Source organism: Capricornis sumatraensis, chromosome 6 (genome assembly GCF_032405125.1).
Source record: "Capricornis sumatraensis isolate serow.1 chromosome 6, serow.2, whole genome shotgun sequence".
NCBI lineage: Eukaryota > Metazoa > Chordata > Mammalia > Artiodactyla > Bovidae > Capricornis > Capricornis sumatraensis.
This window is the reverse complement of record NC_091074.1, coordinates 47,572,477-47,716,655: the sequence shown is the minus strand read 5'-3', so window position 1 is coordinate 47,716,655 and position 144,179 is coordinate 47,572,477. Positions and strand designations below refer to the sequence as shown.

Sequence of the window (144,179 nt, the reverse complement as noted above, 5' to 3'; positions counted from 1 at the left end):
GAGCATCTATTGCCCCTGGATTTCTGCGGTAGTAACTGCCCCCCCCCCTTTTTTTTTTCCTTTTAGGTTTCGGAGGCAGGCAAGGCAACAAGATGTGATCTGTTTCTCTTCTGCAGAAGAGGCCCTTCCAGCCCCTTTCCCCGAAGGTGGGTGAGCGATCCTGACTGCAGTCCTTTTTCTCTGCAGTGAAGACGAGGGTGTCTTGAGGTGTGAGTCCGTGCGTAGGAAGGTTGGAAGCGTGTGTCGACAGGCAGGGCTCATTGTTGCTTACTTCTTTGAAAATGGCAGTGCTGAACTTTGAATGTTGCCCTGGGAGGGTAATTTTGGGCTTTATTGTTGTTCTTTAAGAAACAGTCTTCATCTGTTTCTCTGCTGATTGTACATTGTTTTTCTTTGCAGAGAAAAACGTCATCCAATACCCTTTCTCCTCAAGCAACCAAAGATTCTTAATCTTTGAGGCAGGAACATTTTCAAGTAATAAGAGATACTTATTGAGAGGACACGTTAGCTGCTCTTGCTGGGGTTTCTGCTACCGCATAGAATGCTTCCTGGACAGTTTTATCTGCTTAAGTTTACTTTGTCGGTTGAATTTACCCATTTTGCTTTCCGGTGGTTATTAATCTGTCCGGAGGAACTCCTTTTTCTCTCAATGAAAGGATAGAGGCAGCTGAGTATGTCATAGGGGGAGGAGAAATGTGGAGGAGGAAACTGCAAGTGGGAATAAGTGATGACGATTGGTTTTGGTTTCATAATAGGTTTGTTGGGCTACTGCAGGTATTCTACTATAACACCCAATGGATATTAAGATGAATAATCAACCTTTTTCCTCCCTTTCCCTCCCCCCTTTACCACTTTGGGTATGAGAATCCCTTGCTCCTGTGTGCGCATATCTTTTAATATGTAACATATCTGCAAACTGGATGTGTCCAGCATTTGCCTTAACATGTATTTACCAGTACAGGAAAACTACAGTACTTGCTGACTAGATAAGCATACAATGCTTGTTACTTTCTCTGAGTGTCCTACGTTTGGAGTATTTAGCATGTTTTAGGAACCCATTAAAGAAGAGTTTGCTTCATTTGCTGGTTTTTCCTAGTGATTTGAGACAGGTGTCTCAGGTATAGGAAGGGAGCATGGTTTTCTTCTCTACTTCAACTGGCTGTTGCTGAAAGATAAGATGCTTTTTAGACCAAATAGGGAAGGACCTTGACTTTGGGGTCAGATTGGGTTTGAATTCTGGTGTTCCTGCTTTTTAATAGTGTTATTTAAAATCTCTTTGAGCCTCACTTTCTTATAAGATTGTTGTGGAGATTGAATAAAATTATGTATGCAAAGTAGTACATTGCTTGGCTACTGTGAAAGTCATGGCTATTCTCCTGACTGGGTAGGCAAAGAAAGGATGTTAGAGAAGGGCGGGATGACTGCATAAGGTGATCTGCCAGTGACCAGTGTTTCTTCCTTTTTAGTCTAAGGAGAAAAAGGACTTTTATATCTTGAACTGGTTAAGGGGTCTTAGAGCCCTTTTATGGGAAGGTTTGACCTGTATCATCTCTCCTCACCCCCTCTGCCCCTCTGCATTTGTGCTGCCTCTAACTACTGTTGTGCTGCCCTCTTGTGGTTAACCACGCTAATAAGAATTTTCTTTTGCTGGCTCCCATTTTTTTTTTTTTTCTTTTCTTTTTAGGCGCCTTCCCTTTGCTCCCAGTTACTCAAACTGTGTGCTGGGGTGCCCCCGGGTGCCATTGAACTCAGGCTTTAACTGATAATTTGAGGTAGTTCACAGTTTCAACATTAGACTGACACATTCCTTTCTACAATGTCATGTTTTCGCAAAGCTGTATTTTTAAAGGTTGCTCTGATAAAAAGAAACTACTGTATGAAACAGAATACTGGAATGTGATGTTGTCAAATTTGATTCCAAGTTTGAGAATTTGTACAGTGCCCAACAAACACTAAATTATAAGGACATTAATACTTATGTGGTTTGAAACCACCCCCACTTAAGTATTTCTTTTGGTTTGGGGGTGCTATGAAAAAATTACTAAGTCTAAGGATTCCCTATATGGAGAAAGTTTGGAAGCCTTTGCCTTAGTTTTTGGTTGGCTTTCTGATAAAAAAAATTTAATGGAAAAACTGCATTTTTAAATGTTGGTCACTAATTGATTCCCTTCCCCACCAAAGTTATTGGTACAATTATTGATACAAAGTTAGTACCAGCTGATGACGGCTTCCTATGGTTACTCTCTTATTTAATATCTTTATAGCTACTATCTAGTTCCTTTGTTTTACACTGACCCTATTGCTTGTCATTATGATTACTTTCTGGCTTTTCCAGTACTGGTTTTCTATTAGTATTTTTGACCATCTCCTTAAACTTAACTTTGCCCCAAATGAAAGTCATCTTTTTATACACCTTTGTAATTTCCTTCTCTCTGTTGGCCACACAGGCTTTAAATTAGACGTAACCTTTAAACTGCCTCTTTCGTTTATCTTACATACTAATCCATTCACCATGTCCTATTCTATTTCTTTTGTCATCCATACCTTTGCTTCTCCCACTTTTACTACCTAAATCCCAGGACTCATCGTCAGCCTAGAATATTGGAAGTCATATCAACCCCTTTGAATCCAGCATCTCTTCCTTCTATAAATACCACTCTGATGCCCCTTTTTGTGGCACTCTCTTGCTCCCAAATCCTCAGTGGCCTCCTACATTCCACCTATTAAGTTGAACTCCTTTTTCCTGGCTTTCAAAATATTCTGTCATCAGTCCCTGCCCTGTTTATTCAGTTTTGTCTAAGGACCTTCGGCAAGCATCCTCTGTTCTAGTATTGCAAGCTGTGTCTCATACTTCCTAATAACAGCTAAGCTTATTCTGTTTTTTAACTTTCACATGTTTTCCATCCTTCTTCCAGTAAGTCCAGTTTTACACCCTACTGCACGAGTCACTAGGTGTGGAATAACTGAGCAGAGCCTCAGTCTCCTCATCTGAAAACTGAGAATTATACTTTTTCTGTAAGCTTGTAGTGAGAATTAAGAGAGTTGATACATGAAAAGCCCTCAGGAATAGGGCCTGGCACATTAAGGACTCCCAGACATAAAGTAAACTCCTTTAACAATAAACTATTGTCATAATTATATAATGCTCTGAATATAATAAGCTATTATTATTACAACAATTTGTTACCACTACTACTAAGTTAAAAGTTCCACTTCATTCATGAAACTGTTTCTCACTAATTATTGTTTTTTTCCCTCTCTTACAGTTCTATAGTTCTTTCAGTCTTAGCATATCATCGCATAGTTTAATTACATATCATATTTTGGTTGTTTGATAATTATTTCTCTGTTAGCCACATCTTTTCAAGTTGATTGTGTATGCATTGAGAAACAGGATTTAGATTAAACCCACACACATACAAACCCACAATGCTGAGTACATGGGGAACATTCAAGAAATGCTGTGTATTAAAAAGGAATTTTAGGCCATTACCAGACAAATATTTATTCATATCTATAATGTAAAGGTACTTTGCTATATATCCAAAAGAGATGCAGAAAAATGTAAAGCAGGTTCTTTTCCTTGAGGACTTGTAATGTAATAGGGGAGATAGGCAAATAATAAAAGTTATAAATCTCTGATACCATATAAAGTTGAAGTGAGCAGACAAAGATCCAGAGAAGAGGTAGAATCAAAACTGGGCGGAATTTGATTTTACAGAAGAGGAAGGAACTTGTATAGGAAGTAAAGGCAAAGTAAGCAGGACAGGATAAGAGAACAGTACATAATAAGTTGACTGAAATGAAGGTTTCTGTGGGAGAGTACTAAGAAACCAGGTGAAAATGTTTGGGATTAGATGGTTGGATGTCTTTAAGTGCAGGGTTAGAATAATGTTCTTCGATTCACAGGTAATAGGCAAGCTTTAAAGGTTTCACAGTGAGAAAGAACTTGCTTAAAAAAAGTATTTTAAGAAAATCGCAGTGGCACCAGAGCTGGGTAGAGTATGATGAGTTGGAAAGAGAAGTCAAAGACCTAGGAAAATCACCTAGGCCTGAGGTAATGAGGATTTGAATTTAGTAAAAATAAGACTGGAGAGATGTCATGCAAGACTTCGTTCTGGACTGGATAAGAAAGGAAGATGTAGTGGGGGGAAGGAGAGGAGTAATCAGAGATGACTGAAGTTTTGATCCGCAGTGACAAGAAATTAGAGTGTTGAAACTCTTAAGATATATGAGAACATGTGCATTAGGAAACCTAGAGAGGTTTAAAAATATGGCAAAAGTATTGACAAAAAAAAGAACAAGGGTTTAATTAATGACTGTACTGACAGAAATAGGTATGAAATATTAGCTAGTTGAAGGGGTACAGACATCTGGGCTTGTAGTTTGGATTTGTTGAATTTGAGGTGGCAGTGAGATAAGCAAGTTCCCTTGTAGCTCAGTCGGTAAAGAATTTGCCTGCAGTGCAGGAGACCCGCGTTTGATCCCTGGGTTGGGAAGATCCCCTGGAGAAGGAAGTGGCAACCCACTCCAGTATTCTTGCCTGGAGAATTCCATGGATGGAAGAGTCTGGTGGACTATGGTCCACGGGGTCACAAAGAGTTGGACATGACTGAGCGACTGACACACGCACAACATATCACCAGACTGTGGGACAATGTGAATAAAACTTAGCAAAGAAATTTAAGGTTGAAATTGTGCTTAGAGAGAAAGGCAGGGGATCTGAGGTTGAGCCTTGGGAACTGCACATAATTGGAGAGTGAGTGAAAGAAGAGGAATTGGCGAAGGCAACAAGGACAGCAGTTAGTATGAGAGGCAAGTGAGGGGGAAGGCTAAGAAGGTGGGAGTGGCTATCAGGGTGATCATGGTTGATCACTGCCAAAAAGTGAGAAGAATCAGAATTGAAAAAGGTCTTATAAATGTTTACTGGTGTTTTTCCTAATATGAAACCTAGAAAAGCAGAAGAAAGAAAATTGCTTATGGTTTTCCCATGCATAATTAACCACTGCTATTATTTTGTTCTCTTTAGTATAACAACCTTTGAGTTTGATTTTGGTTGATTGACGGAGACTTTTTTTCAAAGCTTTCCATCCCTGGGACTAATGATGAGAATTTTAGACATAATAAAGACCAGAAGGTATTTTTTGAAAGAGTGTTTGACATTTATCTGTGTCCTCTCATATCGTGCTACATAGGTGCCCATATTATGGGCATTAGCCCTGCATTTGTATTATTTGAATGAGTGGACATTAAGTGGTTAGCATTAAGATAATTAGTGGTCTGTCAGGGTAGACAAATGACTGTTGATGCAGTTGTATTGGTAAGATCTGAATAAAATGATAAGGGTATTAATTGCTAAAAGGAAAGAGAAATTCTTACAGATAACTTAGAATACTGAAGGTAGCAAATTTTAGGAGTACTTAGATTAAGAGAATTGGAAAGGGTAAAAGGAAGTGTTATCTGTTTTTGAAACCTGTATGATGTAGCTACTCTGGAGGTGACTGAGGTAGAGATAGTCCGTGGGCTATTTGTTTTGCTTGAATGCATATTTTTATCTTCCCAAGAACATTCTTCTGCCTTCTTTGTTGATATCAGTCCTCGAGAATAGGGCATTCATTATTGATTACTAAATTATTTTAGTTTAATAAATTCTGATTATGAAATATAATTCCACTAGGTAATATTTTTATAATATAAAAGGTGGTATAATGTGAGAAAATATACTGTTTTGGAAATTGAGATCAAAGACTGAGTGCTGTTAATATGGTGTGTGACTTGGAGCAAATCACATAATCAGTGAGTCTTGTTTTTTCCTCACTTAGAAAATGAGGGAGTTTTTAACAAATATAAGTTTAAGAGATAAATGGCTTAAATATTGTAACAGAAAAACAGCAGCCCTTTGCCTCTACCCACTTCTCTCCCCATCTCTCATTCATGTTTGTCAGGAAACCACTTACAAATCTTACAAGAGTGTCTTCTGGTACTTACCTCTATTTTCTAAATAACACAATCTGCCATCAGTAGACCCTCCTCCAATTCTGCATCTGTGTCTATACTCTGCCCTTTCCCCCCCTTTACAATGTATGTGCTGTTCAGGGTCCCATGTAAGGCTTCTTCATCTATTTGGGTAGAAGAACCCATCCCCTTTTACCCTCAAGGACTTTACCATTGTGTTTCTTTCTCTTTTTCTTGCATTCTCCATTTTTTCATCTACTGGATCATTTCCATTAGTATGTATTTTTGTTGCTATTGCTATGACAAACCCATCTGAAAACTTAGTGAAATAAAATAGCTGCTTTATTAGACTCAGATGTTTGAGTCAGTACTTAGGATCAGGCACGTCAGGGATGGCTTGTTTCTACCCTTCAGTGTCTAGGACATCAGTTGGGAAGGGCTGCTGGCGGGGGTAATGTGAAGGCAGAGGACTAGAATTATCTGGAGGCATCTTCACTCACATGACTGCAGGTTGATACTGGCTGTTTGACTTGAGATCTCACCTCAAGCTCTTCACTGGAGCACGTATCAATACATGTGGCTTGGACTTCCTTAAAACATCGGGGACTCAGGATACTTGGCTCTCTTACACGATGAGTCAGGGTTTAAAAGTGAGTGTTTCAGTGAACATGGTGAAGGTAGGGTGAAGAATAGATTCTGTTAATCATGTTACTGAACTAGGTCCATTTGCTTGATGTGCAGCAAGACACATGCTGAGATGGTAAGTTTGCAGCAGAGAAAATGTTTACTCACAGGGCACAGCTAAGTGAGAAAACTGGAGAACAGATCTCAAATTTGTCTCCCTAAAGGTGAAGGTTTTGAAATATTTAAGGGATAAAGGAGCAGGGTGGTTTGAGGCATGGGGAAGGGTGATTGGATGCAGGAAAAAGGTATAGTGATTGAAGTTCTCCAAGGATCTGAACTACATGCTTCTTCATGGGGTGCATGTTCAGAAATTGGTGGCATTAGCATGATCTGAGGGTCAAGTTTTTGGCCTTCTGACATAAAAAGGTGATCCATTGGATACTCAGGTAGGTCTAGTTGAATAAGATTGGTGGTCTCAGCTGGTTTGAGCTGGTCAAGATCTAGCTCTGAGTTCCTGAAAAACAACTTAAGCAACCAAATTATTATAGTGATTCATATATCAAAGGTGTTATCTATGAGAAAGCTATTGGGAGTTTAGATATATTGCTTGGCTAGTGACTGTTAGCTATATGGAGTCTTAAAAAATTTTACTTAGTTATTTTTGACTGTGCTGGGTCTTTGTTGCTTTATGCAGGCTTTCTCTAGTTTCACTGAGTGGGCTACTCTCCAGTTGCAGTGTACGGACTTCTCATTGCAGTGGCTTCTTTTGTTGCAGAGCGTGGGCTCTACTGCACATAGGGTTCCGTAACTGTGGAATGTGGGCTCAGTAGTTGCAGCTTATGGGCTCTGGAGCATGCGCTCAGTAGCTGTGATGCACAGGCTTAGCTGCCCCGCCGCATGTGGAATTTTCCCGAACGAGGGATTGAACCGGTGTCCCTTACACAGAAAGGTGGATTCTTAACCACTGGAGCACCAGGGAAGTCCTTGAGTTTATTTTTGTGTATGGTATTATGATGTATTCTAATTTCATCATTTTACATGTAGCTGTCCAGTTTTCCCAGACCACTTATTGAAGAAACTATCTTTTCTCCATTGTGTATTCTTGCCTCATTTGTCATAGATTAGGTGACAGTAAGTGTGTGTCACCTGGTAGATATTTTGTCAGTGTCCATTTTCTGTTGTGCACTGCATATATTCCTGGAGAAGGAAATGGCACCCCACTCCAGTATTCTTGCCTGGAAAATCCCCTGGACAGAGGGGCCTGGCAGGCTACAGTCCATGGGGTCACAAAGAGTTGGACATGACTGAGCGACTAAACCACTGCGTATGTTATTAAGGATAAGTCAGTGGACATCATCTTTAATATCATGGTATTCTCTTGGTTAAGTATACTAAGGATCCAGATGTAAAGACAAGTATAACGTGGCAGTGAAATAAAGGCATATACTCATTGCAGAGACTGTTTCTTAGGAACAGTTACAATAACTTTAAAGTAATTTTTAGATTTTGTTATGCCTTTTAAGAGTTACCTTTAAAAAATTTTTTTTTCAAGCATGCTTCATTGTGGTCAGTTTTTATAAATGTTCCATACGTGCTCAAAAAATATATTTTAAGTGGAAAGTTTTAATATATTTGTCATTTTCTAGTGGATTGTTGGTCTTTTATCAGTTTATGGAGCTCTTTGTGTATTAGAGATAGTCTTTGATAAACGAATTGCAAATATTTCCCTCAGTCTGTCTTTTGATTTTGTTTATGGTCCCCTTTCTCTAGAGAAATTGAGAATTTAATATAATGAATCTTTTTCTTTATTGTGGAGGTAGAAAACTTAAATGACTAAAGTGTCATTAATGAATATAAAGGGGCTTGTTATGGAATATAGTAGGGAGAAGTGTCCTGCCTGAGGCATTGAAATTGAAGTGAGAATAAGAAAACTACTTTATTAGTCAAGGAAAATAGGGACTCAGACACTCAATTTGTGTGACTTTTGTTAAATGGATTTTGAGTTTTCCATTTTGTGTAAGAAAGTTTTTCCATTCCAGGTAAAAGTTCTCTCAAAGATTCTTCCAGTATTTTTATTGTTTTGTTTTTTACATTAAAAATTAAATTCATGTATAATTTATTATTTATTTTTGGTTGCACTGGATTTCCATTGCTATGCGTGGACTTTCTCTAGTTCCAGTGAACAGGGAAATCCCATGGACAGAGAAGCCTGGCAGGTTATTGTCACAGGGTCACAAAGAGTTGGACACAACTTAGTGACTAGACAGCAACAATATATTTGTAGCATATTTTCTCCAGTTGTACTGTCAGTTATGCCAGTGCTTTTTATAAAAACTAAATATCCTTTTCTATTGCATAGCAATGTCATCAGATTACACTATATACTTAGATTTATTTCTGGATGCTCTTTTGGTTCACTGATCTGTCTAGCATATACCAGTACTATTTTGGCTAGAGTTGTTTTATATATTCTTTTCCGTTATGGTGTATCACACTGTATTCAGTATAATTCCCTGTGCTATACATTAGGACCTTGTTTTTTATCCATTCTAAATGTAATATTTTACATCTACCATCCCCAAACTCTTAGTCCATCACTCTCTCTTCACTCCTCCCTCTTGGCAACCACACATCTGTTCTCTATATCTGTTAGTCTGTTTGGTAGTTGGTTCACTTGAGCCATATTTTAGATTCAACATGTGATACCGTACGCTATTGATATTTGTCTTACTCTTTCTGGCTTACTTCACTTAGCACGATAATCTCTAGTTTTATCCGTGTTAGTGCAAATGGCATTATTTAGTTCTTTTTTATGGCTGAGTAGTATTCCATTGAATATATGTACTATGGATAAAGAATTTCTTTATCCATTCATCTTTTGTTGGACATTTAGGTTGTTTCCATGTTTTGGCTGTTGTGAACAGTGCTGCTGTGAATATACGGGTGCATGTACTTTTAAAAAATAAATATGGAACATTTAATCATTTTTTAATTGTTCAGTTATTTTTGACTGTTCAGGGTCTTTGTTGCGGTGTGCAGGCTTTCTCTAGTTGCAGTGAGCAGTGGCTACTCTCTAGTTGTGGTGCACAAGCTTCTTGTTGCAGTGGCTTCTCTCGTTGTGGAACATGGACTGTGAAGTGCTCAAGCTTCAGGAGTTGTGGCTTGTGGGCCCTAGAGAGAGGGCTTGGTAATTGTGGCACGTAGGCTTAGTTGCTCCATAGCATTTGGGATCCTCCTAGACTAGAAATTGAAGCAGGGTCCCCTGCTTTGCTAGGCAGACTTGTGACCACTGGACCACCACAGAGGCCTCTGCATTTATTTTTTTGAATTATAGTTTTGTCCGGGTATAATGCCAGGAGTGGGATTGCTGGGTTATATGATCATACTGTTTTTAGTTTTCTAAGGAACTCTCATATTGGTTTTCATCGTGGCTGTGCCAGCTTACTTTCCCACCAACAGTGTAGGAGGATTCCCTTTTCTCCAGCTCCTCTCCAGCATTTGTTATTTGTAGACTTTTTAATGATGGCCATTCTGACTGGTGTGAGGTGGTACCCCATTGTAGTTTTGATTTGCATTTCTGTAATAATTAGTGATGTTGAGCATCTTTTCATGTGCCTACTGGCCATCTGTGGGACATACACATCTTTATATGATGGGATTCTTGGTACTGTTAAGATACTGTTACTGTTAAGATACTGTTCCTCTTCATTACTCCAGAGAAAGGGTTATTTTATACTATTACAGCATTTATGTGTATTTCAAATAAAGAGTCTATAAATGCACAAGTAGAGAAATATCAGTAAATAGCCAGTGACTTTTTGTGTACCATCTTGGTTTCATGTATCAACTTCACAGGCTTCCCTGGTGACTCAGTGGTAGAGAACCCACCTGCCAATGCAGGAGACATGGGTTTGATCCCTGGTCCTGGAAGCTCTCCTGGAGAAGAGAATGGCATTCCACTTGAGTTTTCTTGCCTGGGAAATCCCATGGACAGAGAAGCCTGGCAGGCTACCATCAATGAGTTCCCAAAAGAATCAGGCATTACTTAGAGACTGAATGACAGCATCAGTTTCACAGAGGATCTTTTTCTCTAGCAAACACTTGCAAATTTTGGATAATGTAAGTATAGAGCAGTTCCCCTCCCTCAACCAAATTACTTTGGTTTTAAAGCATTAAAACCCCTTCTGTTTACAAAATTTAGCCTGAGGCTTTAGACTAAATGTCCCACTACGTGTGGAGATCCTTACTCTTGATCAGTGATGCTTTTAAGGGAAAATTTTGATTAAAAGGGGAAAATGTGAAATAAAAAAACTTCAGCTAAAATTGGGACAGGGGTGTGTGGGAAACTCTCAGGCCCTACCATGCATATACCCAGGTAAACTGAAAATTGTATGCTTCCGTTATTGACACAAAGGGAGTTTCGCAGGTGGTGCAGTTGGTAAAGAATCCACCTTCTAAGTGAAGGAGATGCAAGAGACACGGGCTCGATTCCTGGGTTGGGAAGATCCTCTGGAGAAGGAAATGACAGCTCACTCCAGTATTCTTGCCTGGAAAATTCCACGGACAGAGAAGCTTGGCAAGCTATAGCCCATGAGGTCACAAAGAGCTGGACATGACTAAGCACGCACACATGCTATTATTTATACCATTATAAGTCCAAAGACGTAACCTATTTTAATGTAACCAATGACCTTAAGCTAGCTTTCATTTACCAAAATTTAATCCTGTTGAATAGATCATGTGAACTTCAAAAGCATTTTGGGTTATGTTCTATGATATTTCTTTAATTAATGTAAGTGGTTATTTGTTTTTAAGCAAATTAAATAGAACTCTTATACAAACAAATTTTAACAATACCATCTGAAGGTAGAAAAGAACAAAACTCACCTGTCTACAACACCTATATATACACATGAACTGTTTGATTTAAAATTTTAGCCATATGCTGATACAAACCCAGAAGAATAATAGATTCAAAATGTATTTGTGTCCTGTAAGGGTCTTTTTAGAGCTGTTTTTGGAGTCAGTTTATTTTTTAGAAGCTTCTGCACGCCAATCAAAAAATGCTTTTTATTGTCTCACAAGAGGTTTGGAATCCTCTCTTTAGGTGGACTTATTTAAAACAAATGTTTCCCCTTTGAACGGGAAGGGTCACTTACCTAACAAAAGGAAACAGAAAGCAAGTTTTCTCCTAGGTTTAGAGTGTATGTCTGTTACCAGAAATCTAGGGCAGTTGTTATTTAACACTTTTCTTCTAAATATTTATCTGCTCAAGTTAACTTTGAAACAGTAATTAGGATTAGAGCATTTGAATCTTCAGAGGGTCCAATTTTAAAGGGGTAGGTTTTTGCAGAGGAAGAAAGAGGCATGGAGGTGGGGCCTGAGCACAGAATGGCTGCTGGGATGTAGTCTGAGACAAATGGGTGATCAGGGAAGACACACGATGGCTCCTGAGACAAAGAAGTTGGGGAAGGGTGAGGCGCAGGAAGCTTCAGAAGCCATTTTGTTCTTTTCTAGTTTTTTTGTTGTTGTTGTTTCATCCAATTTATAAATGTTATCTTACAAAGTGGAAATTTTAGAGTTTTGTGTACATGTGAATTTGTTTTGTTTAATTATAGAACTGTAGTCCTCCACTTTAATCTTAAACAAAACAAGTTTGGGGAGATTGAAAATTCCCCATAGAGCCCATTGTAATTTTGATTGCTTGTAGTTTGTTCAGGTCATTTAGTTAAAAGTGCACATGCTGGGGTCCATGGTTTTTAAACATGAAACTGTCCAGAGTCCTGAAAGGTGGGCTCTGCTTAGAACATTTAGACGACCAGAAGCTGCCCCCCTCCAAAACCTCTCACTACTACACACTGTAGAAAGCAACTGAGTATTCTCCAAAGTCAGAGCCTCAAACCTGAAAGGACCAAGCCTTTCCAGTCAGAAAGCTCAAAATGCAAAAAGAGCAGAGCTTGGAACCTGAGAGGACACTTACTTACCAAACTTCGATGCGTGAAACAGGGCTCTCAAAGCCGATGCACTGGGACAACCCAGAGGGATTGGATGGGGAAGGAGGTGGAATGGGGGGTTTGGGACAGGGGGACACATGTACACCAGTGGCTGATTCATGTCAATGTATGACAAAAACCACCGCAGTATTGTAAAGTAGTTAGCCTCCAATTAAAAAAAAAAAACAAAAACCGGCAGTAGCTCATGGAAGTGATGAGCACAAGGGGCTTGGTGTTGGTACCTTGCTTGATTCCAGGATTCATTGTCTCAGGGTTCACCTGCTTTGGGTCCCACTTCTGACACCAAAGATGTCAGCTTTAATTATACAATTGCCATTTATTTTACCAGCAAAGTTGGTTTATTTGGAAAGAGCCAAAGGAATTGCAGTTTTTGAAATGCAAGCTATGGTGAACCATGGGCAAATTTAGATAACAAAGAAGGGGAGCTTACTTTTATAAGGAAAAAGGGGAACTTTTTGGAGGGACTCTGTTAACCAAAGAATCTATTGGCAGGAGCTGGGAATTCAGAGTATGGCAGATTCTCATTGGTGGGCATCTGTAGTGTGATTCGCTGAGCTGTCATGGAGCAGAGAGAAGTTTTCTTCTGCCCGCTGGTTAGTAAAGTAGAGGCACCTTCCTGTTAGAAGTGTAGGTATGTCTTTTCCTGCTTGGAGCAATGGATGACACATGGTAGCACCTGAGAGCTCCCTCTACAGGCTGTCCCTACTCCAGATTTAGCTGAGATTTCTTTAGTTAATTACACACTTAATGTAGTCTTTGCCCTTTCATGGATCACAGCCTTGTCCTGGCAAAGGGGTTTGCTTACCTCAGTGAAGCTATGAGCCATGCCACGCAGAGCCGCCCAAGGTGGGCAGGTCACAGTGGAGAGTTCTGACAAAACATGTCCCTCGTCCCACTGGAGGAGGGAACAGCAAACCACTCCAGTATTCTTGCTGTGAGAACCTTGTGAACAGTGTGAAAAGGCGAAAGAAGACACGACACAGGAAGATGAGCCTCCCAGATTGGATGGTGTCCAGTATGCTACTGGAGAAGAGTGGAGGGCAGTTACTGATAGCTACAAAAAAAAAAAAAGTGAAAGAGGAGAGTGAAAAGGTTGCCTTAAAGCTCAACATTCAGAAACCTAAGATCATGGCATCCAGTCCCATCACTTCATGGCAAATAGATGGGGAAACAGTGGAAACAGTGTCAGACTTCCTTTTGGGGGCTCCAAAATCACTGCAGATGGTGATTGTAGCCATGAAATTAAAAGACACTTACTGCTTGGAAGAAAAGTTATGATCAACCTAGATAACATATTAAAAGGCAGAGACATTACTTTGCCAACAAAGGTCCATCTAGTCAAGGCTATGGTTTTTCCAGTGGTCATGTATGGATGTGAGAGTTGGACTGTGAAGAAAGCTGAGCACTGAAGAATTGATGCTTTTGAACTGTGGTGATGGAGAAGACTCTTGAGAGTCCCTTGGACTGCAAGGAGATCTAACCAGTCCACCCTAAAGGAGATCCGTCCTGGGTGTTCATTGGAAGGACTGATGTTGAAGCTGAAACTCTAATACTTTGGCCACCTCATGCGAAGAGTTGACTCATTGGAAAAGACTCTGATGCTGGGAGGGATTGGGAACAGGAGGAAAAGGGGATGACAGAGGATGAGATGGCTGGATGGCATCACCAACTTGATGGATGTGAGTTTGAGTGAACTCTGGGAGTTGGTGATGGACAGGGAGGCCTGGCGTGCTGCGATTCATGGTGTCGCAATGAGTTGGACACGACTGAGTGACTGAACCGAACTGACAAAAAAAATGAAGTGACTGGGCCAAAGCAGAAATGATAGCCAGTTGTGGATGTGTCTGGTGGTGAGAGTAAAGTGCAATGCTATAAAAAACAGTATTACATAGGACCTGGAAACTTAGGTCTATGAATCAAGGTAAATTAGACATGATCAAGCAGGAGATGGCAAGAGTGAACATTACCCTCTTAGGAATCAGTGAACTAAAATGGACAGGAATGGGCAAATTTAATTCAGCTAGCCGTTATATCTACTACTGTGGGCCAGAGTTCCTTAGAAGAAATGGAGTATCCCTCATAGTGAACAAAGGAGTCTGAAATGCAGTATTTGGATGCAGTCTTAAAAATGACAGAATGATCTTGGTTCATTTTCAAGGCAAACCATTCAACATTACAGTGATCCTAGTCTGTGTTCTAAGCATCAATGCCAAAAAAGCTGAAGTTGAACAGTTCTGTGAAGACCTACAACACCTTCTAGAACTAACATAAAAAAAGATGTCCTTTTCATCACAGGGGACTGGAATGCAAAAGCCAAGAAATACCTGGAGTAACAGGCAAGTTTGGCCTAGGAGTACACAGTGAAGCAGGGCAAAGGCTAACAGAGTTTTGCCAGGAGAATGCACTGGTCATAGCAAACGCCCTCTTCCAACAACACAAGAGAAGACTACACATGGACTTTACCAAATGGGCAATACTGAAATCCAGTTGATTATATTCTTTCTAACTAAAGATGAAGAACCACTATACATTCAGCAAAAACAAGACCTGGAGCTGACTATGGCTCAGATCATGAGTTCCTTACTGTAAAATTCAGGCTTAAATTGAAGAAAGTAGGGAAAACCACTAGGCCATTCAGGTATGACCTAAGTCAAATCCCTTATAATTATACAGTAGAGATGATGAACAGATTCAAGGGATTAGACCTGGTAGGCAGAGTACCTTATAGACAAGGTTCGTAACATGTGTGCAGGAGGCAGTGACCAAAACCATCCCAAAGGAAAAGAAATGCAAGAAGGCAAAGTGGTTGTCTGAGGAGGCGTTACAGATAACCTGAGGAAGGAAGAGAAATGAAAGGCACAGGTGAAAGGGAAAGATACACCCAACTGAATGAAGAGTTCCAGAGAACAGCAAGGAGAGATAAGAGAGCCTTCATAAGTGAACAATGCAAAAAAGTAGAGGATAACAATAGAATGGGACAGACTAGAGATCTCTTCAAGAAAACTGGAGCTATCATAGGACTATTTCATGCAAGGTTGGTCATGATAAAGGACAGAAACGGTAAGGACCTAATGAAGCAGAAGAGATTAAGAAGACATGGCAAGAATACATAGAACAGCTGTACAAAAAGATCATTATAGCCTGGATAACCATGATGGTGTGGCCACTCACCTAGAGCCAGACATCCTGGAGTGTGAGGTCAAGTGGGCCTTAGGAAGCATCACTGCAAACAAAGCTAGTAGAGGTGACGGAATTCCAGCTGAGCTATTACAAATCCTAAAAGATGGTGCTGTTAAAGTGTCAGCAGATTTGGAAAACTCAGCAGTGGCCACAGGACTGGAAAAGGTCAGTTTCCTTCCAGTCCCAGTGAAAGGCAATGCCAAAGAATGCTCACACTACTGTACAGTTGTGCTCATTTTACATGCTAGTAAGGTTATGCTCAAAATCTTTCAAGCTAGGCTTCAGCAGTATGTGAACTGAGAACTCCCGGATGTACAAGCTGGGTTTAGAAAAGACAGACAAACAAATGATCGAATGCCAGCATTTGTTGGATCATGGAGAAAGCCAGGGAAATCCAGAAAAACAACTACTTTTGCTCCATTGACTACACTTAAGCCTTTGACTGTGGATTACAACAAACTCTGAAAAATTCTTAAAGAGATGGAAATACAAGACCCCTGTATCTGTCTCCTGAGAAATCTGTCTGTGGGTCAAAAGCAACATTTAGAACTGGACATGGAACAACTGATAGGTTCAAAATTGGAAAAGGAGTATGACAAGGCTGTATATTGTCACCTTGCTTATACTTCTATGCAGAGTATGTTATGTGAAATGTCAGGCTGGATGTGTCACAAGCTGGAATCAATATTGCTAGGAGAAATATCAACAATCCCAGATATGCAGATAATTCCACTTTAATGGCAGAAAGTAAAGAGGAACTAAAGAGCCTTTTGATGGGGGTGAAAGAGCAGAGTGAAAAAGCTGGCTTAAAACTGAACATGCAAAAAACTAAGATCATGGCATCCAGTCCCATAACTTCACAGCAAATAGAAGGGCAAAAAGTGACAGATTTTATTTTCTTAGGTTCCAGAATCACCGCAGATGGTGACTGCAGCCATGAAATTAAAAGTCACTCTTTGGAAGGGAAACTATGACAAAGTTATTAAAAAGCAGAGACATTATTTTTCTGACAAAGGCTGGTATAGTCGAAGCTATGGTTTTTCCAGTAGTCATGTATGGATGTGAGAGTTGGACCATAAAGAAGGCTGAGCGCCAAAGAATTGATGCTTTCAAATTGCTGGAGAAGAGCTCTTGAGAGTCCCTTGGACAACAAGGAGATCAGTCAATCATAAGGGAAAACAACCATGATTAATCATTGGAATGACTCATGCTGAAGCTCCAATACTTTGGCCACCTAATGCAAAAAGAGGATTTATTGAAAAGACCCTGATGCTAGGAAAGATTGAAGGCAGTTGAAGAAGGGGATGGCAGAGGATGAGATGGTTAGATAGCATCACAGACTCTATACAGAATCTAAGCAAACTCTGGGGCCTGGTGTGCTTTAATTCATGAGGTTGCAAAGAGTTGGATGTGACTTAGCAACAACAAATGTCTTTTTTGGCTAAAAGAATTTCAGTGTTTTTATTCAACTCTTTTTTTAGCTGGCTGCATACACCTTTTGTTGTTCAGTTTACCGTGATATAACAGCAGTGGCTTTTCAGACACATTGGGTCATTCCACAGTAAGAAAGACACTGTATGTTATGGCCCAACACAGCTACACATACAAAACTATGTAAGTAACTGTAGTAAAAATTTAATAAACTGAAACACATTTCCTATTTTAAGTAGAAATCTTGCATGTACTCTATTTTATAGTTTGTGAAACTAGTTTTTTCTGTTTATATATAGATAATAAATGTTTATTTACCTGTTTACAAAGTATAAAGCTGTAGATTTATATTATCCATTTATCTATGTAAACTATAGATAACCTGTGTACTTTTCAAATAAATGTTAGTCATAACTCACCAATATTCCATGACTACAGTTTGAAAAAGATACATTAAAATTATAGAAGTTACGGCAAATCCTTCCACAGTTAGGAGATAGTGCTCATGGGTGCTTCACTGCTTCTCACTTTTCAGAGAGGGCGCCTACATTCTTTCAGCGCCAATGTACATATTTGTGTAGAGTTAGTTTATACTTATTACTCTGTGTTCTGACATTTTCTCTTTGGTTCATTCTTGTCTTAGCTCTTCTTCCAGCCTTTTAAACTGTGATCTTTACTTTCCAGTGAAAACTAGGAAGCTGGCAATTGTGAACGATTATATATTAACAAACATTGTGTTAATATATGATATTACATTCTGTAGTAGTTTAGATTAGCAAAGTTATAAATTTCAAAAATTTTAGAAGTATATTCTTTCTTATAATAATTTTTTTTTTCATTGTGGCCTAAAACATATTTATTAATAGGCCCAAGTATCCTTTGCCTCTGAAAAAATTACAAAGTCAAAACTAAACAGACTATTTTTAGCAATCAGTATCTCAGTATACCATCCTGTCTAGAAATGATTTAGATATTCAATATATATCCATTATTTAGTTTACCTTGGTATAAACTATTATCTTATTTAAATTTATTTAAAACATTTGTTTGTAATAATTATGCTTGCGTTAGACATGAAATAATGATCAACTTAAGGTATTTTTCTTGAGTTTTGAAGACATGCTTGTTTTTATTAAAGCAATAAACTTAAGCAAGCTTTTATTATCAGAGATCATCCCAGATCATATAAACATGAAAAACATTTGGATTATCTTCTATGTGTATGAGACTAAACTTGGTTTGAGGCTTCCCAGGTGACAAATAGTGGTAAAGAACCCGCCTTCCAGTGCAGGTTAGACGTAATAGACACGGGTTTGATCCCTGGGTTGGGAAGATCCCCTGAAGGAGGGCACGGCAGCCCAGTCTAGTATTCTTGCCTGTCAGAGGAGCCTGAGACTGCTGTCCATGGCGTTGCACAGAGTCGGACATGACCGAAGTGGCTTAGATGCACGCATATGCTTGGTTTACATAAATGCTTACTTTTCTCTTAAGTCAACTGCATAGAGCTCTTTACCAATTATTTTTAGCAATACTGTCTGGAGGTGGAAAAATAAATCTATAATGTACATACATAGATAAAATATGCAGGCAGACAAGAGATCTTGGAGCTCTATTCCAGAACTTTGGCCATGAATCAAGTACAATACAAAACTCACTAATTTATACATAATTGTGCCTTTTGTGGAACAAGTTAAAGATACATACCTTTAAAGCTTTCTTTTAATGTTTATGAAGAATACTTTAAAGATTTGTGTTTGTCTTTGACAAGTAACCTTAAGAAGGCTGTGTTCTACAGTTTGGGCACGAGAACACTTGTAGCAGTTTATATTTTTTAAAAAGCCTCTTTCTGTCTTTAGTCTCAGGTTAGCCTGGGCATTTTTTTAATACACCTTCTGGGATGTTTACATTCAAAGATACGGTAAAGTTTACATCTTTAAGGGACAGAGAAAGAATGCAGGTTTTCTCTTGGCAGTTTTGGAGTACATTTGCCTATTACCAGAACTTTAGGGCAATTACTATTTATAGGGCATGATATGACCTCAGTCCAATTCACTGTAGGGGAGAAAGCCTCTAATTTCATTCCTGTCGTGCCTTGAATATTGGCCTGTAGCTGAGTCATTACCTGATTATTTGCAGAAGGTCCTAGGACAGGTTCTGGCCATCTCAATGAGGGGCAGTGTTTAGTGCAGGGCCCCTACATCCAGATAATCTTCTGGTAGGTTGGGGATAGAGAGATGGGGGCAAGAGGTGTGTAAGAGGGAGGAGAAAGGGGATTTATGTCAGATTTGATTTTTAATTTTGTTCTGAGTTTAATTTCTGTTCTTTTGTCTTGTTAAAGGAATACCTAAGGCTAATCATTATATTTCTTCACATCCACTTTTAACTTTGGTCTTCCCATACGTACCAATAATACAGTTGTTTAAGATGAGAAAATTAGAAGATTTTCCACTTTGAAGGATCCACTGTCTGAGCATTGAGGAGTAGGATCTTCTTAATAGTGACTTAAACCATAAATAAGCATTTTTATGACTTAACTGTGGATGCGAGAGGTGTTCTCAAAGAGAGTACAAAGAATCAGCTCTCACAGTATCCAGAAAGATATCACAAAGATAGTCTAAGAAAGGAAAGTCTTTTGTTGCATAGGTGGTAAGAATTGTATGCTGAAAACTGTGTTTCTGATTTTCCCAAGAATATAAGACACCTCTGATTACAGATCTGCTAATCTGTGACAGTAGGCAGGTGTTACTGGAATGGGGCTTTCCCAGCACTGATAAAACAGCAAAGGTTGAGATGACAGAGTCCCCTATGGACTGGGACCCCTTGTGACCAATTACCCTGAGGGCTTACACTGCTGGACAGATTGCTGCTTGTGACTTCATGTCTCAGCACCCCAGTCTATTTGACTGGTCACTGAGTATACCCTGACAAGTGTACTTTTTAGATGGTAGTGATCAGAGAGAATAGTTTCACTGGACACAAAGCCAAGCTCTCAGGATGTAGAACAAGGTGAAACGAAAATCCTCATACTCATCTGATGAGAACTGAACTCACTAGTCTGTGAAAGCTGGTTCAAACAGCATGCTTATAGGGCTCACGCCTGTGTTCTACCCTGTGGATTTTCCTCCTTAGTACAAATGATACAACAGAGCCAAAAAAAAAAAAAAAATGGTTCCCATCTCTGGGAGGAAAAGGAACAATAAAAACCAGGAGTGCTCAAATTAAATTTACAATAGTTGCTATGCCAAAGAAACTTGTTACACAAATAGTTTCTTCTGTTAGTGTAAATTTAGAAAGAGAGAAAGGTCTGTCATCACTTTTGCTTTCACTGGACCCCTATAGACAAAGATCCAGAAGGCTGACAGTAAGAATCCTTCCCTGCTGCCATCTCTTGTCAGAGGTTCTAGGATTTCTCAGCAGCAGCAGTCCTGGAACAGGCAGTTTTCCAGCAAAGGAAGATCCTGCTGATTATACCAAAACTGTTGAGGAAGGTAAATTTCCCCTCTTTGTCACTTGGTTCTTTTGGCTGGCCTAATAATCAAATTGACTCAAGACAGATTAACAGAAGAAAAACAAATTTTATTTCATACATATGGAAGTCCCATAGATATAAGACCTAAGACGTGAGCAGATCAGGCTGTTGATTTACCCTTTTAAACAAAGAAACATTTGTGAAGTTTTGATACAACAAAGGGCTTTGGGCGTGGGGTAGCAAATTAATGAAGTAACTAAGTTTATATAGCTTTCTCAACCTTCAATTCCCTGTTTCTGGTGATAAGGATTCCTTCTAGCCTCCCAGAGTCACATATTTCTTGAGGGTTTTTTTTTTCTCGCTTAAAAACACCTGTCAGTATCTATTACCATTTACCAATAATTTGTCAATTTTGGTGCTTACTGCTGTATTTAAGTACTTCCTGTCAGAATTCTCTTCTCATTAAAATGTATCTTTTAATAGTCCTTTTGTCAGAATATGTATGTAGTTTATCTTCATATAGCTTTGAAATGTCTGAGAATACCTTTTTTCACTCTTGAAAAATAGTTTTCTTGATTGTTTTCCAGGCCTCTTAACTGTCTTTTCAGTTTTTTTGTCTTTATCATGCTGCTTTCTGGTTGAATGTCTTAGTATTACCTTCCAGTTTACTACTCTTCATCTGTTTCTGAGTAATCGTTGTCTGACATGTTCTACTGAAATTATTTTCTTTTATAGCTGTTTGTTCTTTTCATGACTGTTAATCTTGCCTTTGTTTCTTTGATCATGACTAATAATTACTGTAAAGTTTCTATCAGACCATATCATTCCTTTCTTTGGTCTCAGGCACTGGTATTTATAGAATTCCCTGTTACTGTAACTTGCAGCCAGGGTGAGAACCATTGTTTTAAATTATTTCAAGATGATGTACAGTGATTGTATCATTATTTTAAAGATGAAGGGAGTCAAAGAAGAAATCAAGGTGAACAATGTGATAAGACCAGATAAGGGAGAGGAATTGGGACTAGTAATTCTTACAGTAGATTATAAATTAAATATTTGAGCATCTATATTCAATGAAAAGTTTATGAAGGTATGTTTCATAAGTTCTTACAAGGTTTTTTTTCTTTTTCAGATTAATTCAAACTGGGTTTGTATAATTAAGGTTGATCAGATATTTTAGATCTACAATGGTGGTAGTACTGAATACCTTTAAAATATCCTATTTGGGATTTTTATAATTTATTTATTTGGGGTTTTGTTAGGTCTTCATTGCTGCCTGTGGGCTTTCTCTATGGAGAGTGGGGGCTGCTCTCTAGTTGCAGATGTGGGCTTCTCATTGTGGAGCAGAGGCTCTAGGCACATGGGCTTCAGTACTTGAAGCCCTCTAGCTCAGTAGTTGTAGCCTGTGGGCTCTTGAGCAGGGGTTTGGTATTTGTGATGCTTGGTTGCCCTGTGGCATTTTTCCAGGTCAGGGATCAAACTGCATTCCCAGGTGGATTCTCAACCCCTGTACCACCAGGGAAGCCCTGCAGCTAACCTTTTTCTTTTTTGCTTTTCACCTTTAAGAGTAGCCGTGTCACTGTGGTTTTCTTATTTCCTAATTACTCTCATAACTTTTTTTCCCATAGATGTTTCATTTATATTGGTTTAAAAAGTCAGATCACACAGAAGCGTTAATAACAATCCGGTTACAGTGAAAAACTCTGTGCTTCCAACTTTAATCCTTTTCTCCAGAGGGAGACGGTTTTAACTCTGTTAACTTCTGGTAGTTCAGTCTCTTACCTGTACCACCATGTTCCTCCTCTTTTCTTCAGATTACAGGTTTCACTATTTTATTTCTTATTTTGGCTGTCATTGTAACCTACAGTAATATTGTGACTTTATTTCTTGTTCCAGCAACCATTGGCATTATTTATTGATTTCTCAGTTTCTAAGGTTAGTGCTTCTTTCCCAAGCTTTAGTTTAGCTTCCCTCCATGCTTTCGCCTCTCAGCCATTTATGTTCTGTTCAGTAACCATAGTTAACACAACAATATTTATATTATACTGAGGATTGTTTATTATGGAGCCTAGAAGTATGCTATAATTTCATCTCCTTTCTTATAACGTTTTCTCCCACTAGAATCGCCTTTTTTTCTTTTCACTGTTTTCCTTTATCATGTCCACTCTGGGTGTTTTGTTTTGTTTTGAACTAATCATAGCAAGCAGTCTAACACTTTTTTCTGAAATCTTCCTTCTAGAGCTCCTCTGTTCCTGTCTGCTCTGAGTGTGCCTCAGGCCTGCTGTTCAACTTTCATCATAACTTAACTTTATTACTTTCCAGGATTAGATCTATTTTCTGGACCTGATATCATCCTCTTTTTGGATTTACTCTTTGTGTGGTTTATTACATCTTAAGAAAATAACTTCTTCAATGCTGCTTTTGAGGTAAACTTTGAGTTTTTGAATGTTTGGGAATGCCTGTATTCTTCTGGGTAATAGTCCTAAGTTGAAAACCATGCTTGAGATTAGAGAACTCAAAATAATGAAACCAAATGAAAAGAAAAAGCCATCCTTAACCCTTCAGATTCTTTTCCTGTAGGTGGTCTTTACTTCTTAATTACTAAATTCAGCTGATTTTTTCCCTTCTGTTTCTTATTTAACTTCTTCATGATGTTTGATAATTCTTCTCATAGATAATTCTTCTCTTCTTTTTTTTTTTCTAAAGGGAACCATATTTTTATTAAAATATACACATAGAAAAATGCACTAATCAATTTTGATACAGTTAATTCTAGTTTTCTTCTATTTCTGGCCATTTATTTTCAAGATCTTTGCTACATTCTTCTTCATGCCCTCCATCTGTGACTTTTCTGGATAATGTTAAATGTTGTGACTTCAAGGATTTGATCTATCATCTTCTCTTCCTACCTCATACCTTATATCTGGACGTCATATGCATCTATGGCTATAGCTACCTTTATGTGTACTGACTGTGAAATCTGTCACAAAAGCACGCTATGTTTTCCTTAGCCTGCATAAATCTAGCTGCCTTTGGGATATCTCAGTCTGTATGTATCATAGGTAACTCAGTTCATTTTATGCTAAGTTGAATTAATCATTCCTCCCAAACTATCCTTGTGTTCCATATATTCTATTCTGTGAATTATAATAATGGATACCCAGTCTCTCAAACCCCAAATTAAGAAATCATTCTTAACTACTCATATATCAAGCCAGTTACTACAAATATTCCTTTTAATTGCCTTATAGGTGCTTCTGACTGTAAATATCTAAAATTCATTTCTTCTTTCTTACTCTTTTTATCTATTTTGGCACTTTGTATATACCTAGTCACTCAATCAGCTCAGATTGAGGATGGATTCCTCCCTTTCACTTATGTACGTTTGGTGATTGAGCTAGGTTTATGCATAGACCGGTCATTTCACTGTATATATTCTGTTAAATGTTTTGAAACAGTATATGTATTGTTTCATATCTTAGAACTTTTTAGAACAATAATTACTGAGAATTAAATCCAAATTCTTATTCACTGATCATTTCTGTTGAATACATGATGTTCCTATTACCATTTCTGACATTCCTGACAAGTTCAGGCTGCACTGTCTCTGCTCTTGTGCAGTTTATGTTATGTAATTGTCTTGGCTGTCCCCACACTTGGATTAGACATAATTGATCAAATGTGAAGTGAAAAGTGTGTTTGGATAGCCAAATATATGGTAGAAATGGACAAACTAGTAGAAATATGAAGAGATAAAGACAACAGAAGTTTACTTGTTTTGATGGTACACAGGTATCTGGGGTAATTGTTTTAATATTTCTATTTTTCCTAAAAATACATATATTTAAAAAATGTTTTATTGGTGCATAATTCAAATACCATATGATTCACTCCTAGCCATACAGTTGCATTTTAAATCAAAAAGGCAAAATGACAATCTGTATGAGCATGAATAGTGAGAAGTTGTATTTAGATATTATTCCCAGCACCTTTAATAATAATTTTTGTACTTTTCTCAAACTATTCTCAATGAACTTTTCAGGTTTAGTAGTTGAGGGTGAGGGATTATGGAGAAAATAACTGTTTGTCTTCTAGAATGGTGTTATGGACAAAGTACACAAGGGAACAGAAGGAAAGGATTTTCTGTGTTACAGATTTTCTGATCATAACTTTTTGCTTACGAGTTTCTGTGATTTTGAGCTAAGAAACTACATGAGATCCAACTGGCTTTCTATGCTTGGCCTCAGCAATTGCTTTTGCTTCTGTTAAAGAAAAAGAAATTCTTTTGCTTCTTTTGAAACTGCTAAAATCAGACCTCAGATTTGAAGCTGGTGAGAGAATGCCTTTTTGAACATATTTCTTTTAAAAAATAAGCATACTTTTTTGTGAAATCCTTTTGACTTAATCCTTTACAATCTTGAAGATAACATATCTTCTTGACTTGGTTTGAATGCAAATAGCATTTATCGTAAATGCAAGATAGGAGCGCCCTGGAAGGGCAGAAATTCAAAGAAAAGATTAACTTATTTACTAAAATGTTTTAGGTTGTACAAGAGTTGAAATCTGGAGAAGGACATCAGTTTCGATTTGACTTGGCTTCAGATAACTGGAATATACAAATAATCTCCTTTGTGATCCCATGGACTATAGCCTGCCAGGCTTCTCTGTCCATGGAATTTCCCAGGCAATAATACTAGAGTGGGTTGCCATTGCCTACTCCAGAGGATCTTCCTGACACAGGGATTGAACCTGCATTTCCTGCTTTGGCAGGAGGATTCTTTACCACTGAACCACCAGGGAAGCCTTGCAAATAATATTGGATTTATTGTTTCTCTCTGTTGGACTTAGTGACTCCCTGGTTGTCAAGAAACTAGTTACCTGCTAACTTTCTGTTCTTCCAACCTTTGCATTGATTTCTATCCTCATGGTTACCTTGTGGTTGCAAGAGAGTCATTGTATAGCTTCAGCCTCTGTGTCTTCATTCCGGGTAGCCTGAAGGAGGAAGTAGCAAGGAAAAAAGGGTGCACTTTATAGCTAAATTACCAAGGAGTGGACTTGTTGGATCATGGTATGAATATATGTATAACTTTGTAAGGAAGTGCTGAACATTTTTGCAAAGTGTTTGTTCAATTTAACATTCCCACCAGCAATGAGAGTTCTAATTTCTCTACAACTTTTTAAACATTTGGTATTAAATTTTCCTTTTTAATGGGTGTGTGAGCATATCTTATGGTTTTAATTTGTATTTCCCTAATTATTAGTGATATTCAGTAGTTATTCATAAGTGCTTTTGGACAATTTTGTATCCTTTTGTTGTTGTTCAGTCGCTAAGTCATGTCCGACTCCTTGAGACCCCATTCACTGCAGCATGCCAGGCTTCCCTGTCCTTCACTATCTCCTGGAGTTTGCTCAAACTCATGTCCATTGAGTTGGTGATGCCTCCAACCATCTCATTCTCTGTCATACCCTTTTTCTCCTGCCCTTAGACGTTCCCGGCATCAGGGTCTTTTCCAATGATTTGACTCTTCACATCACATGGCCAAAGTACTGGGGCTTCAGCATCAGTTCTTCCAAAGCATATTCAGGGTTAATTTCCTTTAGGATTGACTGGTTTGATCTCCTTGCAGTCCAAGGGACGCTCAAGAATCTTCTCCAGCAACATAGTTCGATAACATCAATTCTTCGACAGTCAGCCTTCTTTATAGTCCAACTCTCCCATGCATACATGATGACTGGATAAACCGTAGCTTTGACACTACAGACCTTTGCTGGCAAAGTGATGTTTCTGCTTTTTAATACACTGTCTAGGTTTGTCATAGCTTTTCTTCCAAGGAGCAAGTGTCTTTTAATTTCATGACTGCAGTCACTATCTGAAGTGATTTTTTTTAAGTGTGTTTAAATGTTGTTCCCCTCTTATTTTATTATCGAAAGATGTTTCTATTGTCATGAAGATGGTCTCCATTTCTCTGAAATGTTTGTTCCAGAAAAAGTTTATTCCTTATGCATATTGGTCAATTATCCATCTCAAATTAGTAGTTATGTACGGTATAAACTTGAGGTCAAAGTTCTTTTCTTTTCTTTTTTTTCTCACCTCCCGTATGAATAACCAATTGACTGAGAAACATTTTTTGAAAAAATAATCATTTCTTCTCCACTGAAATGTAGTGAGGCATTTTTTCTGATTAGGTGACCATATGCGAGGTTTTTTTTTTTTTTTTGTATTCTGTTTCATATGCCTATTTATTTGTAGTTATTCCAATACCAACCTGACTTAATTACTCTGACTTTATAATAAATCTTGGTGCCTGGTAGTATAAATTCTCCATTTTGCTCTTCAAGATTATCTTGGCTATTGTAAGTCCTTTTTGTTTTTCATATAGATTTTAGCTTGTAAATTTCCATAGAGTAAGCTGCTAAAATTTTAATTGGGATTGTGTTGGATCTATAGATCAATTTGGAGAAGAATCAATATCTGGACAACATTGACTTTCCTATCATTGTCTATCACCATGTTCTGTTCTTGGCTTTTATTTTTTGTATTTGTCATAAAATATAATTGATTAACAATATTATTTCCAGGTATACAGCATAGTGAGTCAGTACTTTTACAGATAGTACTCCATGGAAAGTTGTTGCAAGATAATGGTTATAATTCCCTGTGCTATACAGTATATCCATGTTATTTTATACAGGGTAGTGTGTATGTCTTAGGAACTAAAGAGCCTCTTGATGAGGGTGAAAGAGGAGAGTGAAAAAGCTGGCTTAAAACTCAGCATTCAAAAAATTAAGGTCGTGGCATCTAGTCCCATCACTTCATGGCAAATAGAAGAAGAAAAACTAGAAACAGTGCTGCTATAAATGTAGGGGTGCTTGTAGCTTTTCAAATTAGTGTTGTTGGTTTTTCTGAATATGTACCCAGGAGTGGAATTGCTGGATGATATGGTTATTCTATTTTTAGTTTTTTGAGGAAACTCCACACTTTTTTCCATAGAGACTGCACCAGTGTATATGCCCACCACTATTGTAGTAGAGTTCTTTTTTCCTCCATCTTCTCCAGCATGTATTATTAGTAGACTTCTTGATGATGGCGATTCTGACAGGTGTGAGGTGATGCTTCATTGTTTTGATATGTGTTTCTCTTATAATTAGTGATGTTGAGTATCTTTTCATGTTTCTGTTTGCAATCTGTATGTCTTCTTTAGAAAAATATCTATTCAAGTTTTCTGGCCTTTTGTTTTATTCTTCTAGCAATGTTTTCATTTCAGAGTTCCTACAGATATTTCAATAAATTTGTCCTTACATATTTGACTTTTTGATTCCTGTTATAAATTATATCAGGGCTTCCCTGGTGGCTCAGAGGTTAAACCGTCTGCCTGCAATGCAGGAGGCCTGGGTTCGATTTCTGGGTCGGGAAGATCCCCTGGAGAAGGAAATGGCAACCCAGTCCAGTATTCTTGTCTGGAGAATCCCATGGATGGAGGAGCCTGGTGGGCTACAGTCTACGGGGTTGCAAAGAGTCGGACATGACTGAGCGACTTCACTATCAGTTTAAAATATTCATTTTTTAATTGGTTCTGGCATATGGGAATTGCAATAGATTTTTATATATTGGCTTTGTATCTTGTGATCTTATAAGCTCACTTTAGTAAGTTTTAGATTCTTTTAAGTTTTCTATGTACACAGTCATATCATGTGTGAATAATGATAGTTTTACCTTTTCCATTATACCTTTTCTTTCTTTTTTTTTTTTTGCCACATTGCGCTGTTCAGGACTCCACTACAATATTGATTAGAAGACATGATTTTAGACATGCATATTAAGTTTTTGAATTCAGGGAAAACAAGTTTGATATTTTGCCATTAAGTTATTAATTTTAGGTCTTTTGTAATTACTCTTAATTACACACATTTGCTTTTAAACCTAGTTTGCTGAGTTTTTATCACGAACTATTATAGAAGTTTAATTCAGTTTTGGCATTTAGTGAAATGATCATATATTACTTTTCTCATTTATTCTAATAATTAGTAAATTTTATTGATTGAATTTTGATTATTCAGTTAACCTTGCATTTCTGGTATAAGTAACTCAGTCAAGATTTTTTTTTGGCTGAACCACATGGGTTGTGATCTTAGTTCCCTGACCAGGAATCAGACCTGGACCGCAGCACTGACAGCAAATGCCAAGTCCTAACCACTGGACCACCAGGGAATTCCCAAACTCAGTCAGGATTTATTATTCTTTTAAAAATTACTGGATTCAGTTTGCCAGTTTTTTTTTTTTCTTCAGTATGTATCTTATATCCTTATGAGAGTTACTATTGTGGAAAGATTACAAATTGAAGTTTCATGGTGATGGTTAACAGTAATAATGCATTTTCAGTTAAGGTATGTACAGTGGATTTTTTTAAAGATATAATGCTATTGTACACCTGATAGAGTACAGTATAGTGTAAATGTAACTTTTATATGTACTGGGAAACTAAAAAGTTGGTGTGACTTATTTTATTGCACTGATCTGGAACAAAACCTTCAGTATCTCTGAGAAATGCTTGTGCATGGTACTTACTCAATTAGTGGATTTGATAGAGTCGATGCTGTCAGTGAGGACTGCTTTATATATGAAGGATAACTTATCAGTGTCACTTTGATTTGTAACTTTGGTTTCTCTTACAGGCAAATGTTCTGAAAACGACTCTGCATGGGAATGGCTTGCCTTACAATGACAGAAATGGAAGGAACATCCACATCCCCTGTACATCAGAATGGTGATATTTCTGGAAATGCTAACTCTGTGAAGCAAATAGATCCAGTCCTACAGGTCTATCTTTATCATTCCCTTGGGAAAGCTGAGGAGGATTATCTGAAGTTTCCAACTGGAGAGTATGTTGCTGAAGAGATTTGTATTGCTGCTTCTAAAGCTTGTGGTAAGTATTAAAAAACAGTGTTTTTTTCTTATTAATATATGCTTGGTTTATTATACTCTAACACAATGTACCTGCTTAATATATTTTTTATGCTTCCATGACTGACAAGTGTTTTCATATGTATATAAAATGAGAAAATTACTAAAGTAGAATATAAGGTAAATTCCGTGTTGAGCTAGTGGTATAGAAGGAATGTGTTCCCCCAAATTTGTGTTGTGACCTACTTCTCCAGTGTGATGACTTTGGAAGTGGGGTTTCCCAGAGATGAGTCAGTCATGAGAGTGGACCCCTCATCAGTGGGACTAGTACCTTTATTAAAGAGATTTCTGAGAGTTCCTTTGCCCCTCCTGCCATGTGTGGACATAGCAAGATGATGAATAAGAAAATGAATCATCTATGAACCAGGAATAGGGTCCTCATTAGACACCACATCTGCTAGCACCTTGATTTTGTACTTCCCAACCTCCAGAAATGTGAGAAATATGTTTCTGTTTTTTATAAGCCACTGCATATATGGTAATTTTCTCATAGCATCCTGAATGAGCTAAAACAGCAATTAGTACTGAAAAGTGGAAGGGCTGTAACAAATTTCTAAAAATGTAAAAGTGGCTTTGGGAGTGGGTAATGGAAGAGTTTTGAGGTGCATGCTAGAAAAAGTACGTTGTTGGGAACAAATTTTTAAAGGAGATTCTGGTGAGGACTTGGAAAGAAAGAAGCAGAGTTGTAAGAAAACAATTTTCTTAGAGGACACTTGTGCAGTCCTGTGCAGAATATTGGTAGAATTGTGTTCCATAAAGACCATTCTGATAAGATCTCAGATGGAAATAAGGACTATGTTATTGGAAACTGAAAGAAAAGTGATCCTTGTTATAAAGTGTCAAAGAACTTGCCGGAGTTATGTTCATGTTTCAGTGCTTTATAGAATGTGGAACTTACGAGCAATAAAATTGGGTATTTACTTCAAGTCATTTCTAAGCGAAGGGTTGAAGGTGTGGCTTGAGTCCTCATGACTGCTTATAGTTGTGAAAAATTAATGCTGTTGCTGAGCTCCTTGGCTGTCCTGGATATGGTTCTGGCAGCCCCTAGTGCGGCAGTTATCCCTCAGCGGGGTGCAGGCAGCAAACTTTGGTGGAATAAGTATCTCCACTAGTGGAGAATGCAAAGGCCTTGGAGGCATGTCTAACTCCACCTATATTTCAAAAAAGGGAAGCATGGGGCAGGGCTGCCAGGAGTCTTTGGTGCCCAGCAAAACTGGAGGGGCAGGAATGTTGCCCTGGTGTGCCCTGCAGGTGGGATCTCTGCTTCAGTGGGTCTGGAAGGCAGAGTATCAAGTTAGAGGGTTATTCATCAGCCTTAAGGTCTAATGGATTGCCTTACTAGGTTTTAGATTTATTTGAGACTTGTCACTCATTTCTTCTTTTCTATTGGAAAGGAAATATTTGTCCTATGCCTGTTGGAATGGGAACATCTATCCTATGTCTTTTCCGCCATTATATTTTAGAAACACATAATTTGTTTGATTTCATAAGTTTACAGCTGGAGAATCTCTGGATGAATTGTACCTTGTTGTTCAGTTGCTAAGTATGTCTGACTCTTTGCGACCCCATGGACTGCAGCATGTCAGGCTTCCCTATTCTTCATCATCTTCTGGAGCATGCTCAAACTCATGTCCTCTGAGTCTGTGATGCCATCCAACCTCTGTTGTTCCCTTCTCCTTCTGCCTTCAGTCTTTCCCAGCATCAGGGTCTTTTCTAATGAGTTGGCTCTTCTCATCAGATGGCCAAAGTATTGGAGCTTCAGCATCAGTCCTTCCAGTGAATATTCAGGATTGATTTCCTTTGGGATTGACTGGTTTGATCTCTTTGCTGTCCAAGGGACACTCACGAGTCTTCTCCAGAACCACAATTTGAAAACATCAGTTCTTTGGCACTCAGCCTTCTTTATAGTCCAACTCTCACATCTGTATACAACTGCTGGAAGAACCATAGCTTTTACTATACAGAGCTTTGTTGGCAAAGGGACATCTCTGCTTTTTAATATGATGTCTAGGTTTGTTATAGCTTAAGATGCCTTGGTGGAGATTCTTATTCCACCAGAGTTTGTGTCTCTTTTTTCTAAAGAGCAAGCATCTTTTAATTTCATGGCTTTGCAGTGATTTTGGAGCCCAAGAAAATAAAATCTATCACTGCTTTCACTTTTTCCCTTCTATTTGCCATCAGGCGATGGAACTGGATGCCATGATCTTCGTTTTTTGAATGTTGAGTTCTAAGACCGCTTTTTTTCACTCTCCTCTTTCACTCTCATCAAGAGGCTGTTCAGCTCCTCCTCACTCTGCCGTTAGAGAAGTGTTATATGCATACTGAGGTTGTTAATATTACTTCCTGGCAGTCTTGATTCCAGCTTGTGATTCATCCAGTCTGTCATATCACATGATGTATTCAGCATAAAAGGTAAAGAAGCAGGGTAACAGTATACAGCCCTGTTGTACTCCTTTTCCGATTTTGAAGCAGTCTGTTGTTTCATGTCTCGTTATTACTGTTGCTTCTTGACCTGCATACGGATTTCTTGGGAGGCAAGTAAGGTGGTCTGGTATGCCCATCTCTTTAAGAATTGTCCACAGTTTGTTGTGATCCACAATCAAAGGTGTTAGCATAGTCAGTGAAGCAGAAGTAGATATTTTTCTGGAATTTCCTTTCTTTCTCCATGATCCAACATATACTGGCAATTTGATCTCTGGCTCTTCTGCCTTTTCTAAACCCAGCTTGTGCATCTGGATGTTCTCAGTTCACATACTGCTGAAGCCTTGCTTTAGTCTCATCCACATCTGATTTGCTGCTGCTGCTGCTAAGTTGCTTCAGTCGTGTCCAACTCTGTGCGACCCTGTAGATGGCAGCCTACCAGGCTCCCCTGTCCCTGGGATTCTCCAGGCAAGAACACTGGAGTGGGTTGCCATTTCCTTCTCCAATGCATGAAAGTGAAAAGTGAAAGTGAAGTCGCTCAGTCGTGCCCGACTCTTAGCGACCCCATGGACTGCAGCCTACCAGGCTCCTCTGTCCACGGGATTTTCCAGGCAAGAATACTGGAGTGGGGTGCCATTGCCTTCTCCACATCTGATTTAGATGATATTTAAATGAGACTTTGAACTCAGACTTTGAATTGATGTTGGAATGAGTTAAGACTCCTGGGGCTATTGTGATGGAATGAATGTATTTTGAATGTGAAAGGATATTATTTTTGGAGGGCCAGGAATAGAATGCTATAGGTTGAGGGAGAAGGACACAAACATTCAAATTCATATGTTGAAACATATTCTCCCAATGTGATTGTATCTGCCGGTGTTACCAGGTCATAAGGTTAAATATCACCTTACCCCAGTTGCTTTTCTACCCTTATATGGCTTAGTTAATAGATAACTAAGTTATCTGGGTCTCTTAGAATTATGGATATTTATGTCTGTTTCTTCAGGATGTAGTCAGTTATTTTATGGTGTGAAATATGTGTTCCTAAAAGACACTGTATTCTGCAGAATTGTGCAGTAAAAACCACAGGGCTTATAGGAAAAATAAGGTTAGGGGTATGACAGTCTAAACTTGGTGATATTAAAAAAAAAAACTTAGTAAAAACAGCACATGCTAAGTGGTAAAAATATATATATATATAAATAGTGTGATATATTTGGCACTTTACCTTAAAAAAGTCATGAAGCTTGCATGTGGAAGTGGATGTTGAAAAGGTTGCCTCCTGTGAGTTAGTGTGAAGCTATAGAAGGAAGGTTATCTGAAATCACATGAGAAGTTGTAACACCACGTGTTGATGTGTGTGATTTATAACACATATGGTAAACTGAAATAGCTGGTAGGTGTTTGTTCCATGTATGGCCCTCAGTTTGGATTCCAGGCTGAAGGAATAACCCCCCAAAAAACATGAGGGCTGCTGGAAATGAAATACCCCCTGCTGCCTCTTTTTGGAACTAACACACTATCACTCCTGCTCAGATTCCATTGGCCAGACTGAGTCATATGGCCAAGCCAGTGTTGGCTCAGATGAGGTGGTCCTCTCAGGGAGTGGGAGGAAAAGATGGAGTATTTATGAGCAATAATGTAGTCTGCTACACTTCTCCCTCTTGGCCGCAGATAATTTTCTTTTTTCAGTATTTAAAATAAATTTTTCCTTCCTCAGTGAGGGTACCCAAAGCTGTCATTGAATCAGGTTTAAAATCCAGGTTCTCCCTATATTCTCTCAATTATGTCTAGATGGTCTCCTTGATTCAGAAATCTGTGAAATGAGAGGACAGTTATTCTGATATCATATCTACAGCCTTGACAAGTTTTATGTTAAAGATATGAGATAATTAGCTCTAGTGTAGAAACAGCAAGGTTTAGACAAAAGAGGCCATAGAGTTATCTTTTGGAATCCTCTCACCTCTTTGAGCCCTTTATCAGTTAGACTTTCTTGACTACCTACTCACATATCTATTATCTTCAAATTCCTTTCCATTCCCATCCCCAAATGCCCTTTATTGAATGACCTTTTGTTAGGTGTAGCTTTGATGATAAAATAATTTATATTAAGTTATAAATAAGTTTTAATATTGAGCTATTTGTTTTTAATGAAGAATCTTGATCTGTTATAACTTCTAATTATATAAAAAAAATGCTTAAAGGAAATGTATTTTTTAAAGTGGGGCTTCCCTGGTGGCTCAGAGGTTAAAGTGCCTGCCTCCAATTTGGGAGACTGGGGTTCGATCCCTGGGTCGGGAAGTCCCCTGGAGAAGGAAATGGTAACCCACTCCAGTATTCTTTTTAAAGTGACTTTTATTCTTTTCTCAGTTGAAATGAGAATATGAAGTTAATATTACAGTGGTATCCCATTCACCTCTTACAGCTGGCTGAAATTTATTCTCATTGTTTACATAAAACACATAATTGTTTTATATGTGTTACTCAGTTCTTGCAATAGCACTAGGGTGTATGTGTGTATTGATAAGCATCTGATAGCTTTAAATTTTTTTAAATTTTTTATTGGAATATAGGTGATTAACAATGTTGTGTTAGTGTCAGGTGTATAGCAAAGTGATTCAGTTTGACATTTATATGTATCTATTCTTTTTCAAATTATTTTTCCATTTAGGTTATTAAGCAGAGTCTTGAATCTGAGTCTTAAGCAGAGTTTCCTGCAGTATACAGTAGGTCCTGGTTGGTTATCTATGTACATGTAAATCCCAAACTCTAATTCTGTCCCTCTCCCCAACCCTTTCCCTTGGTAACTCTAAGTTCTCTGAGTCTGAGTCTCTTTCTGTTTTATAAATAAGTTCATTTGCATTATTTCTTTAAATTTCACATATAAACAATATCATATGATAATTGTCCTTCTGTGACTTACTTAGTATGGCAATTTCTGGTTCTATCCATATTGTTGCAAATGGCATTGTTTCATTCTTTTTAATGGCTGAGTAATATTCTGGTGTATATATGTACAGCATCTTTTTTATCCATTCCTGTGTTGATGGCCCTTTAGATTGCTTCCATGTCTTGGCTATTGTAAACAGTGCTGCAGTGAACATTGAAGTGCATGTATCCTTTGAAATTATCCAGTTTTTCTCTGGATAGCTATATGCTCAGGAATGGTATTGCTGGATTACATGGTAGCCCTACTTTAATTTTTCAAGGACCCTGCAGATGGTTCTCCATAATGGCTGTACCAATTTATAGTCCCATCAACAGTGTAAGAGGGTTTTCTTTTCTCCACGCTCTTTTCATCATTTATTGCGTGTAGATTTTTTGATGATGGCCATTCTGACTGGTGTGAGGTGATCTCTCGCTCATATTTTTGATTTGTATTTCTCTAGTAACTGGGAAAGATTGTGGGCAGGAGGAGAAGGGGACGACAGAGGATGGGATGGTTGGATGGCATCACCGACTCAATGGACATAAGTTTGGGTGATGGACAGGGAGGCCTGGAGTGCTGCGGTTCATGGGATTGCAGAGTAGGACACGACTGAGTGACTGAACTGAACTGAATAAATTAGTGATGTTGAGTATTTTTTCATGTGCCTGCTTTGGAGAAATGTCTATTTAGGTTTCTGCCCATTTTTTTATTGTATCTTTTTTGTCGCTGTATTTGTAGATTTTTGGAGACCAATCCCTGTCCTTCAGATAGTTTGTAAATATTTTCTTCCATTCTATGGGTTGTCTTTTTATTTTGTTTATGGTTTCCTTTGCTGTGCAAAAGCTCTTGAGTTTAATTAGGTCCCATTTGCTTATTTTCATTTTTATAAGCTTAGCTGTGTTGAAAAGGCTTTTGCTGTGTTTCATGTCAGAGAGTGTTTTGCCTATGTTTTTCTCTTAGAGTTTTATAATATCTGGTCTTACATTTAGGTCTTTAGTTCATTTTATTTTTGTGTATGGTGTTAAGGAATGTTCTATTTCATTTTTTTATATACAGCTGTCCAGTTTTCCCAGCAGTATGTATTGAAGAGACTGTCTTTTCTTCATTGTATAATCTTGCCTCCATTGTCATAGATTAATTGATTATAGATGCATCGGTTTATTTCTGGGCTTTCTATTCTGTTCCATTGATTTATCTTTCTGTTTTTGTGCCAGTACCGTACTGTTTTGATGATTGTAGCTTTATTCAGTAATCTGAGGTCAGGGAGTCTGATTCCTTCAACTCCATTTTTTTTCACAGATTGCTTTGACTCTTCGGGGTCTTCAGTGTCTCCATACAGATTTTAAGATTTTTTATTCTAGTTCTAAAAAAATGCCATTGATAATTTGATAGGGAATTGCATTGAGTCTGTGTTTTGCCTTGGGTAGTATAGTCATTTTGACATTATTAATTGTTGCAATCCAAGAACATGGTATATCTTTCCAGTTGTGTCGTTTTCAGTTGTTTTCATCAGCTTGTTAATAGTTTTTGGCATATAGGTCTTTGTCTCTTTAGATAGGTTTATTCTCAGGTATATATTCTTTTTGATGTGATGATTGTTTCTTGAATTTCTCTTTCTGATCTTTCATTTCTAGTGTATACAAACAGAATAGATTTCTGTGTATTAATTTTATATCCTGGAACTTTACCTAACTCTTTAATAAGCTCTAGTAATTTTGTAGTAGTGTCTTAGGGGTTTTCTATGTATAGTATCATGGCATCTGCAAATAGTGAAGTCTTGCTTTTCCTTTTCCAGTTTGGATTCCCTTTATTTCTTTTTCTTCTCTAATTGCTGTGCTGAGGACTTACAAGACTGTGTTGAATAAAAGTAGTGACAGTGGACATCCTTGTGTTGTTCCTGATCTTAGCGGAAATGCTTTCAGCTTTTCACTGTTCAGTATGATGTTAGCTATAGGTTTGTCATATATGGCCTTTATTATGTTGTATGTTCCCTCTGTCCCACTTCTGGGAGAGTTTTTGTTATGAATGCATGTTGAATTTTGTCAAAAGATTTTTCTGCATTTATTGAGATGATCATATGGTTTTTATTATTCATTTTGTTGATGTGATGATTCACACTGATTGATCTGTGGATATTGAAAAATCCTTGCATCCCTGGGATAAATCCCACTTGGTCATGGTGTATGATCCTTTTAATGTATTGTTAGATTTGAACTGCTACTATTTTGTTGAGGATTTTTGCATCTATGTACATCAGTGATATTAGCCAGTAGTTTTCTAGTGATACTTGTTTTTTGTTGGTATTGGGATGATGGTGGCCTCATAGAATGAGTGTGGGAGTGTTTTACTCTGCAGTTTTTGAAATAGTTTCAGAAGTAAAAGTAACTCTTTTCTAGGTGTTTGATAGAATACACTTGTGACCTCATCTGGTCCTGGACATTTGTTAGCTGGGCGTTTTTAAATCACGGTTTCAATTTCATTGCTTGTGATTAGTCTATTCATATTTTCTATTTTTTCCTACCTCAGTTTCAGGAGTTGTACTTTTCTAAGAATTAGTCCATTTCTTCCAAGTAATCCATTTTATTGACAGACAGTTGCTTGTAGCAGTCTCTTATGATTCTTTGTACTTCTGTGATATGTGTAGTAACTTCTTTTTCATTTGCAATTTTATTGATTTGAGCCCTCTCCTTTTTCTTGATGAATTAGCTAGAGGTGTATCAGTTTTGTTTATCTTTTCAAAGTAGCCTACTTTTAGTTACATTAATCTTTTCTGTTTTTCATTTCTATTTCATTTATTTCTCTGATCTTTATGATGTCTTTTCTTCTAATAACTTTGGATTTTGTTCTTTAGTTGCTTTCAGTGTAAGATTAGCTCATTTATTTGAATTTTTTCTTGTTTCTTGAGGTAAGGTTATATTGCTGTAAACTTCCATCTTAGAACTCCTTTGCTGCATCCCCAGGGTTTTGAATTATCATGCTTTTTTTTTTTCATTTGTCTTTAGGCATTTAAAAATTTCCTTTTTGATTTATTCAGTGATTCATTGGCTGCTTAGTAGTATATTGTTTAGCCTCCACATGTTTGCATGTTTTTTTGTATTTTTGTTTTTTTTTTTAACAGTTTTTCTTATAGTTGATTTGTAAATTGATAATGTTGTGGTTGGAAAAGATGCTTGATATGGTTTTAATGTTCTTAAGTTTACTGAGGCTCTCTTTGTGGGCCAGTGTGTGGTCAGTCCTGGAGAATGTTCCAGGTGCACTTGAGAAGAATATGTATTCTGTTGCTTTGGGGTGGAATACTATAAATATCAATTAAGTCCATGTGCTTTAAGGTGTTAAGACATATGTTTCCATATTGATTTTCTGTCTGGGTGATCTGTCCATTGATGAAAGTGAAGTGTTAAACTTCTCCCTTTTTATCTTTTGTTATTGTTGATTTCTCCTTGTATGGCTGTGAGTATTTGTCTTATTTATTGAGGTGCTCCTATGTAGGGTACATTTATATTGACAATTGTTTTGTCTTCCTTTTGGATTTATCCCTTAATCATCATGTAGTGTTCTTCTTTGTCTCCCATGACAGTCTTTGTTTTAAAATCTGTTTTATCTGATATGAGCATTGCTACTCCAGTTTTCTTTTGATTTCCATTTACATGAATACCTTTTTTCATCCCCTCACTTTAAGTCTGTATTGTTTCTAGATCTGAAGTGGGTCTCTTGTAGACAGCATATGTATGAGCCTATTTTTTTGTGTCCATTCAGCCAGTCTGTGTCTTTTGTTTGGAGGTAATTATCGATATGTGTTTCTTATTGCCATTTCATTAATTGTTTTGGATTTTTCTTTGTAGGTGTTTTTTCTTCCCCCCTTCTTTTGTTCTCTTGAGATTTGATGGCTAACTTTAGTGTTTTGTTTGGATTCTTTTTTCTTTTATGTGTGTGTATCTATTGTAGATTTTCGGTTTGTGGTTATCATGAGGTTTTGTAATGGCAGTCTGTATATAAACAAGATTGTTTTAGGTTGCTGATCTTTTAATATCAAATGCATTTCTAATATTCTGTATTTGTGCTGTCCTCACAATTTCTGGTTTTGATATTATATTTCTGTGTGGATGATTTCCTGCCTTTACTGTATAGTTGCCTTTACCAGTGAGCTTTTCCATTTGTAATTTTGTTGCTAGTTGTGGCCTTTCTTTTCTACTTTGAGAGGTTCCCTGATGATTTTTGCTGAAATGCACCTTGTAATCATAATAAGATCAACAAGAGCTGGTCCTGTCACAGCATTAACTCTGGAAGGGGAAATGTCTGTGGAGGCTCACCTCAGTCCTGGGTGGGTCTTTAGGTACTTCTGGTTCGTAAGTCCCTGTGCTTATTAGATATCACTTCCTAACTCTCTATTCTAACCCAGTTTCTTAGACAACCACCAGTCTAGTTTCTGTCTTAGTAAATTTACCTTTTTTTCTCAGTAAATTTGAATCATACAATATTTGGTCTTTTGTTACTGACTTCTTAAGCTCATGTAATGTTTATAAGGTTCATTCATGATGTATCACTTCAGTTCTAAGCTTTTGTTTATATTAGAATGTCTTAATTTCTACTTCATCTTTAAAGAACTCTTTTGTCAGATATAAAATTCTCATTTGACTTTTTTCTCTTTGAGCTCTTTAATTATAACATCCAATTTCTTCATGACCATATTGGTTTCTGATGAGAAATTGCTATGAGTCTTACTCAGAATGCCTAATTGAGGATTCCTTGTATGTAATGAGTCATTTCTCTCTTGCTGTTTTTGATGTTCTCTTTATATTCGTCTTTTGGTGGTTTAATTTTTAATGTGTCTTGGTATGCATCAATTTGCATTTATCATGCAGTTCATTCAGCTTCTTGGATTTGTGTGGTTCATGGTTTTCATCAAATTTGGGGAGTTTGGGGCCATTATTTTTCAAATATTCTTTCCTTTTCTCTACTCTCTCTTCAGATCTCTGCAACTGTCATAATGTAATGTTGGCAGGCTTGAATGTATCCCACAGGTGTATTAGTTTTGTCCATCTTTTTTCTTTTCTTCCCCTGCTCTTCAGACTAGATAATCTAATTGACTTATCTTTAAGTTAGCTGATTATTTTATCTAAGCCTGTTTTTGAAACAGTCTAGTGGATTTTTCATTTCAGGTGTACTTCTTTGTTCCAGATTTTCACTTTTTATACTGTTCCGCTTTGTTTATGCATCTCTCTCCTGGTTCCTTTAGTGTTTTGTCCATGGCTTCCTTTAGCTCTTTGAGCACATTGAAGGCAGCAAATTAAAATTATTTAATAGTTTTGATTGATTAAATCACTTTATGACTTAATCAATCATTAAGATTGACTCTATTAACTCTAGAGCCATGGACCAGAGTTTCACGTTGGGAATACCAGCTGCCATCTCTAAGCCCTTCCTGAGCAGAGAGCAGAGTGGAAGTGCTGCTAATTTTTCCCACCATTTTAAAATTGTCTTTTTCCTGACTCAGGAATGCTTGGTTGTTGCATATCTTTGACTGTTTTCCAGAGTTCTCATGAAGTTGCTTTCGACGGTTTTTACTGTTTTTTGTTGTCGATTTTGTATGGGAATACACCATTTTCACTGATGTCACTCTGCCTTTACTTCTATAATCATGGTTTATTCTAATTCTTCAAACATATGTATAACGACTGCTTTGAAATTTTTGTTAAATCTTACATCTGGGTCTTCTTATAGGCATTTTCTGTTAGCTTCCTGTTTTCTTGCCCAAGAATTACACTTTCCTGTTTCTTTGCATATCTCATAATCCTTTTGTTAAAAACTGGACATTTTAGGTGATATAGCACATCCAGATTCTGATTCCTTTGGGGGATTTTAAAATTATCTTTCTGTTACTGATTTAAAAAAATTTTTTTCTATGTTCATAGTGCGTACTCTATATAATTTCAATCCTCTGAAACTTTTTGAGACTTTCATTGTTACTTAGGTTATCTACTCTCTTGTTTAATGTTTCACATGCATTTGAAAATAGTGTATAGTCTGACTTGCTAGGTGTAGTGTTCTCTAAATGTAAACTAAATTTGGTTAATTTTAAATTTTATATCCTTTATTTATTTTGTTTTCTCACAATTTCTGAGAAATTTTGAATGTATGTTTCTCCTTCTGGTTCTGTGTTTTGTTGCTTCATGTATTCTATTGAGCCTTGAAATTAGTGGGGCTTCCCTGGTGGCTCAGACAGTAAAGCCTTTGTTCTGCAATGCAGGAGACCGGGGTTTGATCCCTGAGTTGGAAAGATGCCCTGGAGAATGGCTACCCACTCCAACATTCTCACATAGCCAATTCCTTGGACCAAGGAGCCTTGTAGGATACAATCCATGGGTCGCAAAGAGTCAGACAAGACTTTGTGACTGTCACTTTCACTTTATTAGTGAAACACACATTTAATATTATTATGTCTTCCTGTTGAGATGGCCCTCTTATTACTGTGAAGTATTCCTTTTTATCTCAACTAATCTTTCTTTTTTAAAAAAAGTTTACTTAGTTTAATGCTAATGTTGACTCATCAGGGTTTTTTTTTTTTTTGCCATATGTTTTCATGGTGTATAATTTTCCTACTTTTTAGCATCAACCTACCTATATCCTTTTGTTTAAATTAGTGTTAGTCACTCAATCATGCTCGACTGTTTGCAACCTTATAGACTATAGCACGCCAGACTCCTCTGTCCATGGGATTCTCCAGGCAAGAATTCTGGAGTGGGTTGCCATTTCCTCCTCCAGGGGATCATCCCAACCCAGGGATCGAACCTGGGTTGTTAAAGTAGGTCCCTTGTAAATAACACAGTTTTCTTTTTAATAATCCAGACTAATACAATATGTATTTTATTGGCTTATTTACATTTATGTATAATAGAATTACTGATGTGTTTGTGTTTATAACCTTGTTTTGTATTTTATGTATCTTTAGGTTTCCTTTTTTTCTGCCTTTTTTAGGTTGATCAAGTATTTTTCTTTCTTTCTTTCTTTTTTTTACTTCATCTCTTCTGTTGAATTTTTTTTTTGAACTAGTTTTTGTATTTTTCTATTGGCAGCTACCCTAGATATTATAGTGTACATTTTTTTGCTTATTACAGTCTTAAGCTAGCATGTTATTTTTCAAACAATTCGAGAATTTTATAACAATTTAACTGTATTTACTTCTTTTCACATTTGGTGTTACTGATCTGTTTTACTTTTGTACACATCACAAACACACAGGTGTACAAATTATTATTGATTTAAATGCTTATTGTTCTTTTATTCTTTCCTGTTCATTTGTCATACATTTCCATGCTTTCATCTGTCATCATTTTCCTTCACCATAAAGAACTCCTTTTAGTATTTCTTATACTGCAGATCTGTTGGTGACAGATTCCTTCAACTGTTGTTTATCTTTACTTCACTTGAACCTCTTGATACATTTTTTACCTTTGCTCAAGAAAATCAGAGCCAGCCAAAAGTTAATGTGATAAAGATGTACTTTTTTAAGCAATAGTAAGGAAAGCTACTCCAGTGTAGAAGTGGGCTTAATTCTGAAAAAGTGGAAATTTATAGCCAAGGAACAAGTAGGATGGGGACACTGGGGAATCACAAATTACTGGAGGAGACATCAGGTCTGGGGGGGATTCTTGCTGAGCAGACCATGGTGATTCAGACACCAGCTGGGGGATTAAAGGAGTGCAGAATTTGATCAGATATGTCAAAGGTGGCAAAATCTTGCTAAATGGATTTAAGCAGGATTCCTGGATTCTTCAAGGAAATAAACTTTTAGGGTTACTTAGGGGAGGGTTCAGAGAAGCCTGACGAAAATTTGGTCTAGGAAAGAGTCTTTGTCAGCACTATACTTTTGTGTTTTCTTGTGGTCTTTACTATCATGCATTTAATTTCTTGTTTTGTAATTCTCTAATGGCTTCTCTGGGTCATCTATGATGAGATCCTTAAAGTTAGGCACTGTTTTCATTTTTGTATTTTCCATACCCATCTTGTGCATATTATAGAATAGAGACTGTTAATATTAGTGGAATGACTGTTCTTGGTCTAAAATGATATGGAATTGAATCACAGTTTTGGTAGTGGCTTAGAAAAGAAGAAACATTTTGAATTTCATTTTTTTATTAAATAAAAATAAGAATAATTTGGACTTAGTGTGTAGGGAAAGAAAAGGAGTTAAAAGTGACTTTGAGGTTTCTTTGAATCTATTCAGTATAATGTATATCTCAGACACAGTGTCACTGCCTTTTCTTTCTTCCTGCTGCTGCTAAGTCGCTTCAGTCGTGTCTGACTCTGTGCAACCCCATAGACGGCAGCCCACCAGCCTCCCGCATCCCTGGGATTCTCCAGGCAAGAACACTGGAGTGGGTTGCCATTTCCTTCTCCAATGCATGAAAGTGAAAAGTGAAAGTGAAGTCGCTCAGTCATGTCCAACTCCTAGTGACCCCATGGACTGCAGCCTACCAGGCTTCTCTCTCCATGGGATTTTTCAGGCAAGAGTACTGGAGTGGGGTGCCATCGCCTTCTTCGTTCTTTCTTCCTAGAACAGTGCCATTAACATGAGCTAGTTAGAAAAAATGTGAATTAAGTATTAATATATAATTGCCATTTTGGAGTAAGATGGTGTGACTAAACATGACGTAAGTGCTGTCTTTTGTTTTTGTTTGCCATGTGACCTAACCATTTTCCTTTAGGGGTGTATCCCCTTGTTCTGACCCTTTTGTGCCAATTTATATGGACACATTTGTTTTCCTATTTTGATACATATAATTGAGGTTTGGAGTCTTACTTCTATTAAGAAATCATTATTCAACATTTTAAAACATCCTGATGTTTCATCAGTATGAGTTCACTTTTTTAATCACACTATTGTTTGAAAATCATGACATTATCTTGTTCAGATAAATACCCCTATCATCATATGCTAAGAATATTGGTTCCATATGCAGTTTTATTTGCATGATTACATTTAAACTAAATGACACTTTTTTGCTAAAGTTCTTTTCCTAGTATTCTTTTTTTCCAAGGTAATCTCAAATCAGGTCTTTTATGTTCCCTTCCTGGGTAATTTCATCTCCTACTGTGTTTTTTTTTTGTAATTGGATTATAATTGCTTTACAGTGTATTAGTTTCTGCTGTACAACAAAGTGAATCAGCTGTGTAGGACTGAGATATATACACTTCCACTGTGTCTCATATATGTACCTGAAACACTGGCAATGTGACTTATTTTGTGGAGAGAGGTAAGGTAGTGCCGTGTACCTTCTAGATAGAAGAAATGTCAAGTTTAAAGCATTTTTTCAGTGCAGAATTAGACTAGATCCAAATAGTACTCAGATAAAATAATTACTTCTCAAATTATTTGAATAGTATTCTTTCCTATCATCTTATGATTATTTTAAAGTTTAGAGACGAACAAACCATTATTCTCTCGTTTCAAAGTGGCATACGTGGTGGACTCTTACTTTGTATTCATTAGTGGCTTTGATCTGTTTTCCTCTTTCCCTTTCTTTTTAACATGAGGCTTGCTGTTTTTATTTAATGAATTCTTTAAAAAAAAAAAGACGTTTATTCTCCATTGTACTGTTATCTTCCTTTTACTTTAGTCTCATCCTGGTAACTAAGACCATAATCTTTGGTGAACCCTCCAGATTTTCTCCATAGTCGTGTAACCCTGCGTGCTTAGTTGCTCATTCATGTCTGACTCTTTGCTACCCCATGAACTATAGCCCACCAGGCTCCTCTAACCATTACATTCTCCAGCAAGAAGACTGGAGTGGGTAGCTATTCTCCTCTCCAGAGGATCTTCCTGACCCAGGGATTGAACCTGGGTCTCTTGCATTGCAGATTCTTTACAGTCTGAGCCACCAGGGAAGCTCCCATATAATCATACAGGGATGCACAACCCCCCTCCCTGTCATACAGAGTCATTAGGATTTTGAGATCATTATTTTATAGCATGGAATCATATTATACACTGTTATGTGCTTCTTGCTTTTTTCATGAAAACATACATTGTGAAAAATCTGTTCAAACCAATTGCCTTTGTACTAACTCATTCTTTTTATTAAATTTCATGAAGGACCATGGAATGGATTATACCACCTCAGTTTTTTCATATTTTCTACTCTTGAATTTACATTTTATTTCTTTTTAATTTCTTACCACTATACTACATTTTTAGGAGTACCCAGGAGAGATTGCTGGCTTAAAAACACATTTTAAATTTTTATTGACATTGATTTCTCATAACTGTGTAGGTACTACTTTCTCAGAAGTTGTGCTAGTTTACCTTTCTAGCAATTATGTAGTGTAGTTCCCTTTTCACTTCAGTTCAATTAGCACTAGATGCTATCCCTCTTAGGTGAATGGTGATAAAGGGATAGTACTTAATTTAAATTGGCATTTTCTTCAACACTAATATTTCCATTCTTTCTTCTGCTTTTTAGTCTTGTGGATTTGCTCCACTGTGAATAACTTATTTCCATTTGTTTTCCATTTTCACTTTTAATATTTTTGTTTTGCCTTTTGAATCTTGATTTTTATTATAACATTTCAAGTAATTCTTTGTGTAGAAAGATAAAATACATATCAGTGTGCTTACTACTTGTCAAATTTATCATTTTGTCATTTAACTACCGACTTTTTTCTAATATGTTATCATGATGTTTAAAGTATCACTTAGTTGTGTTTGACTGTTTGTGACCCCATAAACTGTAACCTACCAGGCTCCTCTGTCCATGAAATTCTCCAGGCTAGAATACTGGAGTGGGTTGCTATTTCCTTTTCTAGGGGGTCTTCCTGACCCAGAGATCAAACTTGGGTCTCCTGCATTGCAGGCAGATTCTTTACTCTCTGAGCCACCATCCTGATGAGTTATGTTAATAGATTTTCTTAATTTAGCCATGTCTCCAATCTTCAAATAAATGAACTTTGTCATATTTTTTTAAAGAAACATTGCTTGATTTTGTTTGCAAATGTTTAATTTAGGATTTTTGAATTTATTTTGGTAAGTGAGATTTATCATTTTGTAATGTCTTTGGTTTTGATATCATGGTCAAATTGAATTTAAAAATGTGTCAGTTTTCCTGTTCTCTTCTTTCTTAGTATTTGTTTCTGACTTAATTGAAATGTGAATAGAAAACATGGTATGTATGACCAGTCTCTAGCATTTTTGGAGACTTGTTTTTAGCCTCCACATGATTGGTATGTACTTGTGTGGATTCTCTCTGTGTTTGGAAATAATACACATTATTTAATTTTGTGGTTTAAGTGTTCTATATGATTTTTTAAGTTCACTGGCCTTTAGCCTTTTGTTCATGTACCTTCTAAAATATTTTTGAAAAAAAAATCACATATCTTTGCATCTTAAGTTGATGTTTAAAAGTTTTCATTTTAAGTTTAAATAGTTCAGAGAATATAATAACAAGTATATTGTGTAAAACTTGATATTTAAAAATAAAACTGTTTCATTGTTCTTTTCAAAAGCACCTGGTGACTCAAATATTTTAGTTATTTGGTACCCTCATTATTATTTAAAACAATATTGTTGGGTTAATCCAGTATTATTGGGTCAACTTTACTGTACAAAATAACTAAAAAAAGTAGATAAACTGTTTTTTATAATGTATTTGAAAGAATCCTGGCAGTCAAATGTTACAATACAGGGGGAAAATATATTTAATTAAGAACTTACTTGTAAGTGGTGTTGAAGCAGAAGATTTTGACTGCTGCTACGTTTTGCACAGATCTTAAGAGTTATTACTTCAGCCCCACTGCAGATTATAGATGTTATTGTAAATGTACTTTAATGTCTGTAATAATTTGTTTCTGTTTCTTTCTTAGGAATCACACCTGTATATCATAGTATGTTTGCTTTAATGAGTGAAACAGAAAGGATCTGGTATCCACCCAACCATGTCTTCCATATAGATGAATCAACCAGGCAAAACGTACTCTACAGAATCAGGTACTTTCTCCAGTAAAGTAGTCACTTTTAACTTAATGGTAAAAGGCAAAGTGGGAGAAATTATCACCCATAACTTTTAAATTGCAAGGTCTTTAGTGTCGAAGACCAGAACCAGTTAGCATCTAATCTTCATTTGGGCTTCCCAGGTGGTGCTAGTGGAAAAGAACCACCTGCCAATGCAGGAGATGTAAGAGACATGGGTTTGATCCCTTGGTTGGGAAAATCTCCTGGAGGAGGGTGTGGCAACCCACTGCAGTATTCTAGCCTGGAGAATCTCATGGACGGAGGACCCTGGTGGGCTGCAGTCCATAGGGTGGTAGAGTCTGACACTACTAAAGTGACTTAGTATGCACACACACACTTCTTTTAAGATTCTCTTTCCCCACTAGATAAAGTGTTCATACATGCTCTTTTACTAGGATGCTCTGAGAATAAAGCTGTTTTTGGTAGGATGCTACTTTTCCACTTAAGATTATAATTAAAATTTGAAAGGATAAGAATTACCTTTACTTGAAAAATCCTAAATGTTTGGAATACTGATAATTTCTCAGAAAACTTGATGTTTTATATAATAATCTGTGATCTCACATCTGTTCTTTCTAAAAACCTTTTTCAGCTGAAGTGAAGGAAGGATAAGATTTTTCCAGTGATTATTTACAACCTCAAATTACAAATTGTTTAATAATTTTTGGTAATATGTGATACCAAGTTACAGAAATCCAGAGGTATTTTATGATTTAAAAGGATGAAACAAAGAAAGAAGTCCAGTCTGTTCTTCCTTCTGAAACAGATCAGTTCCATAGAGTCAGTGTTGCATAGTAGAACATGACCATGGACTCATTCATGATTATAAAAAGGAGAGAAAACCTTAGTAAACTAAAAGTCAGGGGAGACATTCATACCATGATTAAAGTACATCTGCAAAAACATGTGGCAGATAATATTCTTAAATGATAAAATATTAGTGTCATTCTCTTCTAAAGTCAGGAATAAGATAAAAAGCAAAGATAACATGTATACAGTTATCTACTTGTACATAGGATTTTGGTGGAGTTCCTAACCAATACAGTAAAACAGGAACAATATTTCATAATTGAGAACAAAGAAGGAAAAAGTCATTATTTGGAAATCATGTGATTATTAACAAAAAAACTATGAGCAAATCTACAGGCATCAGTAATAACCATTCAGCAGAAGGCTATATTTATTGGATCAGTATGTTAAGGTAGCCATTTCCATACACCATAAACAAACAGAAAAGAGGTCACTTAAAATAAAGACTAATAAAAGCAAAAAACATAGGTATTTAGAATTAACCTATTCAAATTTATTAAGACTTTCATGCAGGTTTTAAGACTTTTAAAATTTGTGTTATTTAAAGAAGCAGAGTAATATGCAACATATGTTTCACAGAATATCAGTATCTTATTAAGAATATTTTCTTTATCAATTTCTATAATTTCTTTCTGTAATAATGGTGTATCTTTTTATTTTAAAATGTCTGTAGAGCAGTAATCTGCAGTCTTTTTCTATAAGAAGTCAGATAGTAAATATTTTAGGCGTTGTGAGGAGTGGTTTGCTGATGTCTTCTAAAGAATTAAAAAATGTTTCCCTTATCAAATTTATGACTTCCTCCTACTTTTAAACTAAGGGGGCACATATGCACTGCTACCTATAATCACAAGTACTAAGGATAATGTAACCAGAAACTGCCCCAAAGAGATTTTATATAATTTTTAAAAATTGTGCCTGTCTGTGGTTTAGAGGCTCTTCTTCATTTCCTTTATTACGTATTTATGGGTTATTTCAGAATCAACATAAAAGAGCAACAATTATAAAACCGTGTTGGAGAACTTATAATGTATAAAGATATACATATAGATATACATATAGAACAAAGAGAATGAAAGAGAGTTTTTGTATTATATTAAAATTAAGTTGATATTAGTAAGAACTAGATTAAGTTACAATGTCTTTTGTAATTCTCTGAGAGACTCATATGCCAAAACTCAAAAATATATAGTAAAAGATAAAATAAGAGACTTAATGTATTAATAATACACTAGAAAATTAATATATTAATAATATACTAGAAAATATCTATAGCAATAATGAAACAAATGAACAAAAAGACAAAAAAATCCAAAAAATCGTAGTAGAAGCAAGATGACAGACATAATACTTTATTAATAGTAATAGCCTTAAGTGTAAATGAATTAAACTCTCAAAAAGCAGAAACTGAAGAACTAAATTTTTAAAAAATATATAGATTACATCCTGTCTATAAGAGGAACACTTTGCACTCAAAAACACAAATAACTTGAAAGTAAAGGATTGAAGAAGATATACCAGGCATTGAGTAACCAAAAGAGAGTTGAGAAGCTATATTATCAAGCAAAGTTGATTATAAGATATACGTTGTTGGTAGAGGTCAGGGAGGGACATTTTATAATGATCAACGAGTTTATCCATTAGGAAGCATAATATTTGCTTGTAATTACTATAAGTTGGATCCAACTACAAAGCTCCAAAATAAATTAAGCAACAATGAAAAAATTAAAAGGAAAACTGGACAGTTCAACAATAATAGTTGGAGCCTTCAATGCCTTGCTTTCAGTAATGGACAGAACAACCAGAGTGAAGATCAGCGCGGAAATAGAAGACTTGAATAACACTGTAAACTAGCTAGACATACAAACAGAACACTGTACCTAACGACAGGACAATACATATTCTTTTCAAGTGCATAGGGAATATTCTTCAGGTTAGATCATATGTTAGCCCATCAAATGAATCTCAGTAAATTTGCTAATATTGAAATCATACAAAGTATGTTCTCTGACCACTGTGGAAGTAAATTAGAAATCATTAACAGAAGGAAAATTGTACAGTTCACAAATATGTGGTAATTAACAATACCATTCTAAATAAATAATGGGTCAAAGAAGAAATCACAAAGGAAAATAGAAAATATTTTGATATAACTGGAAATGAAAACAGATCATATGAAAACAGGGTGAGTGAGTGAAGTCGCTCAGTCGTGTCCAACTCTTTGCGACCCCATGGACTGTAGCCTACCACACTCCTCCATCCATGGAATTTTCCAGGAGTGGGTTGCCATTTCCTTCTCCAGAGAATCTTCCCGACCCAGGGATTGAACCTGGGTCTCCCACATTGTAGGCAGACCGCTTTACCGTCTGAGGCTTAGGGTATGCAGCTAAAAATCATGCTTTAAAGTAAATTCATAGTTATTGAAACTATATAAAAAAAAGTTCTCAAATCAATAACATTCCATTTTAACAAAGTAGAAAAAGAAGAGTAAATTAAACTGAAAGCAAGTTAAAGGAAGGAAATAATAAAGATCAGAGTAGAGATAAATGAAATAGAGGATAGAAAAACAAGAGAAGATGAGGAAACCAAAAGTTGTTTGGTTCCTTGGAAAGATCAACAGTATCAGTAAAGCTTTAACTAGATAAAGAGAGAAGCTTAAATCAGGAATAAGAGAGGTAACATTACTGTGACTTTACAGAAATAAAAAGGATTATAAGAAACAGCTGTATGCCAACAAACTGCATAACCAAGATGAAATAGAGAAATGCTTAGAAAGACACAAACTATAGAACTGACAAAGAAATAGAATATGTGAATTGACCTTAACAAGTAAAGAAATAGAATTCAATTAGTAATTAAAAAACAAACAAAACAAAAAACTTTGCACAAGGAGAGCCCAGATCCAAGTGGCTTTACTGGTGAATTCTATTAAACTTTTAAGGATATGTTGATACTTTGTTGTTGTTCAGTTGGTAAATCTTGTCCAACTTTGTGACCTCATGGACTGTAGCTTGCCAGGCTTCTCTGCCCTCCTCTATTTCCCAGAGATGGCTCAGGTTCATGTCCATTGAGTCGGTGATGCTATCTAACCATCTTATCCCCTGCTGTCCATTTCTCCTTTTGCCTTCAATCTTTCCCCAAATCAGGGTCTTTTCCACTGAGTTGGCTTTTCACATCTCATGGCCAAAGTATTAAGCTTCAGCTTCAGCAGCATTCCTTCCAGTGAATATTTGGGGCTGATTTCCTTTAGGATTTACTGGTTTGATCTTCTTGCAGTCCAGGGGACTCTCAAGAGTCTTCTCCAGCACCGCAATTCAAAAGCATCAGTTCTTCTGTACCCAGCCTTCTTTATGGTCTGCCTCTCGTATCCTTACATGACTACGGGAAAAACCTTTATTGGCAAAGTGATGTCTTTGCTTTTTAATATGCTCTCTAGGTTTGCCATAGCTTTCATTTCAAGGAGCAAGCATCTTTTAATTTCATGGCAGCAGTCATCGTATGCAGTGATTTTGGAGCCCAAGAAAATAAAATTTGTCACTGTTTATACTTTTTCTTCTTGTATTTGCCATAAAGTGATGGAACCGGGTGCCATGACCTTAGTATTTTGAATGTTGAGTTTCAAGTCAGGTTTTTCACTCTCTTCTTTCACCTTCATCAAGACGCTCTTTACTTCCTCTTCACTTTCTTCCATTAGAGTGGTATTATCTGCATATCTGAGATTGTTGATATTTCTCCCAGCAATCTTGATTCCGGCTGTGATTCATCCAGCCCAGCATTTCACATAATGTACTCTGCATAGAAGTTTAAAAAGCAGGGTGACAATATACAGCCTTGTCATACTCCTTTTCTGGTTTTGAACCAGTCACTTGTTCCATGTCCAGATCTGACTGTTGCTTCTTGACGCACAGACAGAATTCTCGGGAGCCAGATAAGATGGTCTGCTAATCCTTTCTGTTTAAGCACTTTCCACAGTTGTGATCCACACAGTCAAAGGCTTTAGCATAGTTAGTGCAGCAGAAGTAGATGCTTTGCTGAAACTCCCTTGCTTTCTTGATAGTCCAGCAAATGTTGGCAGTTTGATCTTTGGTTCCTCTGCCTTTTCTAAACCCAACTTGTACAGCTGGAAACTCTCGGCTCACGTACTCCTAAAGCCTGGGTTGAAGGATTTTGAGCATAATCTTGCTAGCATGTGAAATGAATGGAATTGTATAATAGTTGGAACTTTCTTTGGCATTGCCCTTCTTTGTCATTAGAATGAAAACTGAACTTTTCCAGTCCTGTGGACACGGCCAAGTTTTCCAAATTTGTTGACATGTTTAGTATAGCACTTTAATAGCATCATCTTTTAGGATTTTAAATAGCTTAGCTGGAATTTTGTCACCTCCACTAGCTTTGTTCGTAGTAATGCTTCCTAAGGCCCACTTGACTTCCCACTCCAGGATGTCTAGCTCTAGGTGAGTGACCACACCATCATGGTTTTCTGGCTCATTAAGACCTTTGTTGTATAGTTCTTCTGTGTATTCTTGCCATTTCTTCTTAATCTCTTCTGCTTCTGTTAAGTCCTTATTGTTTCTGTTGTATATTGTGCCCATTCTCACATGAAATGTTCCCTTTATGGTTTTGGTCGCTGCCTCCTATACAGTGTTAGGAACCTCCGCCTGTAGTTCTTCACATACTCTACCAGATGTGCTCCCTTGAATCTGTTCATCTCCTCCACTGTATAATCATAACAGATGTGATTTAGGTCATACGTGAATGGCCTAGTAATTTTCCCTACTTTTTTAATTCAAGCCTAAGTTTTACAGTAAGAAGTTCATGATCTGATCCACAGTCAGTGCCAGGTCTTTTTTTTTTTTTTTTTTAACTGACTGTATAGAGCTTCTCCATCTTTAATTGTGAAGAACATAATCACTCCAGTTTCGATAGTGACACTCTGGTGATGTCCATGTGTAGAGTCATCACTTGGGTTGTTGAAAGAGGGTGTTTGCTAATGATCACTGTGTTCTCTTGATAAAACTATGGTAGCCTTTGCCCTGCTTCATTTTGTACTATAAGGCCAAACTTGCCTGTTATTTCAGGTATCTCTTGACTTCCTACTTTTGCATTCCAGTCTCCTGTGATGAAAAGGACATCTTTTTGTGTGTTAGTTCTAGAAGGTGTTGTAGGTCTTCATAGAAATGATCAGTTTCCACATCAGTGGTTAGGACATACACTTGGATTATAGTGATGTTGAATGGGTTGCTTTGGAAACAAACAAAGATCATGCTGTTGTTTTGAAGATTGCACCCAGGTACTGCATTTTGGACTCTTGTTGATTATGAGCACTACTTCATTTCTTCTAAGGAATTCTTTCCCACAATAGATATAATGGTCATCTGAGTTAAATTCACCCATGACAGTCCGTTTTAATTCACTGATTTTGACTCCTAAGATGTACTTGTTCAGTCTCGCCATCTCCTCTTTTATTATGTCTAATTCACTTTGATTCATGAACCTAACATTCCAGATTCATATGCAGTGTTGTTCTTTACAGCATCGGACTTTACTTTCACCACGAGACACATCCACAGCTGTGTGCCATTTCCTGTATGGCCCAGCTACTTCATTCTTACTGGAGCTAATAGTAATTGCCCTCTACTCTTTCCAAGTAATATACTGGGCATCTCCTGACCTGGGTAGGGGTTGGCTCATATTCCGTTGGTATATATTTTGCTTTCTCATACTGTCCATGGGGCTTTCCAGGCAAGAATACTTGAGTAGGTTGCCATTACCTCTTCCAGTGGACCATGATTTGTCAGAACTCTCCACTCTGACCCCTCCTTCTCGGGTTGCCATGCATGCCATGGCTCACAGCTTCGTTGAGTTATGCAAGTCCCCTCCCTGTGACAAGACTGTGATCCATGAAGGGAATGTTGATACTGAAAGAAGTGAAAGTGTTAGTCGTTCAGTCATGTCCACCTCTTTAACCCCCCATGGATTGTAGCCTGTCAGGCTCCTCTGTCCATGGGGTTCCCCAGGCAGGAATACTGGAGTGGGTTGCCATTTCCTTCTCCAGGGGATCTTTCCTGACCCAGGGATCAAACCCAGGTCTCCTGCATTGCAGTCACATTCTTTACCATCTGAGCCACCAGGGAAACCTCTATTAGTTATTCCCAAAGAGTGAAAGGGAGGAAACACTTCCCAACTCATTCCATAAGTTCACCATTACCCTGATACCAAATCCAGGCAAAGAAGTCCAAAAAATAAGAAAGCCACAGACCAATGTCCTTTATAAACATACGTGTAAAAATCATCAAGAAAATACTAGCAAACCAAATCCATCTATATATAAAAAGGATTAAATATTGACCAGGTAGAGATTATCCTAGGATATTCCTTTAACATCTCGAAGTCAGTATAATGTACCATATTAGAATAAAGAGCCAAAGCATATGATCATCTTAATAAACATAGAAGAAAACTTTTGACAGAATCCAATATTCTATTTTAATCAAAATACTAAACACAACAGGAATGGACTGGAACTTCCTCAGTATGATAAAGGATCTGTGAAAAACTCCAGAGCTAATCTAATACTTGATAGTGAAAAGCTTAATGCTTTCTTCTGAAGATCAAAAACAAGACAAGAATATCTTCTCTCAGCACTTCTGTTGAACACTGTAGAATAGATTCTAGACAGGGAAATATGTCAAGGGAAAGAAATACAGGGCATCTATGTTGGAAAAGAAGAGATAAAACTCTCTATTCCCAGATATTAGGATCTAGTATATGCGAAATCCTGAGAAATTAATCAACTATTAGAACTAATACATGAGCTCAGCCTAGTTGTAAGATAGAAATTCAAAGTGTTGTATTTCTGTATGCTAGGAATTAGAGAAGGCAATGGCAACCCACTCCAGTACTCTTGCCTGGAAAATCCCATGGACGGAGGAGCCTGGTAGGCTGCAGTCCATGGGGTCACTAAGAGTCGGACACGACTGAGCATCTTCACTTTCACTTTCATGCATTGGAGAAGGAAATGGCAACCCACTCCAGTGTTCTTGCCTGGAGAATCCCAGGGACGGGGGAGCCTGGTGGGCTGCCGTCTATGGGGTCGCACAGTGTCGGACACGACTGAAGCAACTTAGCAGCAGCATGCTAGGAATTATAGTACAAATGTGAAATTAATAAAATTCCATTTACAATAGCATAGAAGAATACTTTGATTTAAACCTAACAAAAGAATTGCAGAATTTGTATACTGAGAAATATAAAACATCATTGAAAGAAATTCGAGAAACACCTAAATAAATGGAAAACTGTCTCATGTTTGTGTATAGGAAGATTTCATATGGCAATATTCCCATCATTAAGCTTTATTTTCAGTGTGGTTGCCACTGAAATTCTGTCTTTATTCCAGAAATTGACAGATAATCATAAATTTGTGAAAAATCAAGAGTCTTGAGAAAGAGCAAAGTAGGAAGATTCACATTTCTTATTTCAAAACTTAGTCCACAATCATAGTTATTAAGACTGTGCTACTGACTTTAGGTTAGATATATACATTAATGGAATAAATTGAAAGTCCAAAAATAATCTCTCATATTATGGCTGTAGACTTTAGGCAAGGGTGCCGTGACAATTCATGGGGAAAGAACAGTCTTCAACAAATGATGCTTTGACAACTGAATATCCACATGTAGAGTAATAAACTTAGACCACCAACTCACACCATTGACCAAAAAGTAACTTAAAATGGATCACAGACCTTAATTTAGTGGCTAAAACTATAAAATCCTTAGGAGAAAACATAGGACTGTATCTTTGTGTACTTAAAGTTGGCAGTATTTCAATATGGCACCAAAAGCCTAAGTAACAACAACAACAACAAAATAGGTTAGTTGGGATTCATCAAAGTATGTTTGTTCATCAAAGGATACTGACAAGAATGTGAAAAGACAAGCCACAGAATGGAAGAAAATGTTTATAAATCATGTATCTGACAGATACCTTATATCTATAATATATAAAGAACTCTAACAGCTCAATATAATGACAAATAACTCAGTTAAAATAAATGGGCAAAGTTTTGAATAGCCCTTTCTCTAAAGAAAACATTCAAAGGATCAATAAGCATGTGAAAAGATACTCAACATCATTATTCATTAGAGAAATGTAAATCAGAACCACAATGGGATATCATTTACCCACTAGAATGGCAAGCATTAAAAAGATGGAAAGTGATTATCAATTTTTCAAATTAACTCTTATTAAGTGGGACGCAGGGTACCAGATGATGAGCCACATTTCAACAATAAACTGCAAAAGGAATTGAAGCAGAAAAGTTTATTCTTCACTGGTCCTTGAGGACATACCAGCATGCCTTAAGGTGTCACATGGAAAAGTTAAGGCACACTGCAGATAGAGTCAGCCCTGGGGTACATGCCTTTATTAGGGTTTGTGGGTGAGTGCTTTGGGGTTCCTGGACTAAGGCTAGATTCATTTCAAAAGAGCTGGAATTTGGTAAGCCATATGGGCGTCCACTGAAGGGGCACATAGGGATGGGCATGGAGAGGCAGGGATGACTGTGGATCACAAAGGCTGTTGGGGAAGTCGTATCAGGAACTTGTAATTGCTTGTGACTCTGCAGATTTCTGTCTGGAGCATGCATTTGTGTGGGGATTAATGTCAGTTTAAGGTCCATATGGGACTCTTGAGCAAACAAAATGAATGCTGAGTCGGCAGTACCATAGAAAAATTCAGCTTAAATTCTTCCACCCCAGTGTTGGCAAGGATGTGACCTATTGGGGCACTCATACATTTTTGTTAGAAGTATAAAATAATCCAAATGCTTTGAAAGAGAGTTTGGCTACTCCTTAAAAAGATAAACATAAAATTTCATATGATTCAGCAGTGCTACCCAGGTATATATGCAAGAGAAATGAAAATATACATCCTCAGGAAAAAAAAAACTTGTATATGATTGTTAATAGCAACATTATTCACAACAGCAAAAAGGTGGAAACAAACCAAATGTCCATAAAGTGATGAATGGTTAATCGAAATGTGATACATCCATACAATGAAAATCTAACTGGGCAATAAAAAGAAATGAAGTACTGACATATGCTATAAATATGGGTGATCCTTGAAAACATTATGCTAAGTGAAAGAAGGTAGAAAAATCCACATTATAGGATTCCATTTATATAAAATGTCCAGAATAGATAAATTTATGGAGACAGAGTAATAGTAACTTAGGGGAGTAGATATGGGTGGCTTGGGTGTGACTGCCAGTGAGAATGGAATTTCTTTTATGGAAGATAAAAATATGTTCTAAAGTTAGGTTTTAGTGATGTTTGTACAATGCTTTGAATATACTAAAAACATTTAACTTTTAATGAAGTATGTCTCAGTAGAGCTGTGAAAGCAGTATAGAAGTTTTTTTGTTTCTTTGAAGGACAAGTTTGTCACATCCATTTTTTAAAAAAATTGAAGTGTAGTTGATTTACAATGTTGTGCTAGTTTTGGTCAGCAAAGTGATTCAAGTTATACATATTTATGTATATTGTTTTTCATATTCTTTTCCATTATGGCTTATTACAGGATATTGAATATCCCTGTGCTATACAGTAGGACCTTGTTGTTTATCCATTCTATATGTAATAGTTTGTATCTGCTAACTGCAAACTCTCGAGCCAACCTTCCCCCACTCCCTACCCCTTTGGCAACCGCAAGACTGTTATCTATGTCTGTGAGTCTGTTTCTATTTCATAGATAAGTTCATTTGTGTCATGTTTTAGAGTCCACATAGAAGTGACATCATATGGTATTTGTCTTTCTCTTTCTTTATGACTTTGCTTAATAAGATAATCTCCAGGTACATCCATGTAGCTGCCAGTGGTATTATTTCATTCTTTTTAATGTAATCGCCATTTCTTAAAAGAAGAAGCAGTTTCCAGTGGTATTATTTCATTCTTTTTAATGTAATCTCCATTTTTAAAAAGAAGACAATTGTTTTCACACCAAATTTAACATTTTCACATTCTTCCACTGATATTGCTAGAATTACATTAAAATTTTTTTGTTAATGTTTTATTTCTACATTCCTCTATTTTCTGTTATTGCTTCTATGTTCTGTGCATTGAAGAAGGCAGATTATGAATTTTAAACTTATGTTTCTTATATTTTCTACCTATATTATTACTGTGGTTTTATCCGTATTTTCTTTTATCCTCATTTTATATTTAACACTCTCAGTTGTGTTTTCTGATTATGGGATAATACCTTTTGGTAGACTGGAACTGGTTATATATACACAGTATATCTGTTTTAGAACTGTTTGGAGGCTGACTGAGTATTTTAACTGTCTCGTAGATTTTACTTTCCTTACTGGTATTGTAATGGCAGCAACAGAACCTATCGACATGGAATAGCTCGAGGTGCTGAAGCTCCTCTTCTTGATGACTTTGTCATGTCTTACCTTTTTGCTCAGGTATGATTATATTATCTTCATTGTACATGTGTTAAATTATAAATATCTTGCTGTATAGTATATTTCTTAATCTGGAAATTATTTGCATATGGGAAAATTGATGCTCTGTATGCATAGCAGGTGCAGAGAGGTAACAAAATTGAGTCTTTTATCACTAATGTTTAATCCCTTAGCTTTTGGATGTACGTGCATGTGTGCCAAGTCGTATCCAACTCTTTGCTGCGACCCAGTGGACTGTAGCCTGCCAGGCTCCTCTGTCAATGGGGTTTCCGAGGCAAGAATACTGGAGGGGGCTGCCATTTCCTACTCCAGGGGATCTTCCTGACCCAGGGATCAAATTGGCATCTCTTGTGTCTCCTGCATTGGCAAGCAGATTCTTTACCACTGATGCCACCTAGGAAGCCCATGGCTTATGGATAATAGATGCTAATTTATAAAGATTCCTAGAGTTGGCCCTTTGAATTTTCTTTTTTATTTTAGTGCTTTAAATGATTTTAAGAATTCACAAAGTTTAGACTGAGTTTTACAGCATGATTCATGTAGACCTAAGTGGCCGTAATATAGGACAGTGAAATTTCTTTAGGGGGATTTTAAAGAAATTCCTAAACAGTTTCAGACTTTTATTAGTGGGTAGCGAAATGTGAAGAAAGTCAGTAACTGCATAAAAAGTGAACTACCAATATACAGTAGTATGTGTAGCCCCTCACAGGAGGGGAGCTAGTTGTTGATACTTAGCCTAAAAACTGTGTTCCAGTTACTTGTTTATTAATACTGTATGATTTTTGTGGTATTTTGGAACATTTTAAAATGCTTTCTTGTTTATAACCTTGATTTAAACAGTAATTGAAATGTTTTGTCATTAAATTACTTTTGAGTCTATGTGCTGCAAGAATGAGGAATAGTTAGTAAAGAAAGAAATTAGTGCTTTTATGTAAACATATGCTCTTGATATTCCCAAGGTATCCAGTCAAGTTCTAAATCACATTTGCTAATATCATGGGAAGTAATCTCACATATCCTCATAGCTCACATTTCTAAGATGTGTAGTAGATAGAGTTGTTTATGAGCAACAGATTAAAGAATATTTCTTTTTTGCTATATAGAGCAACTGACATTTTTATGTGTGAAGGGATATAATATACTTAATAAAGTTTATTATTTTAGCCATTTTTTAGTGATCAAAGCAGTGCTTTAATTCAGGGAATTCATATTGTGCAGCCTTTGCCTCCATCCATCTCCAGAACATTTTTCATCTTCCCAAATTGAAACTTTTTACCCATTAAAAAGTACCTCTTTGTTTCCTTCTCCTGACCTCTGGCAGCCACCTTTCTACTCTGTCTTTATTCATTTGTTTATTCCAGGTGAGCGCAGTTAAGTGGAACTATACAGCATTTGCTTTTTTGTGACAGGCTCATTTCTCTTATAATGTCTTCAAGACTCATCTGTGTTTGGAATGTGTCAGACTTTCCTTCCTTTTGAGGCTGAGTAATATTCTGTTGTATATACCACATTTTGTTTGCTCATGTCTCTGCTTGGAGAGTTGCTTTGCTTCTACTTTTTGGTACTTATGAGCAATACTGTAATGAACATGAATGTACAGATATCTCTGAGACCTTACTTTTAATTCTTTTGGATATATATCCAGAAGTGAGACTACTAGATCATATGGTAATTCTATTTTTAATGTTTTTAGGAACTACTATACTGTTTTCCATAGCGGCTGCACCGTTTTTACCTTACTGCCAGTGGCACACAAGTGTTCCTCACCAACACTTTTTGATAATGGCCATTCTGATAGGTGTAAAGTGATATCATGTTGTGATTTTGATTTGCATTTCTTTAATGATTAATTATGTAGAGCGTTTTTGTAAGCTTATTGGCCTCTTCTATGTTTTCTTTGGGGAAATTTCTGTTCAAGACTTTGCCCATTTCTTTAATCAGGTTATTTAGGGGTTTTTGTTGTTGTTGTTGTCTGGTTCTGGCTACTAACCCCTTATTAGATATATGATTTGCAGTGATTTTCTCCCGTTCTGTGAAGTGCCTTTTCACTGTTGACTATGTCCTGTGATGCACGAACATTTTAAGTTTTGATGTAGTGCAATTTATCTATTTTTTCCTTCTGTTATCTATACTTTTAGTGTCAAATGCAAGAAATCATTGCCAAATCTATCATTGTGAAGCTTTCCCTCTTTATTTTTTATAAATATTTTATGGTTTTAGCTCTTATATTTAGATCTTTGATCTGTTTTCAGGGTTTTTTTTAAAATTATAGTTAATTTACAGTGTTGTGCTAATTTCTGCTGTACAGCAAAGTGATTCATATATCCATATATACACTCTTTCATAGCTCCCCAGATGGTACTAGTGGTAAAGAACCCACCTGCTTTACCATGTAGGAGACACAAGAGATGCAGGTTTGACTCCTGGGTTGGGAAGATCCCCTGGAAGAGGGCACAGCAACCCACTCCAGTATTCTTGCCTGGAGAATCCCATGGATGGGGGAGCCTGGTGAGCTACTCCATAGGGTCATAAAGCGTCGGACACAACTGAAAAGACCTAGCATGCACACACGCACACTTTTCATATTCTTTTCAATTATAGATTATCATAGGATATTGAATATAGTTCCCTATGCTATACAGTAGAACCTTGTTATTTATCCATTCTCTAGTTTACATCTGCTAACCTGAAATTCCCAGTCTGTTCCCCCACCCCGTGGCAATCATATGTCTGTTCTGCGTGCCCAAGTCTGTTTCTGTTCCATAGATAAGTTCATATTTTAGATTCCACTTATAAGGGATATCACATGGTATTTGTCTTTCTCTTTCTGACTTACTTCACTTGTGTGATAATCTCTAGATCTATCCATGTTGCTGCAAATGGCATTGTTTCATTCCTTTTTATGGCTGAGTAGTATTCCATTGTATATACGTACCATACCTTCTTTATCCATTCATCTGTCAGGGGAGATTTAGGTTGTCTCTATGTCTTGACTCTTGTAAATAGGTTGCTGTGAACATTGGGGTACCTTTATCTTTCTGAATTACAGTTTTTTTCAGATATATGCCCAGGGGTGAGATTGCTGAATCATATGGTAACTCTGTTTTTAGTTTTTTTGAGGAACCTCCATACTGTTTTCCATAGTAGCAGTACCAACTTACATTTCCTTCAACAGTGTAGGAGGGTCCCCTTTTCTCCATACTCTCTAGCGTTTGTTATTTGTTATTACGTTTTAATGATAGCCATTCTCACCAATGTGAAGTGAGATCTCAGTGTATTTTTGTTTTGCATTGTTCCTTTGTCCATGGAGTTTTCCAGGCGAGAATACTGGAGTGGGTAGCCATTCCCTTCTCCAGGAAGTCTTCCCGACCAAGGGATCAAACCTGAGTCTCCTGCATTGCAGGCGGATTCTTTACCATCTGAGCCATTAGGGAAGCTCAACAATGAGTGATGTGGAGTGTCTGTTCATGTGCCTGTTGCCCATCTGTATGTCTTCTTTGGGAAATGTCTAGCTCTTCTGCTCATTTTTCAATTGGTTTATTTGTTATTTTGTTATTGAATTGTATGAGCTATATGTATATTTTGGAAATTAAGCCTGTTAGTTGCATCATTTGCAGGTGTTTTCTCCCATTATATAGGTTGTCTTTTTGTTTTGTTTACATTTTGCTTTACTATGTAAAAGCTTGTAAGTTTGATTAGGTCCCATTTATTTATTTTTACTTTTTTACTTCTATTGCCTTGACAGACTGACCATAGGTAGGATTTATGTCAGAATGTTTTGCTTATGTTTTCTTCTAGGAGTTTTATGGTGTCATGTCTTATATTGAAGTTTTTAAACCATTTTGAGTTTATATTTGTGTATGGTATGAGCATGTGTTCTAATACTGATTTATATGTGGCTATTAACTTTCCCAATACTACTTGTCTGAGGAGACTTTTTCCCAATTATTCTTGTCTCCTTTGTTGAAGATCAGTTGCCCGTAGGTGTGTAGGCTTATTTTTGGGCTCTCCATTCTGTTCTGTTGATTCGTGTGTCTGTTTTTGCACCAGTCCCATGCCATTTTTATTAGTGTAGCTTTGTAGTAATGTCTGAAGTCTGGGAGGGTTATGACTCTTGCTTTGTTCTTTTTCCTTAGGATCACTTGCTTTGTTATTTTTCCTTAGGATTATTTTGGTAATTCTGGGTCTTTTATGGTTTCATATAAATTTGAATATTATCTGGGAATTCCTTGGCAGTCTAGTGGTTAGAACTTGGTGCTTTCACTGCCAGGTCCTGGGATTAATCCCCAATTGGGAAACTAAGATCCTGAAAGTTGCATGGCATGGCCAGAAGAATTAGGATGATTCCTTTTAGTTTGTGAAAAATGTCATGGGTAATTTGAAGGGATTGTGCTAAATAAATCTGTAGATTTCTTTGGGTAGTGTGACCATTTTAACAACATTTATTCTTCCACTCTAAGTACATAGGATATCTTTCTGTGTCTTTGAATAATCTTTAATTTTCTTTATTAATGTTTTATAGTTTTTAGCATATAATGCTTTTACCTCCTTGATCAGATTTATTCCTAAGTATTTTATTTTTTTGAATAAAATAAAATTTTGTTTCAAAAGCAATTTTGTTTTAACATGCTCTTTGATATATCATTGTTAGTGTAAAAATGCAACCAAATTCTGTATGTTAATCTTCTATCCTACTACCTTGCTGAATTCTTTTATCAGTTCTAGTAGTTTTTGTGTGGAGTCTTCAGAGTTTTCTATATGTAGTGTCATGTCACCTGCATGTAAGGACAGTCTTGTATTTTGAGGTAATTTTTATATGCTGTAAGGTAAGGGTCCATCTTTATTGTTTTGCATGTGGATATCCAGTTTTTTCAGCACTATTTGTTAAAAAGGCTATTCTTTTTCTGTTGAATGGTCTTGGCACTCTTGTCAAAACCATTTGACTGTTAACCAACTTTTACATAGCTCCCTTTGTTTCAGTAGTCATTAAGGAAAGAGAAACAAGCTTCTGAGAATAGGGTACTATGAAATTATGACTTTCTGCTGCTTTTATGATTGTATTATTTCATCTGTTATGCATATATGGTTTATTTGGTGGCATGCTAGTTAAGTCCCATTGATAGGCTAGGTTTTCCTAAACTATTCATTGAGCTACATTACCATAATATTAGTATTATGACATCTCATACTTTTGATCTAGAAAAATGATAGGTGATTTCCAATTTTATCTTTCTAGAAGGGATTTTTCTTATCTAGGATGGCAAAATAATTTCATAATTGAGTCCTATTGTGTCTGGACACTACCACATGCAATTTTCTATTACTTAGTATCTCTACTTCTCTAAATCCATGCCCAGAAAATAAATAAGGTAATAGTTACTTATTCTTAGATTATATTGATGTCAGATTAGACTTTATGCATGTTTTAGACTAAATATAGCTAATTTTTTACTATAACTGTTTTCTTTCTTTTTTCCTGGCTGAATGTAGATAAAATTTCTTCGTTCAAATGTCAGCTGCCTACATGAGAAACTACTTTTCCACAGTTTTAATTAAATGAGTCAATTAAGTGAATCAGTTTTATTGATGGTTAAGAAGGCTAGTTTAAAATTTTGGCATTATATGCTTTGGCATTTGGGACTCTTTCATTTGTACTTTTTTCTAATGGTTATTTGGCTGATTCTGTTAGCACTGTTGTTAGCACTGCACTAATTTTTTCATATGTTTATTGCCTTTTGGGCATGAGTTCCACAGGATATTCTCATAAACAGAATTTATTATACTCTGGTCCCATATAATATATGAAACGGAAGCAAACTATTAAAAATAATCTACCTAGCCTTTGGTTATCTGTGGCTTTTTTAAATCAAGAATGATTTACTTGCCTATTTGCAGAAGTGGGACGAAATTAGTATTTGAAATTGAGCAAAAAGAAATATCCTTCTGTGAGTCAGTTTTGCCTTATCAATATTGAGGCCTTTGTTTTGGGTGGGTGTGTGTATGTGTGTACTTACTGGTTATTTCATGGTTTGTGCCTTTTAGGTAGTATATTTCTTTGATTATACAAAAATATTTTCTAATTTGAAAGTTAGCTACCAGATATACTTTTCAGTTCAGGTCAGTCGCTCACTCGTGTCCGACTCTTTATGGTCCCATGATTGCAGCACGCCAGGCCTCCCTGTCCATAACCAACTCCCAGAGTTCACTCAAACTCACGTCCATAGAGTCAGTGGTGCCATCCAGCCATCTCATCCTCTGTTATCCCCTCTTCCTCCTGCCACCAATCCCTCCCAGCATCAGAGTCTTTTCCAATGAGTCAACTCTTCGCATGAGGTGGCCAAAGTACTAGAGTTTCAGCTTTAGCATCACTCCTTCCAAAGAACACCCAGGACTGATCTCCTTTAGGGTGGACTGGTTGGATCTCCTTGCAGTCCAAGGGACTCTCAAGAGTCTTCTCCAACACCGCAGTTCAAAAGCATCAATTCTTCGGCGCTCAGCTTGCTTTACAGTCCAACTCTCACATCCATACATGACCACTGGAAAAACCATAGCCTTGACTAGACGGACCTTTGTTGGCAAAGTAATGTCTCTGCTTTTCAGTATGCTATCTAGGTTGGTCATAACTTTCCTTCCAAGGAGTAAGTGTCTTTAATTTCATGGCTGCAGTCACCATCTGCAGTGATTTTGGAGCCCCCAAAAATAAAGTCTGACACTGTTTGCACTGTTTCCCCATCTATTTCCCATGAAGTGATGGGACCAGATGCCATGATGTTCGTTTTCTGAATGTTGAGCTTTAAACCAACTTTTTCACTCTCCTCTTTCACTTTCATCAAGAGGCTTTTTAGTTCCTCTTCACTTTCTGCCATAAGGGTGGTGTCATCTGCATTATCTGAAGTTATTGATATTTCTCCTGGAAATCTTGATTCCAGCTTGTGCTTCTTCCAGCCCAGAGTTTCTCATGATGTACTCTGCATATAAGTTAAATAAGGTGACAATATACAGCCTTGACATACTGCTTTTCCTATTTGGAACTAGTCTGTTGTTCCATGTCCAGTTCTAACTGTTGCTTCCTGACCTGCAGACAGATTTCTCAACAGGCAGGTCAGGTGGTCTGGTATTCCCATCTCTTTTAGAATTTTCCACAGTTTATTGTGATCCACACAGTCAAAGGCTTTGGCATAGTCAATAAAGTAGAAATAGATGTTTTTCTGGAACTCTCTTGCTTTTTCCATGATCCAGCAGATGTTGGCAATTTGATCTCTAGTTCCTCTGACTTTTCTAAATCCAGCTTGGACATCAGGAAGTTCACGGTTCATGTATTGCTGAAGGCTGGCTTGGAGAATTTTGAGCATTACTTTACTCGTGTGTGAGATGAGTGCAGTTGTGTTGTAGTTTGAGCATTCTTTGGCATTGCCTTTCTTTGGGATTGGAATGAAAACGGACTTTCCAGTCCTGTGGCCACCGCTGAGTTTTCCAAATTTGCTGGCATATTGAGTGCAGCACTTTCACAGCATCATCTTCCAGGATTTGAAGCAGCTCAATTGGAATTCCATCACCTCCACTAGCTTTGTTCGTAGTGATGCTTTCTAAGGCCCACTTGACTTCATATTCCAGGTTGTCTGGCTCTAGGTGAGTGATCACACCATCGTGGTTATCCGGGTTGTGAAGATCTTTTTTGTACAGTTCTGTGTATTCTTGCCACCTCTTCTTAATATCTTCTGCTTCTGTTAGGTCCATACCATTTCTGTCCTTTATCGAGCCTATCTTTGCATGAAATGTTCCCTTGGTATCTCTAATTTTCTTGAAGAGATCTCTAATCTTTCCCATTCTGTTGTTTTCCTCTATTTCTTTGCATTCATCACTGAGGAAGGCTTTCTTATCTCTCCTTGCTCTTCTTTGGAACTCTGCATTCAGATGCTTGTATCTTTCCTTTTCTCCTTTGCTCTTCGCTTCTCTCCTTTTCACAGCTATCTCTAAGGCCTCCTCAGACAGCCATTTTGCTTTTTTGCATTTCTTTCCATGGGCGTGGTCTTGATCCCTGTCTCCTGTACAGTGGTACTAATCTCCGTCCATAGTTCATCAGGCACTCTATCTATCAGATCTAGGCCCTTAAATCTTTTTCTCACTTCCACTGCATAATCATAAGGGATTTGATTTAGGTCATACCTGAATGGTCTAGTGGTTTTCCCTACTTTCTCCTACTTTTAAGTGCATATTAATTTTTAAAAATAAAATTATTTTTTAAATTTATGTAAAACTTAATTTCATGAGATGTTATCATATGGAAGAAGGGAGATATGTGTATAAAATATGGATGATCTTTTCTCTTAGTTTAAGCCTTGGTTGGTATTTCAGCCATTATTATGGCTTTTACCTTTCTTATAAAGAAAATTGTTATTTTTAGAGTACTGGTACTTTTAACCTTGCTCCCATTGCATATTTAGTCTAATTTTATCTGTGTCCCTAAATTGTCTAGATCAAAATCTTAGAATTTCTGTTTTTCCATTTTCTTAATTCTTTTACATATAATTATAAAGTTAATGGGTTTTTCAGACTCTTTTAGTGTTTTTTCTTCTATACAGCAAAGCCTTACTCTCTCATATTTGAACCATTATTGCAGCCTCTTCAAGAGTCTCCTTGAATACACTATTTTCTTAAAGTCCTTGTATTATTGCTGCTTCTACCAGTGAAACAGGCATGATGCTTTAAGAAAAGATACTTTATGAAATGGATACATTTAAGAAAATGGTTCTCTATTGCTTCTGGAATCCAGTTGTTGAAGAGTACCTGTAGTTTGACCCCAACTTGCTTTTCCAAGCCTAATTCGCTCATTCACTTTACATGAATTATCTGCTCCAACCAAACTACTTTCCATCTCTGAACATGCCTTGTGCTTGCTTTTTGTGTCATTTCTTTTATTTCTGCATCCTGTTTTGTGTTAATCAAAAATATCTTCCGGGACTTCTCTAGTGATCCAGTGGTTGAGAGTCCACTTTGTGTGGTGCAGGAGTCATGGGTCAGGAAACTTAAGATCCCTCATGCCCTGCAGCAGCTGACCCACAGATCCTGTGTGACACAACAGAGACCCAGTGCAGCCAAATAAATAAATGAATAAATATATTTTACAAATTTCTTCATATTCAAAGAATACATGAAATTTTCATGTTTTTTGCAAAACTTTTCCTAGTTACTGCTGCTAGATATAATCTCAACTTCTTTTAAGTTCCTAAATCATCTGTTGTGTGGTACTCACTATACAGTGTCTGGCATTGTAATTTTTTTTTTTTTTTCACTTGTTTCACTTCCTGGCTACATTTTAGTCCCTTGGAGGCTGTGGCTACATCTTATATTTCTTTGTAGCCAAAACAGTCCTTAGTACAATACTTTGAGCATATTTGGAACTCTGCATATTTAATTGATTAATACCTATTCTAATTTAGGTAATTTTGATGTTGAAGATACAATTTGAAGGTAGAATCAGTGAAATAGGCTGATAATTGGGAACCTAATTTAAATCTTTGCAAAAGAACTTAGACTAAAACTTTATGGCAGTGTTTCAAAATCAAGGGAGGAGTTGACCTTGTTAAATGTATATGTTCTGAAAGTTATGCTATAGATTAAAATACAATAATAGATTAAAATGTGATAGTGAAACTTAAGTATTTTCTTCTATATTTTGTTTTTACTTTAGTGGCGGCATGATTTTTTACATGGATGGATAAAAGTACCCGTGACTCATGAAACACAGGAAGAATGTCTTGGGATGGCAGTGTTAGATATGATGAGAATAGCCAAAGAAAAGAATCAAACGCCACTGGACATCTATAGCTCTATCAGGTAATTTTCTTATGCAAATCCATATGAGTATGACTAGTTATAGTTTTTGTATAACTTATTTGTTTTTTTCCAGTTTGCCTGTATTTATTTTTTGGTGTTTTTTAAAAATTAAATGAAAAAAATTTTTAATTCCATAGGTGCTTTAGGATTTCAGAAGTTTCAAACAAATGATTTTGTATGTTATCATAACAATCCTTTTTCCCGTCTACCTCTATAGAATTCCTCCTCCTTTCCCTCACCCCACCAGAAACCACTAGTTCATTTTCTATATTTGTGAGTCTACTTTTTTTGTTATGTTTACTAGTTTTTTGTATTTTTTAGATTCTATGTATAAGTGATACTGTACACTATTTGTCTTTCTCTGTCTGGCATACTTCATTTAACATAATTCACTGCCAGTCCATCCATTTTGCTGCAAATGCAAATTTTCCTTTTTTATGGCTGAGTTGTATTCCATTGTGTGTGTATGTGTGTATATGCCACATCTTGTTAATCCATTCATTTGTTAATGGACACAGGGTTGCTTCTATATCTTGGCAATTGTAAACACTGCTGCTTGAACATTGGGTGCAAGTATCTTTTCAAATTAGTGTTTTTGTTTCTTTTGCATTTATACCCAAGAGTAGAATTGCTGTGTCATATGTTAATTTTAATTTTGATTTTTTGAGAAGCCTCCATACTATTTTTCACAATGTTGTACCAGTCTACATTCCTCCCTCACCAACATTTGATATTTGTATGATATTTTTTTTACTAATAGCCATTCTGGTGGGTGCAAAGTGACATGTCTTTGTAGTTTTAATTTGCATTTCCCTGATGATTAGCAATATTGAGCATCTTTTCATGTGCCTGATGGCCAACTGAAAATGTCTATTCAGTTCTTATGCCCATTTCTTAATTGGGTTGTTAGGTTTTCTGATGTTGAGTATATATGAGTTGAGAACTGACTCATTGGAAAAGACCATGATGCTGGGAAAGATTGAAGGCAAGAGGAGAATGGGACAACAGAGGATGAAATGGTTGGATGGCATCACCAACTCGATGGACGTGAGTTTGAGCAAGCTCCGGGAGTTGGTGATGGACAGGGAAGCTTGGCGCGCTGCAGTCCATGCGGTTGCAAAGAGTCGGACATGACTGAGTGAACTGAACTGAATCCTTTATCATTCATTTCATTTGCAAATATTTTATCCCATTCAGTAGGTTGTCTTTTCATCTTGTTGATGGTTTCCTTTGCTATGCAAAAACTTTTAAGTTTCATTAGGTCCCATTTATTTATTTTTTCTTTTGTTTTCTTTGCTTTAAGAGATGAATACCAAAAAATATATACTGTTATGATTTATGTCAGGGTATTTTTTGCCTGTGTTTTCCTTGAGGAATTTTATAGTATGCAGTCTTACATTTAGACTTTTAATTCATTTAGACTTTTAATTCAAAATCCATTTTGAGTTTATTTTTGTACGCTTGACATATAACATTATAAGGTATTTAAAGTGTACATCTACCTATATATTGTAAAACTGTTCCCTCTTTATTAATGTATCTATCACCTCACATAAATATTTCTTTATTCATTTATTGTGAGAACTTACATTCTACTCCTTTAGCAAGTTTCTGTTATATAATACAGTGTTATCAGTTATTGTCAGGTTTTACATTGGCTCCTTAGGCCTTATTCATGTTATAACACATCCAGCAGATTCTTAGACATGTGATCCACAGACTCAGAATTATTCTTCTGCATCTTGAATTCTGACAGTCATGTCTAATATGATTTTTTGAAATGCTACTCCTATTGCCCAGCTTTAATGGCTATAAGACTTCTACTCCTTTTGAAGCTATATACGACTACTGTAAGGATGCTTTAATTTTTTTTTTTTTTGAAGTTTGAAGACTAAACATTTGTTTTTACATATTATATATACCTACCTGATTATAAGTTTGAATATGTCATGAATCTGGTTAAAATTCTCTTTATTCCTAGAAATCCTTCTCTCAGTAACTGGCTTTTGTCCCTCTTTTTATGACTGCCCTCGTGTTAAATACCCAGTTGGCAGGTTATCAGTTTCTATATTTCCCTCTTTGGTTTTAGGTATTCTTGTTTTGTTTTCAAATGTCTGTTAGTCCTTAGTCCTATTAGTCCTTAGCCTATTAGTCCTTAATGTCTACTACGTCTAAGGGTGTAGGCCGGCCATAGGGAATGATTTCAGGAACTCACTGAAGTTACCTTAAAGATTCCAACATCTAAAGAAAAAACAAAAATGTTTCTGTTTTCCAGTAAGGCCTTGATCTTTATTAAAATCCAGACAAACACCTCTTAGGATAATAACTTACTCATTCATTTGTTCATTCATTTATTCATTTAACAACTATTTGTTGAATATCTGGTGTAGCAAGACCATAGTAGAACACAGTGAGTATAGATGTTGTCAGTAGAAACTGAAGGAATTGAAAGGGACATAGTTGAAGAACAGAGAAGCTTTGAGCCATTGAAAATGAATTTTTAAATATGAAGCCAACTCTAGACTTAAGCTATGGTGGAACATTATGGAGACATGATATTGTAAAAGTCTTGGCACATTATAGATTATGGTTTCTTTGAGGTCAGGAATTGCATCATCTATTTATTCTTTTTCCTGCCTATTTAATCTAGTGTCCTAAAACCAGTGAATGTGTAGTAATTGTATTTCTTTGATTATCTTTACCAGAATATAAATGCATCTGCAAAATTCTGCTTCATTTTTCATTTACTTTTAAAACTGTATAGATACTAAACATTCATTATAAGATTCCATGGTATTTTAAAACAGCTTTATTGAGATATAATTCATATAACATAAAGTTTACTTGTTTTAATTGTACAATTCAGTATTAACTATTGAGTTATAAAGGTTCTTTATATATTATGAATACAAGTCTCCTGATGTAGGTTCTCATGTATATGATTTGCAAATATTTTTCCTATTCTGTGGATTTTTTTTTTACTTTCTTGAAAGTATTATTTGCAGCACAAGAATTTAAATTTTGAAATAACCTAATTTATCTATTTTTTTGTCTTTGGTACCATGACCTTTTAATATTAGATAAATAATTTATCACTGTACTGAAGCAAATCATGCCTGATTAGCTTGCCTTCTTAATGCAATTTAATTCCCTGATGTTTTCCAAATTTTCTCTCATTGCTTATTTCTGAAAAATAATCAAGGAACTCTACTTTTTGTTAAAGTTTTCGGGATTGATGGAAGAACAGGTGAATAATTTGTTCTTTACCGAATGAAATAAGCTGCTTTGTTCCTAGAAATATCCAGTAGAGTATGCTTCTCTGACTAGTATAATACATAAAATAATACCTGTGTTATTCTTTCCCAGACTTAAAAAAATACCTGTACGATACGTCTCTGTGTGTCTGTGCCTGTGTATTAGGTTCATCTGTGTCTGTGAGAACGAGCCTTCGTGTCCACGTGTGTGCCTGTATCTGTGTGCTTGTGCATCTCCTTGTGCGTGTGTGTGTGTTAGACACTTAGCCTTCCCTATGCCAGATCCTGATTGCGCATTGTGGTTTTGGTGTTGGAATACAGAAAGTAAAGGAAATGGAGAAGGTTTTTCTGTTTCATTCCTCATCTGCTCCTTGAAATCCTAGGTCTGCAAAAGGAAGAGAGTAGAGAATGAAAAGTGTGTAAAGGAGACCCTGTTGAATTTGCGAACACTAGACCAGGGCCAAGGCCACTTAACATAGCAATGGAGATATATACCTCATATCACTAGACTCCTACACAGCTAAGCAGATACTAGAGTTCACAGTGGTCTATTCCAATTGTAATAATAAGATGCAGATTTCATGCTATGGTACAAAAATGGTATGTAAGATAAGACTTAACTTCAGAAGCTTTTAGAGCCTGAATTTTAGGCTACCTTAAAGGTTCAGGGCTTCTCTGGTGACTCAGATGGTAAAGAATATGCCTGCAATGCAGGAGACCTGGGTTCAATCCAGATCATGAGAAAGATCCCCTGGAGAAGGGAATGGCTTCCCACTCCAATATTCTTGCCTGGAGATTTCCATGGACAGGAGCCTGGTGGGCTACAGTCCATGGGGTCGCAAAGAGCTGGACGTGACTGAGTGACTAACACTTAAAGTTTCAGTATAACAAAAGCATCAAGAATAATGTTTCCATGCTTCAGGAGTTAATAACTGTGTGCCTTTTGAAAAATTTTTAGTGTTTCTAACAAAATCTAGCTACTTCCCATCACAGATGATACCAAAGCAGATTCATCATGTTCAAGAAACTATACATTCTTATAGTCTAGCAAAGGATGTATGTCTGTCGTTTATTCTAGGAATCAAAGTGGAAAAACTTTTTGTATTTTGTTATCTTAAACTCTTTTGGTTTCAAGACAAGCTTTCAAAGCCTTGTCAAATCAAGTAGCACTGGTGTTTATATAAATTGTAATCCAGATTTAATAGGGCTCTTGGTTTAGCTAAAGTTGTTGACAGAAGAAGGTAAAGTAGGAAGTATTTGTACTCTGATTGTATTTTTAAACCTTTCAGTTTTTTTCTAAACTTCCTGAGGCTCTCCTATATTCTATCCAGACTTTTGTTAAATTTTATATATTTTGTTTAGTTGATCAGTCATGTCCAACTCTTTGCAACCCCATGGACTACAACACGCCAGGCTTCCCTGTCCTTCACCATCTCCTAGAGCTTGCTCAAATTCATGTTCATTGAATCGGTGATTCCATCCAACCATCTCATCCTCTGTTGTCCCCTTCTCCTCCTGCCTTCAATCTTTCCTAGCATCAGGGTCTTTTCCAGTGAGTCGGCTCTTCACATCAGGTGGTCAAAGTATTAGAGCTTCAGCCTCAGTGTCAGTCCCTCCAATGAATATTCAGGATTGAGTTCCTTTAAGATTGATTGGTTTGATCTCCTTGCAGTCCAGGGGACTCTGAAGAGTCCTTTCCAACACCATAATTCAAAAGCACCAGTTCTTCAGCATTCAACCTTGTTTACGGTCCAGCTCTCAATCCATACTTGACTACTAGAAAAACTATAGCGTTGACTATATGGATCTTTGTCAGTAAAATAATGTCTCGTCTTTTTAACACACTGTGTAGGTTTGTCGTAGGTTGTTTTTCAAGGCGTAAACATCTTTTAATTTCATGGCTGCAGTCACCATCTGCAGTGATTTTGGAGCCCAAGAAAATAAAGTCTATCAGTGTTTTCCATTGTTTCCACATCTGTTTGCCATGAAGTGATGGGACTGGATGCCGTGATCTTAGTTTTTTGAATGTTGAGTTTTAAGCCAGCGTTTTCACTCTCCTCTTTCACCTTCATCAAGAGTCTTTTACAAATATATAATTGCCCTTAAAAGGAAAGGAATGTGACTTTTGAGATCTGAAAAATGAGTAGAATTTATTGGGTGAAGAGAGGTAATTGATGGAGAGTAGAGGCTCATGGAAGAGGCTTTGCAGCAGAAAGAAACATGGGGAGGATGAAGAGAGTCAGTATGGTTCGAGCTCAAAGAGTTAGTAGGTGATGAGGCAAGGGCTGGACCATACAGAACCTAGAGGCATGTTAATAAGGTTAAGAACACTAGGAAACTATGTGAGAGTATTGCCTGTGTGCTCAGTTGCTAAGTTGTGTCCAACTCTTTGCAGCTTTGTGGATTGCAGCCCACCAGGCACCTCTGTCCATGGGATTTCCTAGGCAAGAGTATTGGAGTGGGTTGCCCTTTCCTTTTCCAGGTTATCTTGCCAACCCAGGGATCAAACCTGTGTCTCCTACATTGGCAGCTGGATTCTTTACCACTGAGCTACCAGTGAAGCCCTATGTAAGAGTATTAAAGGAAGGGTTTAATACATAGAAGATTCCTATGACAACAGAGTAGAAAACTAATTTGAGGGCTGAAAGAGAAAATGGAAATGTGGGTCGCCTAGATAGTAAGGTCATTGCAGTAGTTCCTCTAGGAATTGCAGTTGAATGGGTTAATAATAAGAAAAATGGACAAAAAGAGAAATATTTAGAAGGGAAAATCAAGGGAAGATGGTGACAGATTGAATAATGGGGGTTGGTGGGGAGGTTATGTAAAGAATGATTCACGAGTTTCTGGGGCTTGTGGGAATAGGGGATCTTTAGTGCAGTGTACTCAGATAGGGAATGCTTTAGAAGAATCTTTTAGGGGAGGATGTTATGAGGACTCATGAATTTGGTTTGCTACGTTGTTTGAGGCACTTTTGAGACATCCACATTATATGGGTAAATTGACTTGACTATGGAGGATAATGTCTGAAACTTAGAAGTCTGGGCTAGAGCTAGAGTTATCAGAGTCGTTTGTATCTAGACTGAAAGAAAGTATAGATAAGAAAAGAAGAGGGCCCATAGTTAAGTCTTAAAGAATTCTAACAATTATCACCAGCTAAAGGGGATTGAGCCTGTAAAGAAGACTGGCAAAGTAGCCAAAGAAATGGGATGAAAATCAGGAAAACTAAGGGAAGAAAGTATCAAGGAGAGAGTGATTAACACTGTTGGATGCGTCTGAAAAATGGCAAGTAAAATGAACAAGGAATTTGGTTTTAGCAACATTCCTTGATCTTAGCAAGAGTGGTTTCTAGAGAATGATGGAACAGAAGCCAGATTGGAGTGAGTTAAGGAGTAAATGGAAGGTGAGGAAATGAAATTGGCTATATGAACTCTTAAAAAGAAGCCAGATAGGCTGTGGCTGGAGAGAGAAGAGGGATAAGGAGATTTTTATATTTAAGATGGGAAGAACTTTAAAACTTGTGGTTAGAAGATAAGTAATAAATAGGGTAAAATTCCCCAGAGGGTAGAGGTAAGTACATATCAAAGAAATAACTTTTAACAGATTTATACCTTATTTATTGTAATAGGTGGGAAGGAAGAAAGAATGAATGCACATGCGTAAGGTTTACTAGCATGATACTGGGGGAGTTCTGCTTAGAGAAGCTTTTTTATTTTCCCCTAAGAAAAACATGAAGTCGTTTTTGATAATAGAGAGAAATGTAGCTGAGGTGTAAGACAGAAGAGAAGAAGGAACTTTAAAAATATCAGAGATTTGACATAGTTGTGGGACTTGGGAAAATTAGTTGAACAGAGAAATGTCATAAAAGTGATAGTAGTGACAAAAGCCTGTTTGAAATTTGTGGTTATGAATTTATAATGCAAGCCATCTACCTTGTCAAATGACTTTTCCCAGCAGCTTTGGCTACTTGAACACAAGACTGATAGCTCTGTAAGGGGATTAGGGTAGAGCAGGGAAGGAAAGAAAGCAGTGATGTGCTAGTAAATGTTTAACAACAGTTCTTAGAGAAAAAAATATGATTTGTTTGTAACTTTTGCTGATATGCATGGTTTAAATACCATGTATCTGTGGCCAATTTCAAAGTAGCAATCTGAGATCACCCAATGCAGAGTTGAAGAAAGATGAGTAGCAAACCCTTTCCATCACTCACATAGAACCTCAAAAGCACATATAGTAGTAAAAATGTATAAATAAGTAAATAATGTAAAATAATTAGGAAGTGATGCCTTTTGAGTATTTATTGTCTATATTTAAATGTAATTTATTTGCAATTTTATTTAATTCAAATTTTAATGATGGCTCTATAACAGTACAAAATAATCATGAAACTATAATAATCTCTCAGCATCAGGCAGTTCCAGCACTCAGGTACGTGTAGGACAATGTGATAAGTGATTAATTATGGAGCAGTGCACAGAATGCTGTCAGACAAAGGGAATAGCGTCTAACATGGTTATAGAGACCCAGCTGTACCTTCAGAAATAAAACAGTCTTCCCTTTTTAGACACTTGAGCAGAAGGGAAATAAGTTATCTTCCTTCCTTAGGATATTTTACATAGAGATGGAAGTACAAAAGATTCAGAACATTTCCAAATAGAACTGTTTTTATTTCAAAGGGATTAATAGGAGTTATTGAAGCTGACCTGAGAGAATAATGAACACAAAAGAAGTATGTTTGCCTAGTGAATATCAGTAATATCTAACAAAATACAACACTTTCCAGAATTCAGATAAATTTTAGAGTATAGTATTATAGGAAAGATATGCCAAAATGACGTATATAAGATATCAGATAAATTTTTAGAGTTTCCAATATTAACTAGACTCTGTCTTCATTTCTTTAGGGGAAAAAAATTAACTTCTCCTTCTCTAAAATTTTATGACAACTCAGAATTTGTAAAGGCATTCACATCATCAAATAAAACCTTAAGGTTTTATACTATATGGATGGTGACTTTGTTACCTTTTTCACTTGACTGTTGTGCTATTTACTTATTATGGAGAAGAGTGGTATCTTCTAATTTTTTTTTGTTCCAACTTGTTTTGCTCTTGTGTGTACTCTTTATTATCTCTAGCTACAAGACATTTTTGCCAAAATGTGTTCGAGCAAAGATCCAAGAGTATCATATTTTGACAAGGAAGAGAATAAGGTACAGATTTCGCAGATTTATTGAGCAATTCAGCCATTGCAAAGCCACTGCCAGAAACTTGAAACTTAAGTATCTTATAAATCTGGAAACTCTTCAGTCTGCCTTCTACACAGAGCAATTTGAAGTAAAAGAACCTGGAAGAGGTCCTTCAGGTGAGGAGATTTTTGCAACCATTATAATAACTGGAAACGGTGGAATTCAGTGGTCAAGAGGGAAACATAAAGAAAGTGAGACACTGACAGAACAGGTAATCCTCAATGATATGTTCTTGTTCTTTGTTAATTTAAGTAGAATGGCAATAGAAGCAAAGTACTTTTAGTCATTTGGAACATGGTCTTGCACTACTCTCCTTCCATTGATATAAGTGGAAGTTTTTAATAATGTGACACCAGCAAGATCATAGCTATGGTTCTTTTCTCATTGTTCTTAAATGGCATTTTGTTTGTTTTCTATGACAAAATAATTAGTAATGGTGTTCTTTTTAATTTTTGTTTTTTAAAATTCTGAAAGTATGATAACACATTTACAGGAGACTTGGAAAATACAGATGGTGTTCTTATATGTTCAAAAAGGCTTAAATTCTAAAAGTGATTTTTAAGGTTGTTTTGCTTCTTTTTTTTTCTCTTACTGTTACTGATAACTGGAAGCACAATTATGAAATTCAGTTAGAAAAAGATTAGTTTTTATTGATTTTATGATGTTGCATACTTGTTAAATACTTCTTTAAGTTTGCATTACAAGTTTTAAGTTTGTTCATGTCTATATTGTTCTTAGGATGTTATCAGATTTTTTTTTATTTTAATTATTTGGTAAACTGAATTTTCTGGTAATGGTTTCTATTAATGTTGATTGGATTGAAGGGTACTATAGCACACTTTAGATTCCTGGCACCCTTTAATCCTCTCATTTTTAAAGGAAACCAAGATACAGGGTTACATTATTGGGAGAGAGAATCTCATTTAATGCTTATCTATTGCTGGCAATACTTTTAAAAAGAATTTGGAATGAAATCTCTCTCCTTTATGTCTTATTTTGAAATAGCTCCGTAAATTCAACCTATTTTTAATATCAACTGCTCTTAATTACAGGATTTACAGTTGTATTGTGATTTTCCTGATATTATTGATATCAGTATTAAACAAGCAAACCAAGAAGGCTCAAATGAAAGCAGAATTGTAACTATTCATAAGCAAGATGGTAAAAGTCTAGTAAGTTTGCTTTATCATTATATAATGGTTATGCTTTATGGTTGTCAGAAATAAGTATTTCAGAATCTTAATACCTAAGATGTTCTCTTGTAGGGATTTTGATTATAGTTTTAAATAGAGCTGGTAACATCAATTTAGAGCTGTAAACATCATTTTAGTAAGCTTTTTGATTACATCTAGTTTTTTGTATCACTACCAACACCATCTCCCCAAAGAATGTCTTGCACATTAATGTATTTTTCAGTCATTTTCATAATTAGCAAAGTACCAGTTACTTCCTGCCCTCTCCTCTCCCACCCCGACCCCAGTTTTGCTCGTTCCCTGTTGTAATGCTCTTTCCTGTCTATACAGTCTACTCTCTATATCTGTGAGTTCCATATCCACAGATTCAACTAGCTGTAGATTGAAAATATTCAGAGAAAAAAATTCCAGAAAGTTCCAAAAAGCAAACTTGAATTTACCATGTGCAGGCAACTATTTGCATAGCATTTATATTGTATTTATAACCATTCACATCTCATTTACGTTATATTAGGTATTATAGAGATGATTTAAAGGATATGGGAGGATATACATACTTTATATGCAGATACTGCATCATTTTCTATAAGGGACTTGTGGATTCAGGGATTTTGGTGTCTGTGGAGGGGAGACATCATGCTTGAGCCAATACCATGCAGATATAGAGGAATGGAGGGACAACTGTATGATCTTTTTTACCAGTAGAGGTATGCATAATTCTATCATATTGCCTATTTATATAACAAATTGTGAACTAATCCCAGGTAATCCCTATCTGAACTGTGAGGCATGTTTGACTATAAATGATTAACCTTTTCTCTGTTTTAAAATAGCTTCACTATAAAAATTAAAATTTTTAATGTGGATTAAAAAATAATAATAATAAATAAATAAAATAGCTTTAGAGGGAGTTCCCTGGTTGTCCAATGGATTGGACTGTGTGCTTCCACTACAGGGCCATGGGTTTGATCTCTGGTCTGGGAACTAAGAGCCCACATGCTGCCCAGCCTGGGCTGATAATATGATAAGACAAAACAGCTTCAGACATCCTACTTATTTTAACTGAAAGGAAGAAATGAATTCCTTTGTACTGTCCTCTTAAACTGCTTATTTTTCTGGCTCTGTTCTCTTTTTAACTCAGATTTTTCTTGTACTTTTGGCTTAAATGTCATATTTATTTTGTAATTTAAATATCTCTCTGTCTTACCTCTCTGACCATTTCAGGGTTATATGACCAAAATTATAAAACTTGTAATTCACTTTGATCAGCATGCTTTCCTGTTCTTAGGTATTAATACTTTGTTGCACAGGTTTGCAGTTCTTCATGTCATTGTTTATGGTATCTTTTATAGGAATCGTTTTTATAACCTGTGTTAGCTAAATATTTTTTATAGTTCAAATACCTCACACAGTTCTCTCCTTATAATTTTTGGCATAAGTACATATTCTCTATTCCCATTGTGACTAATATTGTTCTTTGCTGAACCAGGCATTATACCATGATTACATTTTCATTCTTATATGTACAACTTTTTGTTTTTCTGCAAGTTGATCGTTCCTTCAGTTTCTTTTAGTACTTCTAATTCATACCAACTTTTGTATCAGACTAGATATAGATAGGTTTCTAATTGAAATGACTGGAATATTTGTCTAATGGGTGTATTGGAAAATATAGTATAATTATGGGTATAGAGTGGACTGTAACTGGAAAAGCATGGTAAACCCATATTTGAGAGGGTCTCAAATATCAGACACAAGAATTTGTAATTCAAAGTGTATAACTTGGAGCCATTAAAGACATTTGAGCAATCTCAAAGAAAAGTAATTTAGAAGAATTACCTGATAACATGCAGTGAAAATAAATTTCTTCTTTTTCTTTTCTCCTCCTAGGAAATTGAACTTAAGTCATTAAGAGAAGCTTTGTCTTTTGTGTCATTAATTGATGGATATTATAGATTAACTGCAGATGCACATCATTATCTTTGTAAAGAAGTAGCACCTCCAATGGTGCTTGAAAATATACAAAGCAACTGTCATGGCCCAATTTCGTGAGTAATATTGACTTTTAAAGTAAATTTTTTAAAGTAATAACTAAATATTTATAAAGAATACTTTACACAACAGAATAATATACCTAGGTTTCGGGAAATTATTTTTCTTTTAACAGAAGTCTATTTCCAATCAGATTACATAATAATTAGAATTATTTAGATTATAATCTACCATCTATATTCCAGTCTGTAGTACTAACTTGTTGTATAAGTTAGATATTTAGTACTCTCAGTTCAGTTCAGTTGCTCAGTCGTGTCTGACTCTTTGCGACCCCATAAATCACAGCACACCAGGCCTCCCTGTCCATCACCAACTCCCGGAGTTCACTCAAACTCATGTGCATCGAGTCGGTGATGCCATCCAGCCATCTCATCCTCTGTCGTCCCCTTCTCCTCCTGCCCCCAATCCCTCCCAGCATCAGAGTCTTTTCCAGTGAGTCAACTCTTCGCATGAGGTGGCCAAAGTATTGGAGTTTCAGCTTTAGCATCATTCCTTCCAAAGAACACCCAGGACTGATCTCCTTTAGAATGGACTGGTTGGATCTCCTTGTGTTTAATTAATTCTTTGATATTAATTTTTTAAAACCGTCCAATTTATGTTTCATTAATTTGGAAATAATGTGGAGGAGCCACAATGCAAAGTTTGATAATCATCCTTATTTTTGAATAATCCAACACCTTCTGTTGAAAGCTTTGAGCACAAACTGTATCTGATATCCATCTTTCTAGACTATTGCTGTGCAGTATGTGATGGAAATGAAATGTTCTATATCTGTGCTCTTTAGTAATTGCTACTAGTCACATGTGGCTATTTAATATTTAAAATGTTTCTACTGCAACCAAGGAACTGAATTTTTAATTTAATTTTAATAGCTTTACAGTTGATCCTTGAACAACACAGGATCTTAATCCACATATAACTTACAGTCAGTCCTCCATATCTGTGGTTCCTCGATATCCTTAAGTTCAAACAACCACAGACCATGCAGTAGTATAGTATTTACTACTGAAAAATACCTGCATATATGTGGACCCTTGCAGTTCAGACCCACACTATTCAAGGATCAACTGTGAAGAGCTTCATCTGGCTACTAGCCAACATATTGACCCACACAGTTGTAGACCTTACTTTAGCACTAGATAAAAACAGCTATCATGAATATTTGTTCACCCCAAGTAGAAGTTATCTCTCAACCAGAATGTGTTTTATGATTGGCACCAGGTTTGAAGGCAGAAAAGGCAGTGGCACCCCATTCCAGTAGTCTTGCCTGGAAAATCCCATGGACCGAGGAGCCTGGTAGGCTGTAGTCCGTGGGATCACTACAAGTCGGACACGACTGAGCAACTTCGCTTTCACTTTTCACTTTCATGCATTGGAGGAGGAAATGGCAACCCACTCCAGTGTTCTTGCCTGGAGAATCCCAGGGACGGCGGAGCCTGGTGGGCCGCCGTCTATGGGGTCTCACAGAGTCGGACGTGACTGACGCAACTTAGCAGCAGCAGCAGGTTTGAAGGACTTGAGCAGAAGAAACAATCTGGGATTTTGAGCATGTTTTTTACCTTAGTGAAAGTGTTAGTTGCTCAATTGTGTCTGACTCTGCTACCCCATGGGCTGTAGCCCTCCAGGCTCCTCTGTCCATGGAGCAAGAATACTGGAGGGATTGCCATTCCCTTCTCCAGGAGATCTTCCCGACCCAGGGGTCAAACCCGGGTCTTCTGCATTGCAGGAAGATTCTTCATAGTCTGCGCCACTGAAGAAGCTTTTTTACCTTAACCTGTCTTTAAATATTTGAGAAATCAGGTCCTGACTGAAATTCAAGACTGATTTGACCTATACCCATTGTCTAAGAAGTATGATTGTGAGAATTCCCTGGTGGTCCAGTGGTTCTGTCTCTGTGCTTCCACTGCAGGGGTCATGGGTTTGATCCTTGATCAGGGAACTAAGATCCCACATGCTATTCAGTGCAGCCAAAAAAGAAGTATGGTTGCTATGAAAAAGTTGCATTATTTGAACATTCTGTAATTTACATATTCAATATTTTAAAAACTCCTGCCATTCATTCATTCATTCATTATCCATCCATCCATTCTTTCATTTATTTGTAGAACATTTACTAAGTACCTGATATGTATCAGGTACTGGTTTATATGTGAGAAATACAGCAAGATAATTCTTGCTTTCATGTAGATTACATTTCTTTCAATATATACAGCTTCAGTTAAACATATAGCAAATTTTTAAAAGTTAGTAGTCTTTGTTGCTTGCCATTGGTCTTCTATTAGACCTTGGTATTATATTAAATATTAAAAATACTCATAAATTTTTATATTAGTAATGGCTGTGATGGAAGAGACAAGTGTTTTATGATACACTGATTGTACAGTTAAATGAAGTTTTGAGTATGGTTTTTAAAATGCTAAATTTGAAATTGGAAGGCAGAAAAGTCAAAGGAATGAATTGTGTTCTTTGTGATTTTGTATGTCTTACAATACCTTATGTTTTTAAAGCAATATAATTGCCCCTTGAATCAATGTGAACTTATTGCAGAATGGCTTGGTACTTCAGTATTTTTCCTTGCAAGATTATTGGGAAAAATATAAAGTGGAGGAGACTTATAAAAATTCTTAAGAGTTTGAGGTTTGACTTCCGATCTGTTAGATGACACTTTGGTTGTAATCTCATGGTTCTTACTGCATTATCATTCAGATTGTTTCTCTACCTTTAGAATGGATTTTGCTATCAGTAAACTGAAGAAAACAGGTAATCAGACTGGACTCTATGTACTTCGATGCAGTCCTAAGGACTTTCATAAATATTTTCTGACTTTTGCTGTTGAGGTTAGTATGACATAATTAATGGTAATATGTTTATTTAGTGCATGTAATTCCTCCTTGATAATATCTACTGTATTTCCTTTTTAATGCTCCAAATAATAGTTCTGGATATGATAACTAGCAATTAAGTAAGCTTAATTTACCTCAGGGATTCTTTATAAATAAACAAAATATAACTCCTAGAATTTATGTTAAAAATTATTTCTAATATCTTAGTATCTTTTTTTCTGGATTTTTTTGTTTGAGTATTACCAGTATGTCAGATTTCATCATATCTTTTGAAGTCTCTTTTGTCACAAAAATGGAAATCTTTACCAAAACATTTAGAACAAAACAAATCAGAAGTAAACTTTCATTTTACTGGTAATGGTTATAGGATTAGAGTGAAATAGGGTAATGACAAAGAAAAAGACATTGTACTTTTAACTGGTGGTTTTTCCAATATTAAGAATAATGATCTACAATGTACACTTTAAGTGTAATACTGTAATGAAATCTTACTGTTAATACAGACCATTTTGAATCTCAACTAAAATTATTTATTGTGCAAAATTATATAAAATATACTATCACTTATAAAGCAATTTCATGGTATAAATCTTGAGAAACTTTATAGCTGCTTCCAAAATTTATTGTACTTTTTAAAAGTAGAGACTGTAAGAATTGTGTTATTTTAATTTTTATTAAAAAAATCATATTTAACATATGTAAAGTGGGTTAATTGTCCTTGAAAATATAGAAAGTCGGTTGCTCCATGACTTTAACATTGTAAAATACTGATAGTCTATCCTAATTCACAGTCTATTATATTCAATTATCAAATCAAAATAAGTATATTTTTATGTTTACTATATTAGTCTAGTATAATATGAGGGCTGTATATTAGGGAGCATATGGTATAACCCTGCTTTAAGATATTTATCTTTTTGTAAAACAAAAATGAAGTATACCAAAAAATATTAAATTGAGCATTGTTTATTACACAACATTATCCAGTGTAAGCAAATAAGACAATAAGAGAAGGTTTACAATGATTAAAATAGGTCCTTTAGAGTATGAAGGACTTGAGACTGACCAGAGATAATGAGTTGATTTTATTAAAAAATGGTTGTAAGTTGATTGAATATGTTTATAGCAGACTGAATATGTTTAAAAATAGATGGATGAGAAGTACAGCACATAAGACAAACATTGAAAAACTGAATATTATCAGAATTGCCACATTAGAGATAATTATACAAATACTGTAGTGGCACAGTGAAACAGGTCATCACCTTTGCCTGTGGAATGGAGTAAGTGTTGTTAGGGAGGACCTCCCAGAAAAAGTGAAATTAAACTGAGTTTTAAGAATTGAATAAAAGTCCATTGCTCAAAAGGAAAGGATGTACATTCTACAGAGAGATAGCACTTACAGTTTTCAAGGCATGAAATGGCATGGCATTTGCTTTAAATTTTTTAAGTCACTCAATATAGCTAGAACATGGATTATATGTTGAGAGTGGCAGGAATTAAGGTTGGAGATGGAGGCAGAAGCCAACTCATGGAAGGCCTTATATGCTAAAATCGTTTTATACTATGTCTTGTAAATGATGGAAAGCTCTTAAGGATGGTATTATTATTGTTTATTATTATTGCTTTCTTCCTTGCCTTTCAATAAAGTAACTCTTAAGCCACATTTATAGGCTAGGATTTATGGTTCAAATATCTGAATGTTCTGTTGGTTGTTTCTGTGGTATCCTTTTTGTCACAGTAATCACTGTGATGTCCATTGTGATTTTTCCTTCCCTTTCTTTATAATTAAACTTACATAGCGAGAGAATGTTATTGAATATAAGCACTGTTTGATTACAAAAAATGAGAATGGAGAATACAACCTCAGTGGTACTAAGAAGAACTTCAGTAATCTTAAAGATCTTCTGAATTGCTACCAGATGGAAACTGTTCGCTCGGACAGTATAATTTTCCAGTTTACTAAATGCTGTCCCCCAAAGCCAAAAGGTAAAATAGTTTTCTAGTTATTTTTAAAATACTGGGCTTGGGTGTTGTATATGGTGGAAGATATCTTCGGTACACTGATTTCACAAGAAACAGGAGAGAAAAAGCTCCAAAAACAATGAATTTTTTCCTCATATGTTGTACAAGCATCCTCTAATAGAATTGTTCAGTTTGGTTTGGGTTGTCTATAAGTAACTTAAAGTTGTATAATTCTAAAATTTATTTTAAGAAGTAATTTCATAGTATCAATAAGCTACTTATTTATTGAACTGAAAGACCTCACAACCAAATTTCATGTTATTCTGAAGAAATACTTTCAGATCCTTTTAGAATCTTAATTTCTTTTAAATTATCTTTTAAAGTGAAAATAGTAAGATTAGAAATCTCTTGAGATAACAGGCATATTAAAATTCCTGAAAAATTGTACTAGTTAAGAAAATGATTATAATTTTGCATACATTATAATAACTGGTTAGAGTACATCAAACTTCAATGAAAAAACTCCTAAAATACTTTTCCATGGGAAAATAAAAGGAACAATAAGAGGCTGTTAAGCATTTCTTTTTTATAGGACACATTTTATTTTATTCCTTTGGAGCAATTTATATTCTCAGTGTGTTTTGATTTTATGTATATTTTTTTCATTCATTCTATCCTTTTTTTAAACAGACAAATCAAACCTTCTAGTCTTCAGAACCAATGGTATTTCTGATGTACCAACCTCACCAACTTTACAAAGGCATAATAATGTGAACCAAATGGTGTTCCACAAAATTAGAAATGAAGATTTGGTATTTGTAAGTCAATAGATGCTGATTATTGTCTTTTTGTCTTTTAAAAACAACTGTTTTTGTCTTTTTAAACAACTCTTCTTCATTTTCTACCCCACATTCATTCACATGACATTTCAGTTCAGTTCAGTTCAGTCGCTCAGTTGTGTCTGACTCTTTATTGTAACCATGTTATAAAAAGTTTATAGCAGTTCAGATACTTTCATTTCCTGTGGAAAATGTGATACCAAATGAGTTAATTATTTTAAGAATGGAATTGTATTCTCTTTTGAGAAATTTAAAAAATATTAAAAATTAAAAGTATTCTTCTGAAAAAGTATCTTAATTCTCAGGTTCTCAAGAAAGTAAGGGAAATTCAAAGAAGGTACTGAAAACAGTAGTAACACATAAGAGCTGATGTTTGGCCACAGAACATTTTGGGAAATAGGATTATTCTCACGAATCAAGAGAACTAAGAGCTAAAAGCAGTACAAAAAAGGGCCAAGTCTTGAGTTCTATACAAGACAAGGAGTTAAAAGTAAGGCTATCTGTGAATAAAGCCAGGATTCTTAAGTAAATGCATCCTCAGTGAAACAGTATACAGATTATGAAAAATTTATCCACTAGCAAAAAGAGAAAAAGAATGTTGTCTTAGTTGTGCTCTTAAGTTAGGAAAAAGTTCATCTTCAGAATTTGTAATTATAAACTTTTGAATTAAAGTTTATACCACCTGCATGGTTTGAGAAACCCTAAGCCAATAAATTGGAGAAGAACTAAAGAGCCTCTGGATGAAAGTGAAAGAGGAGGGTGAAAAAGTTGGCTTAAAGCTCAACATTCAGAAAACGAAGATCATGGCATCCAGTCCCATCACTTCATGGGAAATAGATGGGGAAACAGTGGAAACAGTGGCTGACTTTGTTGGGGCTCTAAAATCACTGCAGATGGTGTTTGCAGCCATGAAATTAAAAGACGCTTACTTCTTGGAAGGAAAGTTATGACCAACCTAGATAGCATGTTGAAAAGCAGAGACATCACTTTGCCAACAAAGGTCCATCTCGTCAAGGCTATGGTTTTTCCAGTGGTCATGTATGGATGTGAGAGTTGGACTGTGAAGAAAGCTGAGCACCAAAGAATTGATGCTTTTGAACTGTGGTGTTGGAGAAGATTCTTGTGAGTTCCTTGGACTGCAAGGAGATCCAACTGGTTCATCCTAAAGGAGATCAGTCCTGGGTGTCCATTGGAAGGACTGATGTTGAAGTTGAAACTCCAGTACTTTGGCCACCTGATGTGAAGAGCTGACTCATTGGAAAAGACCCTGATGCTGGGAAGGATTGAAGGCAGGAGGAGAAGGGGATGACAGAGGATGAGATGGTTGGATGGCATCACCGACTCGATGGACATGGGTTTGGGTGGACTCTGGGAGTTGGTGATGGACAGGGAAGCCTGGCGTGCTGCGATTCATGGAGTTGCAAAGAGTTGGACTGAGCGACTGAACTGAACTGAACTGAACCCAGTAAATTAAGTTAAAATAATAGGTGGTACTCCTTTAGTAACACCTTGTGGTGGTCATCAAAAGCAAATATAAAATCTTTCTGGAAGGATATCCTCTTAATGTAGGCCACCTAAGATTCTCACAGATAAAATGACTCCAAACATGAGCTTTAAGCTGAAAATTTAAAAACATATGGAGAAGTAATCCAGGATTAAGCAAGAATCAGCAGACCAACAAGCATCAAAATTATATCTAAGAGCTTCATATAACAGACTTTTCAGATAGAAGCTATAAAATACACATTTATATGTTTAAACATTAAAAAGGAGTTGAAAACAAGGGAAAAACCCAAGATAGTATCAACATAGCCCAAAAAAATTTGGAGGAAAAAGTATAAAAATGAAAAATATACTCATTGACATTTAAAAAATGGACAAAAAAGCAGATTATTCATAGTTGAAGAGAGAACTACTGAATTGAAAGATCTGAAAATCATTTAAATGCTGCAGATAGGGAGAAAGAAATGGAAATTATGAAAGAAAGCTTAAGGGACATGGAAAGTAGAATGAGAAAGACCAAACTGGTATCCGAATTCCTTAAGGAGACAATAGATAAAATTATTCAGAATTACAAAGATATGAATCTTATGTGAGTAACAAGAAGCAGGGAGTTGCTAGGTAACCTGACTAACATCACAAAACTAATAATAATAGAGTGCAGGCAGCCCTGCTTCAGATTGCAGGCTTTCAATTATTCTGTAAGGGTATATAAGAAGCACTAGTAATGGTAGAAATAGCTAACACTTAATTGAGCATTTACTCTGTTGTAGACTGCACTAAATGCTATTGTGTATTTTTTCATTTATTGTTCATGACAGTTTTATGGAAAAATAATCCTCATTCTTCAGGTGAAGATACCAAGATAATTGCCGTATAGAAAGATTAAATGGCCTGTAGAAGGTCACACAACTAGTAAGTAGTAATAAAAAACAGGTCAGACATTCTGCATTATCAGGAAAGGCAAGCAAGGAAAGAGACTCACCTGCAAATAAATGTAGGTAAACTGACATTATAAAAAGTGTTAAAATTGATAATTATACCTAATTTAGGGCATTTAAGAACAGGGTGAAATCAAATTACACTTTGTTCTTTAATCTTTGTTTTCTGTGTTTTATTACTATGAAGAAGGCAGAATATAATTAATATGGAGTCTCAAATCAAGATTTGGTTTGTAAAGGAAATATTTGCTCATGAATTTTTTTTTTTAACTCTTGTCATTGGACATATTTCCTAATTCCCACATCTTCTTCCATCCTTACTCATTCTTTCCTTTTTTTTTTTTTTTTTTTTGGTTAAAGAATGAAAGCCTTGGCCAAGGAACTTTTACAAAAATTTTTAAAGGTATAAGACGAGAAATAGGAGACTATGGTCAGCTGCATGAAACAGAAGTTCTTTTAAAAGTTCTGGATAAAGCACATAGAAACTATTCAGAGGTTTGTATATTCTTTATATAATTCATGTAGTTTATGATAGTTAAAATATGCTCTCATACACGCAAAACACACTGATGCATGTGGCTTTTCAAATTATAATTTTTAAAAGTACATCTATCAAAGACCTTTCTGAGGATACATTCTGTTGGGGCTAAAAAATAACAGAATTTTTTCATTGTAACTAATTTCCAAACTAATTTTTAAGCATGGTGTTATGTGTTTGATTACATCTTTGCATATATAATACTAAGGCAGTTGGTTTTAAAGTTGGCTCCCCAGAGCTTCCTAGGTTTCACAGGTTTCCTCTGTAATTTAATCTACTTTTTAAAAAAGTTTGAAAGGCAGTGTACTGAGGAACACTGTGTAGGTAAAATGTGGATGGATACCTCTGGGCATCATCAGAAGATGCTAGCCAGCAGAAATCCTGCTGCCAGTTGCCAGAGTCTTTAGCATAGTAAAATATCACCTAATGTGATGTAACACACATTTATGAACTTAAAATGTCTTAAAAGAAGTCAGTAGAACATAATGTGAAACATACAAGCCAAAGAGTTGTTATAATCCAGAACTCCACAGTGTTGGTGATTGTGATCTTCAATAACCAGAAGTTCTAGGCAAAGTTTAGTTGAGTTAGAATGATATTATCTGCCAGTCTCCTGACATAGGTGTTAGACTGTTTTATCTGCCAAGTCATCATTCTTAATTCTTTGGGAAGTGTTAACTGAAGCTCCCATCCATGTTTACTGCAGTTGCGCATCACTGTCTCTGGTGTATGCAGCTGTATGTATCTCTGTTCTCCACTCTGGCTGCTATGGGTCTAAGACTGTTTATCTTGCATCATTCACATTGCCCTGTATCACGATTGCTCTTTCTCATTGCTGTTTCCTTAAACTAAGCTTAAATCGGCGGTTTCTTGGGAATGAACTCTTAACATCAAGGTTGATGGAAGTTACAAATCTAAAGGGACCAAAGCACATTGTAGTCTTGTATATAGTCCTGCTGAGAATAGAAGTGCATTATTGTAATGGCAGAATATCTTTCTGAACTGTGAATGCTTATAGACATGAAAGGTAATTCTTTTGCAATTTTTACCTTTTTTTTTCTTTTTGTTAGTCTTTCTTTGAAGCAGCAAGCATGATGAGCCAGCTTTCTCACAAACATCTGATTTTAAATTATGGAGTATGTGTCTGTGGAGAGGAGAGTAAGTAAAACCACCAGCTTCCTTTCTGTTAATGTTATGTCTTTCAAAACATCCATTTTTATTTATATAGAAAATTTAATTTTAGGATCATAGTTGGATATCAGTATAACTATAACAAATTAAATATTGTTGAAACAGAAAACACTATATTTCTTTTTTTAATTTATTAATATTTCCGATACTTTTTCATTTAGGGGAAAAGGAGAATATACTTCCTACAAAGTTTGAAAACTGTTTTAGAGCATATAATCCCAGTTCTTTTGGTTTTATACTTACTTCATTGACTCTGTGATGCATTTTTTTCACATTAAAAGTATCTGAATGTGATATAATTGATGGTATTTCATAATTAACAATTTAAAAAATTTTGCAGTCTGTAATAATGGGACATAGGACAGTCAGTGGCATCTATGAAATATATATGTAAGTCTTTGTGTGCCACATAAAGTTTGACTAAGCTCTTGCTCGTTAAAACTCCAAGATCTTTTTTTTTTAATACTAATGTAAATTTCTCCAGTAAATTCTTTATTATTGATGTATGGATTATTCTCCAAATTAACCATGGGCAGCAAAACTTTCATAACATTTGTTTTAGCTACCCAGCAAGATCCAAAGGTGACTTTTGTCACCAAAAATTGTTATATACATATGAAAACTGATTTTAATATTAGTTGAAGCAGAGTCATGATTTGAGATTCATTCTATATATGATACTGTGTTTATATATAATTATTTAGACTTCTACCTCTTATTGTTGTGAATAAACTAAAACCCCAAAATGCAGTAGTATATACCTGTTATGCTTTCTTTAAATTATTGTATTTCATGTAATTTAATTTCTTTACCTATAATACTCACATATAACTATAAATATATTTATAAAAGTTTAAAATTATATATTTTTCATTGTATTATACTTTAGCCTTATTATTATTGTATTTTAATGCAGATATTCTGGTTCAGGAATTTGTAAAATTTGGATCACTAGATACATATCTGAAAAAGAATAAAAATTCTATAAATATATTATGGAAACTTGAAGTGGCTAAACAGTTGGCATGGGCCATGCATTTTCTAGTAAGTAGTATATTCTTTTGTCAACTTACTATTTTACATTATGAAGCAGTGTGAAAGGATCTTGACCTGGGAACAAGAAATAAGGCTATAGATGCTGAGTTATTTAAAATAATCTGTGTCACTTAGGGAAAGGGATTATTTTAGGTGTATATTGATATGAAATAAATTTTGAAATAAGTAGTATTGTCATTCCATCAATCTCTTAGAACTGCTGAAGGGTAATCTGTAGTTTGTGTACCTTGACTTTAAAGAATTGAATGAAAAATTATTTTAAAAAAAGCTATGGACAGCATAAAAGGATCCTGTAGAAAGTGCCTTGTTACGATATTTGTAGGTAATTGGAAATTATGTCCACTGAGAAAGTGATATTGTCAGAAAAGCAAAATACTTGAGGGTCAGCCAGTAATCAGATTCTTCAGAGTGCACCTACTGAACAGAAACAGTATTTCTTGTGTCAGCTGCTATCTACAATACATACAGTTTAAAATCTCAGATTTGTAAAGTGAACTGGCATAAAGTAGTTTTAAAAATATTAATTTTTCGGAGACTTCCCTGGCAGTCCAATGGTTAAGACTTAGCACTTCCAAGCAGGGGGTACAGGTCCAATCTCTGGTCAGGGTGCTAAGATCCCATATGCTGCCGAGTGTGGCAAAAAATAAATTAATAATTAAATAAAATAGCCTGTAAAAATGATAAAAGTAAGTGTTTATTTTATCATGGGTATAGATTATTATTTTGTTTAAAATGTAAAATAGGAAGCACAGTGCTGCTATAAAATTTCCTTTTATTTTCTCAAAGTATACCTCCAAATAATGTTGACTTAATTTTTGTTTTTTAAATCCATTTGGAGGCCCTGGACATACTAAGTGCTCAAAATTTGTGGATTAATATTTGAATGTTTATGCAATTAATTTTAATAGGAAGAAAAAACCCTTATTCATGGGAATGTGTGCGCCAAAAATGTTCTTCTTATCAGAGAAGAAGACAGGAAGACAGGAAATCCTCCTTTCATCAAACTTAGTGATCCTGGCATTAGTATTACAGTTTTGCCAAAAGACAGTAAGTTCTACAGAAATCAAATTTAATTTCATTAACCTTTGCTTGGAAGGAGGCATAAAAATCATGCTGTTAATTTTTCTCAAACACTATTTTATTGACATATTCTTGCTTAATAAATTTAGTTACCATTTTCAGCAACCTAAATTATAGTTACATCTTAGACTCTTGTCTGTTTCTCCTTTCTTATGTTTCTGAACTGTAAAGTGATTTTTTGAAGCAGTTTTAATCCCTAATTAAGTATGAAATGTCAGGTTTTATCCAATTTTATTGTGGAATTTTTTAATATCATTCTTTGAATCACAAGTAAATTTTCTAAATTTTTTTCTTTAGTCATTAAATAAAAATTTGAGAAGAAATACTTCTAGTTTGAAATTTTTATTTTGTTTCATTATTCAGCTAATTATGCCTTCTTTTACTTTTCTTTTGTGTTGGTAACATCCTTAACAAAATTAAAAATTTCAATCAAAGTGGAGTTTTTTTTTGATCCAAATAGTGTTGTAATTGTGTTTCATTGAATTAGCTAATTTCTCTAATTGAATGCTCTACATTTAGAATCCAGACTTATCAACTTTTGTACATTGATGCGTGGTTTCTTTTTTGAGCTAATAGTAGTTGAACTCTGTACCTGTATATGACAGTGAGGACAGGGACTATAGGGCAGAAAATGTTTTAGGAATTTAGGTCTGATACTTGGGGATTTTGCCATTTGGAGCGGAATGTGAAGAGAATATAAATTCGTATGAAGGAGAAAGGACTCTGTACTCTTAAATCTCTTAATTATGCACCAGAAATATTCACATTGCTTTACCACAATATACCAAAAGATGCAACAGTTCATCATTCTTATTTATTTATTTACTTATTTACATACTTGTTTACTTATATATATCTATCTTCTATCATTCTGTCTATGCCAGAATACCAGAAGGTAAAGTTAAAGTGTTTCCTCCTTTTGTAAATACCATTTTTCTGATGGGATCAAAGACATCAAAAAATTAACTTGGAAGATTCCATGGTCTGGGCAGAACCTATGTATATCAATATTGTGCCAAGAATATTTTGGTATAATTTAATCATTCGTTTGCCTGTTGGCCCTTGTTTTTCATCTGCAGGTTAGAATAGTCACTACTATTGAGTCATTAGTACAGATTGAAATGATGTTAACATTACCTTTATTGTTTATACATTGTAAAGAAGTAAAAAATATATCAAGAAGCAATTTGGGAAAAAATTTATGGGGAAAAAATATTGTGAATGCATAGCTGTTAGGAAAGGGTAGAGAGACCAGGGCAGTAGTTGAAACACTATGGTTTAATGAAAAATTTAGTTGATCCAGGATTCACTGTACAGTAACTAATTCTGTGCTATTAACAAATTGTATAATTTTGGGCGAATTATTCAGTCATATGGGTCTTAATGTTGGCATTGTTAAAGCTGAGATATTGAATTAGGTGATCTCAAAGGTCCCTTCTGGTCCTTAAGCATGTGTATATGCATGAACATACCCCCTGCCCCAAGCAAATTAAAATGATTTGATTATTCCAATTTGTGTGAAATTATTAACATATATAAGAATTGTTTTATTAAGGGAGTTATTTAAGATTTTTTTTTTTTTTTTTACTATCATTTAAAAGTCCTGCAGGAGAGAATACCATGGGTACCACCTGAATGCATTGAAAATCCTAAAAATCTAAACCTGGCAACAGACAAATGGAGTTTTGGTACCACATTGTGGGAAATCTGTAGTGGAGGAGATAAGCCGCTGAGTGCTTTGGATTCTCAAAGGGTAAGTTTGTATAAACATTGAAGTTGTAATTACTTTGTGATCCCTAATATTTCTTTCACATTATTTGATATTCTTTAGCCCATTTTATGTTAAAAAAGGTTGATAATGGCATTTATAATTTATTCTCAACATGTGGTTCTTTAATTATAGAAACTACAATTTTATGAAGATAGGCACCAGCTTCCTGCACCAAAGTGGACAGAATTAGCAAATCTTATTAATAATTGCATGGATTATGAACCAGATTTTAGACCTTCTTTCAGAGCCATTATAAGAGATCTTAATAGTTTGTTTACTCCAGGTATGTACTGTTGGAGAATCTTAATGATGTATTTAATAAATCCTTACTAATTTTGTAATCCCCCTCTGGGAAGTTCCCTGATGTCTTTTAGACCCTCTTAATTTCTTACATTCATATGACTTTTTCTACCTTATACATATTCTAGTCTCATTGATTGTGAAGTATTTTCATAAAAGGCTTTTACCCTTTAATAACCTCACTTTAGTTTGCTAGTTAATGAATATTACACTGAGAAGCTTATTTGATTTTTTGTAAACAATTCTTTGTTTTTTAAACTAGCTCTCACATATGGCTGATTAATTTTCTGAACATGAAGTAGATTTTTGTTTGTCCTCTCCTCCTTAAAAAACTTAGCTAAATATACATGTGTCTGACCCATAAATATTTTCTGTTCCAATACTACTTGCTCTTCTTGCCACAAAAATCGGCATACTTTATAAATACTAAAACTGCCTATTTTGGAAAGTATTCGTTTATCCTTTGCAAAAATCTTTACCAAAAACCTGTCCAATTATGAGTTATAATTCAAGGCTTCCATTAACAATCTAAATGTTTAGAGTTGCCTTGTATCAATTTGTATTTAGTGTTTCTAACTCATTATGATTATTTTGGTCAGCCTGAATAAGAATAATTTTAACCCAGAGAATGGATTTGCCAGATTATGGTAGAAATGTTATTTATTTCTCCAGATTATGAACTATTAACAGAAAATGACATGTTACCAAATATGAGAATAGGTGCCCTAGGATTTTCTGGTGCTTTTGAAGACCGAGACCCTACACAATTTGAAGAAAGACACTTGAAATTTCTACAGCAACTTGGCAAGGTAAGGTGTCAGAAGATTTTTAAATAATTGAAGTGTAATCACAAAACATTTTATTTAGGGGAGAAAAGACTTTTCTCTAAAGTTCACTTTCCACAGAGTTTTGGAGTGTTTGTATAACCAGCAAGTACCTACTATATAAAAACTCTGCTCAATATTTTATAAGAACCTAAATGAGAAAAGAATTGGAAGAAAGAACAAGTACGTGTATATATATAACTGAATCACTTTGCTCTACAGCTAAAACTAGCACAGCATTATTAATCAACTATACTTCAGTATAAAATAAAAAGTTTTTTAAAAAAGGTGTTTGTAGAAAAAAGGTTTAGTTTTCAGGTTTTGGGGAAATGCTGTTTTAAATAGCTGTCTTTACTGAAAATTTTGTTGGAACCTTTAACATGTACTGTGCATTGAACATTTTCAAGAGGAGGATAAATTAAGCTATATTTTTCCCAATTAATTTGACCATGATATTCTTTCTTGGTAGAGGGCACTTTAGTTATGAGATAGAGAAAAGAACAATTAATAAGCCTTTCCACCAGCCTCCTTTTTTAGTCACCTAAGGAAGAAATAATTAATCTCATTGCTCATTCAGAGTGCAGATGTTGACTGGAGAAGGCATGTTTACTAGCAGACAGTTTCTCTCTTCTGAAAGGTCACACAGTCAGGCATAGCCTACATATTAGGCTGGTAAAAAAGTTATTGTAGTTTCAGACTGTGGATTTTAAGCCATTGTAACTAGGCTCTAACACATCTTTATTAATCAAAATAGGAACCATTGCAATCAGCACATTTTTGCCAATGAGAAATAAGTTTGTTTATTCCTGTAGCATAAAAATCTGTGTTTCAGGATTCGACTGACTTTTGGAATGCATTTTCCCTGGAAAAAATCCTTGAGATGCTTGAAGAAGTGGTAGTCAGTTGGCGAGAGGTCAGCTGAATGTGGAGAATGAGGCAGAACTTCGTAGTGCGATTCATTCAGCTTTTGAAGCATTCGTTGTGTCGTGTGTGGTTGAGTGTTGTCATGGAGAAGAATTGGGGTTCTTTCTGTTGAGTAGTGCTGGCTTCAAGCATTGCAGTTTTAGGTGCATCTCATCGATTTGTTGGGCATACTTCTCAGATGGAATGGTTTTGCCAGGGTTCAGAAAACTAAAGTGGATCAGACAGGCAGCAGATCACCAAACAGTGATCATGACCTTTTTTGTCAAAACCTTTTACCAAACCTCCCAAAGTTTGGCTTTGGGAAGTGCTTTGGAGCTTCTTCTCAGTCCAGCCACTGAGCTGGTTGTCACTGGTTGTATAGAATACACTTTTCATTGCATGTCACAGTCAGATCGTTTTCATTGTTGCATAGAATAAGAGAAGACAACACGTCAAAGTGATGATTTTTTTGATTTGTGGTTAGCTCATGAGGCACCCAGCTTTTTCACCTTTCCAGTTTGCTTCAAATGTTGAATGACCATAGAATGTTCTTTGGCAACTTTTTGTGTAGTTGTAAGAGGATCAGCTTTAATGATCCTCTGAATTGGTCGTTGTCAACTTCCGATGGCCAGCCACTGTGCTCCTCATCTTCAAGACTCTCAACTCCTTTGCACAACTTCTTGAACCACCACTGCACTATACATTTGTTAGCAGTTCCTGGGCCAAATGCATTGTTGATGTTGCGAATTGTCTTCTCTGCTTTATGACCTATTTTGAATTGCTCAAATTTGTTTTTTGTCTAACATCATTTTCCTAGTCTAAAATAAATATAAAATAAACAGCAAGTAATAAGTCACTAGCAAAATGCCATAAAGCGAGAAATGTGCATTAAAATGATGTTTAACATAATCACATTTGTTTAAGAATGTATTCCAATATCAAACAGCAGAGTTCAATGCAAAACCACATTTACTTTTGCCCCAACCTATATTTTAAGTAAGATAGAAAAGGCTTACTTCTTAGTAGGTCCAATCCATAGTGGTAAGCCCTCATTCTTCCTCTAAGCTTGGTAGTATAGGGTTCTGAACCATGTGACCTTGTGAACTGGATTTTTGGCATGGATGCAATGTGAAGGCCTCACTTAGGTATTGAATCTAAACTAAATGTTCTGATCCAGTTTTGCTAGAGCTAAACATCGGGGGTTATATTATACATTGGCTTAGTTTTATTAATACTTTGATGTCATCCTTTGTAAAATATTCTTGAAAATGTTTCAGAGAGTGTAGCAATGACAAAAATAAGTCTAGGTATTTGGTATATTCATTATGTATTGCTGTGCAGCAAATTACCCTAAAACTTAACAGCTGGGAAAAAAAAACAAAACATTTATTAGGTGAGTCAGGAATCTGGGAGCAACTTAGCTGGATGATTCTAGTGCAGGGTCTCTCAAAAGACTGCAACCAAGGTGTCAGCCAGGTCTTGCAGTTTCATTTGAAAGCTTAACTAGGGAAAGACTTACTTTCAGGCTTGTCACATGGCTATTGATAGGCCTCAGAATATCTGCTTCCTAGCTCACTTACATGGGCCTCTCCACAGGCTGCCTCACAATATGGGAACTGAGAGCAAACACCCAAGATCAAAGCCATAGTCTTTTTATATCCTTATCTCAGGCATGGCATCTTCTCACTCTTGCCATATTCTGTTTACTGTCAGTTCAGTTCGGTTGCTCAGTTGTGTCCAACTCTATGTGACCCCAGGGACTGCAGCACGCCAGGCTTCCCTGTCCATCACCAACTCCCAGAGCTTGCTCAAACTCATGTCCATTGATTTGGTGATGCCATTTAGCCATCTTATCCTTTGTCGTCCCCTTCTCCTCCTGCCTTCAGTCTTTCACTCTCTTTCACTTTCAGTCAGTGTTTACTATAAATGAGTTTATAGCCTACACTCAAAGGAAGGGGATTTTAAAAGAGCTTGAATATCAGAATGTAGAGAATATTGAGAGATAATCACAGAAGCTACCAATGACACAGCATGACCTTGGCTTAAGCAGCAGACATTTTTTTTCCTCAAAGTTCTTGAGATAAGTCTTAAGATCAAGGTTCCAGTAGGGTTCAATTTCTGGTGAAGGCTCTCTTCTTAGCTTGCCACATGGCAACTTTCTCACTGTGTCCTCATGCGGCAGACAGCACTGGTGTCTCTTCCTTTTCTTGTAATGGCACTAGCCTTACAGGATGAAGGCCTCACTCTTGTGACCTTATTTAACCTTTATTACCTCTTCAGAGGCCCTGTCTCCACCACTTTGGGGTTAGGGCTTTATCATACAAATTTGAGGGGATGGGTCATGGACATTCAGTCCATACTACTACTACTACTAAGTCGCTTCAGTCGTGTCCGACTCTGTGTGACCCCATAGATGGCAGCCCACCAGGCTCCGCCGTCCCTGGGATTCTCCAGGCAAGAATACTGGAATGGGTTGCCATTTCCTTCTTCAATGCATGAAAGTGAAAAGTGAAAGTGAAGTCGCTCAGTCGTCTCTGACTCTTAGCGACCCCATGGACTGCAGTCCACCAGGCTCCTCCATCCATAACAGACCCTTATTCCATACAGCTCACTGACAGTGATATCAAAGTCTATATTGTGAAAAAGAAAAGTTCTTCCTCGAAGTTAGTGACAGAAATTTAGAAATTCCCTGGCATGTCCTTTGGCTTATCTTAAAAAATAATGTTTATGATTTGTTATAATGCCTTTTTGAAGTTGTTTATATTTAAGCCTCTAATTCCTTTTGGAGAAATTAAATATTTAGGCTTACTACACACCTACTAAAATATTGTCTCCTTTTTCTGAAAGTTATTTAATGTGAGTTTAGAGATACATCTTCTAATTCTAGCTGCTGAAATTGACTGCATAATCAGAATCAGTAATTTTTCTAGAAAACTTGAGATTTCCATCTTAATGTGATATGTGTTGTTTAAGGGTAATTTTGGGAGTGTGGAGATGTGCCGGTATGACCCTCTACAAGACAATACTGGGGAGGTGGTGGCTGTGAAAAAGCTCCAGCACAGTACTGAAGAGCACCTCAGAGACTTTGAAAGAGAAATTGAAATCCTTAAATCCTTGCAGCATGACAACATTGTAAAGTACAAAGGAGTCTGCTACAGTGCTGGTATGTTGCCCTTTGATACTTTTTTTGAATTTAGGACATGTCTTTGGCATAGTGGGTAATAGAAACATATGATGTCTCAAGATCTGGACTTAAAATATTCCAGTGTCCAGAGAAGGAAACATTCTGTATGACTGGAGATTGTGTTTGGTGTTGGTGGGCTGTAACTGCAGGAAATCCTTGATTATTTGGCTGATCATTCTTTTCACTGAGGATGATGGTTACCATTTTTGCTTTAGCATACCAAGGGAATATCATTTCTAAAGAAATTGTTCATATTTTCTGTGAAAGTATTATTTTTTAATTAGATCCTTTTTGTTCAGTATAGATGAAGAGAAAGTAAGTTTTCTCATCAGCTTATTTTGATTTGCATAAATGGTTACAGGAGATTAAAACATAAGTATTTCTAAAACTTTCTGTTCAGACCATTTTGATTCAGAAAGTTAGTGTTCCTAACTACCACGTGACCTTTAATATATAATCAGATTTTGTCATCTTAGACTCAGATTTTATATCTCTTTAGGTCATTCATACACAGTTATCTTATATTAGTTCATCAATAAAACATGACAGAATAAAACATTATGTTCTCATTTGTGTGTTAATAGGCCGGCATAATCTAAGATTAATTATGGAGTATTTACCATATGGAAGTTTACGAGACTATCTCCAAAAACATAAAGAACGGATAGATCATAAAAAACTTCTGCAGTATACATCTCAGATATGCAAGGTACCTAATATCCTGGCTATTTGTTCTAAATGAAGAGAGTTTGTGCTTAGTTGCTCAGTCATGTCTGACTATTTTGCGACCCCATGGACTATAGCCCGCCAGACTCCTTTGTTCATGGGTTTCTCTAGGCAAGAATATTGGAGTGGGTGGCCATTCCCTTCTCCAGGGGATCTTCCTGACCCAAGGATTGGACCCAGGTCTCCTGTATCACAGGTGGATTCTTTACCATCTGAGCCACCAGGGAAGCCCAAATAAAGAGCATACATTGAAGTAATTATTAAGAAATAATATTTTTTTTCTGTTTTCTCTAGAATTTTCCTTAGATAATTAAGGGAGTAGGTAAGCAGAAGACTAAATTGTTTACGTTTATAAAGCTGGCTGAAAGAAAAATGTTATTTTATCCATAGGGCATGGAATATCTTGGTACAAAAAGGTATATCCACAGGGATCTGGCGACAAGGAATATATTAGTGGAGAATGAAAACAGAGTTAAAATAGGAGATTTTGGATTAACCAAAGTCTTGCCACAAGACAAAGAGTACTACAAAGTGAAAGAGCCTGGTGAAAGTCCCATATTCTGGTGAGTATGTTTTAGTACCATAAAATGAAGTTTTAGAGCACAAACTTCAAACTTTATTTTTATTTTTAGTAGTTTGTCATTTATATATTTATAATAATAATCAATGAAGTTATTCCCTGTGTTTTTCACTGGGAATCTTATGATTTTAGGTCAAACATTCAAGTTTTTAATCTGTTTTGATGTTAATTTTTATATGTGGTGTAAGATAATGGTGTAATTTCATTCTTTTGCATGTATCTGTGCAGTTTTCTCAACACCATTTATTGGAGAACTGTCCTTTCTCCATGCTACCTCCAGCTTTGTTCTTCTTTATCAAGGTTTTTCCCTTTCTCAAAGGATCTTTGTAGTTTCATACAAATTTTAGAATTTTTTCTAGTTCTGTGAAATTTTGATAAGAATTGCATTAGATCTGTAGATTGCTTTGAGTGCTGTTGTTGTTGTTCAGTAGCCACGTTGTGTCTGACTCTTTGCTACCCCATGGACTGTAGCACACCAGGCTTCCCTGTCTTTCACCATCTCCCGGAGTTTGCCCAGATTCATGTCGATTGTATCGGTGATGCCATCCAGCTATCTCATCCTCTGAAGCCCTCTTCTCCTTCTGCCCTCAATCTTTCCTAGCTTCAGGGACTTTTCCAGTGAGTCAGCTGTTCCCATCAGGTGACCAAAACACTAGAGCTTCAGCTTCAGCCTCAGTCCTTCCAGTGAGTATTCAAAGCTGATTGACTGATTTTGATCTCTTTGCTTTAAGATTGACTGGTTTGGTCTCCTTGCTGTCCACGAGACTCTCAAGAGTCTTCTCCAGCACCACAGTTTGAAAGCATCAATTCTTTGGCGCTCTACCTTCCTTATGGTCCAGTTCTCACATCCATACATGACTACTGGAAAGACCATAGCCTTGACTATACGGACCTTAGTCAGCAAACTGATGTCCTTCCTTTTGAATATACTGTCTAGGTTTGTTATAGCTTTCTTCCAAGAAGCAAGCATCTTCTAATTTCATGGCTGCAGTCATCATCTGCAGTGATTTTAGAGCCCAAGAAGAGGAAATCTGTCACTGTTTCCACCTTTTCCCCTTCTCTATTTGCCATGAAGTAATGAGATCAGATGCTGTGATCTTGGTTTTGTAATATTGAGTTTTAAGCCAGCTTTTTCATTCTCCTCTTTAGAGGTTCTTTAGTTCCTCTTTGCTTTCTGCACTAAAGTGGTATCATCTGCATATCTGAAGTTGTTGATATTTCTCCCGGCAATCTTGATTACAGCTTGTAACTCATCCTCTACAGGGTCGCAAAGAGTCAGGCACAACTGAGCAACTAACACTAACACCAACTTACTAGCATGGGAAATGAGTGCAATTGTCTGGTAGTTTGAGCATTCTTTAGTACTCTGCTTCTTGGGAACTGGGATGAAGATCAACTTTTTCCTGTCCTGTGGCCACTGCTGAGTTTTTCAAAGTTGCTGACATATTGAGTGCAGAACTTTAATAGTTACCTGGGTTGGTCATAGCTTTTCTTCCAAAGAGCAAGCATCTTTTAATACTGTGGCTGCAGTCACCATCCAGTGATTTTGGAGCCTAAGAAAATAAAATCTGTCACTGTTTCCATTGTTTCACCATCTATTTGCCATGAAGTGATGGGACCATTTGCCATGATCTTAGTTTTTTGAATGTTGAGTTTTAAGCCAGCTTTTTACTCTCCTCTTTCACCTTCATCAAGAGGCTCTTCAGTTCCTCTTCACTTTCTGCCATTTTCAGTCTTTATTTCTGCCCTCATTTCTGTTATTTCCTTCCTTCTAATAACTTTGGACTTTGATCTTCTTTTTCTAGTTACTTTAGGTGTAAATTCAGATTGTTTGTGAGATTTTTCTTGTTTCTTGAGGTAGGCCTGTATTGTTATGAGCTTCCTTCCTAGAACTACTTTTGGTGCATTCAGTAGATTTTGGTATGCTTTATTTCTGTTTTCATTTGTCTTTGGATTTTATTTTTCTCTTTTGATTTCTTCATTGACCTATTAGTTGTTTAGTAGCATGTTGTTATTGAGGCAACTTATGGCTTAATATGTGATCTATCTTGGAATATTCCATGTGCATCTTAGAAGAATGAGTATTCTGTACATACCTTTGAACTCCATCTCACCTAATATGTCATTTAAGGCCAGCTGTTTCCTTACTGATTTTTCTGTGAATGATCTATCCACTGCTGTAAGTAGGGTGTTAAAGTCCCCTACTGTTCTTATTGTATTGCTTTTAATTTCTCCCTTTAGGTCTGAAAATATTTGTTTTATATATTTTGGTGCTCCTATGTATGTATAAATGTGTATTTATAAATATATTTTCCTTCCATCTAGTCTGTGTGTGTCTTTACTTCTGAAGTGAATCTCTTTTATGTATACGTAGATATATATACAGATGATGCAATTTTATGTACATACACATACAATGGAATACTACTTAGCCTTAAAAAATAATGAAATTTTGTCATTTGCAACAACATGGATGAATTTAGAGGGTCAGACAGAGAAAGATAAATACTGTATGATATCACTTATATTTGGAATCAAAAATACAACAAACTAGAGAATATAACAAAAAAAGAAGCAGACTCACAGATACAGAGAGTAAACTAGTGGTTTCAAGTAGGGAAGGGCATTATGGGGGTGGCCGAATGGGAGGTACAAACTGTTAGATGTAAGATAGGCTACAGGGATATATTTGTTCAACATGGAGAATATAGCTAATATTTTGTACTAACTGTAAATGGTATAAACCTTTAAAAATCATATATAAAAATTTTTAAAAAATCAGGTGCAAAAAAGGTGTATTAAACCAACATTAAAGAAACATGCAAAAATGTAAAACATAATACTCTAAATATAATATTTGTTGTTTTGGAAAATAGTTATTTTTTATAAAAATATTATTTATGCTAGTATTACTGGGTTTATTGTTATTTTTAATGATGCCTTTATGTCTCCTTGGTTTTGAAATCTAATGTGGTAAATATTAGTAGATACAACCCACATAAACAAAAGCTTTGAGGGCACATCAGTAATTTTTTAGTGTATAGGGGACTTCGCACCAGAACTGGAGGTATAGAGGATGCATTGTATTAAGGAAAGGCTAACAGCAGAGAGGACTAGACAACTTTTTCAGGTATCTAGGTCATTGATTTTGAAACCCTTTGTGCATATATACCCATTGAAAGAATCATCAAAAGCTATATTCTTTATGAAACATTTAAAAATTTTATATGATTGTAAATATTTTGTAAAGTATTATAAATAATGACATTAATACAAGGTGTGTCAATCCTTTAGAGGTATACAGTGAAATCCAAATGCCACAGCAACTTGACACAGATTGTCACCACTTAAAAAGGTATAGGAAGAGACTTTCTTTTTGATAGAAACTTTGTTATTCCTTTTTCTCTTTAAAATTATGTTTACACCACCCTTCTCAGAATTCTGCTTAATGTATTTTATTTTGCACTTGAAATATATCTTGATAATCTCCTTTGTAACCAAAATACCTATATAAATTGAATTAATTTTAAATTTCCTGTGACCACAAAACTATTCATGTTTTTTTTTTTTTTCTTCTGGATTGAACTATCATTGAAGTTACTGTCAGGGTGCAATTTCCAATGCAATATAAATGAATTATTAATTAGGATTAGTAATTTGACTAGTTCTTTAAAAATCCCCCTCCAACTAGTCCATACAGCTTTAGATAAATATTATTTACTTGTATAATGGGACCAGATTCAACATAAATTCCAAGTTTATTTTTGTTTTTGTAAACACAGAAAACTTTTTTGTATAAATGAGATGGGAATGGAAGAAGTTTTGTTATAACAGTGTCATTCACGTTTGTGACTTGTGATAAGCAAAACAGTATACAGTGATCTACCAATAGAATTTGTTAGCTGGCAATTTCATTAGATCCATTCTGTTTTCAATTTCATAGAAAACAAAGAATTAAACCCACTTGATTTTCAAAAGTGGATTTACTACCCAGTCATTAGGGTCTTTAATTTTCTCAGTTTCTGGGGAGTATGCCAAAAATTTTTTTTCAAATTAATTCAAATCATGGTATTACTCTCATGTAGAGGCATCTTGTTTATATGTTTATAAAAAGTTAAAAAACAATATTAATTTTGATACAGTATTTTAAATAATGTTTTCCATTTTTAAATACATGATTTAAATATGGCAATCCCTTGCGCTATCTCAAAGATTGAGTCACTTAATGAAAAATGTCCTTCATTCAGTCTGCTTAGCAACACCAGGCCTCATAAACAAATACACTTATTTTCTGACAGAAAAAACTAGTTCATTTTTCAGTTCAAGTAATTAATGTTATGAAATACTGTTTTTAAAAAAATCATTATAAACTATAGAACACATGTGCAGAGAGACAAGTTTACAATGAAGCCTAACAAGGCATATCTATCAGAGTTCCTTCCTTTTGAGATTCTTTCTTTTCTAATTTAAATATTCACTTTCATACCTAACTTTATATTCTTATCATAAAGAAAGCCCCTAAAGCTTTGGGCCCTGTATTTCTTCCTGAATATCTGGAAAGATTAATCACAAAGGAAGCCAGGATAAGCTTATGTGCTTGTGTGCATGCTAAGTCGCGTCAGTTGTGTCCGACTCTTTGCGACCTCATGGACTATAGCCTTCATCTCCAGGGGAGGAGTGCAGGCTCCTCCGTCTGTGGGATCCTCCAGGTGAGGATAGTGGAGTGGGTTGCCGTGCCCTCCTCCAGGGCAGGATAAGCTTAAGATGATGTATATTTAGTACAATTAATTTCATTATTAAACAATTAAGATAAACCATTTCTCATTACTTAATTTCCTAATATATAATACAGAATAAAATATCATTAAGATTACGTTTTATGAGGTAAGGCATATGGTAAAAGGCCTATTACTCCTTCAGCAAATAAATGTTTTAGGGAAATTGAATTCTGATGTTTGACTTTGTGCTGCTCAGTCGTGTCAACTCTTTGCAACCTGTAGACTGTAATTCACCAGGGATTTTGCAGGCAAGAATACTGGAGTGAGTTTCCATTTCCTTCTCCAGCACTTCCCCACCCAGTGATCCAGCCCATGTCTCTTGCATCTCCTGCATTGATAGGTGAATTCTTTACCAGTATTGCCACCTGGGAAGCCTGATGTTTGACTTTGGGGATTCACTAATAAGAAGCTTGTATAAAAATCAGAAACCATATCATTGTCATCATGATCAAGATTTTATGTATTTAATGAAAAAGAAAGCTATATACTGCTAGAAACTAATCAGATAGCATATTGTTTTATTTTCATAGTAGCAAGTAAAAATACTAAGTGTTTTATATAAGTAAATGAGGTCAACTAATTTTTACATAAATATTTCAGAAGGAGTTGATAGAATATATTTTAACTAACTTATTGAAAAGTAAACACTAAATCTAAAGTTTGAAAGAAATCATAATTTTTGTCCATAGGATTTAGCCACCATATTTTTAAAAATATGTAATTTCATTTAAAAGAATTATTGTCATCTGTATTGCTTTTATTGTTCAAAAGTGCTGTTTAGCTTACAGCTTGCCCTGTAGGTTTGTATTAAGAAGAACTAAGGGAAAATGCTTCTGCTGAAATTTTTTTTTAAATTTATTTATTTTAATTGGAGGCTAATTAATTTACATTATTGTATTGCTTTTGCCATACATCAGCATTAATCTGCCACGGGTGTACATGTGTTCCCAATCCTGAACCCCCCTCCTTCCTCCCTCCCCATACCATCCCTCTGGGTCATCCCAGTGCACCAGCCCCAAGCATCCTGTATCCTGCATCGAACCTAGACTGGCAATTCGTTTCTTATATTATACATGTTTCAATGCCATTCTCCCAAATCATCCTACCCTCTCCCTCTCCCACAGAGTCCAAAAGACTGTTCTGTACATCTGTGTCTCTTTTGCTGTCTCGCATACAGGGTTATTGTTACCATCTTTCTAAATTCCATATATATGCATTAGTATCCCGTATTGGTGTTTTTCTTTCTGGCTTACTTCACTCTGTATAATCAGCTCCAGTTTCATCCACCTCATTAGAACTGATTCAAGTGTATTCTTTTTAATGGCTGAGTATTACTCCATTGTGTATATGTACCACAGCTTTCTTAACCATTCATCTGCTGATGGACACCTAGGTTGCTTCCATGTCCTGGCTATTATAAACAGTGCTGCAATGAACACTGGGATACATGTGTCTCTTTCAGTTCTGGTTTCCTCAGTGTGTATGCCCAGCAGTGGGATTGCTGGGTCATAAGGCAGTTCTATTTCCAGTTTTTTAAGGAATCTCCACACTGTTCTCCATAGTGGCTGTACTAGTTTGCATTCCCACCAACAGTGTAAGAGGGTTCCCTTTTCTCCACACCCTCTCCAGCATTTATTGTTTGTAGACTTTGGGATTGCAGCCATTCTGACCGGTGTGAGATGGTACCTCATTGTGGTTTTGATTCGCATTTCTCTGATAATGAGTGATGTTGAGCATCTTTTCATGTGTTTGTTAGTCATCTGTATGTCTTCTTTGGAGAAATGTCTATTTAGTTCTTTGGCCCATTTTTTGATTGGTTCGTTTATTTTTCTGGAATTGAGCTGCAGGAGTTGCTTGTATATTTTTGAGATTAGTTGTTTGTCAGTTGCTTCATTTGCTATTATTTTCTCCCATTCTGAAGGCTGTCTTTTCACCTTGCTTATAGTTTCCTTTGTTGTGCAGAAGCTTTTAATTTTAATTAGGTCCCATTTGTTTATTTTTGCTTTTATTTCCAGTATTCTGGGAGGTTGGTCATAAAGGATCCTGCTGTGATTTATGTCAGAGAGTGTTTTGCCTATGTTCTCCTCTAGGAGTTTTGTATATAGATCAATGGAACAAAATAGAAAGCCCAGAGATAAATCCACACACCTATGGACACCTTATCTTCAACAAAGGAGGCAAGAATATACAATGGATTAAAGACAGTCTCTTTAACAAGTGGTGCTGGGAAAACTGGTCAACCACTTGTAAAAGAATGAAACTAGAACACTTTCTCGGAGAAGGCAATGGCACCCCACTCCAGTACTCTTGCCTGGAAAATCCCATGGATGGAGGAGCCTGGTCGGCTGCAGTCCATGGGGTCGTTAAGAGTCGGACACGACTGAGCGACTTCACTTTCACTTTTCACTTTCATGCATTGGAGAAGGAAATGGCAGCCCACTACAGTATTCTTGCCTGGAGAATCCCAGGGACTGGGGAGCCTGGCAGGCTGCCGTCTATGGAGTCGCACAGAGTCAGACACGACTGCAGCGACTTAGCAGCAGCAGAACACTTTCTAACACCATACACAAAAATAAACTCAAAATGGATTAAAGATCTAAACGTAAGACCAGAAACTATAAAACTCCTTGAGATTTTTTTTTTTAATTATTAAAGCAGGGTTTTGAATTAATGGCAAATCCTTCTACTGTTTTTGCTATAGAGCCCCTTGGAAAATATGTGTATGTTTTTCTGCTTACTCCTCACCTGGTTTGAAGATCTCTGTACTAGTTATGAGATAAAGATCTAACCGAAGACTGTAATGGCAGTATTGGATTGGAAGGCTGATTGGAGACATATCTAAGACATACTAAAAGAAACTTAGTGACTCAGTCGACTTTGGAGTGAGAGATGAGTCAAATATAATTCTTAAGATTTTCAGTTTAGGGAGTTGGATAGATTTGATGCCATTCATTGATTGCACAGAGAAAGCAAAATAATCTTGAACAGATGGGCTGGATTTCTTTTTGCCTATGGAACTTTAATGTGTAAATTTTCAGTAAGTCTGAAACACAAGAGAAATGTCAAAGATAAAGTGGCTGTAAATTTGGGAGACCTTAGTGTGTAAGTGGATGATACTATCTAAGGGAAATCTTTTGAAAGAGAGGAAAAGCTCTGATGATGGAACTTGGGGAAAACCCAACTTTAGAGAATGGAGAAAAGGAGGGAGCGTGCTGGGGAAATGCCATTAAAAACGAATCTCCTCGCAACCCAGAAAGCCTCTCCCCCAAAACAGAAAGAAAACAGTTCATTACTGAGTAAACATTAATCCAGAAAGTAATGTGCATCATAAGCAGTCTGCTAAGAGATTGCAAAAAAACAGAAAAAAATCTCACTCTTGGATATGGCCAGGCCAGTTCAACTCATTCCATATATGTTCTCAGGATAAACAGTAACTAGTCCTCAAGTAAGAGGACTCTACAGCATCATCTGTCACACATAAGTTCATCCTAAATTCACTTAGTAATAGGAGTGCCCATTTGTGTTAGCTAATTGGCTTTATCCAAAGGAAAAATAAACTTCTCATATCTTTATGATAGGAGATAGTTTTGAAACTTGCAGGAGGTACCAGCCCAAGTTAGGCTCCTGCCCTCCCACTTAATCTGGGATGTAGGGGCATGATCTTCCTTGGTAACTGCATTCTGAAGAGGTGGTTTCCAGGTTCTTGAGAAAGACATTGCTGTAAACCTGGGAAGAGGCTTTTAAGCAAAAGCTTTTAAAAAGATTTTTACATATATTTCAAAGAGAGAATTCACAATTCTCAATTTTCTAAAGTAAATGAGAGAGTCTTTCCCCTCCTTTTCTACGTGGGCTTCTTTTTCCCTTTGTATTTATCCTTACCTATGTAATGTGAAAACGAAGGGAGAAATTACAGAGTGCTTTCATGAGCCAAAGTAAGAGAATATTTTGCAAAGGTTGAGGGAGTAGTACTCCTCTTCAAGGAGGTTATATTCCATTTGTGGGATAAACTAACATAACCAAATATGTAAATTTTTAAAATAAATATAAAAATAATAGAGCATTACATGGTTAATGGTGTAGTATAGACTGAAAGTACTATAGAAATTCAGTAGCATGAGGTCATTAAGACCTTAAGTAGTTAGAGAAGGATTTCTGGAAGTGAGAAACTTGGGGGAAACTGAAGGAGAGAAGGAGATTTTGAAGGAGAGATTCAGTTTATATAATTCATATTTTAAATCTTAGTTTAAAACAGATCTTTTGTTATTCTCTATAATGAATATAAACAGAATATAAACGTTGTAGACCATGATGTTCATAATCCATTGGCCAAAATTCTCCTTTGGGTAGTGTTAATACTTGAGGGAAAGGATGACACCACTTTCCCCTGTGACTTTCTATTTTCTATATTCCCTCTTATAATCACCCCCTTTCAGATTAACAGTTATTTGTTTTATATGTTAATAGCTTCAAGTCTTCTCCAGCTTAAAAGGCACTCTTTTCTCTATGATACTTGCATGCGTGCCAAGTGACTTCAGTTGTGTCTGACTCTGTTTGACATTATGGACTGCAGCCTGCTCGGCTCCTCTGTCCATGGGATTCTCCGAGCAAAAATACTGGAGTGGATTGCCATGTCCTCCTCCAGGGAATCTTCCCAACTCAGGGATCAGACCCTAGTCTCCTGCGTTGCAGGCAGATCCTTTACCATCTGAGCCACCAGGGACGCCTCCCTAGGATATTTACCTGGATTCATTTTCATTTTAAGCTTAACTTGTAAAGATCAGTTTTTTGTTTTTTGTTTTTTGTTTTTTTTTCATTTCTTTGAAAGTACTGTGCAATTAACCCTGGTGTTAAGGAGACAAAATTAAATCTTTTTTTTTTTTTTTTTGGCTTTTAATTATCTTTGTGTGTCGTGGTTCCCAAGACCACCCTCAGGTTTGATCATTCACTGGAAGGACTCATAGGACTCAGCATACAGTCATAAGCATGACTATGACTCTCACAGAGGAAGGATGCAAAGGAAAATCAGCAAAAGGAAAAAACTCTGTGGCGATGCCTGGAGGAAACCAAGCACATGTTTTCAAGTATCCTCTCCCAGTAAAGTCAAATGGGACACACTTAATTCCCCCAGCAATAAATTCTGACTACATGTGTGAAATGTCATCTACTAAGGAAGCTTCATAGAGACTCAGTGCCCACAGTTTTTATTGGAACTGACCCATGTAGATATTTCTGTCTGGCATATACCAAAACTCTAGACTCATATTGTCTACGGAAATGGTTTAGGTGCAGTAAGCCACTTCTGTCATTTAGGGAATTGTGGAAACCCTCCTGAATCTAACATCCCAGGTACCAGTCAAGTGTCAGCATTCAACCCATAGACCTTTTTGATGATTGCAAACTCAGGCCTGATGTGTTAACCCTTTTCTGTACACCTTGTTTTTTTGTTTTGGTTTTAAATCCAGTGATTTGCAGGTAAAATCAAGAGTTGGCACATCAAGTAACTCTTAAATATATTACAGGTATGCACCAGAATCACTGACAGAGAGCAAGTTTTCTGTGGCTTCAGATGTTTGGAGCTTTGGAGTGGTTCTGTATGAACTTTTCACATATATTGAGAAGAGTAAAAGCCCACCAGCGGTCAGTATGCTTTTTGTTTACTTTCAAATTTTTTTTTAACATGAGAAAAGCTTTTCCAAAGAGTAATAGTAAACTTAGGGTTATTTTAGAGTTCCTATTGGTTATTTATAACACAAAAAGCAACAGAATAACCCCCAAACTAACTGATTAAATTAACTTGAGGTTTTGAAAGGTGGGGATTGTAGTACTGTTTAATATATTCTGTTAATATTATTTTTAGTAAAGCCAATAAACTCATTCATCCCAGGAATTATTGCAAATGTTAAACCTTTTAAAGTAATATTTTTTCTATTCATTGTATAATTTTAATATAGGACAGTATATAAAAGAAAATGAAAGTAATCTCTAATTCAGCTACTCAGAGGTAATCACTTTAATACTGTATATGTTTTCTTTCAGGATTCTTTTAATTTTATATGTAAAAATTAAATTTTATTTAAAAGTTTTATTTATAAAATAAGTCATACTGTACAGTTTGCTTTCCTACTTTTTCATTACAGATTATAACATGGACATTTTCCTATGTTAATAAATATTTACTGCAAATATGACTTCTAATTTCTTGGTGGTGTTTAAACATAAGGACATAGTTTCTGGACAATCATTTTCTGTTTTTCATCCTTATAACATTCATTGAACATAGTGGCTATCCTTATATATAAATATTTATGTTTATCTCTGGTTGTCATGTTAGAGTGAAAATGTAATTATATGTGAAACACTATAAGCTCTTATATATAAAAGATTTTGATAATTTCAAAATGCTCTCCAGGAAATCTCTTTTTCAATTAGACTCTCGGTAGCTGTGCACAGGGGTATATATTTTATCATTTGTCGGTGTCGACTGTTACATTTCCACGCAGTTTTGCCAAACTGATGGGAGAGAAGTTGTACCGATTTGATTTTAATTTGCATTTCTCCCTTCAGTGTGACTGAGTACATATTTATTGGGTGTTTGGGGTATGTGCACGTGTGCATTGTATCCTCGTGTGCTTTGCCCATTTTTATATTGGCAATTTTTCTTACCAATATACAAGAGTCTTCTGTATTTAAATAAATGTGTTCATTGTAAATATTCCTCTACCTTATGGTTCAGACTTTAATCTTATGAAATTTAAACATATGAACATCTCTCCATTGCATTTATGCTTTAATACTCATTCTGCATTTTTAAATGACCTCTTCTACATTCAGCTTTTTATTTCAACTGAAATGTGATATGATATGTTAAAGTGTGTTTTTAGTTCACTGGTTTTGAATTCTTCTCAGGGGATTTGTGTTGAGGGTGTTAAAGTTACAGAAATGGCATTATAGAGGTTCCACATTTAACAATCTTTTATGAAGTATGACTGAAAAGGAAGTTTTTAAAGTTAAAATAGTCTTGTTTTTAAAAGTTTCAAGGTAAGGAAACATACATACATGGGATTTTTCCCATTTACTGGAAGAAATTGAGAATTCTGCTTCAAATTAAGTGTACCAAAAATATGTCATTGAAAAGTGGATTTGTGTTTTAGGAATTTATGCGTATGATTGGCAATGACAAACAAGGACAGATGATCGTGTTTCATTTGATAGAACTCCTGAAGAATAATGGAAGGTTACCGAGACCAGATGGATGCCCAGATGAGGTAACAAAAATTTTTTTTATCCACAGTAATCATGCATTTTCTTTCTCTTTTTACCCAAGGATTTCAGGTCAGTTTATGCAGTTCACTGAACTTTTAGATACATAGCATAAACATGACTGTGGATGTAGGTGTAGACATGCCATATGCCTCTATGAAAAAATTAAGTGGGAGTTCCGAATTCCTGGCTTCACCAATTAAAAAGTGGCGCTTTGTGTTCATTGTAATTTTGGCTTATTTTCCCTTTTACAGATTTACGTGATTATGACAGAATGCTGGAACAATAATGTAAACCAGCGCCCCTCTTTCAGAGACCTAGCAGTTCGAGTTGATCAAATAAGGGACAACATGACTGGATGAAAGAAATGAACTTCACTCTGAGACCAGAATAGACTTACAGAACAAAGTTTTGTATTTCACATTGCTGTGGACTGTTGTAACGTATATCATTATTATGTATATCACAATACTAGCCAGCAAAAGTGTGGAAATACCTGCTTAAAACTTTCGAAGTAAAGTGAATTTTTCTTCATGAGGATACCAGCCAAACACATTGATGAAAAGTCCTTAGCAAAGAGTTTTGTAAAATATTTCAGGAACCTGATCAGTCAGTTAACATCACTTTTCTTTGGCAAAAAAGAAAATTAGACATTTTTCAACTAAGAATTATGAGAGATTAAAAAATTGTAAATTTTAAATATATACAGAATATGTATGTACAGTTTTTACCATGGTGAATGTATGACACCTTGGCACCTTGTGTGATGTTTTACACAAGGGCTGGTATTCATAACTAATGTTTTATAATTTTTCCATAGTTTATCTATGATAACTTCATTCTATAGACAAATTAAGATACTCAGATAATTGAATATGCACCTTTTTGTCCTTGCGCATCTATGTCACTGGCCAGCAATATGAGCAGGTGTATACTTTAGCTTGTTGTTCTGTGTACTGTAAATATTTTTCAAAGCAAAGGGAACAAATGTTTAGTTTTATTTGTATAGGGAATTTTCCTGACCCTCTAGAATACATTTTGAAATGGAACAAGTTTACAAAGATTAACACAATATATTTTCTTATTTGTCTCCCTTGTATCTGTTTGTGGCACCTATGTTTTTTAAATAGAACTATCTCCAGATTTTTTCTAAGACCACCGTGAACAGTTTTATTTTAAAATTTTGAGATTACAAATGCCAGGAATATTGTCATCCCTTGAGCTGTTGGTTGCCAGGAAGATCCCTGGGACCTATGGTCATGCATTAAATTTAAGTGTAAGCTGTAATATAGATTTTGTTTTTCATATATAAAGCCTGCTAAGATGCACAGTGGGTTAGGAATTTTTTTCTTAAGAATGTGTATTTTAGGGATTTCAGAAATCTATTGTAGTCATAAAAGAGATCTTTTTTGTTGTTGTTAGATTCTTATATACAAGGGAGAAATTAAATTGATTTTTTAAAATGCTTATTAATTTTATTCAAAAATGCCAGTAGAAAATTCTTAATGTATATCTTGAAGAAAAATGAGTGTTTTCAATTAAGTATAAAGGGTTGTTTTTTATTATTGTCATTTTAGTGCTACTCCATTTTAGACATCATACCTAAAATATGGTGGGTTTTTGTGTGTGTGTGTTATTTATACAAAGTTTAAAATACTTGGAATTTTGGTTAGAAAGAAAATAGTTCATTTTCAATGCTATATGCTGCTTTTTTTTTTTAACTTAAAGACTTTAGATTATCTTTCTAACTTTTGGAGCTGGTTTTTAAATGCATATTATATATAAGGAAAAAAAATGCCTCACACATAAAGTTTGAATTTTTTTGTTGGAAGGAAAGGGAAGAAATGCTTTTTATGTTATCTTTAAAGTATTTGGGCTTCCTTCATAGCTCAGTTGGTAAAGAATCTGCCTGCAATGCAGGAGACCCCGGTTCGATTCCTGGGTTGGGAAGATCCCCTGAAGAAAGGATAGGCTACCCACTCCAGTATTTTTGGGCTTTCCTGTGGCTAAGCTGGTAAAGAATCTGCCTGCAATGCAGGAGACACCAGTTCGATCCCTGGGTTGGGAAGATCCCCTGGAGAAGGGAAAGGCTACCCACTTCAGTATTCTGGCCTGGAGAATTCCATGGACAGTCTAGTCCATGGGGTTGCAAAGAGTCAGACATGACTGAGTGACCTTCACTTACTTTAAAACATTTTACCAAATGTAGTTACCAAACAGACAAATCTTCTAAAATGATAATATATTAGATTTTAAAAGATTTCTAGTAAATATTTTGATGAAAATTGACTATAATTTTTATTTAATTTGTAAAAAGACTCCTCCAGGATCTATATATGTAATGTTAATGCACTTAAGAGATCTTCCGTTCTGCTACTTTTCAAGTCAAAAATAGCATATCATAATATGTTTGATTTCAGATTATTGTACTAAAACTTAGGTACCTGAAGTAGATTCTTAAAGGTCGATAACATTTTGTTTATAAAAATAAGGATGTTAACTAGATTTCTTTTAAAATAGTTTTTCTTTTAATGCTTCAGTTTTTAGTTTTAGGAGAAAATTCCATATATCTAAAGTTTTTAGATGGAATGACTGCTTTATTGTAAAATTCTAAGTTTTCAAGACAATTATTGTTCATTGAGTGTTTATGATGTTTTAAATTTTGATTCAGACCTTACATAAAAGGAAAGTAAACTTGCCGCTGTTCAGTTGATTGTGCATAAGACACAGGTAAGTAAGTATTGTACGAGTTAATGCCAGACAGCTTCTTCAAATTAATATTCTTCAGAAATGAGGGTAAAGATTTTCTTTAAAATCTGTGATTCTATAAATATTCCAGTATTTTTAGTTACACAATCTTTATATAAATAATTCCCTATATCCATGGCTACCTACTTTGGGAAACAGTCACTTTTTCATGTTATTTATATATGCTTCTGGTAGCACTATAATTTGCTATGGAAGAGTGCTTTCTTATAACCCAAGACTTGTGCTTTAAAATCAAGTGAAATTTTTCTCACAACCATAACTTGATATTTCAATTTTATTTAAACAATTTTGTTATGGACATTAGAAGATACTGCAGTTTTTATACATGGGGACTCATTTTGGGGCGGCATGATGTGGTCAGATTGAGACTGTATTATTTTCATCGTTGTGCCTTTAGCATGTTCCTACAAAATTGAAATACTGATGTAATAAATAATTCAGAAGTGAGTGATCACACTATCATGATTATCTGGGTCATGAAGATCTTTTTGGTACAGTTCTTCTGTGTATTCTTGCCACCTCTTCTTAATATCGTCTGCTTCTATTAGGTCCATACCGTTTCTGTCCTTTATTGAACCCATCTTTGCATGAAAACTTCCCTTGCTATCTCTGATTTTCTTGAAGAGATCTCTAGTCTTTCCCATTCTATTGTTTCTCTCTATTTCTTTGGATTGAGGAAGGCTTTCTTATCTCTCCTTGCTATTCTTTGGAACTCTGCATTCTGATGCTTATATCTTTCCTTTTCTCCTTTGTTTTTCTCTCTTCTTTTCACAGCTATTTGTAAGGCCTCTTCAGACAGCCATTTTGCTTTTTTGCATTTCTTTTTCTTGGAGATGGTCTTGATCCCTGTCTCCTGTACAATGTCACGAACCTCATTCCATAGTTCATCAGGCACTCTGTCTATCAGATCTAGTCCCTTAAATCTGTTTCTCACTTCCACTGTATAATAAGGGATTTGATTCAGGTAATACCTGAATGGTCTAGTGGTTTTCCCTACTTTCTTCATATTAAGTCTGAATTTGGTAATAAGGAGTTCATGATCTGAGCCACAGTCAGCTCCTGGTCTTGTTTTTGCTGACTGTATAGAGTTTCTCCATCTTTGGCTGCGTAGAATATAATCAATCTGAGTAATACTCCATTGTGTATATGTACCACAGCTTATCCATTCATCTGCTGATAGACAGTCTAGGTTCGATGCAGGATACGGGATGCTTGGGGCTCGTGCACTGGGATGACCCAGAGGGATGGTATGGGAAGAGAGGTGGGAGGGGTGTTCAGGATTGGGAACACATGTACACCTGTGGCGGATTCATGCTGATGTATGGCAAAACCAATACAATATTAAAAAAAAAAGAATATAATCAATTTGATTTCAGTGTTGGCCATCTGGTGATGTCCATGTGTAGAGTCTTCTCTTGTGTTGTTGGAATAGGGTGTTTGCTATGACAAGTACGTTCTCTTGGCAAAACTCTATTAGCCTTTGCTTCATTCTGTGCTCCAAGGCCAAATTTGCCTGTTACTCCAGATGTTTCTCGGAGAAGGCAATGGCACCCCACGCCAGTACTCTTGCCTGGAAAATCCCATGGACGGAGGAGCCTGGTAGGCTGCAGTCCATGGGGTCGCTAAGAGTCAGACATGACTGAGCAACTTTACTTTCACTTTTCACTTTCATGCATTGGAGAAGGAAATGGCAACCCACTCCAGTGTTTTTGCCTGGAGAATCCCAGGGCCGGGGGAGCCTGGTGGGCTGCCGTCTATGGGGTCGCACAGAGTCGGACACGACTGAAGCAACTTAGCAGCAGCAGCCAGATGTTTCTTGACTTCCTACTTTTGCATTCCAGTCCCCTATAATGAAAAGGACATCTTTTTTGGGTGTTAGATCTAAAAGGTCTTATAGGTCTTCATAGAACCATTCAACTTCAGCTTCTTCAGTGTCACATTACATACCTAAATATTAAAATATTTTCTAAATTACCAATATTGTTTCACTTCATTACAGTATGTTCATCTTAGGTTAAAATGTTAATAATTTCTGTTGTGTTTATGCCAGATGTTATTGCATAGTACAGGGCCTAAATATTTTTCTCTTCCAGTCTTACAAATAAGGAAAAGCCTTATTTCTGAATGAAACATCAATCAATATTAATGTTTCTTAAAGTTTTTAATGAGCATTTTCCATTATAATGCCTTTCTTTGCATAGCAAATTGCTTAACATCTTAGTTTGAACTGTAATAGATTTATGAAATCATTAAAAGAGTTCTAGGAGTCCCTGTTCTAGTTATCCATAGCATTAGATTTTGTGAACAATTATGTTTTTAATAACTGTACCAGGAAGAACTCTTAATAGATGCTATTTATTGAGGTCAAGCATGTCACCTCTAAGCAATGTGAACAGAAAGTAGCATAGCTTTTAGGTCTGACTACAGGTAAATAGCATTAATAAATGGTGCACGGTGGTAAGGAAAAGGCACATAGCAAGACATTGTAGAGGCGGCTGGATAGGAACTTATTAGTTGCAGATGATAAGACATCAGATTCAAGTATACTGAAGACACAAATGAAAGTATGCAACAGAAAGTTTTTATCAGTTATCCTTTCAAGAACATAGTTGAAAATGTTTAGGTACTTCCCACACACAGAGAAATAATTAAGTAGGTAGTATTTTTAATGAAAAAGTTTGAGTATTTCAAACTCTTGGAAAAATATGAATCTCAAAGCATAAGTTTTCTAGTAGTATTGAACATAAGTTTGTGAGTTAGACTTTATTAACTGAAACTAAAAACATTAGCAAAAAAATCACAGACACTATAGAAAATAGAAATAAAATGAGAAATACAAACCTAAACACATAAACTTAACAATTATTAAAATACTTGAAATTTTTTCAACTCCAACAACTTGAAATACACATGATACTTTATTCTTCTGCATAATTTGTTGAAGATTGCTGTAAACCTTTATAACTATCCCAAATTTTAAGTATATAAGAACAAAATTTATTTTATGTCCTTAGTAACATTTAAGTTGTTGGATTAATTTTGGTTGGAGAAGAAGGAAAAGAAAGTTTTTGCAGAATCTTGATTCTTAAGAACAAGTAACTGAATTCTCCAACAGTACTGATTAAAATACTTTTAATCTTCATAACCCAGGTAGCTAAGCCCTTGACTGCAAGCTGCAGGTAGCCCAGATCTAAATGACAAATCTAATGTAGTTTCTGTTGAATGGTAGAAATTATTGTCTACTGTTCACAGAGCATTTTAAAAACAAAAATAGTCACTATTTCCCACAAATTCTGCCAGAATGTTGTTTTCTTTCTTTCCTTCTTTAAAAAAAATGTTTTAAATACTTGTTTCTATCAGTAAGTTTGAGTACAGCATGAATCCCCTGGTACCACTTCTTTTCCTTTCTGTTATTAGTTTTGTAACATTATTATGTAACTTACTGAATAGGAATTCTTGATAATATAGGAAGGGTATTGGTGATTTAAAAAATTGAAACAAAATCTTAGCTTTTTATTGAAGGACTTTGAGAAACGTTGAATTCTAAACTCTGAGTATATCATTATAATTCCTTAAGGTGGCCCCATTTACTTCCCAAATTACTATTATAGAGGAATAAAACTCCAAAAACTGAGATTACTGTAGAGGACAATCTTTCTCCTAATAATGGTTTGCAAATCTGAGACCTAAGGAGCAATGTATGTGGTAAGGGGGAAAGGAGATTGCTAGATTCTGTCAGATCTCAAACTTGCAGTTAATGGGAATTTTTTCTAACATCTTGAATTTCTCTTATTTTAGGATTACTATAATAAATGTAGAAGGTGTTGACTTTAAAAAAAAACCACACAACGTGAGAGTTATGAGTTAAATTTTGTTTGGGGCAAAATGAGGACCCAGGAAACAGTATCTCAGACAGCTCTAAGAAATTGTTCCAAAGAGGCAGGGGGGAAGGTCAGTATATATGTGATTTTGGTGAAGGGGGATACATGCAGATCAAGCACTTTTTTTTTTTTTTTTTAGAAAGTTTCTGCTAGTCATGAGCGGTTGACATCATGAAGGATTTTAGTGCTTTCCTGGATAGGAGATTCAAGAACTGGGCTCATAAAATCTGCTCCCCAAAATATCTAACTGAAGACCTGTCCTGCCAGTTTTCCCCCCAGCACAGTGTGCCTCATTTCTGTTCTCCATCCTAAACTCCTTTAAGGGGTATTGAAAATAAGCAGCTGCAGCAGCACATGATTTAGTCTTTGTAGAAGTAGACGGCAAGTGCCAATTTCTAGTTGACAAAGGTTAGAGGATGAGTAGCTCAGTCAAATGCCGAAGTATTATGGCTCTAGCAGTTACCTGGGCCATTTTTTTACAGCTGCTCCAACGTGGGCACTTAATTTTCAGATTCTTAGTAGAGTCATTTTTCTTTTCTAAACTTAAAGAATAAAAGATCATATCCATATTGTATACCCCTTCAGACCTTCCTACATATACACTCACCAATACTGACACATGCAGGCTCCCTGCGACTTTAAATTTGCATCAGATAATTCAAATTAATGGTTGCAGTAATGAAGACATCACCTCTTGATAAAATCCTAAATCCCTTTCATGTGTTGAGAATAAAGAAGAGTAGATATGCAGTTATGGATATAGACAAAGGAGTTCTGAGTAATCTTATGTGAGGGTCAATCCTGATGATATTTCAGCTTATAATTCCATGTTAAATAAACATACAGACAAAACCAAGAGATTTAAACTTTCAGTTCTGCTGCAACTTTCAGATACCAGCCCTAATCATGATGGTTTTAGGGAATCTAGTTTGGTGTGGCCCCAAATATAAAGGATCCATAAAAAGAATATCTTGGGCCTGGGCCTAATATGAGAGTTGGAATTTCATATATAAACTACTTTTTAGAGCATGCTTTTTCAGCAGAATTGATACCAACTCTCAGGGATGAACAGTGACCAAAAACCCCTTACTTTTTAATGTATAAAGCACAGAAATACAGTACATAAGTAGATAGGCAGTAATATAAAATTCTCATGGTGGAAGAGACTAGGAGAAAATGACTTAAAAGTTCTTTGTAGATATTGGGGATAATGAAAAGAATGTTGAGAAACACTGCTCTTAAGTGTACTCATGTAGACATGGGCCAAACCAGTACTACCTGAGAAATGCCTTCAGTAAGAAAGGGAAGATATGTCAGTGTGAGAACACTGAGTATATTGGATCTTTAAGCATGCATGCATGCATGCTAAGTTGCTTCAGTCATGTCCAACTCTGTGCAACCCCATGGACAGCAGCCCACCAGTCTCCTCTGTCCATGGAATTCTCTAGGCAGGAGTACTGGAGTGGGTTGCCATGTCCTTCTCCAGAATATACTAAATAGTGTATCTGAACTAAGAAAAATTAGTTGGTAAAGTCACCTAATTTTAATCTCTCTAGAATTTAAAGGTTTTCCTTCATAGAGGGAAAAATCGAGGCTTATTCAATGGAGTACCTCCATGAGAACCATTTTGTTGTCTTTGATTTTACATTTCACAAAAAATCAGTTAATATATAATTATCTCAAAAAACTTAGGGTATCTTAATGATATGCAGTGTATTAGCAGTTTTTCTTCTTGATCATAAAAGGAGATAACAGATATTAAAACCATGTCATATTACTGTATATTAAAGGCAGAATAGGGACTTCCCTGGTGCTCCAGTGGCTAAGACTCTCTGCTCCCAATGCAGGGGACCTAGGGTGCTCCATAGTCAGGAAACTAGATCCCACAGGCTGCAAATGAGTTCTCAGGTCACAACAAAAGATCCTACAGGCCTCAACTAAATGATTCCGCATGTCCCAACAGAGACCAAAGATCTCACGTGCTGCAACTAAGACCCGGTACAGCCAAAATTTAAAAAAACTCAACATTGAGAAAACTAAGATCATGGCATCTGGTCCCATCACTTCATGGCAAATAGATGGGGAAACAATGGAAACAGTGACATTATTTTCTGAGGCTCCAAAATCACTGCAGATGGTGACTACAGCCATGAAATTAAAAGATGCTTGCTGCTTGGAAGAAAAGCTATGACTGGCCTAGACAGCATATTAAAAAGCAGAGACATTACTTTGCCAACAAAGGTCTGTCTAGTCAAAGCTATGGTTTTTCCAGTAGTCATGTATGGATGTGAGAGTTGGACCATAAAGAAAGCTGAGCGCCAAAGAATTGATGCTTTTGAACTATGATGTTGGAGAAGACGCTTGAGAGTCCCTTGGACTACAAGGAGATCCAACCAGTCCATCCTAAAGGAGATTAGTCCTGAATATTCATTGGAAGGACTGATGCTGAAGCTGAAACTCCAATTCTTTGGCCACCTGATGCAAAGAACTGACTCATGGAAAGACCCTGATGCTGGGAAAAATTGAAGGTGGGAAGGGAAGGGAATGACAGAGGATGAGATGGTTGGATGGCATCAGTTTGATGGACATGAGTTTGAGTAAGCTCCAGGAGTTGGTGGTGGACAGGGAAGCCTGGTGTGCTGCAGTTCATGGGGTTGCAAAGAGTTGGGCAAGACTGAGAGACTGAACTGAACAGCCAAAATAAATAGTAAAAATAAAATATTGAAAAACAGAATTTCTACACGGAAATAGTAAAGAAACTAACACCACCAAATGAAGATCGTATCCTATGAAATTTACCTAGAAGTCAAAGCATTCATCTTTGAAAAATGCTACAGCTTTCTACATTCTGTGATATCCATTGTAATGGTTGTGATGTTATTTAATGTGGTTTTCATTTGCATTTCACTAGTGATTAATGATCTTTTCTAAATGATATATTTTAATTGGAGGCCAATTACTCTACAATATTCTGGCAGTTTCTGCCATACATTGGCATGAGTCAGCCACGGGTGTACATGTGTCCCCCTGTCCTCAACCCCCCTCCCACCTCCTCCCCAGCCCATCCCTCTGGGTTGTCCCAGTGCATTGGCTTTGAGTGCCCTGTTACATGCATTGAACTTGGACTGGTCATCTGTCTCACATATGGTAATACACATGTTTTAATGCTGTTCTCTCAAATCTTCCTATGCTTGCCTTCTCCCATAGAGTCCAAAAGTCTGTTCTTTACATCTGTGTCTCCTTCTGTCTTGCATATAAGGTCATCATTACCATCTTTCTAAATTCCATATATATGCATTAATATAAGGTATTGTTTTTCTTCCTGACTTATATCACTCGGTATAATAGGCTCCAGTTTTATCCACCTCATGATCTTAAGTATCTTTTAATATGTAATTTTATTGGTCACTTGTTTATCTTTGGAGAAATGTCTATTTAAGTCCTTTGTCCATTTTAAGATTGGGTTCATTTTTTTAGTTGTAGAAGTTCTTTCAATATTCTGGATATTAACCCCTTATCACATATTTAATTTTAGATATTCCATTCTGTGGATTGCCATTTTATTCTGTTCATTGTATCCTCTTATGCACAAAAGTTTAAAATTTTGATATTTTCCAGTTTATTTACTTTTACTTTCAGTGTCATATTCCAGAAATCATTGCCAAATCCATCGTCAGAAGAAAACACTGGGAAAAAACTTCATAAGTGTTTTCTTTTAATTTTTATTTTTACTTTATTTTACTTTACAATACTGTATTGGTTTTGCCATACATTGACATGAATCCACCATGGGTGTACATGAGTTCCCAAACATGAACCCCCCTCCCACCTCCCACCTCCCACCCCGTATCATCTCTCTGGATCATCCCCATGCACCAGCCCCAAGCATGCTGTATCCTGCGTCGAACATAGACTGGCGATTCGTTTCTTACATGATAGTATACATGTTTCAATGCCATTCTGCCAAATCATCCCACCCTCTTCCTCTCCCTCTGAGTCCAAAAGTCTGCTCTACACATCTGTGTCTCTTTTGCTGTCTCGCATACAGGGTCATCATTACCATCTTTCTAAATTCCATATATATGTGTTAGTATACTGTATTGGTGTTTTTCTTTCTGGCTTACTTCACTCTGTATAATCGGCTCCAGTTTCATCCATCTCATTAGAACTGATTCAAATGTATTCTTTTTAATGGCTGAGTAAATACTCCATTGTGTATATGTACCACAGCTTTCTTACCCATTCATCTGCTGATGGACATCTAGGTTGTTTCCATGTCCTGGCTATTATAAACAGTGCTGCGATGAACATTGGGGTACATGTTTTATACCTTTAACTCTTAACATTTAGGTCTTTGGTCCATAATTTTTCTATATGTTGAAAGATAGTATCTATCTATCTATATTTATTTTTTGCATGTAGATTTCTAGTTTTTCCAGCACCACTTCTTGAAAAGAGTATCTTTCTTCTACCGAATGACTTTGGGATACCTTTGTTGAAACGTGTTTGACTGTATACATTAGAGTGTATTTCTGAGTTCTGTGTTATATGCTGTTAGTTTATATGTTTGTCTTTATGCCAGTATCACACTGTTCTGATTACTGTAGCTTTTATTGTAAGTTTTGCAGTCATGAAGTGTAAGGCTTCCAATTTTGTTGTTCTTTGTACTAATTGTTTTGGCTATTTGGTGTCCCTTGAAACTGCATATGAGGTTTAGAATGGGTTTTCTATTTCTGGGAAAAAAATGAGGATTTTGAATGGCATTACATTAAATCTGTAGACTGTATTTAGGGTACAGGTAGGGCTTCCCTGGTGGCTCAGAGGGTAAAGAATCTGCCTGTAATGCAGGAGACCCAGGTTCAATCCCTGGATTGGGAAGATCCCCTGGAGAAGGAAATGGCTACCCACTCAAGTGTTCTTACCTGGAGAATTCCATGGATGGAGGAGCCTAGCAGGCTACAGTCCGTGAGGATGCAGAGAGTCTGACACAACTGAGCAACTAACACTTCATTTCACGTCCAGTATCCTCTTAGTTATCTCATTTTATCCACACAACTCTATGAGGAAGATACCATTATTTTTCTTGCTTTAAATATGTAGACACTGACATTTAGCAAGATACAATAAATTTAGAAAGTAGAGAAAGAAGGGATGTTACAGTTTGAATTTAGGCAGTCTGACTCCAAGAGTTTGCCTGAGTTTATAATCGTTTCACTACGCTGCCTTTCACAGCTTTGCTAGCATACATATAAAGCAGCCATAAACTAGATAAGCTTTCTTCAGTGATCCAGGATTATATTTCTCGGATGGCAAGATGACATCATTTCAGTTTCCAGTGAAAATCATTTGAACATATTTTTAGTTGGACTGTCACTTTCTGTCCCTCAATAAAAAAAATACCCTAAAGTGCACAGCAGTTTGATAAAATGTAGAAAACAAGTCTTTGTAGAAAGAACAACGTAAGTGATGATAATGCCTTTTGCTAGATGATGAGAGAAAGTTGAAAAGTAAATGAACTTAAAGAAAAAAAAAAGCTTGGGAAGGTAGAATATGACTGTGAGCTGAATAGGAAGGAGCAGGTGTAGCAGCTGCCAGGAGGGCGAACACAAGGTTTCATGTTCAGCAGAACTCAGGGCAAAAGCAGTGACTTCATAGGTGCCTAGGCCAGACTTGCCTGCTGATCTGTTGTTCAGCAGTGGTCTGGGAAAGCAGGGACGGCTGTGACTCTCCCTGGGGTAATAAAAACTGGTGTTGGAAATATCAGGGAATGTTCATCTACCAGAACTCTTGGGGGAGACAAGTATTTTGCTTGGGTCTATAGTACCAAGATAACATCCTGTAGGCTCCAGTGCTGGAAACACTGCCTAACTGGTTTAACCACCATTCATTCCCTCAAAGTATGTTGCAGCTTGGACTAGAGAGATGGGGACAGAAATGGAAAGAAGTCAGTATGCTATTGTGGTTTGGATGGAAACGATAAGAGAAGAACAAAGCAACTAGATGGAAGGAGTTTAAACCAGAATTCCACTTTGGAGATGTTAAATCTGAGATGCCTAATAGATATCGAAGTAGAAGGAAAACCCAGAAATGTTACACAGGTAGTCATTTAAAATAATGGATATAGTTAAGCTAACTAAGGAAGTGTTAGATAAAAACAGCAAGTAGAGAATCAGGACCTGAGACAATCTTAACATTTAAAGGTTAGATTGAGGATGAAGACTGAGCAAGAAAAGACAAAGAGCAGTCCAGTAGGGTAAGGAAAACAAGAGAATTCATCATTATTTTTACTTCAAGAAATAATGTTCACTTGCTAAGTCATGTCTGACTCTTTGCAACCCCATGGACTGCAACACACCAGGCTCCCCTGTCCTTCACTGTCTCCAGAGTTTGCTCAAACTCATGTTCATAGAGTCAGTGATGCTATCTAACAATCTCATCCTCTACCACCCCTTTCTCTTTTGCTTTCAGTCTTTCCCAGCATCAGGGTCTTTTCCAATGAGTCTGCTCTTCGCATCAGATGGCTAAAGTATTGCAGCTTTAGCATCAGTGCTTCCAATGAATATTCAAGGTTGATTTCCTTTCGGATTGACTGGTTTGATCGCCTTACTGTCCAAGGAAATCTCAAGAGTCTTCTCCAACACCACAATTCAAAAGCAGAAATTCTTTGGGCCAAGCCTTCTTTATGGTCCAACTCATACCTGTACATGCCTACTGGAAAAACCATAGCTCTGTCTATCCAGACCTTTGTCGGCCAGGTGATATTTCTGCTTTTTAATATTCTAAGTTTGTCATAGCTTTTCTTCCAAGGAGCAAGCGTCTTCTAATTTCATGGCTGCAATCACCATCCGCAGTGATTTTGGAGACTGAGAAAGTAAAATCTGCCACTGTTGCCACTTTATCACCATTTATTTGCTATGAAGTGATGGGACCGGATGTCATGACCTTAGTTTGTTGAACATTGAGTTTTAAAGCCAGTTTTTTCACTCTTCTCTTTCAACTTCATCAAGAGGCTTTTTAGTTCCTCTTTGCTTGCTGCCATTAGGGTGGTAGTATCTGCATATCTGAGGAGGTTTTCTGTCCCAGTAACCTTGATTCCAGCTCATGATTCATCCAGCCTGGCATTTCACATGATGAACTGTGCATATAAGTTAAATAAGTGTGATGACATACTGCCTTGATGTACTCCTTTCCCAACTTTGAACCAGTCTGTTGTTCCATGTCTGATTCTGATTTGCTTCTTGACCTGCATACAGGTTTCTTAGGAGACAGGTAAAGTGGTCTGGTATTCCCATCTCTTGAAGAATTTTCCAGTTTGTTGTGATCCACACAGTCAAAAGCTTTAGCATAGCCAATGAAGCTGAAGTAGATGTTTTTTTCTGGAATTCTCTTGCTTTTTCTATGATCCAACAGATGTTGGCAATTTGATCTCTGGTTCCTCTCCCTTTTGTAAATCCAGCTTGTACATCTGGAAGTTCTTGGTTCACGTACTGCTGAAGCCTAGCTTGAAGAATTTTGAGCATTAATTTGCTAGTGTGTGAAATGAGTACAATTCTACAGTAATTTGAACTTTCTTTGCCATTGCCTTTCTTTGGGATTGGAATGAAAACTGACCTTTTCCAGTCCTGTGGCCACTGCTGAGTTTTCCAAATAACAGTATCATCTTTTAGGATTTGAAATAGCTCAGCTGGAATTCCATCATCTCCACTAGCTATGTTTTTAGTGCTTTTTTTTTAAGGCCCACTTGACTTCATGCTCCAGGATATCTGGCTCTAGGTGAGTGACCACACTATCATCTGGGTCACTAAGATCTGTTGTTTTTTTTTTTTTTGTACAGTTCTTGTGTATTCTTGCCACCTCTTCTTAATCTCTTCTGCTTTTGTTAGGTCCTTGCCATTTCTGTCCTTTATTGTATCTTTGTATGAAATATTCGCTTGGTATCTCTAGTTTTCTTGAAGTGGTCTCTAGTCTTTCCCAGTCTATTATTTTCCTCTGTTTTCTTGCATTGTTCACTTAAGAAGGCTTTATCTCTCCATGCTATTCTCTGGAACTCTGCATTCAGTTGAGTATATGTTTCCCTTTTTTGTTTGCCTTTCACTTCTCTTTTCTCAGCTATTTGTAATGAAGGAAGATAATCAGACACAATTATGTACCACATGGTAACTTGATTCAACAATAAAGGAATAAAGACTGATAGATGATGAATGTGAGGGAGAATACAAAACTGAAATGGGCAGGATCATCTGGCCCCCACCTTCCAGTGCTGCTCCGCTCTTCATCCCACCTTGTTCCCCACCTCATTGGCCCAGCCATTCTTGGCGTTCCTTATGAGTGATGGCATCTCATCACGGTAGACCACAGAGATAATAAACTTCAAGACTATCATGTGCAGGGAAGTGCTGGAACACAAGACAATAGCTGTCTTAAACCGTTAAGGAAACAGTGAAAAGACCTTACCAATCAGTATGCTTCCGTAGTTTACTTGGGAAAGAATCTGCTTGCAGTCCAGGAGACCTGGGTTTGATCCCTGGGTCTGGAAGATCCCCTAGAGAAGGAAATGGCAACCCACTCCTATATTCTTGCCTGGAGAATCCCATGGACAGAGGGACCTGGCAGGCTACAGTCCTTGGGGTTGCAAGAGTCAGACACAACTTGGTGACTACACCACCACCACCAATAATCAGTAATGAGAAGTCTGAAAATGATCTGAAGGACTTCGAGTCACCCAAATGTAGAAAGATTGTGGGTAAAGTACTTAAGATATTGATTCAAAAATTCACTGTTAAAGCTATAAATGGATCAAGGTATGTTTTGAGTTGTCCTTGTAGCCTGGAAAAAGTAAATTGAAGCCAGGAACAAAAGCTGCCTTGGATATGAATACACATTTGCCAAGATTCACTGTTTTATAGCATGTTTCATAAGGACACAGGTAATACTTCTTTTTTTCTGAGACTGGGCTGTTATCAGAACAGATTATCAAGTTGACAGAGGTGAAAGAACTACCTCCTACAAACCTAGAATTATTCCAGTGTAATGGTAGTATGGCTAAAAGGCTGTTGTACGAACAGCCAGTTACAGGGAAAACACTAATAGCAAGAGCCGTTAGCCAGCTGGACTACAATTTCCTAAATATATCTAGCTCTGCTATAGACAAGTACATGGTGAAAGTGCTCATTTGATCAGAGGACTGTTTCAGTATGCCAGAGATTATCAGCCATGCATCACTTTTATGAAGAAAACAGATGTCATTGTGAGTATTAGCTTTCTGAAAGTACTTCACCTGATTGATAGGTTCAGAGGACTTTAATGGAGTTACTCAAATGGATGGGTATGATACTCTGCATAGAGTTAAAATGATCATGGCTACAGACAAGCACAGTGAGTCCTGTTTTGCTGTCTCCAGGTAAATTAAATATATATATTTATAAGCAATATTAGATATACTGAAAATCTATGAAGGTACCATGATAAAATAGGTTATTTAGAAGTACTCGTGAAGCTTTCAGAGAGCTTTAACAGAGCGGACCTGAGAAATGTTTGCACTGATGCAGGTATGTTTACAATTCGTGCTGATATGAGTTTGTAGTGTAGAAAGACTTTATGAAAACAATCAGAAGTGGCTAATTTTAAGAAGCTGAGCTTAAATTGGACTACATGGTTTTGACAGCTACATGACACTGCTTTAACATAAAAATCAGTTGAAAATGTATGGAATAGCAATAATCTCATTAAAATTGTATGAATTAAAAAAACTTGAAAATAAAATAATAAAAATATAGCTTATAACAGAAGTTAAAGTAATAAAAATGTATAGTTTATAACATATAGAAATTAAATAAACACAAATAGAAAAGACAGGAGGGGTAAATAGAAGTATTGTGTTGACAAGGCCTTAAACTGCATGTGAAGTGATAAAATATTTGAAGGAATCTGTAATAAAGATGTATATTGTATCAAATTTTAAGAAATAGCAAAGTAACTAACAAGATAAAATGAAATTTTAAAAGGTTTCAACCCAACAGAATGCAAGGAGAAAAAACAGAAATCACGTAGGATAATAGCAGAAGTGTAGATTTAAATCCAAACCATATAGATAATTAAATCCATACCATATTGATAATTACATTAATCAATGATCTAAACTTCCAAATAAAAGGCATATATTGTCAAACTCAATGAAAAAGCAAGAACCAACTACACGCTGTTTACAAGGAACCAATTTAAATATAAAGATGAAAAGAGGTTAAGAATAAAAAGGTAAAAAATAATATATGATGGAAACACTAATCATAAGAAAGCTGAAGTTGCTATATTAGTATCAGGAATATTACCAGTGATAAAGGGAGACACAATAGTGGAACTATTAATTCAGTAGATGATAGATACAACATGCACATAGTAATTTTTAAATGCATGGAGCATAAATAAATGAGCTAAAAGAACAAATAGACAAGTGTAAAATTATAGATATTTCAGTACTTTTCTCTAATTGACAGAAAAAACAGCAAGATCAGTAAAGATACAGAACTCTGAGAGCAACACAATCAACCAACTTCAACTAGCTGACATTTATAAACTACTCCACAAACAGCAGCATATACATATAGCAAAATATACATTCTTACCAAGTGTGCAGAAATGGGGCAATTATTAACCAACACAGATGCAAACAAAACAAAGTAGGGGCCAAATAAATGAACTCCAGACAAAACATATGGATAATTTCTGCTCATGATCATGACATCAGGAACATTGAACAAGATGCTAGAACTAAAATCTTGATCCAGCTCTACCCCTAACTAGCAAGTAACTTAACATGAAGGAGCCTCAAGAGGCTGCATAATATTAAGGTACCTCAGCTTTCATTCATTTTTTTCCTACTTCAGGATTGCCCTAAGGAGTCCGTAAGGAAAAAATGAGTGTTCTATCTAAATTAACAAAATCATTGTTAATACAATTACAGATATTAAGAGACAGGCACTAAGCTAAGAAGCTAATTAAATATACCCTAGCATAAAAATTATTAAAGTATGTAGGTAAGTATATAGCTAGGCAGATAACATACTTGGTAAATCTCATAATTTTCTAATTGACACTTTGGATATATATATATATATATATATATATATATATATATATATATATATATATTAGGAAGCTAGTAAAACTCCATTTTTATTCTTAAACTACAAGTACAGACCCATACTTCTTCAAACTAGTTCAAGTGTATCACTGTATTTTGGCTTACAAGGCAACTCTCAATGGAGGAGTTTCATCAAACACCCAGCCAACTTACTCTATCACTCAGCCGTGATATGATATAATCTATCATTTTGTATCAAAACAAGTGACTATACTTAAAAAAATTAAAGTGAATGCTGTACCCTGGAACTGGTTAAAAAAAATTGTATCTATTAATGCACTGTAAGTGAATATAACAGATACACGTGGAAAAGAGCTTTGGTTCTAAAAAATAACAGAGCCAAATAGGAATTTAAACTTTTAATTGAAAAGAACATTATAGTGCATATTTGGGAAAGAAACTAGAAAAACATTTCAAATGATACCCCCTAATTAATGGCAGAAAATAGGAATTTCACTTTGGGTTCTTTGTATAAGCTTTGCTCTAATTTGTGGCATTAAAAGATTTTCTCATATGGACATAAAGTGGAAAAACATAACCAAAAACTTACCTATACTGAGTTAAGACATGCAAGTAGATAAATAGAATTTCTACAACATTCATACTGTGAATGTTAACAGTGATTGTCAACCTTTAACCTACTTCAGAATGACTCAGAAGGCCTGTAAAAATGCAGACCAAAGAGCCCCATACCCAGAGTTCTAATTCAGTAGGTCTGGGAGAGGACCTTAGAACTGCATTTCTAACACGTTCCCAGGTGATACCGACACTGCACTCTATTCTGACCAAGCCTGAATAAGACTTCACATTGTATCAGTACCTTCAAAGCAAAGACAGGGGATCTTGGAGAGAGATTACAACCTCAAGAAAGTCACTGAACTATGTCCTCAATAGAAACTGTGAAAAGACTTACCAGTTACTATACAAAGAATTAAAACAGTACCTACTAAAAATGTGTGAGAGCTACTAGGGGTAGTTGGTTAGCTATTTTAAGTCAGTAGGACAGATGTATTGGCATACTAGAGTGAGCCTAATAGTAATGGGCACCAGTCAGTATATCATACACATGGAATGCAGAACATTCCGTAATCCATTTAAATGCTACTTGTTTCAAAACCATAAATAAGAATAACTAGGTAATCCTTAGATGTCTGCATAGATCATGCCACCTCCAGTAATATCTTCAAATATAAAAATATAGAAAATAGAACACCAAAGAAAATACTAAGTCGTATGACCACCACAAAGTATTGCTGCTGCTGCTGCTGCTGCTAAGTTGTTTCAGTTGTGTCCGACTCTGTGCGACCCCATGGACAGCAGCCCACCAGGCTCCCCCATCCCTGGGATTTTCCAGGCAAGAACACGAGTGGGTTGCCAGTTCCTTCTCCAATGCATGAAAGTGAAAAGTGAAAGTGAAGTCGCTCAGTCGTATCTGACTGTTTGCGACCCCATGGACTGCAGCCCACCAGGCTCCTCCGTCCATGGGAGTTTCCAGGCAAGAGCACTAGAGTGGGGTGCCATCGCCTTCTCCGAAAGTATTGTTAAGTGCTTACAAATCCAGATGTTGGTCACAGCAGAGAAACTACAAGGACAATCACCAAAAAAATAATAAGTAAAATATATTAAGCTTTTTATTAAGTTAGTGTAAGTCTCATGATGGTTAGTATATCTCAGTCACAACTGCTGATGCTTCCTTAAGTTTTCATAATCAATATATGGAAGGCATGCAATAATAAGTTCTTCTTTTGTACATCCCTTCTGACAACATTTTTCTGAGTATCCTCTGCGTCTTCTTTGGGGATGATTCCCCCAAAACAAATTGCTTAAGGTTTTGATTTTGTTTGTATTTTCCTTCTGAAATTCTATAATCTCATGAATATATGGACCGATATCTCGTGATGAGGAAGAGTCCTCCTGTCTTGTCTTAAAAGGCACGTTGGCCTTTTTATACTGATACTCAGGCAGTGACTGCACCTTCATATCGTTTACTGCTTCTTCCTGAGAGGCAGAAGTAGGGACTGTTGGGAGACAAGAAATAAATCCTTTATTAAAACCTTCCTTTAGCTGAAAATTTAAGCATAATGCTGTAACACTAAAGCCAGCTAATTCTGAAACACAAGTTATCACATTTTAACTAGTAAAATGGTTATTCAAAAGCAATGTATATTTTAAACGAAAACAGTTGTAATGTTTTCCTATAAAAAGGCCTAGAAACCTTTGCACACTTTTATTCAGAAAACATTTTTTTGAGCTATAATTCATATGCCATAAAATTAAGCATTTTAAAGTATACAATTAGTATATTCACAAGGTTGCACAAACATCACCACTACCTAATTCCAGAACATTTCTATCATCCCCAAAAGAAACCTCCCCCCATTAGGAGTCACTCTCATTTTCCTCTTCTTTCAGCCCCTGGTACCTACTAATCTACTTTATATTGCTATAGATCTGCCTAAAACATAACCATATACGGTCATTTGTGTCTGTTTTTTTCACTGAGCATATTTTCGAGGTTCAATCATGTTGCAGCATGTCTGCCAGTACTTTATTCTTTTTATGGCTGAATAATTTTCCATTGTATGGATATATCACATTTTATTTATCTGTTTATCAGTTGATGAATAGGTGGGTTCTTTCTACTTTTTGACTATTAAGAATAACACTGCTCAGAACATCCACATACATGTTTTTGTGTGAACACATTTTCAATTCTCTTAGGTATATACCTAGGAGTAGAACTGCTGGATCATATGGTAAATTTGTTTACCTTTTTTTAGGAACTGCCAGTTTTCCACAGTGGCTACACCATTTTACAATCCCACCACTGATATACTAGGCTTCCAACTGCTATACATCTTGACCAACATTTTATATTTTCCATTTTTTGATGATAGCCATCCTAATGGATATGAAGTGGAATCCCATTATCGTTTTGATGTGTAATGACCTTGCAACTAATGATGTTGAGCATTTTTCATGTCCTTATTGTATATCTTCCTTGTAGAAATGTATATTCAAATTTTTGCCCATTTGTAATTGAGTTACTTGATTTTATGCATATTTTATAACTAAGTGGTTAGCAGAAGCCATTCTGTTGAAATATAAAGAAATGGAGAAGTGTGATATGCTCAGTGAATTGTTAATGTTACACTGTTCTTACTCAATATTACTTGTAAGAAATTAAAATAACACCAGAAAGTAATTAATCGAAGGCTTGTTGAATTTCCATCATTGCCCTTGCCCATCTATAGTTCCTTTTGAGGGATATATTGCCTCTAGCCACTGCTGTTGAGTTAGCCCTTAGGCAGTCATGTTCTGATCCATGTGACTCCATCCTATACCCACAGTTGAAAGACAGGAGGTTGGCAACTGACCCCAAAGAAACCATCTACCACAGTGGCCAGCAATCCATGCCCTGTGAAAAATAAGTTTGCTCAATAAGATTTCCTCTTGTTGAAATTGGGTTTCCCTGGTGGCTCAGATGGTAAAGTGTCTGCCTGCAATGCAGGAGACCTGAGTTGGGAAGATACCCTGTAGAAGGAAATGGCAACCCACTCCAGTACTCTTGCCTGGAAAATCCCATGGATGGAGGAGCATGGTGGGCTACAGTCGTGATCGCAAAGAGTCAGACACGACTGAGGGACTTCACTTGTTGAAATTAGAACTGAGAAGTAATGAGAACAAGATGAGTTAGAAACAAAACTGAAAGGATCCTATGAAGCTTATCATGAAAGCTAAAGTTATTAGAAAAGATTCAGAGAAAGATGATTTTTATGCATTGACATGATTCCTTAGGCTTTCCAGAGCCTTTCTAGGTCCATTTACAGATCCTCTTTCTATAATAACTATCCTCAGTTTATTTTCTTGAGGATATTTAAGAGAACTTCTGCCTCTTGAAGTTAAGAGTCCTATTAGAATATAACAACTTTGATTTAAAAAATGCTTACGATGAAATGTGGAATAGTAAACCTTTAGGATAAATATTAATCTCTTCTAAAGTAGCAAAAGAATAATGTCATCTAAGATGGATAAATACGTGATCAATAAAGTATGTCACAATGAACAGAGTACACTGAAGGGGAAAAGTGAATTAGGTTGTCTAGGCAGGGGCTTCCCTGGTATACAGGAGACCCACATTCCATCCCTGGGTCAGGAAGATCCCCTGGAGAAGGGAACAGCTACCCACTCCAATATTCTTGCCTAGAGAATTCCATAGACAGAGGAGCCTGGTGGGCTACACTCCACGGGTTCACAGTCGGACATAACTGAGTGACTTGCAGCTTTTTTTTTTTTTAGGCAGATTGAAAAAAGGGCTTCCTAGATGATACGTGCCCCATCTGTCACAAAAAGAGAAGAAAAGGCAGACAATAAGAAGGAACCTTTTTCATGAATGTCAAATTGAGAAAGGGACTTAAATGGAAACAAGCTGTATTCATGAGAAAATTAGAAAGATTAAAAATGAGTGTTCAAATCAATGAATTTGAAAAGGAGCAACAGAGATAACCCAAATAAGTAAGGAAAAAAATAAGTGAAATATAGAAACAAAATATAAAGGTTTAGAAAACCAAACATTGATTCTTTTAAAGGATTAATAAAACCGAACTTTAGCCAGACTAATCAAGAAAAAAAAAATGAAAATGAACAAAATACACTAGGGAAAAAAGGACTACATACAGATACAATGGAGGTTCATACAACTCAACATCAAAAAACAACAACAATAAAAACAACAACCCAATTAAAAAGAGTGCAGAAGAAATGAATTTTTTTTTCAGAAAGGAAATGCAGATGGTCAACATCACTAATCATCAAGGAAATGCAAATCAAAACCACTGTGAGATATCACCTCATGCTTATCAGAATGGAAGAAAAAATTTTGCTTGAAGAAAGTTAAGAGTCAGGTATACAGATAATTTTTTGAGCCATAAGACTGGATCAGATCACAAAGAGAGTAAGTATAAATAGACAAGGAGAAAGGAGCAGTGACCCCCACAAGAGACTGAGCCAGAACTGCCTGTGTGGGTTTGAAGGTCTCCTGCAGAGGCGTGGGTCAGCAATGGCCGGCCGCAGGGACGGGCACTGGCAGCAGCAGTCCTGGGAGGCACAGTGTATGACCTGGGTCCTCCTGGAGGAGGTCGCCATTAGCCCTATCATAGAGCCGCCAGGTGGGTGACCCACAAACTGGAGAACAACTATACCAAAGAAATTCTCACACTGACGCTAAGGTTCTAGGCCCCACATCAGACTTCCCAACCTGGGGATCTGGCAAAGGGAAAGAATCCTAGCACATCTGACTTTTAAGATCTGTGGGATTTGATTATAGAACTTCCACCAAACTGGGGAAACAGAGACTCTTGGAGGGCACAAAAAAAACTTTGTGTGTACCAGGACCCAGGAGAAAGGAGCAGTGACCCCACAAGAGACATGAGCAAGACTTGCCTCTGAATGTTTGGGAGTCTCTGGTGGAGACATGGGCCGACAGTGGCCTGCGGCAGGGCCCGGGGCCACTGGCAGCAGTAGTCCTGGGAGGCACAGCATGCTCATCCTCCTACTGCAGCAGGTCGCCATCAGTCCTACTATAGCGCCTGCAGACTCCAGGACTGGGAGCTTCAGGCCAAACTACAGGGAGGGAGCATAGCCCCACCAATCAGCAGAAAATTGGACTAAAGATTTACTGAGGATGGCCCCGCCCACCAGAGCAAGACCCAGTTATCCCCACAGCAGGCCTTCCCATCAGAAAGCTTGCACAAGCCTCTTAGACTCATCCATGAGAGGGCAGACAGATGAAACAAGAACTTCAGTCCCACAGCCACCAGAATGAAAACCACAATCACAGAAAACGAACCAAAATGATCAAATGGATCACAGCCTTGTCTAACTCAATGAAACTATGAGCCATGCTGTGCAGGGCCATCCAAGATGGACAGGTCAAGGTGGAGAGTTCTGATAAAATGTAGTCCACTGGAGAAGGGAATGGGAAACCAGTATTCTTGCACTGAGAACCCCATGAACAGTATGAAAAGGCAAAAAGATATGAAACTGAAGGATGAACCCCCCAAGTGTCCAATATGCTACTGGAGAAGAGGGGAGAAATAACTCCAGAAAGAATGAAAAGGCTGAGCCAAAATGGAAACAACACGCAGTTGTGGATGCGTATGGTGGTGAAAGTAAAGTCTGATACTTTAAAGAACAATATTGCATAGAAACCTGGGATGTTAGGTCCATGAATCAAGGTAAAGTGGACATGGTCAAACAGGAAATGGCAAGAGTGAACATCGACATTTTGGGAATCAGTGAGCTAAAATGGACTGGAATGGACAAATTTAATTCAGATAACTATTATATCTACTACTGTGGGCAAGAATCCCTTAGAAGAAATAGAGCCCTCATAGTGAACAAGAGTCTGAAATGCAGTACTTGGGTGCAATCTCAAGTTGGTTTCCAAGGCAAATCACTCAACATCCCAGTAATCCAAGTCTATGCCCCAACCAATTGCTGAAGAAGCTGAGGTCAACCAGTTCTATGAAAACCTACAAAACCTTCTAGAATTCACACTTAAAAAGATGTCCTTTCATCATAGGAGACTGGGATGCAAAAGTAGGAAGTCAAGAGATAGCTGGAGTAACAGGCAAGTTTGGCCTTGGGAATGCAAGGCCAAAACAGAGTTTTGCCAAGAGAATGCACTGGCCATTGCAAACATCCTCTTCCAACAACATAAAAGAGGACTGTACACATGGACATCACCAGATGGTCAGTACCGAAATTGGATTGATTATATTCTTTGAGGCTGAAGATGGAGAAGCACTACACAGTAAGCAAAAACAAGACCTAGAGCTGACTGTGGCTAAGATCATGAGCTGAACTGCAAAATTCAGACTTAAATTGAAGGAAGAAAAACCACTAGGCCATTCAGGTACAACCTAAATCAATCTCTTATGATTATATAGTAGAAGTGACAAATAGATTCAAGGGATTAGATCTGATAGACAGCATGCCTGAAGAATTATGGATGGAGGTTCAAAACACTGTACAGGCCAAAACCATCCCCAAGAAAAAGAAATGCAAGAAGGCAAAGTGGTTGTCTGAGAAGGCCTTACAAATAGCTGGGAAAAGATGAGAAGTGAAAGGTAAAGGAGAAAGGGAAAGATATACCCAACTGAATGCAGAGTTCCAAAGAATAGCAGGGAGAGATAAGAAAGCCTTCTTAGTGAACAATGCAAAGAAATAGAGGAAAACAGAAGAATGGGAAAGACTAGAGATCTCTTGAAGAAAATTAGAGATATCAAGGGAACATTTCAGGAAAAAGATGGGAATAAAAGACAGAAATGGTAAGGACCTAAGAGAAGCAGGCGAGATTAAGAGATGGCAAAAAAACAAAGAACTATAAAAAAGGTCTTACTAACCTGGATAACCATGATGGTGTGATCACTCACCTAGAGCCAGACATCCTGGAGTGTGAACTCAAGTGGGCCTCAGGAAGCATTACTATTAACAAAGTTAGTGGAGGTGATGGAATTCCAGCTGAGCTATTTCAAATCTAAAAGATGATGCCGTTAAAGTGCCTCACTCAATATGCCAGCAAATTTGGAAAACTCAGCAGTGGTTACAGGACTGAAAAGGTCAGTTTTCATTCCAATCCCAAAGAAAGGCAATGCCAAAGAATGCTCCAACTACCACACAATTGCACTCATCTCACACACTAGTAAAGTAATGCTCAAAATTCTCCAAGCCAGGCTTCAGCAATACGTGAAGTGAGAACTTCCAGATGTACAAGCTGGATTTACAAAAGTGAGACGAACCAGAGATCAAACTGCCAACATCCACTGGATCACAGAAAAAGCAAGAGAATTCCAGAATAACATCTACTTCTGCCTCACTGACTATACTAAAGCCTTTGACTGTGTAGATCACAACAAACTGTGGAAAATTCTTAAAGAGATAGGAATACCAGACCATCTTACCTGACTCCTGAAAATCCTATATGCAGGTCAAGAAACAACAGTTAGAACTGGACATGGAACAACATACTGGTCCAAAATTGAGAATGGAGTATGTCAAGGCTATATACTGTCACCTTTCTTATTTAACTTGTATGTGGAGTACATCATGTGAAATGCCAGGCTGGATGAATCACAAGCTGGAATCAAGATTGCTGGGAGAAATATCAATAACCTCAGATATGCAGATCATACCACCCTAGTGACAGAAAGCAAAGAGGAACTAAAGAGTCTTTTGATGCAGGTGAAAGAGGAGAATGAAAACGTTGGCTAAAACAGTGTAGTAATAACACAAAGCCAAACAAAAAGACCAGTTAAATAAGAATCTCAGAAAAACTTAATAGACAATAAAAGTGGCTCTACAATCAGTGGAAAAGAATGACTGTTCAGTAGATGGTATTCAGAAAAATACTTCCTCGTGTACAGAAAAGTAAGACTGAGAAAATTAAGATAGTATTTCTAGCCAGAACAGAACTAAAAATGGGCCCCAGAAGAATTAAGGACCTAACAAGAAAAGTAAAACTATAAAACAAATAGAGAAACAAAAAAAGGACCTCCAAAACATTCAAAAGGATGAACAATAAAGTGAAATACTTCTTGTCTAATGGCATAAAAATTAAGACTTTCTATCTAAAAACATCAGTAGATAGATGACAGGAGGACATATTTGCAATATTTAAAACATAACTATTACTGTATCTAGATTTTGAATAAGTCTTACAAATTAACTGGAAGATGACAGCTTTGACAAAAATGGGCAAAATATAGAAATAAAATTTCTGAAAAATAGGAAGTTTTCAAAAAAAAAAGGAACCCAAAAGGCTAATATGCATATAATGAGGTACTCAAATCCAGAACAAGTTAAGACAAAAATGAGATTTTATTTCATGTCTATCACACTGAAAAATGTTAAAAAATGTATAATTTTAATTCTTGGCATGGATATAAGAACATAGGAATTCTCATGTACTAGTAAAAAACAAGAATAGATGGATGAAGACCAGGAATAAGGGACTACAGCCCATTAACTGGAATAGGGGTATGGATTATGAAATACTGGTAATGAAACTTCAATAATTTTACCTAGCACTAAGAGTTAGGCAGCACCATACTCAGAATTTAGAAATCTGACATTAGTTTCACGCTGCCACACTCTGAAATAGGTTGTGGCAACATGGTCCATATATTTGGGATTCATTAACAAGAAGTGCACAATCTCAAATTCAATTTATGTCTGAGTAGCTCTGAAGAAGACATTTTTGAATATCAGTGTACCAAACTGTTATTTCCTGTGTCAGACCCAAAGAAATTAACAGAAGATTAAAATTATTGATAACTGATTTGACCTAACACAGAAATATATTCTGCTTATATAAGCTAAATAAAAATTAATCAACTTTTCAGCAACATTTGCATGCAAAAGAAATGACATAATTGTATATTCTATGTTGGAATTCTCTTTTGGAAATACATGCCTCTCTTCAACTTCTATTAATAAATTAGTCACTGGAAATTAATAGATTACATTCTATCTTTCCTTACAGATTAAGAATTCTTTAAAATCTAATACAAATTCATATTGATAACCTAAATTCATTTTCTTCTTCCATATATTTTTAAAAAACCATGGTTTCATTGCCACATATTTCCACTTTTACAAACTGTCCTTTATAAGGTTCCCATAGTAATATGTTTAATGTGTATGACAATCCTGAAATATGATCAGATATATTTCCATTTCATATAAATCTTGTTTCACTGCAGATCCCTCCTCATTGAATTAATGACATTTACTCCTTTGGGGTATTGTGAATAACACCTGAAATAAAGGAGTGATTAACCAGCTACAAGTTTTAAAGTTGATTTAAAAATATTTTATTTATTTGGCTGTGCCAGGTCTTAGTTGTGGCATGTGAGGTCTAGTCCCCTGACCAGGGTTTGAACCCAGGCCCCCTGCAGTGGGAGCATGGAGTCTTAGCCACTGGGTCACCAGGGATTTATTGTTGCTTGGTCAAGAAAAAGGATTCCAAACTCATTCTCAATCATAAACTTGAGCTTGGATGTCTGAAGGTAAAATTTTGAATTAAAATTACATATACCTATGGTATAGGTAATGAGAGTGCAGCATTTGATGTGAGAGGAACGCCCACCAGGCATGAAGTAAAACGGGGAAGTCCACCTTGCACTTGTGAGAGAAAAGAATAATGAAGAAATAGAAAACTGAACTAGTCCCTTGTTACCTAAAAAGCATTATCCAACTAACAGGATCGGCATTACCCGGGAGCTTGTAAAAAGTAAACTCAGTCTCCACCCCAGACCTACTGAATCAGAATCTGTATATTAACAGCATTCCTGAGGTGATTCATATACACATTAAAGTGTGAATATCAGCTAAACTGAAGTACAACTGAGAGTTTGGTGAGAGATAATTCCTTCATTACAAGAACAGGATAAAATGAATTTCTATGTAGGTGGTTTTGATGATAGAAAATGATCAAGATTCAGTCTGATGCTTTCTATTGTTTCTGTCTTAACATGATACTCTACATAGAAATCCTAAAGACTCCACACAAAAACTACTAGAACTGATAAATTCAGCAAGGTAGCAGGTTACAATATTAATATACAGAAATCTGTTGCATTTCTTTACACTAATGAACTATCAGAAAGTTAAAAAAAAATTCCTTTTAAAATCACATTTTAAAAATACCTAGGAATAAACCTAACCAAGGAGGTGAAAGACCTATAACCTCAGAATTATAAAACATTAATAAAGGAAACTGAAGATGATTCAAAGCAATAAGAAGATAGCCTGTGCTCTTGGGTTTGAAGAAATCTACAGATTTAATGCAATTCCTACCAAATGACCCATGACATTTTTCACAGAACTGGACAAATAGTCCTCAAATTTATATGGAATCACAAAAGACCCAGAATAGACAAAGCAATCCTAAAGAAAAAGAACAAAGCTGAAGGCATAACCCTTCCAGACATCAGACAATACTACAAAGCTATAGCTATCAAAAAAGTGTGGTATTGACACAAAAAACAGACTTATGGATCAACAGAACAGAATAGAGAGACCAGAAATAAACCCAACACCAATGGTCAATTGATCTTCAACAGGGGAGACAAGAATACACAGCAGAGAAAAGACAGTCTCTTCAGGAAGTGGTGTGGGCAGACTGGATAGCCCCATGTAAATCAATGAAGGTACAATACTCCCTTACACTATACACAAAAATAAACTAAAAATGGCTTAAAGACTTAAAATATAAGACATAACACCATAAAACTAGTACAGAGAATAGGCAAAATATTCTGACATAAATCATACCAATGGTTTCTTAGGTTAGTCTCCCAAAGCAACAGAAATAACACCAAAAATAAGCAAAGGAGCTCTAATTGAACTTATAAGCTTTTGCAGAGCAAAGGAAACCATACACAAAATGAAAAGACAACCTACAGAATGGGAGAAAATATTTTCAAATAATGCAACCAACAAGGACTTAATTTCCAAATTACACAAACAGCTCATATAGCTCAATTTAAAAATTAATCAAAAATTAGACAGAACTAAATATTTCTCCAAAGATACACAGATGGCCAATGGGCATATGAAAATGTGCTCAACATCACTAATAGAGAAATGAAAATCAAAACTACAATGAGCTATTGCCTCACAGAATGTCAATCATCAAAAAGTCTACAAATAATAAATGCTGGAGAGGGTGTGAAGAAAAGGGAATCTTCTTATGCTGTTGGTAGGAATGTAAGTTGGTGCAACCAATATGAAGAACAGTATAGAGGGTCCTTAAAAAATTAAAAATAGAATTACCATATGTTCCAACAATCCAACTCCTGGGTATATATCTGGAAAAACAATCTAATTTGAAAATATACATGCACTCCAATGTTCACAGCAGCATTATTTACATGCAAGCAACTTAAGCATCCATTGAGAGACAAATGGGTAAAGAAGATGTGGTATATATATATATATATGCAATGGAATATTACTCATCCATAAAAAAGAATGAAATGATGTCATTTGCAGCAACATGAATGGACTCAGAGTCACTTTGCTGTACATCTGAAACTAACGCAATGTTGTAAATCAACTTATACTTCAAAAAAAAAAGTTTTTATTCCCTTAGCATCAATATGGAGAAGGAAATGGCAACCCTTTCCAGTATTCTTGCCTGGAGAATCCCAGGGACGAAGGAGCCTGGTGGGCTGTCGTCTATGGGGTCGCACAGAGTCGGACACGACTGACTTAGCAGTAGCATCAATAATTTATAGGTTTTATTCATTCATTAAAAAAGAATCAGAATATAGCTAATATTTTATAACTTTAAATGTAATATAATCTATAGAAATTTTGAATTACCAGCTGTACAACAGAGACTAATATTCTAAACCAACTATACTTCAAAACAATAAAAAAGAGTAAGTGCTCATAAAGTGCTAGGCAATGTTTTAGTTTGTTTTACTCATCTATATTAGGGTCTCTCTTTTGACGTGATAGTCTACTCCTTCCTTTAATTTCAGAATCTTGACTTTCACAAAATTTGCCCAAATCAGAATAACTGAATTATTGTAAAAGGCAGTGACTTAAACTATACTCTCTAGACAACTGTTTACAAATAAAGTGCTGCTGCTACTGCTAAGTTGTGTCAGTTGTGTCTGACTCTGTGCGACCCCATAGAGGGCAGCCCACCAGGCTCCCCTGGCCCTGGGATTCTCCAGGCAAGAACACTGGAGTGGGTTGCCATTTCCTTCTCCAATGCATGAAAGTGAAAAGTGAAAGTGAAGTCGCTCAGTCGTATCCAACTCTTAGCGACCTCATGGACTGCAGCCTACCAGGCTCCTCCGTCCATAGGATTTTCCAGGCAAGAGTACTGGAGTAGGGTGCCATTGCCTTCTCCACAAATAAAGTGCACTTTGTTTTAAAACAGCAAACCTATTGGGACTAAAATGCATTAGCCACAAAAATGTAAAAACAGAAGAATGGATCTAAAACAAAAAATGTTCTTCCTAAAGACTGCTTGAAAGCATTTTGTATAAATTCAATATACATTAAGCATATACTCTATGCTTGGCCCTCTGCTGGGCATTTCACATAAAACATACATTCCTGTGTGTGTGTGTGTGTGTGCCAAGCAGCTTCAGTCCTATCTGACTCTTTGCAACCCCGTGGACTGTAGCCCACTAGGTTCCTCTGTCCATGGAATTCTCCAGGCAAGAATATTGGAGTGGGTTGCCATGCCCTTCTCCAGGGGATATTCCCCACTCAGGGACTGAACCTGCAGCTCCTGCACCGCGGGAGATTCTTTACTGTCTGAGCCACAAGTTCCCGGGGAAGATGATACCTCTATTAGCTTTAAAGGACAAAATAGAGTTTGCCAGGTGACAAGGGCACTGCGAGAAGGGAAAGTTGGAAAACTCCAGTAGTCTTATACAGGTTTGTAGACTTTACATGTGTGCATTTCTTTCCTCGAAGTTAAATTTAAAAAAAAAAAAAAAAGCTTCACAGAGATTGTGTATGTATATTAGGCACAAATTCCACTTCCTGAAGTTCAAACGCTGGCAGAGCGAATTCGAGAATAAGAAATGTACAAAGATGAACAAACAAGCCTTTGGTTTAGATTTTCACCTGGGTTTGTCGCTCTCCTCCAGACCGGAAAAGTGGTTTGGGAGCTTTCTGACCGGTCAGGAATGAAGCTTTCAACCTTTTCTGAGGCCTGGGAAAGCAGCTGTGTGAAAGGCTTTTCCTTCTCAACGTGGCTCCAGCTAACATCGCCACAGAGTTTTACGATCTCATGCAGTAGATGCCGGCCGCACAATTTCCTGGCTCTGCTAATGTCGTTCAGCTCACGGGAGACTCGAACCAGCAGGAGCCCGAGACACAGATAGAGGAACCGCGGCATCCCTGAGCCCCTAAACCAGATATGCCGCGCGCTCTAACTGCCCGTCCCGCACGACTGCTCACGTGCACATGGAGACCTTCTGATCTTCGTGTGCGGTCCTCGCGAGAACTTCAAGGCGAGGTGCGCACCTTCTGATCTTCGTTTCCAGACCTCGCGAGAACTTCGAGTCAAGATGAGGGCAGCTGTGGAGGCGCTGCCTAAGCTTCCCGAATTTCGCAGGGCCCTCAGGCCGCCCCAGGTGGCAAGCTGTTGGTCCTGAAAATGATTCGTTTTTCTCTCCACCCTCACTAGGAAGACTTATCAAATGAAATATGGGGCCGTAGCTAACGGA

The 144,179-nt window shown here is 36.3% G+C and overlaps 2 protein-coding genes and 1 pseudogene across 2 annotated transcripts; 2 read left to right on the top strand and 1 right to left on the bottom strand.

Moving 5' to 3' along the window:
* The first annotated feature begins 29,371 nt into the window (after positions 1-29,371).
* JAK2 (Janus kinase 2) lies at positions 29,372-113,554 on the top strand. The gene is made up of 23 exons (XM_068973724.1): positions 29,372-29,597; positions 46,842-46,965; positions 58,153-58,270; positions 67,962-68,107; positions 76,494-76,815; positions 77,657-77,776; positions 79,688-79,845; positions 82,575-82,686; positions 84,495-84,681; positions 85,348-85,475; positions 88,298-88,432; positions 89,546-89,633; positions 90,583-90,710; positions 91,631-91,769; positions 93,404-93,555; positions 93,706-93,856; positions 94,546-94,682; positions 98,574-98,763; positions 99,369-99,493; positions 99,901-100,073; positions 110,388-110,505; positions 112,020-112,133; positions 112,383-113,554. The coding sequence occupies exons 1-23, from the start codon at positions 29,372-29,374 to the stop codon at positions 112,488-112,490; spliced, it is 3,399 nt and encodes a 1,132-aa protein (XP_068829825.1). The 3' UTR covers positions 112,491-113,554.
* Positions 113,555-124,990: 11,436 nt separating this feature from the next.
* LOC138080710 (26S proteasome regulatory subunit 10B pseudogene) lies at positions 124,991-128,399 on the top strand (annotated as a pseudogene).
* Positions 128,400-131,592: 3,193 nt separating this feature from the next.
* On the bottom strand, positions 131,593-143,848 carry INSL6 (insulin like 6). The gene is made up of 2 exons (XM_068974702.1): positions 143,575-143,848; positions 131,593-131,936 (listed from the first exon to the last, which is right to left on the bottom strand). Exons 1-2 carry the CDS (start codon positions 143,846-143,848, stop codon positions 131,593-131,595), a joined length of 618 nt encoding a protein of 205 aa, XP_068830803.1.
* Between the last annotated feature and the right edge of the window lie 331 nt (positions 143,849-144,179).

Excerpts from the sequence above, each read along its gene's own strand:
- INSL6 (XM_068974702.1), bottom strand. The coding sequence starts at position 143,848 with ATGCCGCGGTTCCTCTATCTGTGTCTCGGGCTCCTGCTGGTTCGAGTC. Across the intron at positions 131,937-143,574 it reads GAGGAGAGCGACAAACCCAG|TCCCTACTTCTGCCTCTCAG; the intron begins GTGAAAATCTAA and ends GTCTCCCAACAG.
- JAK2 (XM_068973724.1), top strand. The coding sequence starts at position 29,372 with ATGGGAATGGCTTGCCTTACAATGACAGAAATGGAAGGAACATCCACA. Across the intron at positions 46,966-58,152 it reads AACGTACTCTACAGAATCAG|ATTTTACTTTCCTTACTGGT; the intron begins GTACTTTCTCCA and ends ACTGTCTCGTAG. Across the intron at positions 112,134-112,382 it reads CAGATGGATGCCCAGATGAG|ATTTACGTGATTATGACAGA; the intron begins GTAACAAAAATT and ends TCCCTTTTACAG.